Genomic DNA, 144,179 nt, shown 5'->3' on the forward strand with positions numbered 1-144,179 from the left:
CTAATTACCTGGTTTAGTAGGTGTGCTAGAGCAGCGAAAGCACCAAACTGAGCTGGACTGCAGCCATCCAGCAGGGCAAGCAGGATTTCTCATGAAGCTGAGTAATGCCAAAAGTGAGGACTGTCCAATAGGATTAGCTCTTCTTAGCTCTCCTCTCCTCAATTGTCTGGCTAACTGAGATTACTGCTATGTGAAATCGTGTAGGTTTGAAAAGTTTTTAAATTTGTCAAGGGGCAGTGGCAGCACCTCGCAGTTATTATTTGACTCTCAGATACAGTATTTAATTTTTATGGACCAATCAGAGCTAAGATAACATTTCCAAAATGGGAAAAAAGTTGGTTTGTTGTAACCGCTATTACAAGTGGCAATCATCAGGATCCAAGCACGATGCACCTTATGGAGCCAGTAGAACACAAATGACAAGCAAACGTTTTTGGAGTGAACTTGATTTATAACAGTGGCTGGGTTGGGTCTCAAAAGAGGATTTTGTAACTGACCATGGTATGGTAAGCATCAGTTGTTAACAAATTAATCAAAATTACATAAGAAAAAAAGCACAATATTTCACATGACTTGTCATTGCATAGTTATTGAACTCAACATTTCCTCAGGAGTTACCCTGTACAGTTAGGCCCAAAATTATTCATACACCTGCCAAGTTGCAAAGTGAATTTTTATTTGAGCAATAACTTTCTTCTGGCTGGAAATGACATAAACAAGTAAAAAAACTGTAAGTCATTGTGCTAGAGATATAAACGAAGAAAAGTATTTTCTGTGTTTGTTTTTCTACATTTCTACATTTTTACATGTATTTGCCACCACAGCAATCAATCGGTTCTTATAATTGCTAACAAGCTTTTTGCATGTCTCCACTGGGATTTTGCACCACTCCTCTTTTGCGACAATCTCCAGGTCTTTGAGGTTGGTAGGCTTTCTTGCCTTCACTCTAGTATATAGTTCCCAGTGCTGCCCAAGGCCAAGTTTTTCTGCAGACTGCCTGATGCTTTCCTCCAGAGTCTTAATGTAGTCCTCATTTCTCATGATGCTGTTTACGTTGACAAGTTTGCCTGGCCCATTGGCTGAAAAACACTCCCAAAGCAATACATTTCCACATCCATGCTTGACTGAGGGGATGGTATTCTTGGGATTGAATGCTTCTTCTTTCACCAAATGAAAGCCGTGTCCCCGTGTCCCTCCATTTTCATCTAATCCGACCACAGAATTGATGACCAAAAGCTTTTTTCTTTGTCTAGGTGATCTTTTGGCAAAGAATAGGTGAGCTTTTCTATGCCGGTCTTGAAGAAGTGGAGTCTTTCTTGGTCAGCATCCGTGGAAACCAGCCTTGAACAGTGTCCGCTGGAGTGTCTGCCTTGAGATATTGGTACCAGAATTGCTCAGATTCATTAGGATGGCATTGATGGTGATCCCTGGATTCTTCTTGACCTCTCACACTACTACTCTTGCCAGCACAGGAGTCACTTCTGGCTTCCTACTATGCCCTTTGAGATTTTCCACAGTGTGAAACTCTTTGTACTTTCTGATTATGTTTTGCACTGTGGTCACTGGCACTTGAAAACACTTGGATATGGCTTTATGGCCTTTCCCCATCTTATGAGCAGCCACAATGCGCAACTGGAGGTCCTTACTAAGCTCTTTGGTTTTGGCCATAACTTGCAATTGACTAGTAACCGATTAGAGAACTACTGCATCAGCTGTTCTCAATGTATAGCTGATTATAATGCTCTCGAACGTGGTAGTAATCAACAACACCATTTAGAATGTACAGAAGCTTGCATTTACTTAAAAATTTGTAACAATTTCAAGAGGTATGAATGACTTCATGGCATTTTAGTAAAAATGTTTTTACTAAGAACATAATTACAATTTATCATTAACATCTCTAGCACAATGTCTCACCGTCTTCTGTTACTTATTTGTCATTTCCAGCCGAAAGAAGCCTATTGGTCAAGTAAAAATTCACTATGAATCAAAATTTGGCATAGATATGAATAATTTTGAGCTTTGCTGTATTTTAGTCATAGGGTGCACCAAAATTTCCATGTTAAAATCACTAATTTTCTCCTAGGAACAATGCTGCCAGACCTTGCTAAAGGGTATTGGTATCTAAACTTCTTTTTCACTGTTCATTAGTTTTCAGGTCTGTCAAACAGAGGAAGTTTTGCATCACTGGGACAACATAAAGAGCCGAGGATGCTCCATGTCTTTTATCCAGTTCAAAGCACTGAATCACATAGCATAGCATAGCATCTTCATCTATGTCTATAATATCTGGCTTTTTTATAAACAGATATGCTGTTGTATGTGTTTTAGTTGAATAACTGATGCTGATTAAGGTGTGTATTCATCAGGCTTCTTAGAGCCTGTGCTGGTCTAGGATCAGATTTCAGATTTCTTCAGATCTTGAACAGATCTTCAACATCATCCTAAATAAAGGCAGTAAGAGATTTCAGATCAGCACTCCTACCCAGAGAAGCTTGATGAATATGCACCCTGAATATGCACCGTGGAAAAATCTAGATATTTCTGAATTGTTCAAAAACTTTATTCCTCAAAACTAGTACTAGTATTTTTCCTAAACATCACTAGAACTGGTTGTACTGTGCAGCTCACATAGCAGCATCTGCTGTTGCATCATCTGGGAGGCTTGATTTTTCGATCTTTATTAGATCAGCTACCCATATGTGTTGCTAATGTGTTCAGTAATAGTCGACTCTGCTGAAAGAGAGAAATGCGACTAGTGGATGTGCACGCAGAAGATGAAAAATTTAAAAGCAAATAAATAAATATTCCCAGCTCTGCAAACAAGGCCCTCTTATGACCCGTTTCACCCCACAGCAACCCAGCAGCTTCGTCTTTTTTAGCAGACACCAAAAGAGACTAAATAAATGATTTGGATCACTGTCATCATGTTGAATATAAACCTAAGAGGGTGCCTACGCCTCCAAATATAATCGAAAGGGACTCAACACAGTGTTTGATTGATGACTGGCTTTGTTAAGGTATTTTTATTCCCTTCTCTTATTCCCTTCCTTTTTTGATGTTTGGTTCAAAGGAAGACACTGAGGATGATATAAATATTCCACTCAAAAAAGATCTTGTCTATGTAACATTGGTTTTAGGGGAGAAGAGGGAATTGATTCCATTATCTTTGCTACATGCTGTGTATGTCATGGCATATTACATATGGCATTATTAAAGGAGACTCATCTGTTGTGCCTAAATAGAGCAGAGGTAAGACTAAATTGAAATTCAGATTAGCTATATCCTGCTGTTCAGAAAGCAGGGAATGAGGGCAATGTGAAATGATTTTCTCTCTCTGTCTCTTATGCAGCTGTCATGAAAAATGAACCTTATTGTCACTGTTGTTATTATTGGTTGTATTAGCGGTTGAGTAATCTGACAATTGGTTCTTTTTTAAAGGTTAAGCAATAAGAACGGACTCAGCTAAATAAGAACAAACCATGCAAAGCCGTTTAGTTTCCAAAGTACTTTACTGGAAAATGATGCTGAAGCCATTAAAAAGTACATTGTCATTGTTGAAACAAAACTTGGTATCCCCAGTTACATCTTTTTTCCACCGTGTCAAGATTTAATGATGAATGGACCAACAAAAATGCTCCAAAATAAGATAAAGTCTCCTTTTTTTGTTTTTTATTTTTCTACATCATTTGAACATAGTAGTTGTCCTTTACATTGTGTGAAAATTTCTTGATGAATGGTCCAATAGAAATGCTCCAGAAGATGATCCTTGGAATGAAATCTCTTTATATTAACTTACATTAACTTACATTAAAAGAATGCTTTTGCCCTCCTGTACAGTTACCATTTTGGATATACTTATTTTTCTTTGCAATCAGCTGTAATCTATGTATGTGTGTATGTGTGTGTGTGTGTGTGTGTGTGTGTGTGTGTGTGTGTAAACATACAGATAAATGTCACAACTAATTAGGGAAATTTAATTTTACTCTGGCCAAACTGAGCTTATAGATTGTGTGTGTCATGTTTTATGTTTGTCGTGATATGCTAAAGCAATAAGCCATCATGGGCAGTGCATTAGGTTGTCCCACAGCATGAAGTAAAATCAATGTAACACTCTAGTCACTGCTTTTATCATTGATGTGTGGTCATATGGGTGTATTATTTTTAGTTATTGAACATGTCACATTTTAAAAAAACCGTTCAGGGGTATTACATTCATCATTGCTGTCGCGTGAAAACCTTATATTTCTATTTTCACTATGTTCACTTTGCCTTGTGTTAAAATTTCATGGTGAACATACCACATGAAATGGTCAGAAATTATCAGGGAAAAACACTTGTTAAATTACCTTCCATGATAAGTTAAGAATTTTTTTTCTTTCTCCTGCAAAGTTACCGTTTTGGAGATACAAAGTTTTGTTTCACAACGGTTTATTATATAACCGTTGGACTGGGTTTCCCAAAAATATATATTAGCACAAAGATGATTCTAAAATGGTAGAGTGAGCATCACACTGAACTTTCTCTCTACCTCATTTGCTGATTCGCCAATAAACGGGTACAAAATTCTATAAAGTTCTATAAACTGCTGTAGCCCTTTACTCTGCAGACACAGTCTTATTCCTTTGTCATGTATGTTTGAGCTCATAGTGTTTCTCTCCTAGGCCAGGACTAGGAAACATGGATCTGGGTTAATGAGAAAGGCAGGGGTGTCATATTCCCATCAGTCTCTGAACATCTAACTTTCGTTGAATAAAGAGAGCTTCTCTATCAAAATATTTGTACTAGGTGAGCTCAAATGGCTCAAGGACAGATTCCACAATGAGTAAATGGCTGAGGGCCAATTGCTGGGCCTGATTCTGGCAGCGCTTAAAGGAACTGCATGCACTATTTCATTCAAATGGTATCAGCGAGTACATGATGCTTCCTTGCACTCTAACTGCAGTTAGGAGAAAAAGCCATGAATAGTGCGGAGTCATTTTCTGTTTGCTCTGAAACTCCTTTTTGGAGTCTAGTTTTAGCTTTGCTGAAGTGAATGTGGGCCCAAAGCACAATCTAAATTCTGCCTTGCACCCAGGATCCCAATTTAATTGCAGGGAACATTAAAATGGGACACAGATGCACACTTTCCATTCTATGCTACAGTTTAGCCACTGTGGAGCACTCCAGCTACCAGCAGCCTCTTTACTCACTGTTACTTATGGAGTGAAGTAATGAGTTGTGATGAGCTGTAAGAATCTTGGGACACATTAATTTTATTTCATTATAATTCCAAATTGATGGTTTGGGGATGAAACTCATTTCCATTTTCCATTTTTATGCAAATTGAAAAGCCAACTCCCCTTTGTTTGACACTTCAGCAATACCTTAAGTGCAAATAAAGTTGTTTTTGCTGATAGTAAAACATTTTGTTTCTTGATTCAGCGTCTACTACCAGGTACATCATATGCCATGGTATGCTCAGAATAGTCCTGGTGGCCCTTAAAGAGTCCCTTGCAGACATTTACTTTACTTCATTTTATGAAAAGGCTTGATCAAGCGAGTTTTACAGCTGGTAGTTGTAATTTGAAGAAAAGTAAGAGGGCGTGACCCCTTCAGGTCTAAGAGCTAATAACAGCCACTTGCATCATTTCCGCATTAAGATTTACATGCATCGCCCGCCATCTATATCTTTTACAGGCTTCACCGCCACTCTCTCAGGTTTGTCTTTGAAGAGGTTCCATGAGGATTATCCATACTGAAATACAGTTTGCATATGATAGTTTACCACTCTGAGGAAGGCCAACCTCAGAATAGCAAAACTGACTGTGAAGCACAAGCTCGCGTCACCTTGCTGCCTAAAAACCTGACTTTCACAAAACAACACAGTGATTAGCAGAGGTGTTACATTATGCATATTAGTCTGCATATTAAATCGGGCTATGCAGCAATGTGGGCTGTGAATCAAATATACTGGTAAAAATAAATAATAATGGTTTAGTTTTGGGCTAATTTTAGTTAGTCCAACAAATAATTAGTGTAATGGTTTCCACTTTTCTATTAAAATACAGTCCATTATGTTCCTAAAAGGGCCAACTAAAAAGGAAAAAACCTTTCTACATTCTACACAAAACCATGTAACACCTGGTTTGTATTTAAATGTATGTGTCTTCACAGAAAACATACTTGTTTGTGTTAAATATGCCAGATGCTGCAGTCTTGTTTTAGCAACTGGACTTGCAAAGTGTGTTTTTTTTATCTCTGTATCAAAAATGTACTGTATCATGGTGCAAAAATCATAACAATAAACAATAGCAAGTAACCAAGCAAACTACACTGTATTTTTTTTAATTGAAAGTAATGTTACCATAATTTCAAGGACTAATGTGTTGTCCATTATCTTTTTGGGGGGGTATTTTACACAGCATCCATGCTGGGTGAAGTTTTTCTTTCATGGTACAGCATGACAGGATTCCATAGAATTTGTTAAGACATCTTAACTTAAAATGTAAGCAGCCCATGCCTTTATAATTTGCCTGTGTTGAAACAGCTAACTCTCCCTGGTGCTCAAAGAACACTCCTCTGACTTTAATCTGTCTAGCACTCTTATATAAAGACATCAGTTGGGATACCGAGCTTCAGAAGTGTCAGCCAGCTCCTGCTTGGATGACTGTGCCCTCTAAAAAGAAAATCTGTAATATAGGCAAGCTGCTGCACTCCCTGCTTGTCAAGTTCGCAAATCAACAGCTGAAGTGCTGATGCAATGCTAGAATGATGAAGGAATGCAATAAATAAACTTCTTTCTTTTCTCAGCAGCAGTGACTTGTCATCTCTACAGAACAGTCGAGCTGGATCCATATCACCGTGTTGTGGTGTAGACATTTCTTTGCCACTTCTGTGAAAAACTCAGTATCACCCACCAGCAAATGGTGGGTCAGTTCAAATTGTATGTTTATGTCTGCAAATCTTTGCAATATACAGTGGTGATTTAACAGACTGTGAAGGAAGCTGTTCTCAGTTATTAAGTGCACAAAGCTTCCTGGAATTGTGGCAGCCCAGGGATCTCAACTTATCAGGACATGTATTTAGAAATGCAAAATGATTCACCATAAACCTGGAATGTCTGGTGAACAGTGTGTGATTTATGTGTTTATTTAAATGCTTAATCGTTTGTCTGAAAGAATGGAGGCAGACATGAACTGAGAAATGAGTGGAGAACCCTAGAATCATATTCAAACAAAATTCAGAGCCGTTTCTAAACGTGTCCCCTAAGTGACATCGTACTATATATATAACCTATATGTGACCCTGGTAAAGGTATAGTTACTTTAATATTAACTAAAGTATTAGTAAAAGTAGGCCAGCTATCAAAGAACAACCTGAGTAAAATGCATCAGGTCAAAAAAACCGGCATAAGACCTTATCACTTGTGACACTTTTGATCTAAAAAGAATGTCTGAAAAGTGAAAGAGGTGAGCAAAAGCAATTGTGAACATGTGAGGTGAAAGAGTGACATTTAAAACAGAAAGGTAGTAGGAACTAAAGGTGAACACTGAGTGGATTATTTTCCTCACGGTAAGAGTGTAAGTAGAAGTACTGTCGTTTGAAAACACTGAGCAGTACACATCCATCAAATCTGGAGTTTAATGCACCAGTAAAATATGAAGTGCCTCTGCTAGCTGGCAGGCAGCACACACACACGGAAGAGTCTGGTCAGCTGGTAGCAACAGTTGGAGAGGGTGTGTGTGTTTCTAGTTCACCCTCACGTTTCTCCGGGTCTGGAGTGCTGTGCGAGACTGCATTAGCCGTTTGCTCTTCGCTTTTGCCATCTTTCTGCTAACTTTCAGTGAAAGTGCTCCTCCTGCGAACAACCGAGAGAAACAGAGACCGCGGTCTCTGTTTGTGTGAACCAACCGCGGTTTGTGTGAACCAACAGAAGATGACAACGAAATGTGAGGTGGAAGAAGAAGCCGGAGTCGAGGTCCTGCTCTTGCTAGCCGGTGTGGACTGACTGACTGACTGACTGGCGGAGAGCAGCGAGTCGAAGCGTCGTCCGTTGGAAAGGAGCTCACGCACCTCAGAGAGAGAGAGAGAGATAGAGAGAGAGAACTGCCTGAGCCGCCCGTTGCTAAGTAGGCTAGTTCAACCGTCTTCTTCTCGGCAGCCTACCTGGAAGATCAGGTCTCCTCCTCTCGGTCCAGTCATGTCTTTTGAATGGCGAACCGTCATGTTCGGATTTGTGACCGTTCTGGCGGTGTTTCTGATTCTGGCTGATATATCTGAAGTGGAGGAGGAGATGGCGTAAGTATAGTTTGGAGTGCTCAGGACATTCAGGACAGGACTGACCTGTTTACTCTGTGTGGGTTACACGTGCGGTATTGTTAATGCTGAGCTGTTGCCAATTCAAGCCCTAAAAGCTCTACATTTTTTTGGCTTTAGTCGTTTTTATGTTGTGGTTTGAGACATGATAACCAGCCCTGCCCGTATATCAATCCTGCCTGCTCTTCTTTTTGGATAGTGTACTTATCCAGATCCATCGTCCCGCCGCACTTCAGGACAGCCGCTGCGCCAGTAAGTGGCTTCTTTGTGAGGCACAATGGCTGTTCGCTGTTCGGTTCTCTGTTCAGTTCTCCGTGGCGGTGCGGAAGCACGGAGGACCACTTAACCCAATACCGTGCCGTTCAGAATCGATTTAAAGGGAAACTCCACCAGTTTTTCAAAATTTCTGAATAATTCAGTCCTTGAGATGTAAATAGAGTTACTCACAGTGGTGAAATGGTTCATTGTAGAGACTCAGTTTTCTTTACAGTGGTGGTGATGGGAAGCAGTGGTTGCCGTGTCTACAGCACAAGTATAGCCATTTTATTTACTATCCAAAACCACCAGTGAACCTAGACGTGTCTTCTGAGTTTATATATGTAAAGTTGATGATGGTAAAATAGTGGAAAACTCTGAAAAAACCCTCAGTCCTGATTGGATTAAAATAAACGGATTCAAATACATTTAAATCCAAAACTTTATCACAAAACCATCATAAAACAATGTCTTAGACATCAGGCAGCACATTCATAACCATTTCATGCAATAACTTTTTGTGAGGGAGCTTTTAAAGGTGGACGTCTGGTTCCTATCACCACCACTGTGAACAATTCTGACTCTGCAAGTTTCTCTAGAACGGAACACCAAACCGCTCTGAATGACTTGGTTTACATTTCAAACACTTAATTATGTAGAATTTTTGGAAAAATTGGTGGAGTTCTCCTTTAAGCTTTCAGGAGTATGGCTGGATGATATGTTGTTTTTACTGGATATTGCTTTTCAGTTTTTGCGATGAGTATTATTTCCATGATCTAATTACCATAAAATAATGGGTGAGTGCAGTGTTAGTATTTTGATTTGGCTTAATTTACCTTAAATTCCACCATTTTTAAAAATTTCATTGATTATTTGAGTAATTCAGTGCTTGAGATGTAAAGAGTCTTTTAGAGTAGTTTGATGCGAAATGATTCATTGTAGAGAAACTTACAGACTCTTTAAAACTGACAGATTTCTTTACAGTGGTGTTGATAGGAATCAGAGGTCTCCATGTCTACAACACAAATACAACTGCTTTATTATTATCCAAAACAATCAGTGAACCTACATGTGTCTTCTGAGATTATATATGTAATGTTGATAATGTTAAAATAGGCATAAATCTGAAAAAAAAAAAAAAATTGCGCGGCACTATTTTTCCTTACAATGCCCTGCATGTGTCGCTCTGTCATAAATGGATTAAAATTAAATAATTAAAATACATTTTAAGCAAAAACTTTATCAAAAAATTATCACAAGACAATGTCTCAGACATCAGGCAGTGTGTTCATAACCATTCCATGTAATAACTTTTTGTGAGGGAGCTTTTAGAGTCATTAAACCTTTCAGACCTCTGGTTCCCATCACCACCACTGTGAACAACTCTGGCTGAGTGAGTTAATCTAGAACAGAGCATTTCATGTCAAACCACTTTGACTTTGTATACATCTCAACTTTTTTGAAAAATTGGTGGAGCAACTGCAGTGTATGTCATGTAACTGGACGCTTAAGATGGATGCTGTTTTGACAGGGCAGTTCAAAATGCATACATGAAATTTAAAAGCTAAATTTCCTTTCTGGAAATGCGCTGTTTGGTTTACAATACTGAGTAAGATTCCCGTTGGTGTAATTGTAAGAGAAGAAAATGGAACAAAAAGTCCAGTCGAAACAAACTGTGTCAGGTTAGTAAGACATGTTTTCATCATAGAGTAGGGGTACTCAGGAAGCATGTGTCCATGAACTTTACTGAAGGGACACTCCAGTCAAAGTGAAAAGAGTCATCACTGCTACATCTGCTGTAATCGGGCGTACTTATGTCCTGCAGCGGCATCTCAGTAGTCTCTACACTAAGATTTTCTGTTTGAACACCCCCTTTGATTATGTATTTCGAAGGTGAGAGGAACTCATGAGAACCTTTATCTACTTTGGGGTGGGCTTTAGGGGATGAGCTGCATACACAGATAGCTAGTGTTAGCGCTAGAAAGCCAAATCTTATTGCAGCCATGTAATTGTAATCGCTGTCTTTAAATCATTGTAGAGAATGGATTACTCAAATGACAGATATCATCAGATAATGGGGACAGCAAGGTAATAGCTAAAGTTAATAAGGTAGCTGGCTATCTACCTTGCCTCAATTTGGCTTCTTTTCTCTGTCTGAAAGGGTAAAAAATTGTCTCTGGCAATCATTTTGTGCTGAATAAACTGACAGTTTCAACAACCAAGGTTTGTTTTGCATTAATGCTAGCTTGGTTGTATTAGCCTATAGATTAGTGCCCGTGTGTCAAACACAAGGCCCACAGGTCAAGTCAGGCCTGTGACACAGTCGTATTCGGCCTGTGAAATTATTTTAATTTTCTATTCTTATTAGCCCGTTTCACCCTGAGATGCCCCCAGCATGCATTGCGGCATAGTGTGCATTCTGACCCCCTTCCCTCTACAACAATCTATGGGCCAGCAGTTACACAAAAAGAAAAGAAGCCTGGTGTCTAGTTCAAGCAAATAGGCAGTTTTAAAAAGAACTACCTAAAACATCCATCCATCCATCCATCATCTAAACTGCTTATCCTTCTGGGTCGCGGTGGGGTGCTGGAGCCTATCCCAGCTGTCATTTGGCGGAAGGCAGGATACACCCTGGACAGGTCGCCAGTCCATCGCAGGGCTACCTAAAACAATTTATTTTTATTTAGAATTATTGTTGGATGAGTATTAAATGCCTATTTTGCTTTAGCAGTTTTGGCATATTTCGAATAAACAATGGCCCGTTTGAGTCATGGCAAAATCTTAGGTAAAAATGACATAAAAACACAGATGGCCCACAGATTTGCTGAGATTTTTTTAATATGGTTAAGTTTGACACCCCTGGATTAGTGGCTATGGTAGTAGTTAGGATTGGTTGACACCACTGAGATTCCCACTGTTTAATGAAATAAGGAAAATGATGTAAAATTGTAAATTCTGTCAAATAGATGAAGCTGAACTAACGCTGCACTAATGACACAAACTTAAATATCAACCGATAACATGATATAATTGGAAAATATTGTGATACTGAATAATCAGTACCACTCTTCACTACTCAGAAATCAAAGGTTTTGGAGGATATGATTATTAAATGCTGTTGCATGAGTATTTATTAGCTAGTTAAAGTCCTCTCAAGGAAAAAATATAACTGGAAGCCTTTGTAGTCTGAGATGTCTTTTAAGGTTTTTGTAGTCATAGCATGCCTTAGCATTACACTGGAGAGTGTTGTCACTCCAAACCTGTGCTATCGTGGCTGAGATTTCAATGAGCTCCCACTCCCAGCACTGGATGATACTGTATACTCACCTGAAGTGTTTGTGGTTTCACACCACTGTGAAGCAAATAGTATTTTTTACTTTGCCCAGGAGGGATACAGGTTCTGATGTCTTTCCTCTGGCTGCTGCTGTCATTTTACTGTACTTAAGGAGGAACCCAGCTTTTGACCAGTTTTTTTGTGGTCTAATACACCTGACCTGACTCGTCAGTTGATTATTACACTCTTCACACTGGACTGCAGATGAACACCAGGTGCTTGGCATGGCACCCCATCTCCAATATATCCTACTTCAGCACCAGAGCAACCTTAAAGAAGTCTAAGAACTCACTGAGCTCACCATGTTTAACTAATTTGACCAAATGTGACCCTCAATGGACAGATTTCACCTCACTGACATGGCAACACATTTGAAAACAGATATGACATGATACTGTGATTTTCTCTAAATTCTACTTCCAAGCAAACATTATCGGAGCAACCATTCCTATATGCTTTGCTTCTTTCACTCTAAGAACTAATCCTTGGCATCATCCAGTGCACGCGCTCAACCCCAGGGCTCTTCGACAAATGCCAGACGCTTTGTGGTTTTGTTCCACTCTCAAGTGTGTCCTGCTTGCTCTCCAGTGCCCATTCATGTCAACTCAGAAGACTGTGGTGGGCGGTTTGAGAGAAACTAGAGGATTACTGTTGATTTGTTACTGAGAGCAAGAGCGTGAAGATGGGGTGGGGGAGAAAAGAAAAGAAAGAAAGCAATTTGCCTTTCCCCGGCCGTGAGCGAGATCCACAGCCGAAATCCGTCAGCTTAGACAAATAGAATCTTTGCAGGCTTGGAGCATACAGTGTAAGCGCTTGAGCTGAGATACTGCTTAGTATTTAGGGGAAAATAACTGCGAAATCGAGCAGCTTTTGACATCATTCTTGCTTTGGATTTGAATGGTGCTGTATAAACATTTTACATACCATCACGATTTTGGAAAAAGCTTATACTGTCTGAAGAGTGTTATGCTTGAATTCACTTACTTGTGTGGGATTACATGGCATAGTTTCTTCTCTATAACATGCCTAAGTGTCTAACTCACATGGGGGACTCATCCTTAGCTTTGTTTGCCAGAGCTGTAAAGCCCACATTTCCTAATTTGGATCTTCACGCCCTATGTGCTAGGTGTTAGACAGATTAGATGGCATTTCTGATCTTCTCTGCCGAGTTATTTATTGGCTTCTGATGCTGATTTGTCTTTCAAAATGAGGTACTGTGTCTAGGGTTAATAGAAGAGCAGTAGAAAATTGTGAAGTTATTAAAAATCAAATCAACTTTTATTCACAGAATTTCAGAGGTGTTCAAGATGTTTAGACTTTGAAGCTTGTTCTCAAGTCAGTGAGAGTGACAAGTGTTGCAATCAAGGTGCTGATGTGATGATAGTCACACGGTTCTGATTGTGAAAATGGCACTGTTTTATCAAGTAGGGATGGCAGTTTTTTAGAAATTCTGTCTGTTCATTATAATTTGTAGTGAAATAAAAATAGCCTTTTCTTTCTGACACAAAACAACTTTCAGCACAGCCGTTACATAAAAATTATTTCCATCCATTCATGTGCTTAAACACTAGAGTAATAAACGCATGATTCGCAATACCGAATTAAGGTCCCAAATTAATGTGTTTATTCACATTAATGTCTATCCTGCTTCTTGCTCAAGTCTGCCTCAGAGAAAATAAAACTGAAGTACAAGCGTTCTCAGTCTAGAGGAATAATAATTTGTTCTTTACTCAGCAAGGTCATTAGAGCTGCCTGACCTACATGTACAAACTGTTAATTCAGTGTGCTGTTTTATGTTATGCAAATTTGTAACAAGTTTATTGAATAATAACTGTTCTGCTTTCTTCTCAGCAGCACTTGGGGCTCTCAGAAGTTTCACTTGTACGGCATTCTAACTGGTTCAAACAGGTTTGTAAATTAGCTGGTTCAGTGGTCATACTGGTCTCGGTTTAGTTCAAATATTAGCTGACTTCCAGAGATGGATGCAAGAAAAGCATTCAATGGCATGTTTACCCAAACCAATACTCAAGGCCCAAACATCTGTACATTTTCTGGAAATCTCACTTATCTTTATTAGTCCATATTGAAAAGTAGTGAAAACTATGGGGTTCAGACAATATTATAGGCATAGTGCAATTTATTCATGGTGGTAGAATATATTTTAGCTTTTATTTGAACTCTTTAAGAAGTCAGATGAAAGACATCTAGATTCTATGTCACATCACAGTACCAAAGGCACTGGTGCACCTGTATGAATTCCTTTCTCTAATCTTCTGCTCAATATTTAGGGAGACAAGGTTAAAGGCTATTCCCTCTCCTATAGCCGGCTCCAAGGAAGACTCTGTCTCTCCATCACCTTCTTTTTCAAAGAACAAATTTAGCAGTTCCTCTACATCAGAATGGATGTTCAACAGGACTCTGTCCAGCATCATCAGGTAGACAATGTACTGGAATTTAATCTATCTAGTGACCAACACATTTAAATATTTACAGTGCAGTAATTTATTTACAGTAATTTATAATTTATAATGTACAGCACTATGCAAAAGTCAAAGACCAGCCTTTGTTTGTATAATTTAGAGTCAACACGACTTCAGTTATTCATTTTTCAGCAGAAAAGTTTCCCAAACCAGAATTCAAAAATTTATCAAAAACTATAGAGAAATGGACTCCTAACAAAGTGCAAAACCTAGCAGACCACCAAAACTGTTACCATGAGATGAACAGCACTTAAAGCTTTCATCTTTGAGAGAGAGGAAAAAAAAAACAACCTCCACTCGTACTTCAGATCTGGAAAAAAAAATCAATTTTTATTTCACATCTTTCCACTTTGAGAAGACAACTCAGAGCTTCGGGTCTCAAGGACTGTGTATCTGTAAAGAAGCTGCTACTGAGAAAAGCAAATAAAACAAAGAAGCTGCTGGTGTTTTCTGAACAATGGACTGGTCCCCCAGAGCCCAGACCTCAACATCACTGAATGCGTTTGGAATTAAATCCTCTTGAGAGGGAGAGCTTGCAACCAACTTCTAAGACTGAGCTTTGGAGGTGTTATCTCTGCAGATTTCTTTGAAAACTGAAAACTTTCTTTGAAAAACTGAAAGGATGCTGAAAAGAATGGAAGCTGTAATAATGTCAAAGGACTTCTGTGTAATTATTAAATATATTTTCTACTTTATTTCCTGGCACTGGACAATGAATACCTTGTACTTGATGACTATTTTTGACTGGAAATTAAATGAAGAATGGTCTCTGACTTCTTCACTTTACTGTACATGCATGACTAAATGTTAAACTTTCAAAGGTGATAAAGTATTATCTGTTTGCCTTAAAGGTGTTCTGTTTGTGTTTATGTCCTTGTGTATCATTCACCAAATGAAGCTTTATGATTTTTTCATCAGGAGGAATGTTTTAAGGTTCTTGGATGCTGAGAGAGACATCTCTATCCTGAAAAGCACCTTCAAGCCTGGAGATGTCATCCATTACATTTTTGACCGTCAGAGCACCACAAACATCTCAGAGAACCTGTACCGCCTTCTACCCACAGCATCCCCCATGAAAAACCAGCACTACGAACAGTGTGCAATTGTAGGGAATTCTGGGATACTGCTGAACAGCAGCTGCGGAGCAGAGATTGACTCTTATGACTTTGTGATCAGGTAAGACACCCTGTTCTAAAGGGTTCCTTATTCTCTGTCATACAGCTTGTCTCATTTGGAGTAGTATTGTGGTAAAGGACAAACCAAGAACCAAGAAAGTAAAATGTCTTTGAAAACTAGTGGGAATCAATTAGCACAATTCTTCTGTGCCAGCTGCTTCCCACTAGATATCAATTATTCATAGTGATGTTTTGGGTTTTTAACTAAGATTTTAAAAAGCTTGAGTTTTACATTAAGACATCCCTTCTCACTCACGCTAATATCTGACTAGCTCTTTAGAGCTTTTGTCAGAACTGAAGAACCTTCTTGTGCTCCTCACAGTTTTTGAAATGGCTGTTATTACCATTACTCTTGCTGACTTGTTACTCTCTCTGATGAATTGCTGGCTTTCAGAGCTGAGCTGCAATACAGCAATTAGGTACCTGCTGAGCAAATCTGACATTTTGAAAAGCCTCGGCTGTCCTCCAGAAATTTTAATGAGACACTTCTCGTTTTCCTCCAGCTTTCTGAAAGCAACTTAAGCTTTATTTGCTTAGACAGTTCTATGCGCTGCTTGAATGTACCCTCTCGCTCTGCCTGTGCAAGTCTTGTTTACTGCAGTTTTCTGTGTGTAATACTTACTCGGATTTGTTTCTCATACCACTCATGCTAGACTAAAGTGATTTGCAAAAGAGGGAGAATGTGTGTTCAAACTGCTCTTGGAGCGTGTCTTGGTGAATTTCATACAGTGAGGGGAAACAAGTATTCAAACACTTTTATTTTTGTTATTTAATATGCTTCCAGTGCATATATCCACTTCAAATTAAAACACGATGTCTTGAATTTCTACTAAAATATGAACAAAAAATATATACTTACAGCATATTAATGATGTGTTTTAGAGAAAATGTATTCAGATACCACAAATTAACAGCATTAGTACTTTGTTGCAAAGCTGGCAATTAAAGCTTCTAGCCGTCTATGGTACAAAGTATTCAGCTTTTTGTGTCATTGTGGTTGAATTTTGGCCCTTTCTTCTTCACAAACTGGCTTCAGTTCCCCAAGGTTAAGAGGGTCCCTCTGACTCACAGTTTCAAAATCCTCCATAAATGTTCAGCAGGATTCAAGCCAGGAGATTGGATAGGCCAGGGGTGATGGAGATCTTCCACCCTGGAGAGCTCCACCACACACCTGGCTATAATATTCAGAAGCTCCTGAAGGTCTTCATTACCTGGATCAGGTGTGTTAGATTAGTGTTGGAGTTAAACTCTGCAGGGTTACTAGATCTCCAGGACCAGGACTGGGCACCCCTGGCCTAGGCCATGCACACAGATTTGGCCGTGTTTGGGGTTGTTGTCTTGTTGAAATGCCCATCTTGTTGCGTGAAATCCCAACTATTGGCAGCATCTTTTACAATAACACCAGGTGCACTTTTTCACTTGAACTTTTTTTGCTGTAGCATGTCTATCTTTCCATTTCTAAACATATCTTTGTTTCTGCTTTTTTTACTTTTTTGTTAATAGTTGTAAGTACAAAGTCATAAGACACTATGTGTGTAAATGTGTGAAGTGGACATAAGCACTGGAAGTATATTAAATAATATTGTGTATGCTAGGTTAGATACAGTGAGGAGAAACAACTGTCTAACCTGGCGTACACAGTGCCCTGCGGGGCCTCCCAGACTGCAGTGATGGGAAGGATTAGTCAAACCCTGTTGAACCCTCTCTCCCATGTAACATGATGCCCGACTCCTGTTGTTATTACCGGGGCTTTCGTGGAGCCTGGGCCACAGACTCCAGTGGCCCTTATGTGTGTTCGGCATGACCTCTCAGTGAGGGCAACACCTGAGTGTGTGTGATGGAGAAAGAGAGCGAATGAAACAGCTTAGCTGGAGCAGTGAGTGGGCAACTAAGAGAGCAGAAAGCGTCTCCCAGGTATTGAGGCAAGGTGATAACACCCTTCCTCCGCTCTTAGCCTCTGGTTTTAATGCCATTTCGGGGGTGCTTTGATGGTTTTGGGGCTTTCATGGTGAGATGAGTACTAAGAAGCAAACGCAGAGCATTATGTGAGTGGATTTCTTGATCTTCTACCTGTAAGATGGGGCAAACGAGTGTATCTTCTGAAGCACTGCTCAAAGTTCGCAGGTTATTTCATCAGGCTTATGTCATTAATATTAAATAGCCCCTGCTATGGTTCACTTGCAATTAGCAACATTAAACGCCTGAAAGCATAACTGTAAAGCAGTCTGTTGCTATTTTATATTCAAATATTTTAATGTATGCAGTGAATATATACAGTTTTAACTGTATATGTTAACACAGTTGTCACAAGTTGTACAGCCTGAAGACATTTATCACTAATCTAATATAATATTAATTAATTAATTAATGATCATAATAATTAGACAATCCACATAGCACCGTAAAGTGGTGCTCAACAATTAGCCTATGTGTACGTGGGCATTTTGGTGCCTGCAACATATGCTCATCATGCCTACAGACACTGGTTAAAAATGAATTTATTCATGTGGTACCATGTCCCTTGAGATTTTATCTTAGCTAGAAAACCATGGCTGAATTAGTCAGTTATAGGAGCCTTAAACAATAGTTTATAGGGCTAACATACACATAAAAAATTACACATACTAAACTTTTTTAATAGTAAACACTAAAACGTGTTTATCCCCACTGTATCAGAAAGACATGTAATTTTGAACACTCCTACAGTTTTACACTGTCTCAAACTCAGCCCTCTCATTTATTCGTCATGAACAGAAAATGTAATTATCTAGGAAAAACTGTTCTCTGCCTAGCTAGCTCAGTCTTGTAATTTTAAAGGAACTGCATTAGCCGACCAATGAATCTTGTAAAACCAGTGTTGCTTGAATATATAATGCTGGTTATCTCACCATCATTAGCAGATAAATATACCTTTCCAGCTAGCTGACCACTAGGTCAGTGATCACAAGCCCTTCCCCTGGAGATCTACTTTTCTGCAGAGAGATCTTCATTCGCATGAAGCCCCATTTTCTAAAAGAATCAATTTACCTCAGTTGTTTTGGTAGCCTTAAAGGAAAAGTGACTTAAAACTACTAAAAAATAAAAACAGTAATTCCTCCTTAACATACTTTTTATTAGCCTTTTCTGTATCAATGGCACTATCATGTAAATTTGGACAGCATGACATTTTGTTGTGTACTTAACAATTGGGGTGTAACAATGCACTGTGATATCACAACACAGAAATGTGACAATGTGTATCATTGGTTTGACTATGTATCATTGCACTATGTAATATTTTTTTTTGTTAAAGAAGTGGCATTACTGATTCAGGTGGAAAAAACACACAAATACAGTGTCAGTACACTGCTGTGAATCACCCTGAAATAGTCATTTAAAAGTCAGAGGTATTGGGTTGGATTTCCCAGGAGTTTTTCAGACCACATCATACGTCACACACAGGTCCAGCTCAATGCAACATCAAGATTATACTGAACATATGATAATAGTAGATAATTCACTTACATCCTCAGACGACACATCATTCACCAAAGCCCAGTCCTACAAAATATTCCACTGCATGTTGAGTGCAATTCCACATTTCACCTGAGAGGTCTCCAAATCCCCAAAACTTACGTAGTGTAGCTTTAATTTTGGCATTGAATGCAGTTGCATTGTTAGAACAGCAAAGTTCGCTAACAGCCAAAACCAATCAACAGCCCTCAGCAGCATGTTCATTAGTAAGATGTGCATCAACTTGGAAACAATCATAATTTTTCTTCATTGATATTTGGTTCAAAATGTCATTACAAGATCATGAACCTAGTCAGGAGCTAAATGTATCATTACACTGCTACTTAATATGGTGTGGCAGTTGCATAAGTACAGTGTGATTGCTGCTCCTGACAATAAAAAGAACAGCCACATCACACCCCATTAATGATAAAAAGCCATTATGCAGTCCACTGTTCCAAAGTTATAACAAAAAGTTTGACTGAGTGCACGTAGGCTACTGTGAGTTGTGTTTTCGTGCATCTGTGTTTATCATGGAATGTGTGTGCTTTATGCATTTTAGGTGTAACCTGGCCCCTGTGGAGGAGTATGCAGAGGACGTAGGCCTTCGCACCAACTTGGTGACCATGAACCCATCAGTGGTACAGCGTGCCTTCCAGGACCTGAATAGTGAGGAGTGGAGGCAGCGTTTCGTGCAGCGGCTGCAGGCTCTCAGCGGCAGCGTACTCTGGATCCCTGCCTTCATGGCTAAAGGCGGAGAGGAGAGAGTAGAGTGGGCCGTCCGCCTCATCCTCTCACACACAGTCAATGTGCACACTGCCTTCCCTTCCCTGCGACTTCTCCATGCTGTTAGAGGGTATGCTTGTGTGTGTGTGTGTGTGTGTGTGTGTGTGTGTGTGTGTGTGTGTGTGTGGGTGTGAGAGAGATTTCGTGCTCACCTGTGTACCTAGAGGGGCATGCACTCAGCAGCTTGATCAGAGCTCTGGCTATTTTTACCTCTGGCTTTAACGCCACTAACACCTTGAATAGGATATGGGGATGTACTTAGCACCGAGTGGAAGGTAGCTCCACATGCAAAGCAAGCAGAAGTAGCCATCAGGGTTACTAAAGTTTCTTAATTGTCATTTGTTTATATATTTATTATTTTTTTCCCAGTATTTTAAGCTTAGAAAATAAGTAGAAATTGTACATAAGGATTTGCAGAAATATTAAGATATTTATTAGATATTTAAGTTTGTTCATAGGTAAACTTTAACTTTTATAAAATCAGCATTGAAAAAGTACATGTTTTTCAGTCCTAGTACTTGTTTTGGTAACAACAGTTTTCATTGGTAACAGTTCTCATTTCATTGGTAACAATTAGTGATGCACAAATGGAATCTGACAAAATTAGAATGGACTTTGGCTCCAAACACGCACTCAGCCAATTGATTATTTTGATTTTGGCCGATCTGTGTTACAGTATTATGATGGTAATAATGTGAGGCAGGTAAGCGCACTTGATAAGCAGTATTTAAATGTTGTTGCTACACCTGTGCCAAAATGTCAAAGCGTATAGTAAAGTTAGTTCCCAGTAGCCTCTTACTTTAAATGTAGCTATTTATATAATTCATGTTATTTAAGTCAGCAGCTAATTTTCCATTTAATAATTTAAAATGCCAGCATCATCGATGATTGACAAGTAACCTGTTGGAGATGTGTGAAAGGTGATAATCGCTGTTTTAGGAAAAGTATTTTAGTGTTAAACAGCTTGTAAATATGTCAAGACAAGTTAAAGTTTATTTATATAGTGCTTTTTACAACCGGTGTTGTCAAGCAGCTTTACAGAAAAAAAAAATCCAGGTCCGAGTCCCCATGAGCAAGCCAAAGGCGACAGAGGCAAGGAAAAACTCCCTAAGAGGAAGAAAGCTGTTATGTATAATATGTTGGGAAATTGGGAAATTGTGGAATACTTGGGTAATATACATGTACCAATAGTCTGTTTTTTCTGTTTGAGAGAGAGAGAGAGAGAGAGAGAGAGAGAGAGAGAGGTTTGTTAAGAAGCTGCCCATTAGTTCTCTCTGTTTTGCATGCACTGTAATTCTAGCTTTACCGCATGCCTTCCATTCTACTTTCCTTACTTTCTTGAACACTTTACAAACAAGTTTTGTTTGAGTGAGGGTAACCAAGCCAATTGTTTTATTTACTTCTTCTGTGAAAACATTAAGTTAAAATGGAGCCTTAAAAAAAGGCTATAGTAGAGTAAATTCCCCACTGTCTCTGCTCTTTGTGATTTGAGGAGTATAATTTGCAGTCTTTTCTGTACAGCTTAATTGTGCCGGTGGTTAGTTGAATTATGAAAACTCTGCTGTAACAACAGACAATGCCTGTTGCATGTGGGCATGGTTTTGAAAAGCGGCTGCAGTCTAAAGTTTCTCCAGCAGGGAGCGCTATTAGCATGCATGTCACAACAAACCTGCACCAGAAGAAGCTCATGAATGCACATTTCCTGTAATGTTTGTTGTAATGACAGATGAAGAAGTTTTCAAAAGACGTTGAATTAATATTATATTATTTAATATGTGGTTTTACTAAAGACCCTTTCCACGCATTGATGAAACCCCTAAAAACTATTAATCAAAATTACATATTTTGAAGTTATTTCCAAGACAGTGCCTTCAAAGTTGCTTAGATTTAACTGTACACCTTTGCCTTCATTCAGTATGCACAGATCTATGAATATGCAAAGGCTACAAATATGCAGGGCTTTCTGCCAGAAAGCAGCTTTCTCCATGTTCCATATGTACTTCAGTTAGCTAACCTTACCTTGCTAACGTTATACTAGTAGCTTATGAGGACAACCTTTACTGTGACACACTTTATCCATGAACAAGCTCAAAGTCATGATCTGTTTGTCAGAATTATCATAATGAATTTAGCCATCATTTGATTCAGCTTAGCTAGCTGGCAAACTTACTGAGTAATGTTTGCCCTAACTTTGTTTGTCAGCATCCCAAAGTCGTATAAATTGTCCTGTCAGTATTTGGCATGAATCATAATGGACCTTGTAAGGCTAATGGTGTCCAACATTATCTAGCACATTGCAGATTTGTTACGTGGCTGAGGTCAGTTTCTTATTCGTCAGCTTCTTGTTTGAATTTTCCTGTTCCACCATAAATGGTGCAGCAGTTACATTCTGGCACCTCAGGCCTTCTTGTTTGAATTTTACTGTAACTGCTGCACCTTTTAAGGTGGAACAGGAAATTTGAACAAGAAGCTTGTGAATAAGAAGCCGACTTCAGCTTCATAGATTTGTTGTACACAGTCAACTGTTAAACACAAGAAAAAATAAACTTACCGGTTGACTCGTACTCGCTGGGTCCTCAGGATGAATGGATGGAACAGCGACTAGCTTCAACATAAGTTTAGTGGCAAACCCCATCTGTTTCTGAGTAAAATATACAAAATAGTCATCTGGAAAATGATACTGCAAACCTCAGTTTTCTCTGCAAGTTTGGCTGAACAGTTCGATGTTTCCAAATAAACTGCACCCATTTCACTCTGATTTTCAGATCCTTTGGTAACATATGATGGCTCACATTTTCTCCATTAACTTTTTATCCTAAAACAGAACATGTCTCTGCCATCATTTTGAAAAAAAAGTGAAACTTAGCTTGTAAAATAGCTACACCTGACTCTTACGCGTTTCCGTTCACCTTATTATTATGCTAATGAAATGGGAAGCCCCACCCTGCCAGTGGACAGGATTGGTTCCTTAGGTCTGTGATGTATGAAAGCCTGGCTGTCTGAATCTGCCTTTCCGAGACTGTCACTGATGCACTGCAGTTTCAAAGCAGAAATACTCAGCCATGGCGTTGACTGCTTTTTTCACTCATGATGTCTTTAATCATTTAAAAGACACCACTTGGACATGCTGACAAGTTTAAAATCTTGAGGGGATCTTTAAAGATTTCCATTAAAACAGTTCATGTTAAAAAGTTGGTCAAAGCCGCAGCAGACCGTGTGACAAGAATATTATTATAATAATTCTTTTTAGATGTCGCCAAGGCCTTTCATGTGCTCATTTAGTTCACACAGTGTGAGCTTCAGGTAATGAAAATCTGCAAATTTGGATGTAAAGAAATTAGAATTGCCGTAAAAATTCATGATTGGTTCATCCCTAGTAATAACCCTGGTAGCAATGCATCTTTTCAGTTTTCCATTTTTATTGTGAACATGTTTAAGTAGTTTTCTCTGTTATGTTTTCCTAATATTTACATAGTTTCAGTTGCCAGTGACAAAGGGAGTGAGCACTGTATGTGCACAGTAGCTCCTGTTATCAGCTCCTCTATAAAAGGTCTTTGTCAGTGTGGTCAAGCAGATTCCCTCCCTCTGGGCTCGCACATCTCCGCTTCTTCCCCAGTGCCTTTTAAATAGCATGACCTTCGCCTCCTCCACTGACCTCTGCATAAATGGCTTCTATCAAGATCTAATTCCAAGCTATGTGTGTTGGACTGGCATTGCATTTGTTCTCCACACTACGTACAAAGCAGAGGAGGCCCCCTCTCCCACATCTTTCCTGATGGTGTTGAGAGCCTGATTTGGTTTGTGTTTCTTTGAGATCCGTTTTAATGCTCCATTCTACAGATTCCATTAAAACGTGCTGCATCAATATGTTGTATTATCAGTTAAGCAGTTAGGGTAATTCATTAGTTCATTTCTTTGGCTAATTATCACGCTGCACTTAACACACGATCATTTTCATTTAAAATGTGCTGCTGGCACTCTTTAGATCTGCGACGAGGTCACAGCTGGAAGCACACGCATTTAGATCTTCAGATTTATCTATGGACAGCCAAATGATAATGATCCTAGTGGTAACCCACATTACTTAAACAACAGGACCCAGCAGGAAATGAAACAAATGCAATTAAAATGGCGGGGAATAGCCCTTAATAGCATAGTCTGACTTAAGGCAACCGTTGTGCAAGGCAGTTTATGAGCTGCAAGTAAATGAAGGAACCAGATGGAGGGTCATAATGTGGGACCCCAGACACACACACACACACACACACACACGTTTAAACCCTGAGTGAATGGCACCACATGTAGACAGTGAGCGCCTCATTGTGGAATTTACTCAGGGATGAATGAATGTTTAAGACTAGAGATGGGTCAGTGCTTCTTAAAAGATGGTCAGCGCTCAGTCCCATTCCTTTACTCAGAACACTGCTGCCATCAACTCAGCCCTCTTTGCATACATCCCCACCCTTGTTTCCTTAGCTCCCTTTGTGTAGGTGGAATGTAGTTGTCCACATTCTGAAAGCACTCAAACATGTGGTTCCCAACCCTAATAAAACAAACCTGCGGCTGATGTTCAGATGCCCCTAAAGACCTTAATTAGCTGGATCGAGTGTGTGAGGGATTAGAATAGAACTCTGAGACTCCAGATGCAGTGGTGGGCAACCATACGTAACAAATATGATTCATTTTATACTGTGTTATTCTTGGGTGTTCAGAAGATATTCCAAAGCTGGATCATGCTTTGTATCCATCACTATGGATGCTGAATTATACAGCGCTTTCTACTGTCATTTTAACTAATCCAAAGTCCTGCCAAAACAAAGACAGCTTTCTCCGTCACTTAATATCACAAACAAACTCTAGATCAAAGTCAGTCTATTGTTTATCAAAGGCCTTGCCATGCCCAGCACGCTGAGAAAATCCAATCTTGTTGTGATGCTGTTGTTTAAAGGGGAAGGAAAAAACAACAGAAATACATGTTTTTTTGAAAGGAAGGTGTATCAGTCCTTGTACCTATAAATGTAGTATTTTGTTGCACACGTTGCTGAGATAATAGTACGAGGCATAGCACATTTAATTGGGTAAGATTACATTAACTTAAATATGCTTTCTCTGTATTTTTCCACTCTAGTATACCACTGAGTCTTCTCCTATTGTGTTTGATGACTTTACCGGTTATCAGTGGGGTTTCGATCAGGAGGCTAGTATAGCTGTTACAAACGTTTGTTTCTGTGGTCAGTGAGCTGTTTTTTTCTGTGGATCTTGAGGAATGCTTTGGATCACTGACCTGCTTAAACCCTGTTTTAGACTCCTGGCAATGGCAGCCAGATTTTGCTTTAGAATGGAATTCAGTCCATGATGCCTAGTGCTCTAACAAGGTTCCCAGGGACTTTGGAAACAAACCAGCCCACTACATAACATGTGAATAAGCAAGCTTGACATGTGCGTCACTTCATATTTATATCTCTGAGAAACACGAAGTCATAGATGGTCACTTGAGAGTCTATAAAAACCCAGATGGACTTTGCAAAATGAAAAGAAAAATGGAGTAATATAAATAGGGAAATATTTGATTTTGTTTATATAAAAAATCCAAGGGTGCTATTAATTGCCTTCATTAATTTCCCTTTACCATTTTGTGAGTGTAAGATCTAGCTGGTAAAAACCTAGGACATTTTGAGGGATCAGTAAATATTGAGTCTATTGTAAAAACTTATAAAGCTTATAAAAGGAAGGACTTTTACTGTGCAGTGTGTCAACTGGTGATAAATAGGGTTTCTCCTGAATATGTTGTGTATGTAGGTGTAAACTGAAGTATGCATATGTATGCAAATGTTTAAAAATACTGCCTATGTAAAAAGCTAAACCATAACAGTGTTACATAAGAAGAGCAGTTACCTTACCATTAGGCAATTAAAATGTAACCTGTGGTCTCCCCTTGTGTTGCCCACAGGCACAAACCTACTCCCTCAGAAGGCTGTATGTTTTTTAGCAGTGGGATGTCTTGCATTAAGAGTGTGTATTAATGCATGAATATGAAAAACATCCCTCTAACATCTGCTTTGAAGTCAGAATCCAGTCAGTGATGGAAGAATCCGGTCAGTGATCTACAACCTGCATAAAACATAAGACTATGTAAACTGTATGCTGAGACTACATTAAGTGCTGTCAGTCATTTGAGTTTTATGTAGAAAAGTTTCACTGCTCACTGGGGCCTCTAACGAAGCAGGATTTCTTGCTTAGCCAGTGAACTTTAAGCTTAGTTTGTTCTAACCCTGGATTTTCTGTCTCATAACAGTGAATCACTTTTTACGAGGCTACATCACCATGTCAGCTTCCACTCAAAAGAATTAATCCACAAGATTGTTTGACTTACAAACTGAAAGTGTGTACGCATTAAATAACTGAATTGTGTTCTCTTTAAATTACTGGTTTACATATAATGGATAAAAAGGAAGGTACATTTCAGTGATAAACTGTTTATGTTGATCCAGAGAAAATTCCATTTCAGTTCAACTCAAATAAATTGCACTGAAATGTTTGTGTGTTTTAATGATATGCTGCAAGCCTGACCTGCTCTGAGACAGGCTAAGTTTGGGATTTGTGAAAGTGGACCCATCTGGTCAATTTGTTCTTCATGATGTTTGCGTCAATTGTGAAGAATATATAAGCAAATCATGCAAAAATATAAGGAAATCATACTAGATAGATATTAAGAATATAAAGTAGTTAATAAACCAAAAGCACCCATTCGTGGTGTTGGTAGCGACATTGTTGCTTTTTTACTGTTATAAATGATTTAGTTTCTACATGTTTACGTCGGTTGAACAATTAGCCATTTCATGCGATTGGCTGTTTGTCATGAACGTTGCGATTAATCATAACTTGAGTATATGAACCTGGGTTAACAGGGAAAGTTGTTAACTGCTTTTGTAAAACGAGTTAACTACAGTTCACTACAGTATTCTCCTGAAACTTTGCTGGAACCCTGTATAATTTGAGCTTGCTTCATGAAACAGCCCACAGAGCACTAGTTATAAAGCCTGTTGGGCTCATATATGCCTAATTAACTACTGTGTGCAGTATTGTAGTCGAGTGAACACAGTGCTGAGTCTGCTTGCTCTGTCTTTCCTAAGGTACTGGCTGACCAACAACGTCCAGATCAAGCGGCCCACCACCGGCCTCCTTATGTACACCATGGCCACCCGCTTCTGTGACGAGATCCACCTCTACGGTTTCTGGCCTTTCCCTCGCGACTCCGAAGGCAAACCGGTCAAGTACCATTACTATGACACGTTGACTTACCAGTACACATCAAGCAGCAGCCCCCACACCATGCCCCTGGAGTTTAGGACCTTGAGCATGCTACACAGGAAGGGGGCCCTGCAGCTACACACAGGAACCTGCAAGCCCCCCACCTGATCATCGGAAGCTGTTGTGGACTGTGTTTGAGGTAAATAAACACTATGAATGACCATTTAAAATCACCTGGGATGTGGTTTGGAAAGAGGTGGCACTCTGGGTGTTGAAGAAAGAGCCTGTTGATAAGTTGCTCATACTGAATGTGTCAGGCTTCAGGGAAAGTGCTGCTTGGCTGTATCTGAGAATGCACAGTATGTAACATAAGGGAAATGGTTGTAAAGGTCAGCTGAACTGCTGAAAAGGTCTTTTAAAGGTCAATAGATGTTTCTTTTTCTTTCCTAAATTATCATCTTTTTCTGCATGCCTCAGTTGGATACCACTCAATAATGATTCAGTCACTTGTACATGATTACAAGCCATTTGCATCTACAAAGTGAAAATGTCATAGCTAATTTCTGTTCTTGAAAGGTTACGGCTATGTGCAATATTCAGATCACGTTTGGTTTTTTGCATTTACCTGTTAAAATGAATATGGTTGGATTACTACTCAAGGAAATGCTCAGGGTTGCATTTCTGACAAGCGTAACAGCTCACTTTACCATATAGCAATGCCTGTTCTGCTTCTAGGAAGCCTCCATATAAGGGGTTAAACGTCTCAATACATTTGACTGAACGTCTTGCCTCTGGTAAGTCTGGTAAGTCAACCAGTAGTCTGGTTGAGGCTATTCTTGGTGTTGCAGGGCATTCGTTCAGCCACAAGATGGAGGCATATTAATGAAACAAGGAACATTGAGTTGAGTGCCATCCGATTATGGCCTTTTGTTTTATTGTCTCTTTTGCTGTTAAAAAGTGCCCATTTTGTTTGATTTTGTGAGCAGCTATTTAATGCTTATGTTACTGTGTACTATGAGAATGTAAAATATTCTTTGTGTGTCCAAAACTGGCAGTTATGACTTTTATTTTGATAGTTAATGCAGTTGCATTAACAGTTACAGGCTCATTTCTATAACTTGTATATTATATGTTTAAGTATTTTCTGGACACATCCTTCGCAAGTTACATTCACTTGACATGAATTAGTAATAATACTTGAATTCAGGTTGTAGTAGAGCGACAGATGAGGTAAGAAGCTTAAACTGTGACCATGAGCAGTTGTGGTTTATAGAAGACCCTGATATGGCTACACAAACAAGACCACAGAGACTCAAAGAAAGAAGTGTTACTTAAGATACCAGTGGAATGTATGCTGAGCTGAGAGAACTAACAGAATTGTAAATCCCAGACGGTTTGGTCTGGCTTTTTTTTTCCTCCCTTTTTTCTCGTGAAGTATATGTACTGCAAGGCAGCAAACAGAGCCATTCCCTGCTGTTATGCAAACGTGAAGGAGATACCGCAGTCAAATCCAGAACACACCCAGCTGTTCACACAGACCCGTGCTTACACAAGGACGACTGACAGCAAAGAGCCCTTGGGGATTTTGACTGTGACTGTGCTTTCCATACTTGAGTGCACCAACTGCACTCAAGCTACTCTCAGCCAGTGGCACAATGTGCACTCGGAGGGTGCGAGTCCGGAGGTTGAAAAATGCCTTGAGTCCGTTTGGAGTGGTTTCTGTGTGGTGTTTTTGTATTTGATCTCAACTAAACTGCGTCCAAGAAGGCCTGTTTTTGCAGGGCGATTCTGGGTCTGTAAAAAAGTCCTAATTTGTCTGAAATTATGTTGTTTACAAATTAAAGGCCTTTATAAGTGTTACATTCTCTTAAATGTCTTCTTTTAGGATACAGACAGGTGCTGTGGGCCTTTTCTCCAGGACAAATTTGACACTGAATAATACAGGGTCTCTTTTGTACACACAAAGACCTTTCAGTATGGGTGTCTTTATACTTGGTATATCATCACTGCAAATTTGGTCTTAAATTACAGTTAGATGTTCCAACCTCAGTCAGTCACAGTTGCTCTAGCTAATTACCTTCTTTAGGAGTCCTTGGTTTGCTGGATCAGATGCGTTGGTGCTAGGTGAGGGAGGAGGGGTAGCATTAGATACAGGTTAGAACTAAACTGTGCAGGAAAGTACATCTCCAAAAGGACAGTTGGTGACCGCTACTTTAGAATTAGGCTGTTTTTGTTACTGTGCTTTGAAGGTGTCTATATGCAAATTATCTCTGTTCTGATTGGCTGCCCTGTATCGTGGCTTATGCAAAAAGCATTGTGGGCTGAAACATTCCTTATAATTTCAGGGTGAATAGGCTGAATAGGCGCTTGTATGTAAATGCATTGGTCTTCTTGACATCACTAAAATAAAATCTAAACGGGCTGTTTTTACAGCGAAGTTTCCATATATGGACTGTGGAGCGAACAGTATGTGTTAAAACTTTAACAGTGTTTACATCAGACCCTTTTATCTAAAAAATGTTATATGGGCTCTTTAAGCCTCACGTTTTATACACGACACATTCTGCTGTTAGAGCGTTTTTACTGTGTTTTTGACTTTGTTAAGAATTAAGTAAACAGGAAAAAAGACAGCTGTATTTGTCAGCCTGGTCTGTTAAAGAACCTTCACACGTTGACTTGTTTATCAGCAGCTCCTTCCCATGATTCCATGCTCTGGTAAATATTTCATTAGATTACATTTCCTTGATGGTCTGGCAAAGATGTAAGGGCTTTGCTAGCTTTTGCATGGCATAACTTGCCTGCGGGTGGAAAAGAGCTTTAGCTGATAGAAATTAGTGGAGATATTTGAAATATTCCACGTTTGCACCAGTCCACTGAGGAGACGCTCATGTGCTTTGAGCCATGTGATTTTGGGGGTGGAAAAAAAAGTGTTGTTTTGACAGGAAGCTTCCAAAGTGCTACATGCTGCTCTTATTATGCCTCCAGTTAAGTTAAAAATAGAAAATGGTTTTACGACAGACGTCAGCAGGCCATCCCGTGTAATGAAAGCATTTATCTGTAACAACATGCCTGTGTTTTGCAAAAATAGAAGCAGTCTGTGACCAATACTACTGAACTTAATTTGAGCCCCAACTGGCTGCAGGGTCATAGCTTGGGGGACATTCTAGAAAGATGTCCACGTTTCCTGCTGTCAAGACATGATAGTGATTATTAGAACAGTCTGCTTCGTGGTACTTTTCTTGTGGGGCGCATGATGTATTTCTGTCTGTGTCTGGTGATGCTCACTCGGTTTTATAGCCAAACTTGCTTTGATGATGCAAATTCCTGACGTTGTTTCTGCAGTGTGGCACTGTTGAACTAGATGCCTGTAACGCTTTTGTACATAGTTTGAGGTTGAATATTTGACTGGTAACATAGATTTTCTAGTTACTATAAGTTAAAGAATCCAAAAAAGTTAGTGTTGCTAATAAGTGGAATCTAGTCTGGGGGTTTCTCTTCTTTCTTTAAGCATAAATGCTAAAGCATTTATTCCATTGAAGAATTTACTTGGAAGGGAAGTGATGGTGAAGCAGAGAAGAGAGACAGATGCAATTTAGGTCAGTTGAAGTGGTGACTGGCATGTAATACCTCAATAGAGTAAACTCATTTATTTACTGTATGGTCAGTTCTTGGAAACGTTTCAGATGTTTTCTTGGAAAGTCAATTGAGGGAGGATCATTCCAGTAAAAGATATGTTGTCACAGCCATCAAGGTGTGGTGAGTTTCCTTCTTTCTGAATGGTAATACATCTCAGGTGCTGATTGTAAAAGTAAATAGACGTTTAAGGAGCCAGAGCATGATTACAATCTCGCAAAAGCTTCATTACTTTTGGTTCGTTTCACCGAGATTTTGACGCAAGAAGGAAAAAAAAACACTCCTGCTTTAAGTAGGTTTAACAGGAACTCGTATATGTCTGGTGCTTCACAAGTTGGTTTTCATTTACAGAATGGAGCAGCCACAGAGCTGCGAGGGTTCATTTAGCATTAAATTTCCACATAAATCCTCAAATGAATGTTAATCCGAGCACTGTGTTGTGTGGAACAAAATGCGTCGGCATTCTGACTGATGGAACGAAGACAGACGAAAGCGACATTCTCGTGGTCTCAGGAAAAAGGAAAAATGGGGTGCGGTTCAAACAAAGGAAGTTCAACCAAATGAGTGACTGAGGCTGACAGATTTTATAACATTTTAGTGGTAGAGGTCCAAAATAACAATACAGCACGAATATCACAAGGAAGCAGTAAATGGAGGGGGGAGGGGGGAGGGGGTTTAAATACCATAAAAATAAAATGCTTAAATAAAACATACTTAAAGGATTCAGTTTGTTGGATGTTATATAATAGTAATAATTAAACACACTTGTTAATTTGAAGTCATACAAATGATATGGGGCTAATGTCATGCTGTTATACGTACCGAAAAACAGTGCCTAAATGCGCATCGTCAGTTGTCTTGAGTGATAGTACAGTTGCACAATCTAAATTTTGGCTAAACTGTGACAAAGTCAGTTTTCACAGAATTTAAGTAGCCAGGGCACGATTTCAGTCTCTTTAAAGCATCATTAGATTTGGTCAAATAAAGCAGCACACATGAAATATTACTGAAGCATTTGAATTTATAAATTATAAATTTATATCTTTACTAACATCTTAACACTAGGGGTAGGCAATGTGGTAAAAATGTATCATACTTAAAGACAGTTTCGCTATAAATGATATGTATCATGCTATTTCTTTTTTCTGAGGTTTGATAAGTTGGAAGCAGCAGAACAAGTGTCACATTTAAAATTACTATCCAAGACTAAGTACATTGTTTTTTATAGACCCTTTCTATACAGTGCTGCATTAAATTCCATTAAACAAGACTAACTGGGCCCTCTTTGCAACATGCAGTTGTTTAGTGTTATTTGAGTACCAGTTAGGGATGGGTATTGAGAACCAGTACAAAATTGGTACCAGTTCCAGACTGGTCAGCATCAAAATATCGATAAGCTCCTGGATAAACGGTGCTGCTTTCCCTATTTATGTAAAGTTAATTCGTCCTACATAGCATGCATTTTCAAATGGTAGGTGGTAGATTGGTTCGCACAGCTCTGTGACAAAAGCGTTCGAATGCCTGTGCTGAGTGTCATTCTGTGCTCTCTAATCATGGCTGAAAGGATAAGATGCTGAAATGTGTGGGCTCACTTTACTAATTTAATGATAATGCAGCTAAATGCAGCACATGTAAAACAGTAGTTGCGTGTAAAGGAGGTGTTACTGACCAGTTTTCAACCAGCTAACAAAACACTTAGAAATACGACATTCTGAAGCAGGGCAGCATTTCTGCATCTATGTCCTCAGAATTGCATTGCCTATCGAAATGTACTACCGTAGCACGTATTTATAGGTAGTTAAAGGTAGTTCCCTACATATGACTGTAGGTAGAACCGTCTGATAGTTTAAATCACCTTATCAGAAATCCTATCAGCATTAAACTACAAAGCTGAAGTCAGCTTCTCATTCGCCAGATTCTTGTTCAAATTTTCCTGTTCCACCTTAGTCAAACCAGAAGCTGGCAGATAGGAGGCCAAATTCAGCCTCATTTTAAAACTAGAGGTAGGAAAGTTTAATGGTCTAAATGTCCTTATCAGAAAATGTTTCCAGCATTAAAATAATAACTAGGATATTTTGATAGCCTAAATCAGCTTATCCAGGGGAAGTAGTATCATTAAGCTGTATTGAATTAACATTCAGTAGCTAGCATAGCATAAATCACTAATTGCTAGGTAGCCTAAGTTTGAACTGAGTGTGAGCTTTCCTGACCACCAGGAGTAGCTAATTTTGTATTATTGAGTATAATTTTGTATTGTTAATATTTTCAACTGTAGGGAGATGAACACAGCCTTTTCACATCTTTTACTATTTTTTAATCTTTCTGTGTCACGTCTTTATTTTTTGCACCAAATTATGGAGCACAGTATCAATAAAAGTATCAATATGTAACCGTATCGATAAAATCCTAACGATACCCATCCCTAGTACCAGATATATCCACCATATGCTCAGAATAGCATTTTCGGCATCACCAGAACAATAAATACTGTAATGCTGGCCACCTCTACTCAACTCGTTAATTAAAGCTCTTAACAGTCTCTTCACCTTGAAACACTGGTTTATTATACTGGAACATTAAGCCAAATATAAATGTGTACAAATGACTGGCTGGTGATTCACTTGCTAAAAGCACCTGTTTTTGTCTTATGAGCCTTCACCGGTTGCTGGGTAACAGTTACGTCCTGTTCTTTGTTTTTGGCACACAACGAAGGTCACCAAAGCTCCTGTACAGCTCCATTTCTAGCTCTTTGTCAGTGATTAATGCTGGCAAGAGGAAGCAGCGGCATGAGTAAATCTTTCAGTCAGCTAACATATTTATTATGATTTTTGAGGATAAGGAAAAGTCCTTGGTTCACATGACAAAGACACAGTACACAGTACAAATGTCCTGCACAGTTGTACTTTCCTTCATGTTTACAATAAGCAAGGCCATGACAGACATAGAAACAAAATGCTGATGAGAAAACTTTCAAAATGCACCAGATAGAAGAGATGCTGTAAAGATAATTGATTACTGCAGTCACAATAGAAGAAAGGGCTGGTTTTCTGGACACACATTAAGTCACATCATGAGTAGGAATTCTGCCCTGAAAATCTGTCTGGAAAATCAGCCCACTATGTCCACAGGCAGAAACAACACTTCTCGCTAATAGTGTGAAGCGTACGTGCCTGCAGGTCAAACACTTGTTCCAGGAGAAAGTTTCCTGTGCCCACTTCCTTTACTCAGGATTACACAACACTATTGAATACTACTGAATAGCACAAATACCAGTGAGCAAATAGTGGGGAAAAAGAAAAAGACATTTCTCCCATAGTCTGTCTATTTTTATAAACAAAAAACACAAATCTATCGAAAAGAGTTTTCATTTAATAAACATTTTCAGGCCTGTGTTAGTTTAATAATAGCAGAACACTGATTTGCTTTTTTATTAGCGTCTCCTCAGGCACAGAAATGGATTCATTGGATTGTGACAGCATAAATCATTAACAATGTGCTGACGCTCTCATGCAAGTCATTCTTATTCACTGTGGGCACAGGAGCAGCATGTCATGACTATGCACCAGTTAGCTGAATAAAGTAAATATACTTTAATGTACTGCAGTAGCATTTATCTTCTTAAATCTGCAACAAACAGATACAGAGATACCTGAAAATCATTTAATCACTGACGTTTTTCAAGCCAAACTGAACTTACCGGCACCCTCAATGTTTGAGTGGGGCAGTTCTGATTTAAGATCAAATATGATTGATACAAATATCATGTTTTATAAAGCCAAAAGTAAGGGTACTGTAAATTCAGTGTCTGTACTATGTTAGTATGCCATATCTCGCAAATAATTTCTTTCCAAACACGCATAGCAGCAACAAAGGGAACCCCCCCAACATACTTTCACACAAATGTAATGCTAAAGGAGATTAGCAACCTCAGGTTACGAATGCAACAGTTTTCATACAGTAAAAACGCACAGTTAATGGTTAGATAAATCTACAATGCTGGAAGGTTAATATATTATAGTTATTAAATCAATAATGCTTTTATCAAGTGTTGCTAAAAATAAACCATTTCTGAGCAATGACTTTCATACACTATATACAGACAATGATATATCTTTCCAAAAAGTCACTCTTAGAAAATAAACATATCTGTTTTAACAAACTATAATCAAATATGCCTGTGAAAGCTTTGTCGGCCTCTATATATCTCAGTCTTATATAATCTATTCTCATAAGTAAAATATTTGGAAATAATTTGGTCATTCAAGTCATCACTTACTTATATTACTTATATTGGGATAAACCTTCTGATATACTTGCGATATTGAGGTTTAGCTGATGTTTAGCTGAATACATGCATTAAAGTATTTGAAGTTGTTTGCGATCCAGTCCCAAGGGACTTAACACAAAAGAGGTCAAAGTAGGAATTCGAAGCTGCGTCTTGCAGGAATATTGGACCACATTCAAAACTACAAGGGAACATTCCACATCAAAGGTTTGATTTTTCTGTGAGGCTTTCAGAGACTGTGGCCATAAAAACAGAGTGCAATAATTGGGACATTCAAGGGACGGATAATCAGTAAGGGGTGGCTTCAGTCTACACAAGCTCACCCACACAGACATCGTATACAACTCTTGATTTCATCACGTGGTATCCTGAAGGTGGAAAGGATCCAATTAATGTAACTTTCAGGAATGGTAAAGTCAGAAGGTTTGGGAGATCCTGGGAGAACAGAGAAATACATTGAGAAATTGTGATTTTTCACTTGCGTGGACTCCTTTGATGAGCGTCAGAGGACCAAAGATTCTGCCTCTGGCAAAAGTCTGAGACCAGTCAGGAACAAATCTTAGAATCTGCTGTCAACTTCAGTCAAACTAAAACCACTCAAACTGCCAAAATGGAAAATCACACATGGCTCACTCAAGCTAGTAAGACACAAAAAGTCCACAACATGTCAAAAATGGAACAAGAAGGAAGGCGGGAATCACTTGCAGATGAAATGTCCTCAATAGCGAGTGGAGTTGACAAAGAAACTACACCAACGATGCCAGTGTTCACTGCTGTGAATTCACCTGTGAGGAGGAAAAAAAAACACCTTTAATTATCAAGTTTCAAGTACAACAATAAATGCTGTTCAACTGTTATTCAACTGCACTTCATGTCTACTAATTAAAAACACTTAATCATTCGGCAAAAAAAAAACAAGTCTACACAATTTCCCACTTACCCCAGATGTGGTCAATCAGCTGAGATGTGTTGGTGTCCAAATTTTGTTTCTCTAGTGTAGGCTAATGTTGATAACAAATTTTAAAAGTAAATAGTCACCCAAATCTTTTCCATAAATACACCCCCCCCAAATTTCTCTTAAACTACATCCAGGTCTTCATTAAGGTCGTGCAGACTTGTCGATGTGGTTTAGTGGTATAACTTACTGTGAGCTATAAAACTGAACAAAACCATGTAGCTGAACACTGCAGGTGGCCACTTTAGTTCACAGTAAGCTGTACTCTGCCCTTAACCACACTGTCAAGTCTGCGCAACTTTAATGAAGCCCTGGAGGCAGTTTCAGTGGGATGAGAGACGTTTTGGAGATGTATTTACTGAAATGATTTTAGTGACTATTGACTTCTAGTATTTGTTAGCAACATTAGCCTCACTGCTCCAGTATTAATCTACAGAAACAAAATTCGAACACCGAACATATCTTGGCTGATTCTTATGTTCCCATGTTTTCCCATATTTTATATTAATCTGGTGCACTTAAAGGAAAATTCCACCGATTTTTTTAAAAAATGTCTGCATAATTCAGTGGTTACAATGTAAATAAAGTCATTCAGAGTGATTTGACGCAAAATGCTCCATTCTAGAGAAATCAACCAACTCTGATTTCTTTACAGAGGTGGTGACAGGAACCAGCGGTCACAATGTCAACAACACAAATATATCCATTTTATTTACTATCCAAAATCACCAGCGTACCTACACGTCTTCTGAGTTTCATATGTAATGCTGATCATGGTAAAATAGTGGTAAATGAAAAAAATACATTTCCTTTGGATGCTGTTTAGCCTTACAACACCCTGCTGGTACCTCTCCACCATGAATAGATAATCTATACTTTTTACACCAAAACATTCTTAAACCTTACATAAAACAATGTTAGGCATCAGGTAGCGTTTTTTGATTTCACTTTTAGAGGCATTAAACACTTCAGCACCACTGTCACCACCACTGTGAACAACTCTGATTTGGCAAGTTTCGCTAGAACAGAGCATTTAAAACCACTCTAAATTACTTTGTTTACATTACAATAATTGAGTTATGCAGACATTTTGAAAAATCAGTGTAATTCCCCTTTAAGCAGGGAAGCACAAAAATGTGCAGGGCAGTGTATCTCCAGATATTCAGACTGAGAATTCTCTGAGCTGCTCTGGGGCTGTGATTTTTTTTTTTTTCCTGATGAAACTGGGCACTCTGCAAAGTTGTAAATGTCAGGCAAACAGGACACCAGGTCTTGGTCAGAGGAAGCTGGCTCTACGTCAAAGAACAATTGAAAGGGCGGAAGGGAGAAGCCGACTGTCAACATTCCGAACAAAGCATGTATTTCACTGTACAACTTGGGAGTCTGCTAACTCCTAATTATATTATATTATCACGCTACTTATTGTTAGCTCTGTTTTAAAATATGTTAGTGGTATTACAGTAACGAGTGAAAACATGCTGTACTTGGATGTTACTTCCATGATATGTACGCAAGAACAGGCAAGGAAATCCATCAGTACACATTTAGAAGAAAATCCTATTTGAATTCCTGACTGTTATGCACTACAAATGCACTACAGTGTGTCTACAAACCTTGACCCTGGCAATTCTTCAGAGATAGAAAATAATCACATGGTTCTAACTTATATAGTCAGTAAGTGTTGTTTATCAAAGACTGATAACTAACCTTTGTAGGTCTATATAAAGTTAAGAATAAAGAGAGAGCAAACTGCATGAAAAGTTTTCCCACACAAACTGGCTATTACGAAGAGAACAGCTTAAAATCAATCTTCTATGAGTTAAAATAGGTAAGAACATGGCACTCAGAGTTTGACATCGGCTACTGCGTGCCCCTGGCCACCAAAAATGCAGAGCTAGTGGTCACTTGCCTTGGAGAGTGCCTTTTTTGTTTTTCCCTCTTCTAATGAAGCATCAGACTGCTTACATTTTGACAACTGTAACAACCGTGACAGGTAATGTAATGGCCATGTTCCTATTTGTGTGATATTTTCACTAAATATGTCGACACCTGACTGGGTTTTGATACTGAAGCATGTTTTTTAAATTGTAAATACAATGTACATATGATTAACATGTTTCTATAATTTGGCCAATAATGATTAATTTTGGCCACAAAATTAACTGGCTTGGTGGCCCAAGTGATCAAGACAAATCCAACCCTGTTGGCACCAAATACTGACTTTTTTAAAAAAAAAAATCAGTTAAATACTGAACAGTAAAGGCTTCATCAACTGTGAGCCTATAAATGAGTTATATCTGGATACCAGAGGAGAGCAGCACACAACCTAACACATTTTGGTTTTAGCTAAATAATTTTAAAACCTGCACATCTCTGCTACAAATGGAAATGTAAACTGTGTTTCCAACATTACCATTCGCAAAAAATTCAGCCTAAAGCGTTGAGTGCAAAGGTTGCAAACAGCTACAGTAGTTGTTGTAATCACTATAAAAGTCAGATAACATGATGCAAAACATAATTAAATGAAAATAATTCTATGATTTTTTTAACAGTGTGAGTTTTCCAACATAAATATATAAAAGTATATGCATGAACACAAATAACATCAGTGAAAGAGTCTGTGTCAAACATGGCTAACATGTAATGTAAGAACTAATATCAGAATGATAACTTCCCCACAGCAGGCTGATTGGCTCTTTCTCATAAAGGGTGGGACTTTCTCCACAATGCCCTGTTAGGTGTTACGAGCTTTCCATTCATTTTTCAACCAGTGGCTGTCTCCTCCTTCATAATGTCTCTGGTCTTACTAGTATACTGCTACTAGAATATCAGACCATCTTAAATTGCCTGACTAAAATTTAGACTAATTCTGCCTTTATTAACATGTCACCGTCAGAAACAGCTGTGTGGGTTTATTTTACTGGAGGACATTGCTTTTGCTCAGAAAATAAACTAAAAGGTTTTATGCCTTTGTTCAAGTTGACTTTTGACTTTTTCATTGGATCAAATTACGATTAAACATTTCATCACCTCCTCATCATGTGTGCTACCGCAGCTAATTTTTACCTCTCTCCCAGTTCTTTTTCTTCTTCTGTAGTTTAACAGGTGATGATGTTCCCACACTAAGCTGTTACTCTTTCTCACCTGTACTTGACATCGAAAAGAGTCGAGTCGTCGTCCTCGTCGTTCTCTTCGTTTAACGGCGCCATCTCCACACGCTCGGCAGGAGTGGTAATGATGTCATACTTTCTCGTTTTTCTGATCTTCTTTCCAGACCTAAGACAAATACAGAGCGTCAGCATTACTGCCATAATGTTCGGGTGATGTTCACTAGAAACTCAGCACTAAACTGAACAGTTGGCTCCCTCACACTCTAATCGCACAGGCGGATTGAGGGGATTAGGCCTGTGTTTAAACAGCAATGACCTCCATATGCACAAAAACCATGACGATCACCAATAATGACCAGTAATACATGATTCATAGGTCAGGTAGAAATTTGTGTATTATGAGCCTGTTTGATATCGCCTTTCAGCTGTGACACAATTTTCAATTACATGTGACAACAAAAAGAAACATCTGCTACCATTACACACCACGCATGTTCATGATTACTAGGTACAATGAGACATCAGGTAATACAGAACAGTAAGTTAGTTAATATGAGACTGATATACCCTCAATGATAAAACTATATTTTATTAATTTTCCCACTAATTACTTTTTTCATTTGGCCTATTTACATTATTTCCTTTTGTTCTGTTGGGATAAATCTGACCTCTATTTTCTAACCGTTTTCTGATGCTCTTAACATCAGTTGCACTAGCTCCTCTCATAGGTTTTTCCACTGTATGATCAGAGTGTCTCTGTTTACTTGTAAACTTGTTGTACTTGTATCATAAATCCACTGTTCAGTTCCTCCAAGTGTTCTTCGTTGTGCACTCTGGGAGTTTTTCCTGCCACTCTGACCCTCGCCTTTAGTAGGGGTCTCTACCAAGATTCCTGTATAGCTGCTTTGGAGAATATTACTGAATTGCCCCGATCTGCTTTAATGAGGAAACATTACACAAAATTTGTAATAAAGACAAGTTTCTCAAGTTCCTCCTTTTACCTGATGGCCCAAAATACCTGAATCCATTTGACACTTTTAAAAAAATTATGGTTCTTCAAGGGCTCTTTAGTAAAGGGAATATATAGAACCCTGTATAGAACCATTTCATGTTCAAATAGTTCTTTGCATGGTGAAATGGTTCTTCAGGCTGATGGAGAATGTGTTGTATATGGTTGTATATAGCACCACAATGGGTTATTCTATCATTACAAGCTTGACATCATGACAACAGCAGAACCCTTTTTGGTGCCATATAGAACCAAAAAGATGTCGTATAGAGAACCATATATAACATATTCTCCATCAATCTGAAGTTCTATACAGAACTCATGGTTCTAAATAGAACCATTCCCTTTACCAATGAACTGTTGAAGAACCCTGTTTTTAAGAGTGTAGCCTACACTCAGCATGTAGTACCTCAGCAGCTTAAAGGATAAAATTATAGTGAAGATTCACGTATTATGGGACATCAGATAACACGGTGTTATAATGCGGGATATTAAATCAGAGCTATTATTTTTGCTCAGTTTTCCGGTTAAAAATAATTTTAAAAACATATTCGACTGTGCATTTTAAAGTAAATCCTTTTGGAAATACACTAGCAATCATCATTTGCCTTTATTAAGCTACCTGATGGCCCAGAACACCTGAATCCTTTCTACTGCCCTTTACCAAGCACCCCTCAAAAGGCTTCAAGCCCACCTGTACACTTTAACGACGAGGCACGTGATGAGCAGCACCGTCAAAACACAGATGAAAATAACAACGTTTTTGATGGTTGGAAGGTCCCTCAAGATGGTAGAAATGCGCGAGCCCACCTCGGAGTCTGTGTCGTTGTGTGTCGTGTGTTCCTCCTGTACGGAAACTGTGGAGTTCAGCTGGGTGGTCGCTGAGGACGGGAGCGCGCGCCGCTCTCCGCCGCTCTCCCACGCCCCCACAACAAGCACGGCCAGCAGCAAGAGATAACGGGCTGACACGTTCATTTTTCCCCCTAACCCTCAAAATGACCGAGCAGTTGAAAGCGAAGGCGGCCTAAGCCCTGCGGTGAGGAGCGGGCAGCGCGAGCCTCCAGACTGACAGCATATGGAAAGCGCAGTGCATGTTCTCCGCTGCAGAATCCCGCTGTTTGGTCCGCTTCACTGTCGCCCATCAAAAACCTCTCCGTGTCTGTTTTACTGTCAGACTACAGTCCGTTTTACTGAAGTCAGGTGAGGTCTGAGTGCGCCCTGTCTCGTCTCTCACACTCCCCCGCTGGAGGTTGTAGGACTGTGTGTCCTAGAAGGAAACGAGGATGGATTATGTCCCCACCCGGATCAGTTCCGGGAGGGACCACAGCAAGGATGTCCGACTCGTGAACCGATTCACAAGTCCAACTGAATCTAAGTTTTTTTTATTAGCATTTACTGATTCCACGGAGTATTTACGTCCATGTAAAGGCTGGAGACTTATAGCTAAAATTAATAGTAATCGTTTATAATTTAACCTTGTAAAATCCCTGATAGCGAGTATGTATCGGTCCGCTGGCTCGACAAAGTCGGCACCCCGCTGACTCTGACACTGCTGGTCCACCCTCGGACCACCCAACTTACTGTCCTGCATACAAACTAGTTTTTAATCTCCTCAAACAGATTTAAAACGCATACAATGCCTTTCTTTTGGAAAATAAACTAAGACATATATAGCAAACAGTTGAGAGACAAAATGAATGACTAGGCCTAACATGGCAATGTTCATGCTGATCCTCTGCGGAAACATTAAAAGGCAGAAATGAAGTAAAAAGTAAGTAAATTGGGCTGAAAGTGGAAAATGAGCGCTGAAAAGTGACATTGTCTAGCTAATGTCTAACCACCTGAGGGCCACTTAAAAAATGCCGAGCAAAAGGTCAGTGGGCCACAAAGGTCCGGCCCGCTGTTATCTTACTGTCTGGGATCACAACATAAAACACAAACGCTGTAAACAAGACGAGTAACGGTCTTCAACTCACGTTTTCTCTGTAAGGCCTGACTTCTTTCTGTTGTTAGTGCTTTGTGGATTCGGAGTCTACGTTAATTAGTAGAAGAAATGAGCAGATTCACTCGCTGAATCGAATCTCATCGTACATGGAGGAGATGAAAGTGAAGGTGAAACACTTGAATCGTTGAAAAAGACGTTCGATTAATTCAAACAGACGATTCGAAAGAATCGGTTCTGTGAACTGAATCCAACTTCCCGTCACTTAGGGAGACCGGTGGGCTGGCTATGTCTGTTGTCACGACCACCGTTTGCATACATGTATTTTAGTCACGGCTTCAATGTGTTCAGGTTAGAGAAAATTTTCAGGTGAGCAAGTCAGTCTTGCACTAATTGTTGGTTTGCAATTCTCACAAAAAGGCTGTAAAATAGAACATAGACTGGAGATTTTAGACTGTTTGTCTCAACTATAGGCCAACTGTTTCTGCTACTGGACAGGTTTTGAAATGCACTGTTGGATTGCATCTCCAGCCAGTGGCATAATTAGGATCTCATGGGCCTTAGTGTGGGGAAAAATGTATGCCTTATACTAAAATTAAATTACTGAAAAAAATGACAGTGTGTTATGTATTTTTTGCTCGCTTATTCTCTATTATGTCTCAGACAAGTTGATGCTTTCAAGGCATGCCACTCCACTCACTAACATCTAATGTTAACCTAAATGTTTGTGATGGATCCAGCTGAAAAGATTACCGTGGATGAGATGTATTATCAGTAAGAGATAGTAACTAGGTGTCTACCTGTGCAGTGTTGATGGAAGCTAACTGGTGAAGTATGTTTTATGTAATTTTATTTTTTAATTATTTTGAGAGTCATGGCTGTACATTTGTGTCAATATCCATATGAGGGGTCCAATAAAGCCATGGGATAAGAGTAACTGCAAATACACCTGATTCCCTTCCACTTTCTATTCTTGTTAGGTCTTCTGGAAATAGGAAATAAGATGAGGCTGGATTAGGCATTACTATCCTCGTGACACACTGAGTTGCTTAACTCTGTTTCTCTGTTACACTGTTACTTTAAAGGGGCATTTCTATCTAAAACTAGCATTTAACATGTTATTTTTTATGTTACATAATATTCTGTAGTGCAAGATTCCACCCCTCAGCCTCGTCAGGTTGACACAACTCATGGTTTTGTATAATTTTCATGTTTGTGCCCATTAACATTCTTTCACTACAATACCCAGCATGTATCCCTGTAGAACCATAAAGAAGCTAAAAAAACTTCTGTCGTGCTAGCTAACATTAGCTTAAAAACCTCAGCTGGATGTTAAACATTTTAAAACTTTGTTAAAGAAATAATTCACTTGAAGGATCAGTCAGCAAGCAAAACAAACAAGTTTCAAACAGCCCACCCCCAAGTATCCACCCAAAAGCACTTAGTAGTCTTTCAAAACTTTTTCCACTTTCAAAATGCATCATCAAAAGGGGGTTTCCTTAGTTTTTTCCTAGAAATCCCATTTTATAGGCTACTGTGGCACCACTGTGAGAGGCGAGTTATGTTTAGCTATGCTTACAACAGATGTAGCGTTGATTATGTTCTTCACTTTGGCCGGAGTGTCCCTTTTAATAAAGAGTAGACATCAGTTGTCTTCTTGGTTCTCAACAGCTAGAGTTTATCTGTTTTGATAAAGTGTAGACAATTCATGGCTTTGTAGCAGGTCAGAGCTGAGGTCACTGAGTTCAGAAAAAAAGGGTAGAATTGTGTTGTAAGAAAGCTGCTGCTTTGTGTTAACCTGTTAAATCCTTAAGGGTCTGTTTGTGGGACGTTCCTCACTCTCATTACTACATAAGTACTTCTCTGTTTCATAGCAGTAACTGAATGGTTGATGCCATAATATAAATGAATAATAAAGTCTTAATAACTGAAGAATATGATTGCGGGTTACAATTTTTCTGTTCAAAAATGCACCGATAGAGGTGTCGCTAGAGTGTGGTATACTACACAGTTTCTCAGGACATCCAATAGTAATGTTTTGATTTATAAAAACTAATATTACCTGGCCAATTTATCAATAATATGACACAGTTTGTTTTGACTATACTGTTTTATTCTGTTTTCTTCTCTCAAAAGACTAGATTATTTTTCTCTTATTACACCAAAGAACATTAACCAGACAGAAATGCCCTTAAGTTTTTATGTATTTTTACCTTATTTTTCAACTCTAGAAAAAAAACTAATGTATAAAAACATTTTAAAAACATTGTCTTTTTTTAATGTCTAGAGAACTCTGAGGACAAAATTACACAGTGCTTTGTAAGTCAGTAGCAGCCCTTTAAAAGGAATTCTGAGAGCAGCCTGTAACCAGTGGAGAGAGGCCAAAAAGAGGAGAAGAACGTAACGAAATAAAGCACTTAGCTTATAAAACAAGCCTACTGTCTGGCCAACTTTTTAAAGATGACCTGAATTTAGGCGCTCATGATTCAGACCACGCTGTCTGGCTATGTACTTGCCAGAAAGGTTGAAATATCTCAGCCTTTAACCTTAAAAATACCAGTCTTATTATTCAATAACTACATAGACTATAATGCAAACTTGGCTAAGCTATTCCTAAGTTATAGAAATATATAATAAAAGTTTGACATTACATGGCCGAAGGTTTATGGACATCCCTAGACTGGCAGTAGAACAGGTTGTACTGTAGAGCTACTCTAAGGTCATATAACAATCATCTGTCCTGGTCACAACACTCACTACCAAGTTCTGAACTGCCTTTAGATGCAACATCAGCACAAATGCATGAAAAGTTTGCCGGGATCCTCATGGATTGGGTTTCCATGCCGACTGGGGAGGCTGAGCAGCTGCACACAAGCCTAAGAACACCATGTGCCAGGTGTTCAGCTGGAGTGGGGTAAAGCACACTACTACTGGACTGGAGCAGAGGAAATGCGTTCTTTGGAGAGTTGAATCATGTTTCACCATCTGACGGACGAATCTGGGCTTGGCAGAATCCAGGAGAATGCTGCCTTGTGCCAACTGTGAAAATTTGGTGGAAGATGGAGATGATAGTCAGAGGATCGTTACTCACAGTAAAGGGAAATCTTAATGCTGCATCAAAGTCATTTCCAATTTCAGCATGACAATGCCCTCATGCACAAATTATAAAGAAATGTGAGAATAAAAGAAATGGTTTGCTGAATTTGGTGGAGAAGAACCTGGCTGGCCTGCACAAAGCCTTGACCTCAGCCTCCATCCAACACTATTGGGATGAACTGAAATGACAAGTGTGAGCCCGATCTCATCGCCCAACATCAGTGCCCAAAGTCCCTAATGCTCTTGTGGCTAAATGGAAGTCAGTCTCTGTAGCCATGTTCCAAAATTCTTCTCCTCCGCACCTCTCTGTAGCCTGTCAAACGCGTGGCTTTGTTCTCTGATCTGCAGATTAAAATGCGGTTGTTTGCTCTTTCACCACATGATGGTGCTGTCTACTCGTTTAGCCTAAACCTCATGCTTCTGCAAGTCCAGAAGACTCAGCTGCTGCTGGGGGCGCTGTCAGCAACATACTCATTATCTACATCTACTACTAGAATTCTGTTAGAAATGCAGAGAACAGTTGCAGTAGAATAGTTAACACCACCTATCTGCCTGATCCCTGTTTTGCCCTGTGACAAGCCACATGTTAATATTACTAAAGAGGGCCTTTCAGTTCTTTAAAATCTACTCAGGTTGTCAGGCTATTGGCATTTCCATGTGGGCTGTCAACTCTGTCAATAATTGATATAATATTCAAATAATACTCCCATGGAATAAAGAAATTTATTGTAGTAGAGTAACCTCTGTGATCAGTCAGGTGTACTGGAGCAGGGAAAAAGCAAAAATATTAAGGCAGCAGCAAAGGCCCTGCTTATTTTACCCTCATAATGACTGTTTCATGTTGAAACTTTAGCCTTGAGATTAGGATAGAAGATTACAACTAGAAACGTACTGTTACATGACTGGATCAGGAATAACTACTGAGATGGTGGACATATCTCCCATCACTGTGGTCCGGCATGAATATATAAAGCCAGTTGTTGTTTATATTTTTATTTTTTCTGTCTGCAGTCTTGCTTATTGTGTCAACCAGAGAATATAGAACACTCCATTATAGTTGTCACATAGTAAGAAAAAAACAAAAACGGGAAAAAAAGAAGTGAGGCAACCCTGCTTAACATGTCTAACTCTGGCTCAAATTTGTAATAGACTCCCAACAGCAGACTGTGCAATCCAGAAATATGCCCAATACTTTGTAGCTTCTTAGTCTTATTGGTCTCTAGATAGGCAAGTCTTTCAAGGGCAAAGATATATCATTTTGCACTACTGATGCGCTCTTTCACAACAGCAGTGAGGCCTGCTGTCAGTATCAGCCTAGAATATCTTCCCAGTTATCATCAGGAATCACCTTGTTGAACTCCATTCCTCATGCGATTTCACTTGCGTTAATATTCAGTGGATTTACTGTGTTCAGTAAATTGTAACAAGTTAACTAAATGTTTGGTAATGAGGCCGGAGCTTTCAACTACAGTCCCATGTACCGGTATTGGTAAAAGTGATTTGGGATTCCACTTCACATTCGTGTTTAAGTCATCATAGGACTTGAGATGATCTTCATTCCAGAAAATCACCAGTGTTCCCTTTGTTTATACCTGGTTCAATGATCCTGTAAAAGAAATTCTGGACTTCTACAATTTGAAGCAAAAAAATTAAGATATCGTTTTATCTTAGTCCAAACTAATGGAGTGTTAAATATTTTCAGGGATAACAGGCAGGTTTCAGGGATTTTCAGGAATATATCCAGGGATAACAGGCAGGTAATGTCCAGCCTGAAACATTCTGCATCCTTGGTGTTAACCTTAGTTGTTACATAAAATGGTATATGCTCTTATTTCTCCTGAGCAAAAATGCAGCTGAGAGCCGCTTTCCATTAACGTTAATCATTAGCACCATACTACAGCACCATTCAGTGTAATTTGCAAACGTGCATACACACTCTATTGAATCTAAGGAAAGGCATAAAACACAAACTCAACAGTGGCTCTGTCCACTTCATTTAAAGTTTTAGCAGGTGGGAATACCAGAGTGTTTCAAACAAATGGAGTGTAACTGTTTTACAAAACATATTTAATTGAATTCCATTTTCTGGAATACCTTTTTTCTTCTCTGTACTCATGGTGATGTATTCAATTGAAGTCAACCTGAACCTTTTTTTGCCTTAGTTAGTGTCCCTGGTCATATTAAGTACACTTTGTCATATTACATTTAAAAAATGAATTTAAAGTATACATTTCCTGTTTCTTTATAATCTTCCATCAAGATGTGATTGCTTTCACCTCTAAAACATGTTTTCATCACTTTACTGTACACTGGGGGAGGTGAGAGGTGTGTTTTTTCTCCATCATTGAGAGAAAACGCTCAGCCAGCTCAGAAACCCTCCCTGAATCTGTGTTTCACTTGGAAACACATCATGTTATGGAAAGAAACCTGATTTCTGATTTAGGTTGACAGCATCTACATGAGGGATCCCACAGCTTCTGTAATTCAGAGTAGGCAAGACTGAAACGTTATAAGATGCTTCATTTTATTTCCGAAGACATGTTGGTGTACAGATACCAATATATTGAATATAGTGAATGTGAATGCTGGTCACTAATACAGGCTGTGAACTTCGAGTATAATGCTAAACATTTAGCATTTCGTACATGCAGGTGTTTATAATTATATTTCACAAATTACCGTTTATTGTATTTTCAGAGGAAATCCTACCCATTCATATTTTCTATATGACTGCCTGGCTTGAGAACGTGTTGTCAGAAGCTTGGCAAATTAGGCATGTAAAAATCTTACAGTGGACTCAGACCGCTGGGAAAATACAAATAAACATGAAGCATGACTAATGGGACACATTTTTCCATCAGTCTACAAACTTTCATACAAATTGTCATATTCAAATAGTGACTTTATGTTTTTAGCTTTTGCAAATGTATTCAAAATGTACTGTCATTTATTAAGCATGAAATAAAGGAGGCACTTTTTTCATGTGCATGTGGCAGCGTCTTCTCAGGCAGGCCTCTACTTGCTTTGCACACCTCGATTTGTGTATTTTTCCCTATTCTCCCTTACAGACCTTCTCAAGCTCTGTCTTTCACAATATTAACAGCAATCTTCAAGTGCCATCACAGACTTTTATTGTGAGTCCAGGATTTGGCTGGGCACTCAAAGACATTCAGAGATTTGTTCCAAAGCCACTCCAGCTTTGTCTTGGCTATCTGCCTCTCTCTAGTTGGCTTTGTTCATCGTTCCCTCAATCCTGACCAGTCTCACAATCCCTGCTGAGAAACATCCCCATGGTAAATTACTACTATCATGCTTCACTGTAGGGAGTTCAGAGAGTGTTTAGTGTCTTCAGAATTTGAGTGTCCTTTACCACTGGGGAGACTGTCATATGCGCTTTATGCAGAAGAATCTTCTGTGTAGCCACATTATCAGAAACATGAAAGTTATGATAGACTGAGTGCTTCAGACATGGTTGTTTTTTTGGCAGGTCCTCCCATTTCTACCTCATATGTCTGAAGGTCTCTTAGAATGGCTGTGGGCCTTAGTTACTTTCTTAAGCAACGCCTTTCTTGCCCAAATACTTTCACACTGATTTAGTCCATGGTGCTCCTGGGAACCTCAAAAGCTTGAGAAATTTTACACCATTCCCTAGATGTATACCTGGAGCTGCCCCATACGTCTAAAGGGCTTTTATAATGGCTCTGGGGCTCTTAGTTACTTTCTTGGGCATTTCTTGCCCAAATACTGAGTTTGGTCAGATGGTCAGCACCAGGAACACTGTTCTAAACTTCTTCTATTTCATGCTGATTGAGTCCACTGTGCTCCTGGGAATCTTCAATTTTACACCCTTCAACAGATGTAAACCTGGGGAGGCAACCAGAGAATTTTAATGCCACTTTGGCTGTACTTTTTTCTGTACAGTATCCTATAAACAGCAGGAATAAACAAGCCCAGTCCCATTGTGCTATAGCCCTGTGCAGTATGTTGTCGTTCCAGCTCAAACACACAGGACTCGTCTGCTTTTTATCAAGCTTTATAACAGTTGAGGTTCTATCTTTGTGTGTTATTGTGCTTGCCTTAAATATAACTTGGTACAGAGATTTGGAAAAGTATTTCATTTTTGCTGCCTTACCAACTGGGCCAACCAGGAATTGTGAATGCTAACGATATTACAGTATAATGCGCAAACTGACCATTTTGCTATTTGAAACTTGGTGGCTTCTCTGATCAATCCTCTTCCTTACATACAGTTTGAATGGAGAGATTTCACACAGGGCCTTGAAGATGCCATATACCTACCCCTTCATAATCATGATTGTCAGAGGCCTTTAAATAATTTCAGTGCTACAGATCATTCATTCACTTCATACTACTTCCAAATCCGTTGCTTTCTATAGTAAAGCACACAGGAAAGGAGGCCTAACGGAATGTATTCAGAACCAACAAAAAAACAACAGGTATACTTTGCAGCCAGTTTAACTGGCAAGTATAAATCTAGTGCTGCCCCAGACACAAAGCTTTGTTTTTATCATGAATATACATTCATCAGCAAAAGTCATCTTGCACACTTGTAGTGTGTAAGAATCTGAAAAATGTGCATCAGTTAAATTTAAGCATTTGTCTTCCAACCGAAGATCATTAAGTGTGTCGGTTGTACATTGCCTGCAGTGCCTCAGCCATGAGCGTAGGACATATTCCTGTCTGAATTGCCTACGTGGCAGGAATTTCAAAAAGAGGGGGAGGGCTCAAATGATTGATCCAGTTACCGTTGCTAAGATACCGCCTGTGGTATGCGCTCTGGCATTTTTTTTCTGTTCTCATACCTGTTTAAATACCCAGATTACTCATGCGCAGCACTTCTCCTGTAGCACAAAATCCAGATTTGGTGAGCGGTAGTATTTTTACAGTCAACATCAACCATATATCTTAACCAATCTGTCTGTCTGTCATAAGATTGACATCCACTCATGTTAGGTATTTTCAATTTAGAATGAGCTTAGACAAAAATTGAATTACAAGCCCTTTGAAATTTAGAGATTAGACTAAGCCAAAGTAGTGCGAAATACTAGTCCTCTTTCAGACAAATGTTTTAATTGACAAGGCTTAAATCTCAGGATTTTAAAACCCTTAAATGCCAATGCAAAATACAGTGAACTTGTTGGGCTTGTTGGGTTATATGAAAAAAATATAACATAATACTTTAAGATATGCACAGATACACAATATGCATTAGAGATTTTTGTATGGCCGATTAAATTTCTTTATCACTAATTTGGCCAATGGACCTTCATTTATTAATTAGTTTCTTTGACTTTAATTTATTTTTTATTTAAGCTTGAAGCTTGAAGCTGAAGCTTGCATTGTGTGGGCTGAATGAACGCATAAAACACACTGGCACATTTCCAGTACTTTCTGTTAGCCAAAGGCATTTAAAATGTATAAATGAATTTTAAATTTGAAGTAAAACGAATCGATTAAAGTGCTACATCGCACATAAGAGGTAACTGGCACAATGAGTCATATATAATTATACAACAATATTCTGGTACAGGTGTAGCAGTAGAATCAAATACAGCACCAGTGCACATACTACCTGCCTCACCTTATTTAGACCATAAAACTGCTAAACAGATCAGACAAAAAAAATAAGTTGGGTGACCGACGATTGCATATTTAGCGCAGAAATTTGCTGATTTCTGATTGTACGTCCCTAATCACAATTTTATTTTTCTGAGTGTCTGTTGAAACAGATGTTATGCCTAGCCTACTTATGCTCTCTCTGTAGTGAAACATGCAGTTGGTCAGTGTTCATAATGTGACATAATTTATGGTGATAACAATAAATATCATCATACTGCCTACCCATGCAGTGAACATGTAGGCTACCCCCTGTACTCACCAGAATTAAACACTGTTGCCTAGTGAAACACATGCAAAGCAAGGTACCACAAAACTTCTCTTACTACAGCAAAGACAGGTTTTTTTAAGTGTACATCAGCGAAGGAAAGTCATGAACATGAATGCTGGAAGCTGCAGCTCTGCAGTATGTTAATATCTCTTTAATCTCAGAAAGTCAACCAGCAAGTTTTTGGTGGCTGGGACTGAGCCCTAAACCGCTGAGCCACTGCTCCTCTAATGTTGTTTTTCCTGTTCTCCAATAGGCCTCATTCCACTGAATGGTCGTGAAACCACCCTTTGAGCTTAAGTAGCATTTTTCAGGGGTTTTTTTGTCAGTCATCCAGGTCACAAATTGTCTAGGTGTAGTTAAAGAGGAATTCCACCAAGTTTTCAAAAAATTCTTCATGATCAACTAGTTGAGATGTAAACAAAATCATTCAAAGTGGTTTGATGTGAAATGCTACATTGTAGGGAAGCCTACAAAAATTGTTCACAGTGGTGGTGATAGGAACCAGACAACAATTTAATGGCAGCTACCTCACTTAAAATAATTACAGTTGGTTACAAAATGGTTATAAGGTGTTTTCAGGGTGTCTAGGTTGATCTCTTACTGCTTGACACATGTAAGTTGCTTTGGAGGTTACTTGAAATTGCACACTATATGCATGTTTATTAACAATACTAACAATAACAACAATAATAATACGTATCATTATTATTATTATTATTATTATTATTATTATTATAAGTAGTAGTATTTGTAAGATCTTGTAGTTGCAGCTGCCTCAGTTTCCTCCTAAGCTTATTGGGTTTATTTGAGCTCTACATAGGCCTACATCTAATGGCGAGTGTGGCATGAAAAGCTGGCCTAAAAAAGCCAACCATTCTTGTTTTTCACCAACTGTTACTCTCGTCAACCTCACTACAGGTTTTAAAGGCAGAGACAGTGGATATAAACGAGTGCCAAAATGGACGCTCTGCTTCTTCTACCCAGAATGCTAGAGCTGGAGGAAGTTGTGCGTGATTACGCCAGAGCCGGTTTATAAGTTGTGTGATTACGCCAGAGCGCAGGGGCAGCCCACCTCTCCGCGCGCAGAGCTCAGCGGAGAGACGAGCACAGACAGCCGAGAGACGAGGCAGCGGCGGCGGTGACGGGCGGACACAGCAGCGCGGAGACCAGGCTTTCTGAAAAAATCCGAAGAATTCGTCGGAAAAGCACCATGTCCTCGCCTTCAGACGAAAAGGCCGAGCTCCCCTCTCGGATCTTGGTAAGATTTTCTTGCGGACAGAGCCGTAAGACCGCGAACAGGCGCGTTTAGTAGGAGCTTCCAATATGGAGGAAAATGGAGAAGGTTCGAAGGGGTGTTGTGAAAATGGCCATGATGGGGCCAGCGCCAAGAGCTGAAGACGAGTTTCACTCGATAAAACTGAACCATTTCGACACGATTATGGCGTGAGGTTTTACAGAAAGTGTGGTTTTAGAGTTTAGGAAAGGGTGAGCCTTGCAGAATAGTTGAACGGCGAAAGGAAAGCAGGGTTTTTACCGACTACGCATTTTAAATTGTGCTTTGTCCTTGAGAGGACAAACGTCCTTGCCAGAACTGAATACGGAAAAAATGAGAGAAAATCTAAAAATCGACGTTAAAAATACAAACTGATGTGCGCCATCTTCAGTGTAAACGTTTGGAGTGATATTATGTTGCTTTAAGTTTATTTTGAGAAGAAAGTATTTATTTTTTATTTATTTTTCATGTGTTTATTGGTGTGAAATTGCTTGTTTTTCCTTTAAATGTCGTTTGTTTTTTGACGAAATGTGTAGAACTCTGTCAGTCTGTAAATTCGTTGTATGATTTAGAACCAGATTGTAATTTTTGTTTTTATTTGTTCATATACTTCATTGTTATTTGCATAAAATTGAAGATATATAATGTATTTATACTTTTTGATGTTTTCTTTTTCAATTGAGAATGTACGAAGTGTGTGACTACTTACATTTGTTTTGCTTTTAACGTTTATGCAGTATTTTTCGATGTTAAATAATAGGGTGTTGGCTTTTAACCCTTTGTGGTGCAGAAAAGTACCATTATTCTTTTATTATTTCAGAAATATATTTTTGACTTTCTTTTTCTTTGTTTTGATACTGATTGTGTGTGAAATACATTTTCACTCGGTTTTGTAGAGTCAAGATTGTTAAGAGACATAAAAATAATTAAAATAAAAGGAAATGTTAATATACATGTATTTCACTGTCAAGTTCAAGTAAAGATTTTCTTCCAGTGTCCACATCAGGAAACAGCATGCAAAACATTTGAATAGTCTACATATACATAGAGAGATGTATTGATATGTTGCTTATTCGTGTATTTAAATTTCTAAATCCTGGGAATAGCATTCTCAAGAGATTTGTGCCTAAAGATAGTACATGGAAACTATAGCCTGTTCTTGATTGTGTAAACAATATCACTATATAAACACATGGAAATATAAATAGGAAAAAATAAAACAATTTTTTTTATGTATTTTATAACATGTTGACCCTCAGATAGTGTTGAAAGGTATCGTTTATTTTTCTTGCACAGATTAATTTTAGATTAACTAAAAACTTGAACACACTTTCTTAACATTCTCAACCCGTATGTTTAATTGTTCAGGTCATAACTTTGTTAAGAACATTGAGCTGTAAACAGTGCATGTCTTTTTCGCTATCCCGTTTATAAAATGCTATATTAGTTACGAACGTTGTAAACTAATTATTTGAAACTCTTCTGTGCAGGCATCGAAACAACTGGAGAAGACATGATGGAAGGATAATCAGCTCAAGACGTTAACATTGTAAGTGTTCCCTGCCGACTCGTGTAGTTTTTGTAACCACTAGGGTGTGCTATAAATCTGGAAATAGTAAATGTATATTTTGGGTCTTACTTAAAGTTTGCTTTTATCTTCAGGGGATCGTAGTCTGCGTAACTGCAAAGATGGATGAAGCGAAGGATTTGAAGGATACCTGTAAGTATTGTACTTGAGGAACTATAGAAACAAATAGACATTTACAATGGAAACCTCTGTTCTTGTCTGTTTCCACTAATGGCCACGAATATTCTTGATTATTGCTTTAATTTAGTTGGTTCTAATTAATGTTAACAATTGAATAAATATTGCAAGAAGGAAAGAAATGGGGTGAAATTCTGTAGCTTGGTGTTAGCAACCATTTACGATCCAGCAGAAGGTATATTAAAAATACTGTCGAAATTTTACACTTTTGTAAACACAGATGTTTTGCTGGACGTAGTTATATGTGTTGATTACTGGACATTGAGCAAATGTGAATTTGCCAATTGAGGTTTGGTACAGTGTAAGCTAGCTACTAGCTATTATCTTTGTTAGTATCCAAAGTGGGTGGGACCAACCTGAAAGCAACTAAATATTTGGCCTTTGATGCTAAATGCTTTTCCAAACAAACTGTAGTGTATGTTTGTGTATTGGTACCATGTTATTTATAAATTGTGTTGGTTTATACCAACACAAGTAGTAGAGTAGTACTTTTTTTGAAAAATGGGGTATAGAGAAAAATATTTAATTTACTGGAAATATGAAAAAAAAGTTTGTATGTAAGTGTGAAGCTAAAAGTGTTTTGTGTTAAATTTTATTTAAATGCATTTAATTATTCAGGGAAATTGGTTTGAATTTTCAACAGTCAGTAGTGCTAAATCACTATTATGGTTAAGGCTTTCAACTTCCATGGGAGCGTTCATCTAAACTTAGCAGTACCATTTGGACTAGATTGGTTTTACATAGGGAGGTGGAGAAATGTAATTGTACCACAGGATATCCTGGATTGATTCTCATGGGATAAGAGATCTTGCTATGACCTACAAAGATGGGAGTGGCTACTCGATTTGCGCATTGCCACTGCTCCAAAGTAGTTCCATACCAATTCATTTGATTGCTCACAAGCAGGGAACGTGTCTCACGTTTAATTTAATCGTAATTTTTTGTTTACTTGAACTTAATCTACCTAGCCGTCTCAAATGAATGCAGTGTTTTTAGCATTGACGTGGGCGTGGGACTTTACAGCCAACGTTCGAAATCGGTCCATCAAACTTTTTGCTTGTTTTTTTAAATGTCATTTTACATGTTTAAATGTTTGGAGTTGTACATTAAAGGTAGGACAAAATCCTTTGGGCAAGTAAATGTTTCAAATGCCTTCATCCTTAAGACGGAATTGTGAAAGCTCCTTTTGCCCATGGTATGATGAAATATTTATCGCTGATATTTATTAGATTAATATAACTAAAGATTCTGTGCATGGCTCATTTTATAGTAGGTCGTAGTAGGTGAAAGCTACTGAAATCTATACTGATGTGGGAGTGCACAGTCTGTAAAATTGAGATGGCTGATTTGGACGGGACTAAAATAATAGAGAAACACCAGTAAAAATTGTTACTTTGCTTTTTTATGTAACAGTAATAATGTCTGTGCAAAGAATAGTGAAAACTACCGTATAGGTGCAGATGTCTATGCAAATATTGTCATGGGATGGACACAAGGTCTTCAGTACAAAGTATGTTATTTATGAACTGTTAAATTTAGCATTCAAGATAAGTGGTAGTAAGGATGTAGAGGCTGTGTTGTCATCTACAACATAAAATTTATGTAAGCCTAGTAAGAAATTTGTGAACCATTGAAGAATATGTTTTGCCTACCTCTGTATATGCTTGCGAGGTTTTTTATTTTATTTTATTTTTTTTTTTGTGGAAATGCGCTTTCCGTTCAGCTCTGCAGTCATGAATGAAACCATGTCTAAAAAATAAACAAAATAGTTGAACTAGTATTTTAGCAGTGTTTATATTATGCACTAGTTTGTTAATCTTGAATTTACTAGCACTCACGTGATCAGCACAGTAGCCTCGGTTTGCAGTTACAGTATTTCCTGGATAAGTTAGCCAGAACTTCTGCTGAGAACGAGTGGAGCCATTGCAACCAATCAGATACCACTATACTGTATTTCATAGTAATCTTTGCCATTGACTAGATTTCCTTTTGAAAATGAAGGTGTTTGGAACCAAGACAGCATGATAATTGCATTGCATACTGACGTTTACACATTTTAAAACTCAGCACTCAACTACCAAAATTTGCCACTGCTAATTGATGCTACCAGATAGTTTAGCACATTTATCTGGCTAGCTTGAAGAACTTACTATGCATCAAGTTTGAATCAAGATATTAACAACTTTATTTGGATTAAAATACAGTAGTAGTATGAATTTGATACATTTTAGGGATTTTTTTCAATGTTTCAGTAATTGAATAGTAATTTGTACGTAATTGGATTAGTTGTAGTAATCAAAGATTTTGGCGTACCCAACAAAAGACTGCATATGGCGCACAAACGCCATGGAAATGTATACAAATTATTATGTTAGGCTGTTACAGTAATTAGTATATCAACAACCAGGTTGTTTTAACAGTTTGTTTAAATGCCATTTTACAGTACACTTTTGTTCTTCATTTTGTTGCCATTTTTCAAACCAAATCTTCTCTGCACTGAGTATTTGATACCAACACGATCATTTGAATTTCATACATAAAGTGAAAATTTTATGATGACGACTAATTTCCAAATTAGTTTTAGTAGTGGACCAAAATTTTTCCGTCCAACATATATGCATTTTTATTCGCTGTATGTGAAAATATACTTGGCTAATAAAGGCAAATATCCTTTAAAAAAATAAGCTTAATGTAAACAGTATTTCAACATCAGCTCCACAACTCTTATGCATGTTTTGACTAATTGAGTAGTCGCTTTTTAGTCCCTGATGCATGCAGTAAGGTACTAATGGGCAACCCTGTGCAGTTGTTGACATTTTTCCAGCTTTGCTAAATTAAAGAACTTAAAAGAAATCACAATTTCACATGAAAATATGTACATGTACACAGATTTTTAAAATATCGCATGCTGTAATTGACAGAACATTGGAAAGCATGCTGTTTAAAATGTTCATTTGAGTAATTCCAGTTTACAATTTTTAAAATTGTAGTTGGATGTTTCAGGATCACAGATCCATCAGTGGGTAGAGTGGCAGCTGGGTATAAATCTTAACATGGTCCTCTTAAGACATTGGGGCTATTAATGGGGCTTTAGTGTACACAAATTAGAGTAGTTATTATTGCACAGTTAAGTTACTAAAACGCAAATGGATGCACACCCAGGGTTGATAAATCAAGTCATGACAAGACTAACAACATGACATTGGTATGGTTTTTATAGCAGTGAAGGCTTTGAGAGTCAATTTACATTTATATTAATTTATATTAATGTTAATGGTTTACAGATTTCTTAAACTTAAGATTTTCATATTCTTTTAGTTAACACTAGTCTACGTCTAGTGCCCAGTAATACACTGTCAATAATGAGGAATTTGTCGTTGTTGGTAATGTTATTGGTGTCACATTGTGATACTGAGTTTTAATTATTGAAAGATAATGAGAATTATGTTTGTTTTATTCAGTAGAACAGTGGCGTCCCTGCTGGCCTTGATCCAGTAATTGATTATATCAAACATTGCAATAATTTGAATAAGCGCCAATGTTATGCAAATTGTTGTTTTTCTGTTCACTATCACATGCTATTTGATTTTTTTAAATTTGAGTTAAATTCTTTATGCTTATTTAACTATTCCATTTGTAGTCATTTTAAATCTGCGATTGCACTTCACTGAAGCTTATACAACCGGAATATCAACTATCTAACTACACACGTGCATACTCCGAGTGTCACAAGATTTGTGATGCAGCAAATGAAGCAAAGAAACTCTGCTACATGAGATGTGCTCTCTACTAAAGCGGAAAATGGACGAGCTCCTGCCAGTTTGGCAAAATTCTGCTTTCAAACCATATAAAAGTGAAGAATCAGTGGATGCTAATGGCATTACATACTGTCTGTGTAGAATAGTTGTTATTATTATACATGAAGTAATATTAGAAGTCAGCCTAGTTGGTAGTAATATTACCATTAGGGGGAAATGTGAACAAAACTCTCACACACTAAATTTGGATCATGATAGTTTATGGTTTATTGATAGTTTTCTCTAAATTTACATTATCCAAGCTTCATCTCTGTAGAAAAGCAGCGTCTTAATTGTTCAAAAAAAATTTGAGCATGTTACACATGGAATACAGAACCTGATATTCAACATTTTCAAATTATTATACATGATTATTACATGCTATATTCAAATGTAGTTATACCAGTTGGGTTGAAATAAATAGTAAGTTTGGAAATTTGGAAATCTGCACTCGTATTCATAAAGCTTCTCAAAGTAGAAGCGCTGATCTAGGATCATGTTTCTCTCTTTTTTTTTTCTTTTTTCTTGTTTTTTCCTGTGGCTTTACTTATGGGCGCAGATCCTATTTCAGAGCACTCTAGCTCTGAAAAGCATTGTGAAACATTGGGTAATTTTACCTTATTTCTTAAAATTAACCGTTGGTATAATTATAAGAGAAGAAAGCAGGGTAAAGCAGTCCAATCAAAACAATTCAGGTATCTAAGACATTCTTTCAGTATTGAGTACCAGTACTCAGCGAGCAAAGGTTCATTAACTCGATACCTTGATGCTGTGAATTTTTTGGAAACCATTGTGTGCTTTGAATTTTATCAGTACTGCCCTGCACGGCCTAAAGCCAAGTCACATACACACAGGAAAATAATTACTCAAAGAAACCATTATCATGTTTTTCAGCCACCTCAAGTCATTAAATTAACCCTTAGTAGTGTAGCTGATTGAAGCATACGTGGCATTCCAGCACACCAAACGCGCCCAAAAAATGTTGGTCACTTCATTTCACTTGCTTTCGTCAGAGTAAAATAAGGCTGGGTGGAGCGTCCTAATGCAACTTTATTCTCGCTCCACTCTCGCAGTTGTTGATTAGTGTGTAGAGGAGTAAAACAAGGCCTTAACTAGTGCTTAATCTCTTGTTAAGTGGTTAGCTCTGCTGACGATGTAAGTCACTGGTAATGACTAATTTATAGATTAGTTTTTTCTTATTTCAGAGTACTGAACCATACCATATCATCTCTGGAACTCACCAGCAATGTTGTTTTCATCTGTCAGTTTTTTGCAACGGAAGTTTGTCTAAATAGTTCAGATTCAGACTAAGTCTCCCCCTCTCCCATCAGAAGAGGTCTGCCTCTGAGGACATCAGGAGGACTGTACTAAGAAAAGAAGTAGTCTCGGTAAGTCCACACATTTTTTTTTTGTCCTTGTCATTGTGGTATGTTAGCTCATATGTCTGTCATTGTAGCATAGCGGTGCACTCACATGGAACTGTCCCTACTCTAGGAGTGGGATGTTTAACTTTGAGTCTAAAGGCTAACATGAACTTTATTGCAAGATATATTCTCTCATTAAAAACCTACTTAAACAACAACAAAAAAACATAGTGACAAACCAAAAAACCTAAACAAAACCTTTAGTTCTTGAAGGGTAGTCAGAAACCTTTTCTTTAGAAAGAAGAGATTATTTAGAAGGAATTGAAGGTTTGTTGCAACTTTCCTGCCTTGATCTTCAAAAGATCTTCATTTGATAAGAAAAGAAATCACACCTAACGTATGTAGTCTTATATTCACGTATGTCTTCATTTTTGAGGCTGTGCTCTTCATATCTACTTTGCTGCTGTCCTCTTGGGGCACTGCCCTACCTCTTGAAACGGATCTTATTCCCCATGGAAACCTTGCATGAGACTGATGACGTCTCTTAACATGGAGCCTGTTCTGCTTTCGTGTAATGGTTTTTCACATCTTCTTGACCCTGAACTGGCATCCCTTTCATTTATCTGGCAGTATTCGTTCTTCCGAGATGGATCAGTTGTTCTTTCCCATTTAACTAAACATGGGTCTAAAATTAAATTAGCGTGACATCACGGTATTATCTTTCGTCCTTGCATTCTGTTCAGCACCTTTTGTTGCTGATTGTCAAAGATTTATACCTGGATTATTCTACACGTTTGAAAAGCTATCATACTTTTGTCATTAGATATTAACTTGAACTCAGCACTTATACAGTTATTACACAGTAATATATTCATCCATGTATTCATGGATGGAAAACACTTTGGCATTCCATATAATGCATCAGTTCATTACTTCCCTCTAGTGGATGAGCTTTTTCTGGATTTTAATCAGTAGAGATTTGAATTACCCACTTAATTCATCCTGATATCGAAGTATCATATGTGGGTCCTAGTTCAAAAAACCCATGTACCTCAACTTAAACAACAAACAGCTAAAAAAAAACCCTCATGTTTCGTAACAGTTCACAGTTCTTTGATTGCTGCCATGTAGAATTATAAAAGTTTCTTTTGTCACAACAACTGAAACAGTGAGTGTATTATATGAAGCTTTAAACTTGGAAATACTTTTGATTATTACTCTTGAAATACTTTTAATTATTGTTATGTAAAAGCGGATACTGGATTGTTGAATCCTTTCAAATGCTTCATTCAGCTGTGGTGCAAAATGTTTTACTTTACAATTTATATCCACATTTTAGTTGACCTTTGACTGGAACACTAAAACCTCTGGAATTTTAAATTCATGTGTTTTCCATTTCCACCAGTTCAATCAAGACCACTCAACTTTATTCTGTGAACTTAGAAAGTTCATAATGAAAATGGAAAAAAAATGGAGAAAAAAAATCATAGTAAAGAACTAGATGTTGAGTTGCTAGTTACCTATGGACCTTAAAACATTATAGTATAGTAATAGTATAGTCATTATTATAGCATACAATGCTAGTATGTAATGGTTATTGGTAGGGGACGATGTGGCAAAAATATGATCTCGATAAAGGCATTTAACAATACAAAATACCTATCACAGTATTTTGACACACTGACACAATGCGGTGTACTGCCCCATTTGAAAACTGCCATCAAAAACTCCTGGCACAGTGATTTTTATTCAACATTTCACATACTGCGCTAAATTCAATGAAACCAGATTATGTTGTCTTTTTAATGAAATGTGCCGTTGGTCAGTGTTCTTTAAGTTCTGATGATATCCACAACATGCTCAGAAAAATATATTGTGTATAGCAATACGGTATCGTCATGTTGCCCACCTGTATCACTATTACTGAACAGAAAATACTTTGGCATCTTGCATAATATTGTTACTTCATGTTACTGTAACAGTAATATTTTCCTCTAGGATTCTGCATGTGGAATACTTTTAATTACCAGTCATAACTACAGAAATTCTCAGCTTTTAAAAAGGTGAAAAGTGTATAGACTGTCACGATGTTGAATCTAGTCAAACTTGAAGACTGACACATTGACGTTGCCTTATATACAATGACAGACATATGACGTGAAACCAGAAATGTCTTAAAATGTGAATGTTTTGTGGTGTGACGATTGTAATTCTTTAGTTGTTGTCAGACTAGGTTTACTGTGAAGCATTGAGTGCTTTAGTCATGAGTAGAGCAAGAAGTGTCATTAAGATTCAGAATTAGTTTTTTTGTGGGTTGCCGTTGTTTTATAATTGCTTAATTGTTCGTTTATTACGTTATTACATTGTTATATGCATTAGCGCACCCAGTGAGGTACAGTGTAGATTGATAGCATTTTGTTAGATGGGTTAAACGGCTGTGTATGCGTTTGCATCTTAAACTAAGCATCTTGATCGTTTCTTGGCGCTGTCCTACCATAGATGACTGTTAAAGCTACAGCTTTACCAGTTGATTTTCTTGCATCACCCCATCACTCTTGATGAAGCTAGCTAGCCCACAGTAGATTAATTTGGGATGTTTTTTGAAATGTTGGTTCGAATGACTTTAAGTAGCTTTATGCTATGAGTAGGTTGTAGGTTCTATGGAAAGCTGTTCTGTCTTGGTCCGTGCACTTAAGGTTTACATGTTTTCCCTTCTCCTTTTTGATTTCATTAAGACCCCCTACTGGACAATCGAATGGAGACTACAGCTTTATCAGGAAGATGGCGGATCTGATTTTGCTTTTGGATTTGTAAAGACAGAACCTTTATGTAATTTTGCCTGCTGTGGTGCACTTGTTCTTTATTCGGACAAATGTTTTTCAATGTTGTTTTTCCAATGTTTTAACGGTGTTTTGTTACAACTTGCAACTTTGTATTGTTTCAGCCAATATGTACATCCTGTATGTATGATCATTCAAACTTGAATATTCTATTTTTCATTTAACTAAATAAAACTTCTAGTTTTTAAATGATTCTGACTTGCTCTCATTGGATGGGGAAATGCTTCGATAACCTGAGTTAATATTTCTTCTTTGTAAAAGTCAGTGTCTAACCAATTTTTGGTTTTCAAAGATTGCAATAATGGTTTTCATCTGGTTAACATCTCTGTGTGGCTTCCTGAATTACATTGGTCTAAGAGATGACATCATTACGAACTGTGAATATTTACGTAAGCCGCTCAGTCTAGCTAATTTAAATCATAAAAGCGTCTATTATTATGCAGCAAAAGCTCGATGAATTCAGTCGGTCTAGAGCTTAACAATCATACAAGCCCATCGTACCCAAAATGTTAAAATTCCAAAAGCCCTCATTCTTGTCCAGCTTCCATGTCTCGATGAATTAGATTGGTCTAGAATATAAGACCCAACAGTGAATTACGAACTCGCTACGGTCAGACTAGCTTGCGATGTCCAGCACGTTTAAATTCTTGAAGCCCTCATTCTTACTCAGCCGTTCAAATAAAAATAAAATTATGTTGAAATACAACCTCGACACACATTTTTGGCTTTAATTCTTTTAATGCTGCCAGCTTTCAACAATATTCCCTGCAGTTGTTGTACAAATATGAAAAAATAATGGCACAGAAAGTGTCTTTCTGCCACGGTGGTCCAGTCTTAAACTCAACCTTGAGTCTAAACTCAAACTCAGGGTTATGTAAAGAGTTAGATGTGCTCTAAAATGGTGTCCCTTACAGTCCAACACTCTAAAATGGCTCCTGATATCGCATTTCCTGTCTGAGCAGGAAGTGATGGCTTACTGAAATAATTTCTTTTATACCCCCTAAAAACAATAGTCTTGTAATCTAAAGCCTCATTATGTGTTCTGGGTGGCATATCCGTCCTTTAGGTTAGCATGAGGTCTTTAGTGGAAGTGTATTAATGAAGTAGTTTTAGTTTAAAATAAAGGGGGTGGGTCTTCAGTGCATCACCTGAGTCCGGGCTAAATGGAGAGAACGTCAATCAGAGGCTGAAGCTCTCAGAGCTGGGAAGGAGCTGTAGATGGCGGATGAGCCTTGGGAAGGGGAACTCGCTGAGCCTCGCCGGGCTCTCTGGAGCACTTCTCTCTCAACTTTCTCTAACTTCAACTCTCGCGTTAGGGCTCGTATTTAAGCGGATTTGATTTGTATATTTCGTGGGGGAATGTAGAAACGTTCGTGCGTCGTTTTTGCGGCTTTGTTTCGTCGAGAGAAAAACATGTACTGCTTTAGCGTAGAGGAGACAGTCGTTGTTTTCTCTGCCTTGCGCTGGCAGCCATGGCGGTCCTCCATTTTTAGTGCGCCGCGCAAGGCGCTTTAGATCCTCCACTCTCCATTCAAAAGGCCACCGCCGGATTTCTTTATTTCTTTTTTCCTTTTTCTAATAATATTCCGTTTTCTATTTTCATTCGAGGTTGTCGGAATCTGTTTTTTTATTTTTCGTGCCGGAGTATTAAATCGACATTTTTTTTCGGCCGCTACATTTCCCTACGTGTCTGCGGAATAGGTATGTTTACACTGTATATCAATGTAATCGATTGTTTTCTGATTTTATCATCTTTTTAATCGTCCTTTGTCTGATGACGCAGTAAGAATTTATGCATGTGGCTGTGCTGGATCTGTTGCATTGAAAGTCTATCAACGTATGTTGTTTGACATCGATCAGTATCGAGCAGGTGTCCTGTAATTCCTCACTGTTTAGAGCTTAATATTTACTGTTAAAACGTATTTCTATTGAAATGTGTGAGTCGAGGTTGTTTTTCTGCTATGTCGCAACGGGAGGACTTTTTCTGTCCTTAAAGCTAAAGCGAGCCAATGGGACTTGTATGATGGTTCACCCCACTTTCAACTTTTGACAGTTAATACCTGGACTAACGACCATCATTAACAAAAAGCTCAAAGGCAAAACGATGATGACGAACAAGAACAAAAAACAAGGAGACGACGGCTCAACTCAGAGCAATGCTTCAAGGTACGACACTTTTATTTTTCCTTTTTTCCCTCTGCCACATCTGTCTTGATTGTTTACCTTGACAGGCATGGTTGATCACCTGTGCACAGATTTTAGCCTCAGTTTCTATGAAAGAGACTGGTTTTAGACCATTGACCTTGGGATAGTTGAATAGCCACACCCTAATTTTACTGGCAATTCTGAAACTGAATAGAAGCTATTAGGCCTGTCTGAAGGAGTTGGATCTGAATGTATACAGTCCTGAAAGCGGTGAATTTCCTTATGAATCAAGCAGTGCATGGTTTCTCTCATTTTAACGTTCCTTTGTGATAAAGTAAAATGACCTTGCCTGATTAGTTTGTACTGCATTGCACCATTTTTTACATGTAACATTCATGCTAATAAAACAGATTTGCTCTCATATCATGTAATAGTGACCATGTTTTAGATTGACTTCTGTGTAATAGATAGTAAAGTGGTGTTAGGTATCGCGTGTAAGGCCTGTTGGATCTCAGAATGACTCAGTTTGATTGATATGACAATTCACCAAAAGCCTACATATTAACAGGTTAACATTTAATTGAATTTAATGAAGCATATGTCTTTCTGTAATGTAATCTTATTATGATATGTTTTTTATTCAAATTTTTGTGCAATCTTTTTATGTGGTAAAACATTTTATGCCAAATGTTTGTTTTCTCTAGCTGAATAGTTTGTGGGGCCTGGCAGGAGGGGGCTTTACAAATTTTTTTTCTTTCTTTTTTTAGGTTTTTTTGTTTTTGTTTTTGTTTTTTATAAGGTTTTATATGCACAGTCATTGGAGCCTATACTTTTCCATTAACCTGTAAGATACTCATGACCTGTACACTTAACTTTTTTTCTCCCTCAGGATTGGTGGTTATTGATTTTCTGCATTTTACACAAGCCATTCATTTATTTTACTATTATGTTTTTAATTAAGAGGACTTTTTGTTTTTGGTAAAATATTTTAAAATTGAGATTTGGGGGATCCACCTGTGTGCATTGTCACCCAAGTTGCTGTTTTGTTTTTAATGTTCCATAACTGGCAGGGGAGTGACAGGAGTGAGCCCGCAGCCGGAGGGGTACTGGTGTCACTGTCCTGTCCTACTGCCATTGGGCCCTTGAACAAGGCCTGCTCTACAGCAACTGACCCTGCACTTAGACCCCAGCCTCCTTCTCTATCTCCTTAAATATATAGTTTCTGTCCTAACAAAACCTTGTATGTCCGAAATGGAAAAGGAAGAAAAAAGTTATTTCATGTATGTTAATGTAATGAAATTTTATTTCAAGTAATTTTTAACCATTTCTATTGATCTTTTGGCATGAAATGCTCATACAGTGTAAAGGGCCCCTGATGTTTTGAAATAGTGTTTAAAAAAAAAAAAAAGGGCAGGAAAAAAGCAGGAGGCTTTGATCAGAAAGTGACATATATATATTGTCTCAGGAATTGGTGCAGTGGATGTACATATGCAGAAAATATTTTCACTGTAGTTCTAAATCACTACAAGGTAGTCCTGATTAGTTAATATATTCATTTAGAACCAGTGGGCCTTTCACATGCCACAAAGAGTGCTTTAAGCGATGCCATGAAAGAACCATGTTTAAAAAAAAAAAGATTTGCGAGTGTGAAAAACCTTTCGAAGGTTTAAAGACCCTTTACATACAATAAAGACTATAGAAGTTTTTGTTCCTAGATACTTTACATCACGTGGAGGTTCTTTAAACTTTAAGAATGTTCTTCCCACTCATACTTCTCATTTACATTCATTGAAAGGTTCTTTAGGGAACCAGAGGTGGTCCTTCCATGGAATTATGCAAAGTAACCTTCTTGGCAGCCATTTTTTTTTTGTATTGTTTTGTTTTTTGTTTTTTTTCCTTAAAGCACAGTAAATGCTGTTCTCATGTCTCTCACCACACCTGTGGTGGAGGTTCAGTGTTTGAAGTTCACAAGTTTAATAAACAATTACAGGTTGATTAAAAAGTAAAAATGGGAAGAGTATTTTGTTGAGTATTGTGAAATTATTTTTTTATAGTTTTTAATGGGTTTTCAAATTTGTCGCATCATTATGTCTGAGTATTGTACAGCGGTCTTACATTCAATAGATTCATTCTGGTATGTTTTGGTTGTATTTCTTATAAAGGTTGAAAAGCTGAATGTCATAAACAGGTTTAATCAAACTACCTCAACCTGAGCTATGTTCTTACGTTTCTAAATCTTTTAAAGCTGACCTGAGGAAGACGAGTGAAAGATCCACGTTTCACAACTTGTAATATTTTGCTGTCCAAAATGGTAATTTTACAGAAGCCGAAAATGTTCTTAATTTTTAATGTAAGTTAACGTAAAGAGATTTTAGTCCAGGTAATTTTGGAGCTCTCCTGTACGTCCATTCCTTATAGAATTATCTTACGTAATGATAAAGGAACTGGAACATAATTTTATCATTAGAATGAAGCCGGTTTTTGTAACAAAAGGGCTTTATTTGAAAAGGCTACTGTATACACTATCATGAGTTTTCATGTCACTTGTTTGATGTCAGACTTCTATACAGTATTCAGAACTGGTTTAGAGGTTGTTGGTTTACATTAGCTTAATGTCCTGACCATGGAGCGAGAACTCACACCAAAGGTTGTCCTTCAGGAAGGTGACTGGACTGTTGGGCTTTTGGCAGCCATTTTCTTAACATCTTTCAGAGAAAGTTAAACAGAAAAATAAACTGGTTCTGACATTTTAAATGCTGTAATTCTTTGACTTGCACTGTATCCTGTGTGAATCATTCAAGAGGGAAAAAATAAGAGTACAATGGTGTCTTTAGTGTATGAGCTGTATCATTAAATGGCTGAAAGTCCAGTTGAAAGTCACAAAATGGCTCTTGCTTTGTGCTGCATAGCCTGTATGAGTTACACAGCATTACATAAAAGGTGCATGGAACTACAGGAAGGGAAAGCAGGAAGTGCTGTAGAGGTCAGAAGTTGCTTTGCTGAATTTTGATTGGCTCTTTCCCTGTCTAGCAACATGGCAGCCAATCGTGGCTCAGCTGAGGGGTTAGCCCCACCCACGTGTGACATCACCCGCCATATAAGGACAGGCTGGTTCCCCGGCTGCTCTGCTTTGTCAGCAGCTGCGGCGCTGACTCCGGCTAGTGGCTTCCGCTAGTAAAGTCCCTCACTGAGCCTGATTGTGCTCAGACATACAAAATCACGCCAGCATACTATATAACAGACATTTTAAACCAGATTATATTTGAACAAGCGTGTTATAATGTGACGTGGTTAAAGACGGGGAAAACGCAAGTTACATGTTTAACTCTGCATGTACGTATTTAACGCAAAGCAGTCTTAACTACGTTAGTTGTAGTCACATATTTTACACATTGGTGTATCGCTCTGAGTGTTCATTCAGCGCCGGTAGCAGTGTTGGTTATTGTTACAAGTACAAACACGGATTAAGGATGTGTTGTTTTACCAGTCGTGACCGAAGAAATCGTAGCCCCTGTCTTTAAAGGGACAGTGCCTTTAGTTTTGTGCTCATTATGAACAAAGCTCGCTGTACAGTCCTGTGCTGTCGGCCTTGTTATGGGAGCAACAGTACATTTGTTTAAACTTACAGCAGATATTCCCACATCTAAACTCCAATGTCATACAGTGCCATGTAATATGCATGTAATGTAACATCATATGGAAATTAAGATGTATTATCTGCATTACAGTTGATTTTTTTTTTTATAGCAGTACTATTATGTGAATGTTAAAAATAATAAAATGACATTTATGTTGGCTTATGTTTCTCACAAAATAGGGACCGAGAAACCGGTTACACAAGTAATCAACCTCTAAAAGGACATTAAAGATAAACATCTCTGATGTTTGCGTTGGCGTTTTTTTGTTTATTCATGGTAGTTTTCAAAGAAATTGATACTGCTTTGATGATGGGCAGTCTCGTTAATGTCCAAGTTAATATTTTAAGCTTCTGTCCTGTTTTGGACTGACCGACCTGAAAAGTATTCGTTTTATTTTCTTGACTGAAGGAGATTTGCTTGCTGGATCTGTAGAGCCGAAGAGAGGAATCATAATTATCTGATTCTGCAATACATTATAAACAGATGTCTTTGTAACCATTCATGATGCATTGAAAAAGGCAAATTCCTGATTCCTTTGCATTTGGATCTGACTGTGAAGTGCACTCAGTGTTTGAACAAAGGGGGAAAAAAGTAAGCTATAAGATTCATTTTAAGTTTTGAGTGGTTTACTGACACTCATAACAAGAGCTCAGTGTTAGCAGGGCTGATATTGGCCCTTGTAATTTTACTCATCACCCTTACAATTTGACACTGAAGTCTGTGCCTTCTCACAGTAGTGATTTCCCTCATTATGTATACTTCCTGACTAGTTGATGAAGGGGAGAGACAGACTTTGCCATTATGCAATGAATGATGCACATTGTATTTGCAAATAAGGGGTTTTTTGCATTTGCCTTTTTTTCCCCTCACATTTTGTGACGTCCACTGGGATTCACTTTCCTGAACGGTGTCAAACAGCCACCATAAAGTAGAGGTGGAAAAATACTGCGAATCACTACTGAGCTTTACAGTAAATATCTGTGTAGGTCAGTGTCAAAATAAACTCACTCTTAACTGACTTTCTCACTCTGTTTTACTTGCAGTCTGGTATGGATACGTATACAATCAACAACTTTGTTTTTCAGTTTTTTAATAAACAACAGAATGCCAACTTGAAAATATTTGTTCATTAAGGGCATGAATAATAAAATAATAAAAAACAATAAATAATTAAATGTATCTGATCTAGCTATGACACACTTTCAGTTTCAGTCTTTTATCTTGAATGTTAATCTGGAGGTTTGTATTGTCACATGTTTCACAAACCACACTCTTTTTTTTCCCTTCACCCACAGACTCCCAAGTGTTCACCACATGCAAAATATGTTGACTGTTTTGAAGCTACGAGGGTAATCGCACGTTTGACTGCGTTAATTATGTATAGCCGATCTGAGGCACAGTGTAAACCTTTAAACAAGCATAGTTTTAAAAACAACCCAGAAGAGAAATAACTCGAATATACGAAGTAGAAACTGAGGAAACAGGTTAACATGAAGTATTATCAGAAGTGATTAGTTATGAATTACTTTTACTGTTACAGGGTCTTCAGTAAAACTGGACTGATTTGTACTGTTCCGAGTATTTTCAAGTGATACAACCTTTTCTTACTTCTGTTTGTCATTCACTTTTAGTTCCTTTCTTGTGTTTAATTTCTTATCTGTATTTCACAGTGGGACTGCTTTCATTTTAATTGAGAAAGCATTGTAAAAAGAAGGAAAAGCACCAAAGTTTAGCTCCTATAACGATGGATGCTGGATATAATAAGCAGGTCCTTTGCGATTTCATAGGGAGCTCAGGACATGAAGACCCGATACATTTTGACTCCTACTCAAGATGTTTTTGGTAGCAACTTGATGTGTTACTTTATTGAAGTAACAATACTTGAATGATGTAAGTTACCCACCGCTAACGGTGATGAATAAAAGATTATCAAAGAGCTAGATGAAGAATATAGGGGTGTGATGATTCACAAGCCATGAGTTAATACATTAGCTCCCAATATGTGATATATTAGCTAATATGCTCTCATGAGGAGTGTGCTTTTCCTCTATGCTCTCGATGAAGAGGTGATAGTTTCAGACAAGGGAGTTTCACATTCTTATTGTGGGATTTTTATTGTTGTCATACAGAAAACCTTTGACTCCATTGTCCTTTTTTGCTTTATTGCATAAATTGAAAACAAGTTTTACATTGTGGTTAAATGTCATGATGAACAGACCAACAGAAATGGTCAAAAATTACTTGGGGGGGGGAAAAGTCCTGTATCATCAACTTGCATTACAAAAAAGTTGCGTGGTTTTTCCTCCTGCTGTGAAGTTACCATTTTGAAGGTTTTGTTCCAACAATGATGTTATACGTCATGAAATGTAATCAATACTAAACTGACTACTTCAGGTGCTCCAGTAGTGTTGAATGTATTGATTGATACCTGTGCATGTTGATTTGGGAGACTCATTTTGAATGATGTAGTATGATGCCTTGTGTTGTTAGTCCTAGTGATGATGTAGCCTGTTCCTGATACACTTCTGAACTGTTGGATAGAATTTCTTAAAGGAACATATAAACGTAACAAGAATTTCTTATTTTCAAAAAAGTAGTTGATACACTTAATATCACCTAATGACTCAAAAAAGTAGTTTTATATACTGAAGCCAATTAAAAGAACGTTTTGTTTCAGATTTCTTCTGGATGTCCCCAGCCATTGCATCTATTATTTTAAATTCCAGCACAAGCTCACTTGATTTAACATAATAAAGGATTGATTAGCCAAACCAGGTGTTGGATGATAACTCCAAATAATACTGGGTTTTTGTGTGAGGAGATGTTGGCAAATGGTTACGAAAACAAAAACTTAGCCAAATGTGAAACCACTACTTATTGTATTAATGTTATTTGTATTTATTCTAATGTTAGTGTTTTTTTATGCTTACTGAACTTACTGAGCTAGCTTTTTAATTAGTTATAATTTTATATATATTATATATATATAGTTTATAAATTTAAAATAAACAACAGAACAAAATTTTAGAATTATAAACATTTTAAAAAGATTTAAAACAAAGAGAGGTTATGACTCTCTAAAATGAAGAAATCTGCATTATTCTCAGTCACTATTAAAATTTAAGCAAATTTGTAAAATTGACCATGTTGAGCACTTCGTACAAAAAGAAAAGTCTGATCCCTTCCATTAAAAACATGTTCAGACAGCTTTGATATACTCATCAGAAGCTTTTGCACAAACTTGGGGGGGGGGTCCATAGCAGCTCGAGTGCACAGTGTCATTGAAGCAATTAAGGACATAACCTCTCAGAAATTCTGCAATTCATGCTAAAATTTTCAAGATTTACTTTTCTTATTTAAATTGTTATGCTGATTTGTAATAAAGTTTGTAACAAGTCTTTCTATCAAATTACAAAGGCATGCAAAATAGAAGCATTTTCACCAGTGGTCTCAGACTTTCCATACCTTATTTTATTATTATAGATACATTCATTAACGAATAATCATACATACATTAATTAACCCTAATAATTTGTCGGGCTATTTCCAGAGATTTGACATTCACCAAGATGTCAGACTGAAATATGAGCCTTTTCCCGTTTCTGTGCTTGTTTGTCAAGCATGTGTTTTTGTATAGACCTCTTTTGGGAAGTTTTCTGTGGTCCTGATAGCTGAACGTGCCCGTCTCTGCTTTTGTAGCAACTCAGCATCAGAGGAGTCAAACCACTCCGGCTCGGAGTCGGCCAGTCAGTCGGAGAGCGAACAGGGCAGTGAGCGAGCACGATCCCACCACTCCGAGTCCAACAGCTCATCTGAGTCCGAGAGCCGCTCCGAGTCTGGGAGCGAGTCTGCTGGCTCCAAGACCCACCAGGCAGAAACAGATGAGCTTGATGCCAAAGAGAAACGTATCAAGAAGAAGGATCTGACAGACGTAAAGAAGGTAATGGCAAGAAATCGTGCCCCTCAGTCTCAAAGCAGCCCCCGTTTCACGTATCATGTGAGGTAGGAGGTAGTGCATGCAAATATAGTTCTTCAGTGATTAGGCACGAAAAGATAATAATTTACCAATACGTTACTGATACACACTCATTGCTAACAGGTGTATGAAGTCAAGCACGTTGCCTTGCAGTCTCCATAGACAAATATTAGAGTAGAAGAAGTTGTACTGAAGAACTGAAGGGACTTTAAATGTGCCATTGTTCTGGGGTGTCACCTTTGCCACGAGTCAGGTTTTGTAAAATTTCTGCACTGCTAGATCTGCCCTGGTCAACTGTAAGTGCTATTATTGTGAAAAGGAGGTGTCTGTGAGCAACAACAGCTCAGTCACAAAGTAGTAGGCCACGCAAACTCACAGAGTGAAGCCGCCGAGTGCTGAATCACATAGCGTGTCGTCTGTTTTATCACTCACTACAGAGTTCCAAACTCAACTCTAGAGGAGTGGAAACATGTTCTCTGGAGTGATGAAACAGACTTGACTGTCTGGCAGTCTGATGGATGAACCTGGGTTTGGCAGATACCAGAAGAATGCTTCCTACTGGAATGCGTTGTGTCAACAGTAAAGTTTGGTGGAGGATAAATACTTTACTGGATCTGTTTTTCAGGGTTTGGGTTTGGGCTCGGCCCCTTAGTTCTTGTGAAGGATAATGTTGATTCTACTGCATACAATGACATTTTACACAGTTATATGCTTCCAACTTTGTGGCAAGACTTTGGGGAAGGCCTTTTTCTGGTCCAGCCTGACTGTGCACTTGTGCGCAAGGTGAGGTCCGTGAAGACATGCTTTGACGAGGTGGGGAAAAACTCCGGTGGCCTACTGACCTCAACATATTTGAGATGAATTGGAATGTCAGTTGCAAGCCAGGTCTTCTCATCCAACATCAGTGCCTGACTTCACCAATGCTCTTTGTCTGAATGGGCACAAATTCTAATGCTAGAAATGCTAAACGATTTGCCATTTACTTGTCTAATATTGGAATGGGACAAAGGCAGTGTCTACCATTCGAACTAGTGTAAGACCCAGTAGCCTCTTATCAGCATCTCACTGATGTTTGGATCTATATTTATGTCCATAACCTCCAAGCGCACATCTGCTGTAGCGTATGCTGTTCATCTGATCCGAAAAGCCAGTTTCAGTGCTTTTATTTCACAATTAGACCATTTTATTCACTACTTTTTTAGTTTCGGTGCTCATGTTCCACTTGAAATTCAGCTGCGCTGTGACATTGTCACTCCATTTGACCTTTTTAGTGTCCTTTTGTCTGGTGTTTTTGTGTTGAACTAGGTCATTGCCTTGCCTTTTATTTGCTAAGCTTCTGTGACTGCCAGCTTTCACAGGCTGCCTGTTGCCTTGGCATACTGACCTTTTGTGTAGAGTCTTAAAGCAGATCAGAGGATAAATGGAAGATGAGACCTTTAGTGACTTTTCTGTCCTTCCTCTTGAATGATTTGATAACTGTAGTGAATTGAAGAATAAATAAGTTGGATGTGAGCTAACATGTAGTCACCTTATCTGAGATTGGACAATAGTTGACATGCTCACTAAATGAGTTTCTTAAGTGAAATGGAAAGACAGTGGGCCTCATTTACCAATATCTCCATTACGTCTTAAATTTGTTCTGGAAAAAGATCTGAAGAAAGTCTGAAAAGTCTACAACAGATTAATGATGTTTTTAAACTGATAAATTGTTTGTATCTTTGTGCTCCTGAGTGTGTAGATTCTGTTCTTACCTAAGAACAAATCCTGAATAAGTAAATAACCCTTTGGTGAATGCCAGAATCTTTGTGAAACCTGCATTAGTGGGTTTTAAGAAGAAATGTTTTGTTAAGAACATTTGGTAAATAATTTTATGTTTACATTTACAGATGTGGGAGAAACATCCAGATGTTTATGGTGTTAGAAGGTCCAACCGGAGCAGAACAGAACCAGCTCGTCTGAACATTGGAGCAGAGGTTGGCCATCTAAGAATTTTTTTCTGTGAACAGACTCTTGGAAGTGCACAAGTTCTGTTGTGCTACTTGTGGCTGTTAAGAAAAAATGAATCAACACAAGCTTGGACAATCGGTGAAACCTACCTAAATTTAAATTTAAAGACTACTACCTCTTGTGATCAAGACGCTGCATGAATGTTGTAGTCTGGTGCCCCCTTGAGGTGGTCTTGTTGGCTGAAATATTGTACTTTGCTGCCATCTAGTGGTTGTGACACCACCCACAGTGATGTTTGGTCCGTGCTGAAATGCCTATTTCACATCATTTACAGGGCAGCAGTGAGTCTGAGAGTGAAAGCCCTAAAAGAAAAGCATCCCAGCAGAAAAAGAAACAGTGAGTATGGACAGAACAAATGACAAATCGTCTGCTTAAAAATGTCCTTTGTTGTTAGCTGTATGTTTCATTGTGTTGTAGTTTCACATGATTTCAATACTGCATTGTAGTAACAGTCCACATGAATTATGGACATTTTTATTATTTTTACATTGAACTTCATTTGCACTACCAGTTATTACACTAGCTATATTATGTAGTAGATTAAGAGTATTTAAATTACTAGGTTGTCATCTATGAGTTAAGATTGCTGTAGTGCATGCAAATATCATGTTTTCCACACTGATTTGGCATGTAAGAACAGGTGTAATTTCCTAATACACTGGTCTGTTGTCAGTATTGCATTATAGATTCATGCAGTCACACATTATGTACATCACAATGCATTTCACATTGTTGTTTTGACCATAACTACAGTTCACTCCCTCATCTTTTTTATATGTTTGTGCTGGGGGGCATTTTAGGACATTCAGTTGATATTCATCTACCATCTTGTGAAAAAGATAAACGTTCCACTAAGTGTCATTTTGACTTGAATATGCCACATTATATGGTGTTTAGAGTTAATAACTTGGCACAAAATAGTGTCAGATTCCGCTTTGTATATGCAATCTATGGATCATTCTACTGAATTGGTTTAAGGTCAGAGTTTCAGAATTTGAGTAGCCCGGTACCTGTACCTTAACTGTGTGTAAAACAAATGATTGAACATTTCATTTTGTCGCTACCAAAACAACTACTGTGACAACTAGCACCGCTGACACGCTACCAAATAAATTTAAATCCTTCAACTTCATGAAAGTTCACAAACAGATCTTTTTAAAAAAAACAACATGGTGTTCACAAATTTAGGGTTTGGGCACCAACTTGGGTTAAATGTTGGGGGGCGAAAAGAAAAGAACAAATTTTTGAATTTACGTCCTAATCACTTGACATATGTTTAATTTGGGGTAAGGACGTTGAAGTAAGAGCAGGAGTCATGGGTGAATACATGTACATACTTTAGTAAGTTACTTTGTTATTAGTATCGTACATTGTTGTGATAAAATAGATACAGTGATCGCTTTGCACTGCTGTCGTCTCCTAATATTATGAACAGATCGCATATGGGGAAAAGTGTGATTTGCTCAATATTCATTTGTATAAATATAAAGTGCAAATATCTGTAATTTAAAACACTACCTTATTAACTAGTTAACCAGTTGTTGAAGCTGGCGCGTGCAGAGCGGCAGAGCCTCACAGACTCACACTGAAGTGCACAGTATTTAGAGAAAACGAGGAGGCGCTCACATCAAGCAGCAGAATACAGTGAAATAAGTCATTAGAATAAATTAACATGAAATAGAAAATCTTGTTAATATGCATATTCTCTCATTAATGACTGTTATCAAAGGAAATACTAGTTAAACATTCTCTACTGTACACAGATTTCCCTGGTTGGTCCACCAGGCTTAAACTATCACCCAGTAACAAGTCAGAATGCAGGCGACGGTAAACAGATGTAGCTGCTCTTTTACTCCTTATATTTTTATTGAGTAAATTGGCTGCTTTGACCGTTTATCCGTTTGGATAAAAGAGATCTGTAGATCTTTGTTACTGCTCCACTTGTATCACTCGTGAATGCTGTTACTGGTCTTGTAAAGAAAACTGTCTTTTAGCAGTAGTGGTCAGTTATAGAGCCCTTTCTGTGATATTAGATGCATATTTGTCCTCTTTCAGATTTTAAATGGTCAGTGTCACCATCGAACAAGCTGCATTCTTTTTGCCTTTGGGTTACCAGCTATTCAACACCAGGATTGATATACACTCATAAGACGATGCGTTTCCGTTTCAAACCTTTTTCCGTGGCCGCAGTCCATTTAGAAAGCTGTCCAAACAGAAAACACACTCCATGAATGTGTTTCAACCCGCAGTGCACTTTCAGACTAGCCGGATTTGTTGGAAAAACCACAAATCTGGCAACCCTGACTGACTGGGAGAGAACCCATGAGTGAAACGTGCACGTGGAAAACAAGCCATTTTTTGGTTGCCGTAGCGACCCTGCATGCTTACTTATTCCTACATAGCAGGTTACTTTGTTTGAACTAAGACAGTAGAATGGTCCATATAGCCAACATCAGCCTAACTGTTTTCCATAGGGCAACAGCAACCTGGGGTTGCCACTGCCCAAACATCTCACGGAACTAGGGTTACAAATCATACACAGTTAATCTAATGCAAGATCAGTGCTGCTGCTTGGGGGGTACACCTGGCCAGTCCATAGATCAGGCCTTTAGATCTCTTAGATGCTCTGTGTTGCTGGTCAATGAAGCAACCGCATGATAATGTAGTAGCTAAAACTATTGCTAGCCCCCCATGGGTGAATTTGTGGTATTTCTGTGTTGAAAGAAATACCTGGAAAGATGATGACTCAAACGACGAGGATGATGATGATGATGAGGAAGAGGCCAGCAGTTCAGAGAGTGAGCAGGAAGAAAAAAAAGTTAGATCCAGACGACTTCCTGCTAGAAGGTAAGAGTGTAGCGAAGCCTGGCCTTCAGACAGCTCATCCTAGCTTAATCACGATGAGCAATCTGATGTCTTTGTTTGAATCATGATTGAGCGAAGACAATTAACACGTTTTGGCTTGACTAATATTTTCCTCCTACAGTTGTGGTTCATTTCTAGTGCTTGCAAATTGGGTGGTGGCATTTCTGGTCTGTTGTGGCTTGATTTTTAAAAATCTGATGCAAACTTGATGATTTGATTCTTGTTCTGACTGTAGGTGGTTTGATTGTTTGAAAGCTGTCTCAAGGCCACTGGCACATGAGTCAGGCTAATAGGAGTGCTAATGAATCGCTACACTGTTCTACAGGGGATAGGGAAGTGCAAAGAGGGACGCTTGACCCGCAGCGATGGTTGAAAATACGCTTTTATGTGTTTTTGTGTGTGTGCAACCTTTTCAGACCTCAGACCAAATCCACAGCCAAGCAGCATCAGTCTCAAAAGGGACGGAAACTAAGAAAGCAGGAGTCGTCGGAAGAGGAGGAAGATGATGATGACGATGATGATGACGAGGAGGATACTCCAAAGAGACAGACCCGTCGCAGGGCAGCTACTAAAGTTAGGTATGGATCTCTTATTTTCTTGCTTTTTCCTTGTCAGCTGGTGTCACACACAGCAAGCAGTGTTTCCCCTGTCATTAGTTCGGGTCGCACTAAATGAACTCCTCGCCAACGACGAGTGCACTTCTTAAAAATAATTGTAAATAGAAAATAAAAATGTGTATTGATATGCAGTCTATTCATTGTATTTATGAACAATTCTGCATGATGATGCTTTTCCAGCCCTGCACAGATTTGATGACGTGATGTTTCTATAGGACTGCTAGCTTTGAAAGATCTACCACTCAAAAAGCAATCTAGGGGAAGCACTTTTTCAGTAAGTGTGTCTAACAGTAGGCTCTGTGATTACAGTTATAAGGAGGACCAGAATGATTTTGAGACAGACTCTGATGACCTGATCGAGATGGCTGAGGGGACAGAAGATATGCAGGACGACGACAGTGAGACCATTGAAAAGGTCATTGACACCAGGCTTGGTAGGAAGGGAGGTAAGCAAATGCCGTATGTACTGTGTTTTATTTTACAGTTATTTGAAGTTTTGAGTCGCTAGAGCTGGGTAAAAAAGTACTAGTACTGTAATTGCAGTTATGTGCAAAAGTTTGGTTGCCCCTTGTCAAATTTTGTTGATTTGAGTGCACATCCTTTACACACTTCTGCACGTAGCATGTGTGACAAGTTAATTATATACATATGTATGTATGTGTATCTATATGTGTATGTGTGTATGTACGTTTGTTTAAATATATATATATATATATGCGCACATATATATAGCTTGATTCAACACCCTGCAAAACACTCATCTGGAACTGTGATTTGTCAAGATACTCATAACACACATTGTAATGAGCTTCGTTTGCAGCCTTCTAAGATATTTCAAAAGCCAATATTGTTATAATGATTAACAAGTGATATATTATGCTGTCGTATAAGCTACTATAATTCTTTGAAACATCCTTTTTTAGGACCTCTTTTAAATATTTTGCTTCAAAGTCTTCAAATGACATTTTCTAAATTTCCAGCTCATGTGTAATACCATATTTGATTTGGGATACTTGTCTGCTTGTTTACAGCTACTGGGGCTGCCACCACCCTCTATGCTGTAGAGGCCAACGGCGACCCTGGAGCCGATTTTGACCCAGAGAAGGAGGAAGGAGAGACTCAGTACTTCATCAAGTGGAAGGGCTGGTCCTACATTCACAACACATGGGAAAGCATAGACTCTCTCACCCAGCAGAAAGTCAAAGGGATAAAGAAGCTGGAGAATTTTAAGAAGAAGAACGATGAGCTTAATGCTTGGTGAGGAGGGTTAAACCATATCTTATTTGCACATAAGCTGCACCTGTGGCCTTTTTATTTATGTAAATTGTCATTACAGATGACATTGCAGGACAATATCCACAAAGTTAGAAGTTCTTGAATCATGTTGGGTTTCATTTATTGTATGTGTTCAGGTTGGGCTTTAGTCAACTTGAGGCAGTGTGTTAGTGTTAACCCATAAAAGCTTACATGCGTCAGTTTGCATGTGAAGATTGTTTTGCTTAACCATCATTGGGTCTCTTGCAGGTTGAAAAGAGCATCACCTGAGGATTTGGAATATTACAACTGTCAGCAAGAGCTAACCACTGATCTGAACAAGCAGTTTCAAATAGTGGAGAGAGTCATTGGTAAGTACAGCCTTTACATCATGATTAAAGGCTTATGCATAAACCCATGAAGATTTTGGAACAGTCAGTGAATTGATATGGAGCTTTGTAGTTTTATGCTAAAATTACACCTTAGTCTTCTTTTCTTTTGCCTTTACAGCAACAAAAACTGGGAAATCACAGGTGCCCTCTGATTTTCCCTGTAAGTTTTTTGTCCTTTACCTTAATTTTGTACTCTTGTCCATTACCTGTTTTCAGTTAGCTGAAAGTGCTAGTGTTAGCATGGACAACCATTAAAACTGGAGAGTAGTATAACAGTTAGTTGATGTTTTTTGAAATGCTAATTATACAATTATACAAATCTCTGACTTTCTGTTTTGGTTTTCCCCCTTTTCACAACAGCGCATAAGACCACTTCCAATGAGCCAGAGTACTTGTGTAAGTGGATGGGCCTGCCCTACGCCGAGTGCACATGGGAGGATGGTGCTTTGATAGGAAAAAAGTTCCAGTCTTGTATAGATAGTTTCAACAACAGGAATGTCTCTAAAACCATCCCCTCCAAAGACTGTAAGGTGAGAGGCCTCTTCGCTCACTCTTCTGTATATTGCTTCTTTAAAGAGGACATCACCTCTGTTAGTCAAGTCATTCAGTGTGGTTTGGTGTGAAAAGGCTGATTGTAGAGAAACTTTCTCACTTGGACAGTGGTGATAGAACCAGTGGTTGTAATATTTACAACGCAAATATAGCCATTTTTGATTAGTCTGACTGAAACCTATCATAAAATAATGTCTGTCATGCAGTGTATTCATAACCATTTTGTTTAATGGCTTTATTCAATTCTTAGAGGTATTAAACTCTGGATGTCTTCCTGTCACCACCACTGTGAACAATCCTGTCTTTCAGAAGTTTGTCTAGAGTAGAGCATTTTATATCAAACTAATGTAAACTACGTTGTTGACATTTTAAACATTTCAAGTGAATTTTAAATTATGCAGAAATAAAAAAAAATCACTGGAAATCTCCTTTAATGTCTGATCAGGTTTAATTTTCTTTCTAATTGTTACTAATTTTACAGTTGAGTTACACAACAGAAATTGGCTACTTTAATTTGACTGTTTCATACAACTGAAACATGCTTTATACTGTTTCTTTGTCAGTTTTATTCAATAAAATAAAAAATATAATAATATAATATGTAATATTATTTGCCTTTACAAAAAATGGTGATCTATTTTAGTCTAACCTTTTTCTGTCCTTGAAACTTGAAGGTGTTAAAACAGAGGCCTAGATTTGTGGCTCTAAAGAAGCAGCCATCTTACATCGGGGATGAGAACTTGGAGCTGAGAGATTACCAGTTAGATGGGGTGAACTGGCTAGCCCACTCCTGGTGCAGGTATCTTTTAAAAGAGTTTTATAAATAAGCTTTTTAGGCTGCTTCAGCATGTACCTGAGTACAGTAAATGTACTGTTCTCTAAATCTAATAGGAAAGAAATAAATCTGTAATTATTTGTGAATATATAAAGATTTTTAAATGTTCAAAATCTTTCACTTAGATGAAAAATCTTGAAAGTTTGTTCTATCACACTTCTCATGCTGATATATTCTTGTCTTTATCTTTATTTGTTATGGTCTGAGCTCCTTTCCTGATGGGTGTCTCTTCTGTGTTGTCTAGGTGTAACAGTGTTATATTAGCAGATGAGATGGGCCTGGGGAAGACCATCCAGACCATTTCCTTTCTCTCCTACCTGTTCCATCAGCACCAGCTGTACGGCCCCTTCCTCTTGGTGGTGCCCCTCTCCACGCTCACTTCCTGGCAGCGGGAGTTTGTTACCTGGGCACCTGACATGAATGTCGTGGTCTATTTGGGGGACGTCTTGAGCAGGAAGACGGTAAGATGCTCCCTGATGTCAAAATGGCATTCCTGTGATCAACTATACTCTTGCATTTCAATGTGTGCAGTTCCTTAATAAACATTTAGCTTCATTTGACTGATTTTTCAAACATTTTTATTTTCTTTTCTTGAAAAGATTCGTGACTATGAGTGGATCCACCAGCAGAGCAAAAGAATCAAGTTCAATGTGCTTTTAACTACATATGAAATTTTACTGAAAGATAAGGTAAGAAGGATGAAAGAAATTCCTCCGTTATCTATATCTATCTACAAAAATGATGAGGTCTGAATTGGGAACAGACTGTTGATACTAGTTCTGTTCTTAATCCAGGGTGTTTTGGGGAACATAAACTGGGCCTTTCTCGGGGTGGATGAAGCTCACCGGCTGAAGAATGACGACTCGCTGCTATACAAAACACTGATCGATTTCAGGTCAAACCACAGGCTGCTCATCACTGGGACCCCGCTGCAGAACTCACTCAAAGAGCTGTGGTCCCTTCTGCACTTTCTGATGCCTGACAAGTACGTCTCACATGGCCTATATTTTTTCACTTGCTCAATTTGTGTAATTCGTTTAAATGAAATATCAGTAGATTACAACAGATAAAATCCGTTGGTAGTGCTACCTGAAACTTCCAGCTCTCTAGCATTTTGCCTATCAGTTGCCTAATTTTGGTAAATATACTTATAAAAACACAGCTTTTCTCCACCTAATGCATCAGTTTCTCCTTCTCTGATTCTGGCAAGTTTAAGCATGTTTTGACAAAAGACAGCTCGCTTAACCGCAGTATTTTTGTTTTGCTGAAATATCAGCACAATGACATGCAATACATCAAAAATAGAAACTGAGCATCCGTCACATCACACACTGTAGACAGCTTTGTTGAATATAATGGGAATGTTTTGGTTTTGTGTTTATTGGTCGCTAGGACAAAGCATTATCGCTCATGCTGACATTGGTATTGATAAAAACACAAGTGATGACAAACTTCAGAACAGCAGCCTGAAGGTTAGCTTAGTAGACCAGAAATCAGAACATATTCTGCATGTTGGTTCCAGAAATACTAAATCGACTGAGTTTTGTTTTGAACTTTAAAAGAAAATCAGGCTCTAAATCATGTTTGGCGATTTATGGTCATATTTGGTCTTTGCCTTAATTCAGATTTGAGTTCTGGGAAGATTTTGAGGAAGAGCACGGTAAAGGCAGGGACAACGGCTACCAGAGTCTTCATAAAGTGCTGGAGCCCTTCCTGCTGCGCCGTGTCAAGAAGGACGTGGAGAAATCCCTGCCTGCCAAAGTGGAGCAGATCCTCCGAGTGGACATGTCCGCCCAGCAGAAACAGTTCTACAAGTAGGTCCTGCTCTGTGTCTGATGTCTAGCTTGCATTAAATTTTCTGTTTGGTTCCTCAAATGTGATTGGTCACACTTACCCTATGTGTGTTTGTCATTTAAGGTGGATTCTCACAAGGAATTATAAAGCCCTCTCAAAAGGCACCAGAGGAAGTTCTTCAGGCTTCCTTAACATTGTCATGGAGTTGAAGAAGTGCTGTAACCATGCCTTCCTTATCAAGCAGCCAGAGGAGGGAGAAAACGAAAGTTCTCAGGAGCGCTTACAGGTGGGACGGCCTTACAATAAAAGCATGAATTTTCTAAGTTAACTCTCAACAGGTTCTAACTGAGCATGTTTTGTGGAACAGACCACGGTGCGAGGCAGTGGGAAGCTGGTCCTCCTGGATAAACTCCTGACCCGGCTGAGGGAACGGGGCAACCGCGTGCTCATCTTTTCTCAGATGGTCCGTATGCTGGACATCCTGGCTGACTACTTGGCCATGAAACACTATCAATTCCAGGTAGGGTCAAAAGTGACACAGACAGTGAAGAATGCTTGCATTGGGTTGGAATGAGACTTCCCTGAGATCTTTTGTTTTTGAGTGCAGCATTGCTTGTTTGTTCCTGTTTGTTTAACCATTTATATTTAAGCTTTATGCACGCTAGTTTTGTTTGTTATGACTGTGGTAGAAGTTTAGCATGTTGGTGGGACTGTTTGGAGCTGGGCTCCGGTTGACTCGGGTGTCAGAGCTGCAGTGGTATCTTGGCACTGACTGCTAGTGTCCTGCCGCTATTTTTATCTTCCAGTTATTTTTTGATGCGTACTGGCTTCAACAACACGCCTCTCAGTGCTGCATTAGCAAGAATTACCAGCTCCTGTCTAAACTGTATCTATGCATATGAGGATTCAAACAGCATGTATGATGCCTGTACTCAAGACAAGATCTTTCAGTCACTGTTTTTTCTTGTCTTACCTTAGCGCTTGGACGGTTCTATCAAAGGAGAGCTCCGGAAACAAGCACTCGACCACTTTAACGCTGAGGGTTCTGAGGTATGTAACAAAAATGTGATAGCCTTGTGGTCTGTTTGCAGATATGGATATCCTAAAATGCACTGCTTATGGCAGCATCCGTCTGCATCAAATAGTAAACCATGGGTAGCGTTTCTCCAGAATATCCTGTCTTTTTTTCAGTCTTTATGCTTCTTAATAGTATGTTCATGAATCATCTGACTGTATCCATCCTGTTTCTCTTTTTCCTTTAACTTTTTCCAATGAATTGGTTCTTCTCATAAAAAAGCCGGACAGGAAAAATATGCCTTTAAACTTTGGTGTTGAGAGTCTTATTTTGGATACCTTTATATTCCCCTACGTAAACTGATATGCTTATCTCTACATTTGACCATGTGTAGCTTGGCTTTTGTATGTGCCCTAGCCCTGAGATGATCTGTTCATCCTCAGTCCTTCTCTTCTTCCACATCCAGGACTTCTGTTTCCTCTTGTCCACTCGTGCTGGAGGCCTGGGCATCAATCTAGCCTCAGCTGATACTGTTGTCATCTTTGACTCAGACTGGAACCCACAGAACGACCTGCAGGCACAGGCCAGAGCCCACAGAATAGGCCAGAAGAAACAAGTAAGTGATGGCATGAGCTTTGTTGCTCATTGATACGTCGTTTGAGGAGAAAAATATTGCATATATTTGCTTTCGATAAGCAGAGTGAGTGATATATTTATTATTTTACTGTTAGGTCAATATTTATCGTCTGGTCACCAAAGGGACTGTAGAGGAGGATATTATTGAAAGGGCAAAGAAGAAGATGGTTCTAGACCATCTTGTCATTCAGAGAATGGACACCACTGGACGAACGGTTCTGGATAATAGTTCAGGAAATTCAAAGTGAGTATTCCTTAAGAGCTCTCTAAAGAGAAAGGATTAAAATGATGAATATTGTCATTCAGATCATTAATATTATCCTAATGGAAATGACATTCATTGTCTTGTCGTGAACTGTATTTGAACTATTGTTTCCAGTTCAAACCCTTTTAACAAGGAGGAGCTGACGGCTATCTTGAAGTTTGGAGCAGAAGATCTGTTTAAAGAGCCTGAAGGGGAAGAGTCAGAGCCACAGGTATCACTTTTCCACTTGAAGGAACACAGCTCACAGTTTCTTTATTAGCAATTTTGAGTGAATGAAGTTTTCCTGTCTGTGGTTGGTCTCTTAATAATATATTGTGCATTTTTCTGTTTTCATTTGTAGGAGATGGACATTGATGAGATTTTGCGGCTGGCTGAGACCAGAGAGAGTGATCAAGGTTCCAGTGCAACAGATGAGCTCCTGTCCCAGTTTAAGGTAGTTTACCAGCATTTACCAATTTTAAAATCTTAGAATCTTTGTGTATTTTTTCCCCCTTTAATAACCTAATAATAACCTTCTAATAACGTTGCCTAGCTCAGATGATGTCAGGGTGGACCAGATTTGGAAGGGAGACCACCATGTTTACCCCCACAGCAATGTTGCTATTAAAGTTTTTAATAAATGTTTTCTTTTTCAAAAGCAATACCTGACTATTATTTTTGGTACTGAGGCACATTTGTTTATTGTAAAAACTATGTAGATGCGGTAAACATGTTTGTATTATTATTATTATTATTATTATTATTATTGTTATTATTATTCATTTCTTAATTTTGGCCACATGATTCATTGGCTTTGTGCCCCTAGTGGCCGGTGCAGTTTGTCTCTACCCCTGCCCTAAAATGCAGATGAGGATTTGTTTCGGTCACAAATTTAGTTTGTTCCTTCAACTGAGGCATTGTTTCTTTGCGTTCTTACAGGTGGCCAACTTCACCATGGATGAGAGCACTCCAGAGCTCGAGGAGAAACCCATGAGGGACTGGGATGAGATCATTCCTGAAGACCAGCGGCGACGGGTGGAGGAAGAGGAGAAGAAAAAGGAGATGGAGGACATCTACATGCTGCCCAGGAGCAGGAGCTCCAATAAAAGAGTAAGGAATACCTTGTAGAAACCTCCAACCTACAGGGATAATATATATGAACACTGTCAATTGAGTGCTGATCTACGAAACAGTCCCTGTCATTTAGGACTAACTAAAAAAGATTTAGAGAAGGACTCCTGTTTTGTTAGGCTTTCTGAAGACCGCAGTATTTGTGTATTTCAATACCTTTGTTATACAAGCCCCTTATCAGTAGACTAGAGGCTCCACTCTGTGTAACAAACTGCATGAATTAATGCTGCCAAGTACAGTGGCATAGCACCTTAATTTGCATAACATGATTATTTTTATCCTCATTATCATATATTGTCTAAGCACATACAAACACATTTTAACACATATATTATTGTCTACCTATGCATTTGAGTTGGTTGGAGGCTCCCATATAAACACAGTGGCTTTAATACAAATATTATGGATGTGTTTATTTAGCAAAAGGTAACATGAAGTGCACCCTTAGGCTTTTTTCTTGCTTACATTTGTGTCTGCTTGTGTTAGTGCTGATATCTTAGGCAGACGGTAATGACTCATTAGAGTTTATAGCTCTGTGCTGGATCAGCTTGTGTGTGTATGTGTGTGTGTGTGGGGTCTGTGGCGTTGTAGGCCTTAGTAATGACTTGTTAAGTTTTATGGCACAGTGGGTTCCCTAGCGAAATCGGCTGCATGTATGCGCTAAACCGCACTCTCATTACTCTTCCTTTGAGCTGGAGATGATTTAATATTGGAGCATTAAAGAGGAACCACTGGGAGTGTTCCTCGAGACGTTCTCCGGTGCTGTGCCTTTTAAAAGAGGTTTCTTTTTGGGGAGAAATTAAAAGCACACAGAACAGTTTTTTTTAGTTTTGAGATTCTCCAAATATTAGAAAACTCTAACGCACTAATACCATGCTTCTGGACACTAAACCCAGACTGTTTTAGCCATAAGTCTTTGGACAGCAAAAACCATTGTTCTGGCTCTGTGTGCCGGTACTTTGACTACTAGATTGCATCTCGATTGCATCTAGTGCCCTAAAGGGGGTTTGTGCAAAACTAGCAAAACAGTTACTAAATTAGTCATCTTCTATGAGCTAAGAAGTATTTTTAATAGGCTTTCACCTCAGACTGTGTGTAAGAGCTTGTGTTGTGCTTTTGCAGGCGCAGGCTAATGACAGTGACAGCGACGTTGGCTCAAAGCTCAAACTCAAGAACCGTTCCTCGGGCTCGGAGAGTGAAACAGACGACAGTGATGATGACAAGAAGCCAAAGCGGAGAGGCCGACCGCGTGCACGCAAGAACAACGTGGAGGGCTTCACTGACGCAGAGATCCGCAGGTATCACACTAAGCCATATGTGAATGCAGCGGTCACCTTTTAGTGGGGCTGAAATTTGATTGATAAATGTGCTAAATGCTCTTTTTAACAGGTTCATAAAGGCTTATAAGAAGTTTGGAGCCCCACTTGAGAGGTATGGATTTAAACACATACAAGATCACGATTAAAGACTTTCTATGTAATACGAGTTTAGAAAGATACTTACTAAAAAACTGAGCAAAATAAGAAATACCGAAGCTTCTTAAATTAGCCAAAGAGCTAAAGACATTATTAGTGCTTACATTTGATGCTCACTTGTAAATTCCAATAGCCATGCTGATTGGTTGTACATTATCTCCAGGCTGGAGGCCATTGCACGAGACTCTGAGTTGGTGGACAAGTCCATAGCAGACCTAAAGAGACTGGGAGAGCTGGTTCACACCACATGTGTGACTGCAATACAGGAGCATGAAGAACAAATGAAGGAGAACCCCACAGAAGGTGAGAGAGAGATTTTATTTTTTACTTATTTCAACTTCATTTAACCAGGCAAGCCATTGTTAAGAACAAATTCTTAATTACAGTGTCAAAACAGTCTGTCAAGTGCCAAAAGACAAGCAAGAGATATTTGGTAAAAATAATGACACCATTGTTCTCTTATGGCGCTGTGTGCCCACTCTGTAGCCAAAGGTCCAGGGAAAAGACGCGGCATCAACATCAAGATCTCAGGGGTTCAGGTCAATGCCAAGTCCATCATTCAGCACGAGGAAGAGTTTGAGCCTCTTCACAAAGCTGTGCCCTCCAACCCCGCCGAGAGGAACAAGTATGTTCTTAACCCAAACTTCTAATCGATTACCATTTTAAACTTCCACTAGGCTTCTTAAATCAGCCTTGATGATTATTATTGCGGTGAAAGACCCAACATCTAAGCTTAACTCTTCAAGGCTAACACAAATCTTTGACAATGTGATATCTCAATGTCATCTGCATTTTTTTGAGATTTAAAAGTAACTAATCTAACACAATCGTAGGTTTTTTATTATTTTTTTTTTTTTGAAAAACCAAACACATGAATAGGAATGAAAGTCATGCACAGTCATTCTTAATTGTTATTGTAGTTAAACAAATCAGTATTAAGTGCTAATCAATCTGGACTGTGCTCTGAATGAGCTAACAAGGAAAAAAATCACAGCGAATCCAAAAATAAAAGCACCGTTGTACATCTTATGTACAGTGACAAGTGCGACAAGACAAGTAGGGGTGGGGAAAAATTAGATTCTTACATGCATCGCAATCTTGAATTGACATGAAGATGCAAAGTAAAAAAAAAAAAAGATTACATATTATAAAAAAGATGCATCCAGAATAATTTGATAATTGCATCTTGGCACCCAAGAAAGCTCTGCAGCACAAAGAAAGCTCTGATTCTCCATGCCTATACATGTTACTGGCATTAAAACGAGTTAAAGGGGTCACAACCAAGTCTCTGAATGGATCGTTCCAGAGGTGTTCAGTTTGATAGGGTTCATTTGTCACATGTAGTACGCTGTGGCTCTTAGAGCAAGCAAAGTAACTTAATCTAGTCTCTATACTCAGTACAAATGTGTTACCAAATACTGCAGATGGACACCAACTAACTGCCCAACTCTCTCTCTAGGTTTCAGCTGACCTGTCGTGTGAAAATTCCTCATTTTGATGTGGACTGGGACATCCACGACGATACACAGCTGTTGCTAGGCATCTATGAGCATGGCTATGGCAACTGGGACCTGATCAAGACTGATCCTGACCTGAAGCTTTCAGAAAAGGTGTGTTTTCGTTGGGATCTTCTAAATTTGGTTCAGTTGTATGTCTGAGCTAACACTGCCCGTTAATGTATGCAGATCCTTCCAGATGACCCTGACAAGAAACCACAAGCAAAACAGTTACAGATGAGAGCAGACTACTTGTTGAAGATGCTGAAGAAGGACCTGGAGAACAAAGATGCATCCAAAGCAGGAGAGGAGGTAAGTAGAGAGTCATTGGCCGTTAAGACCAGTGTGAGCGTGACAAGTTGTTGTCTTATAGTCAGTTGATGATAAAGCATGGCACTTAATCATATAGCCTGAAAATTGTCCCAGCACTGTTACAGCCTTCTTCTTGGAAGGGCAATGAGAATAAATAGAATAAAAAGTATTGTTACCATAATCTTAATAGTATGAAGCTCACTAGACTATCCAGTCATTAGTACAATTAGTGTTTTAGGTTTACTGTAGTAGTTTTGTCTTTCCTTTCAGTTTGAAATGTTCACCGTTTTAATGGTTCATAGTGTGAACAGTCCTTAGTTTAGTTTGTGGCATTGGCTCAGCGGTGGCATGCTTTCTTCCAGACCAAGGTAAAGAAGAGGAAACCACGAGTAAAGAAGGAGAACAAGGCCCCAAAAGATGAGCTAGCCAATGAAATCTCTTCTCCCCGTCTGTCTGACATCCCATCTGAGGAAGGCGAAGTGAAGGTATGTTCCCTTACGCAGACAGCGTATCAAATCCCTATCAAAACAGAAACATAAACTAAAACAATGTGGTTGTTTTCAGAGCAATTTACGCTAAACTTGATGTAAAACTTGCATCAACACTGTTGACCAGTCAGTTCACATTTTTGTGGGAACGTTTCCCTTTGTTTGTATGTTTCTTCTAGGATGACGGAGCTGAGAAATCCCCCACAAAGAAAAAACAGAAGAAGAAGGACAACAAAGAGAACAAAGAGAAGCAGGGAGCTCAGAAGAAAGAGAAGGAGGGCGACAAGGACAAAAAGCGCTCCAAGCTCAAGAAAGATAAGGTAGTTTAGTCCTGTAGGTATAAGGTGCCTATATTAGAACATTCCCTGAAGTTTCATTGGCTTACTGTTTGTTGCGATTAGTTGCGAATCCGTAGACTGAACAAAACAAATGAACAGTGGAATGTGGACCTTGCAGGAATGTGTGTGTGCGTAGTGCTCTCTTTGACATTTATTTGGGAATTTTTCAGGCCAAACCAGCAGGCAAAGGCAAGAAGGCTCAGGGCCCGGTGCACATTACAGCAGGCAGTGAGCCTGTCCCTATTGGAGAGGAAGATGATGAACTGGACCAGGAAACCTTCAGCATTGTGAGTTTCTTGTGGTCTTCATTCCCTGTCTCATATTTTACTGGCAAGCTTTTTGATGTTTCTAATTCTAGTCAAATCACACTCCATTTTCTGTGACAAAAGAAAGTGAAAACGTAAACTCCTGCGGTCTTCTTTAAAGATGTATGAGATTTGTGTGAGAAATGTGGAGAAAGGCATTTATGGGTAATTGTAGTTCATAGAGGTGCCAGTCTGCGTACCTCACATCTTAAGTACAGACGTGAATCTGCAGTGTTATAAATCAAGCACATGCTGATTGGATGAACAGGGAAGAATATTGTGGGGTTAGAATGAGACCCAAAACGGAATTAGATAAAATGTCTCACAATTAAGTCTTCTTTATTTATTAAAAGTATGTATTAAAAGTATTTTTTGTTTACCTTCTTTATTTATTATTATTATTATTATTAATATTATTATTATTATTATTATTACTAAGTGTTGTCATGTTGGTTCCACCCCCTGGTGACAGTATGAATAGTGTTTCTCCAGAATGTCCTGTCTTCTGTTTTACTCCTCTTTCTGCTACAGTGTAGCGTGAAACTTTTCCTATGGTTAAAAATTGTTTGCCACTTCTACATTTCATCCTCATTTTCTGTGCATTTTGGTCTGGTAAGGGCAGCACTGCCCCCCTAGTAGGGATGCACTGATATGAAAATTCTGGGCAGATGCCAATATCCAGTACTTGTTATGTGCATGATGATGGATATGCCGATACATAGAGATAAATTAAATGTAGAAATTGGGACATGAATTACGATTATAGAACAATATAACAATTCTTTCTGTAACAAATGCAGTGAGATGGAAAAATGCAGACATTTTGGTGCTGTCGCCCAACTTCTCCTAAACTTTCTGCTCTTCCTGAATACAACAAATACATCATCAAATATTGGTGTGCAATATTGGTAGAATCTAAACGTCTGTCTGAAACCAGTATATCAACACTGTCAAGCAAAACCTTTTTTTATTGCTCTACTTTATTGCATAATTTAAAACTAGTTATTTGCGTTAGTGTTAACATTTCATGATAAATGGATCAATAGAAATGGTTCAAAATTACTTGGAAAAAAATCTTGCTACATGAACTTCCATTATAAGTTCTTTTTTTTTTCTTCTCCTGTAAAGTTACAGTTTTAGAGATACAATGTTTTGTTAACAAGGATAGATTTTTTAAAAGCAAATATCTGCTGACACCAATATAATTCTGCTATCATTGTGAGTCCCTAATGCGTAGTACATGCTAACATTATTTGCAAGTATTGCAGACAGTATGTTAATATCTGTACACAATGCCTGCATGTTTGTAGTCTTAATTTACCCCTTTTTTGTGATTTGAAAAAGGTTTACAAATGGTGGTCTGAAGTTTGGGTGCACCATATAACATATTTTGACTCTGCTGCTACATACTGAAACACATTAGTGAAACCGAAATGTGACTTAAGATCAGCATGCACTGTTTTTAGTAAGAAAGGAACCTTTGTTTTATCACACAAATGGCTTGATTGATCAAAACACCGTTCAAACATCAGAAATATCAGATATTCAGAACTTAGAGATATTCAGGGCACAAAATTAAAATCATTGTTCTCTGTTTGAGGGCTAATTTTCATACTGCGGCCAGTAGTATCTTTATTGCAAAGGCCAGTATGGCGATAATGATTGACAAACAAAACATTGTACAGCCCTAGTTTGAAGCCTCATACATAACTTCAATGTCTGCATGCCTGTTTTTGTGTGCATTCAGTGTAAAGAGAGGATGAGGCCGGTGAAGAAGGCTCTGAAGCAGCTGGATAAGCCAGATGAAGGCCTGTCAGTGCAGGAGCAGCTGCAGCACACTAGAGCCTGCCTGCTGAAGATTGGAGACCGCATCACTGAGTGCCTTAAAGCCTACAGCGACCCGGAGCATGTCAAGACTTGGCGCAGGTCTCGCATACAAACATGCACTGAGTTTCCAGGGCTCTGAAAGTTTTGTGGTGTTATGATTATTCAGAACTGTAGAGAGAGGGTGTCGAAGTCAAACTAACCATCTTTGTGCTATAAATATATCCATATCTTATTTCTGATAGGATTTTATTCCACTATGCTCTTGTAGCTCAGTTTCTTCTGTTAAAATACTCTATCCTTTAATTTTTTTCTTTTTCCATATAGAAATCTCTGGATCTTTGTGTCCAAGTTCACTGAGTTTGGAGCCAGGAAACTGCACAAGCTGTATAAAATGGCTCAGAAGAAACGATCCCAGGAGGAAGAGGTAAACTTATCTTTAGCCCAGGTGAAGACAAGACGTTTTTCTTTCGAATCTCGTCCTGTCCTGCTCATGCGCTCCATGCACATTGCTTTCAGAAAGAGCAAAAGAAGAAAGATGACCCCACCAGGAAGAAGCCTTTCCGGCCTGAACCGTCTGGATCGAGTCGTGACTCCACCGGGACTCAGCCTCCAACTAAGCCCCATCCACCTCAGAACCACCCCACCGGACCGCCCTCTCACTCCCACCACCGTGAGCCCTACAACCAGTCCAATAAGAGACACTTCCCTAACGATGGTGAGAGAAAGAACTTATATTAATACAAGTATACTGAAGTAGTGTAAGCATGGCTACAGTTTGGTCTGCAGAAAGAATGCTTTTAAATCAGTGGTCTTGCTGGTGTACCCCTGTCCTGCATATTTTGGTGTAGCGGTGGGAACCACTATTAAATCATACTAACATAGAAAAGTAAGGGGAAAACAAATAGAAACACCTGACTCTGGCAATCTACATAGGCAGCTGTCTAAGTAGGCAGCGTTCCAACCGTCATCTGTCCTTATAAGATAAATAAATGAGACGCTCTAGTTAGACAGCAGTGATGTCGCTGCTTGTTCCCGCCCACTGCACGAGACCGGCGTTTACTTACCTCAGCCGTCAGAATCACATTTAGCCAACATGGATCTGCTCTGGCAGTTTATATAGTGATTTTACTTGTATTTGCTCTGAATGAAACAGCAAAATAGACAATAGTTGTGGTCAAACGCGGAAAGTATAGGCTATTTGAGCACTTTTATCACTAGAAAACAGATAAATAAACAGAAAATCAGAATAACTTACATTTGAAGATGACGGCGCTGCTCGGCGAAGCGCTTCTGCCCGCCATCTTCAAACAAAAGTTGCGCTGCGCTGCATCGCGGGATTGCCTCAGCAGCTGAGTAAACATCCGATGCTCTCTTGATATTCGGCCAAAATGAGATACCTCAGTAGGCAGCATATCAGAGATATCTAAGAATTGGGACACCCTTATTGTCAGGAGCGCGCATATTGTGACGTATAATGTAGAGAGCTCACCAGGTTTTGAGACACACCCACTGTGTCTGCTTTTATGAAGCATCAAAAACTATGAGACTGAAATGGTTTTCTTGGTCCTCAAGACGTTTGAGTAAGGCAGCATTTCTGTTAGTGGCGGTGTTAGTGGTGGCATTGTTACGGTACATAACAGTTTTGTGTCTTGATCTACAGATCGGGGAGAATGGCAGAGGGATCGTAAATACAACTACCCTGGTAACAGCAACCAGTCCTGGCAAGGTGACCGCCATCACCCTTACGACCCTCACAGGTACAAGGACCATCACTATGGTGACCGACGGCCACATGGGGACTCGTACCGCAACCCTGGAGGCTACCGGAATAGTGGCTCTCCCCGCAAACGCCCCTACGACCAGTATGGCAATGACCGTGACCATCGGGGTCATCGTGACTATTATGATAGGTAATGAAATAAAAATGAATGCTAAATCATGCGATATTTGACTTGGTTTACAGTGTCATTACATATGAAGGTTTAACAATTCAGTCTTTTGCTTTAGTATTAATAATTAAACATCTAATGAAAAGGCGTATCTAAGAAAGTCCTTATGTGTCAGTGAATTTAATATTTAACAGTAACCTGTAGGAGTTGAGGTGGTTCTCTTTACTGAAAGAGGGGATATTGCCACAACAGTACATTTAGATGTTTTGAGCAGATGTGCTTGTGAAGCAAATCATACAGAAAGGTCTTCTGTTATTGACAAAACATTTTTTTGCATATACTTTATTAAATATAGGTAAACAGGAACTGAGGCTGGTGTTTCCCCTTTAATGAACTAAATATTTTGTATAGGTTATTGTAACTTCTTTTAATTTTCTCTTCAGACATCCGGACCCCAAGAGGAGGCGATCGGACGAGTACCGCTCACCGAACTACCACCAGGGCGGTGGAGGAGGAGGTGGAGGAGGGGGAGGATATTCTCAGGACTTCAGGAGGATGCCTGATCACAGGGGCGTCCCTGGGAACCACCCAATGGGGCCTGACCACTACCGGCCATTTCACCCAGACAAGCCCCCTCCTGTTATAGACCCTCGCTCCCCTCAAGCACAGAAATCCCCACTCGAGTCCCTCTCGCCCCTCGAGAGGACCACGGAGCAGAAACCCGGGACAGATCTCAACTGGAACAACAGGAAGACGTGATTCAGGTGAGCGCTCCAAGCAGGGACGGTCCACGCTGCTCAGTGGACACTGCAGGGAGGACACCTTTCTTCTGGCCCTTATGGGCAAAACTGGGCTGTATTTACCAGCCACCAACAAATCCCCTCCTACTGCTAGAAAATGAAGATCCAATGTAGAGCTCTGCCAGTGTGTCCTGAGCTCAATCCTGGATGTAAAGGACAGGTGCGGTCAGGAAGCTTGAACCGAGGAAAATGAACGGCAAAAGCTCAGTTAGTCCTATGGACTATTATGTGAATTAACTTACTAAAGCCTTTGAAGTATGACCGAGTTTGAAGCGTGAAAGTGCCTCACGTATTTGGCCTTTTGGAAAGTCATTAGTAGAAAAGGAGTATTCCCAAAGCAAACGTTACTTTGATGTTTATTTCATTTTCTTTTTTTGTTGGTTTGTTTTGTGCAGAATAAAGGATTATTCCATGAACGTAGCCTTTATGGGGGGGGGGACTAAATCACCGCACCTTTAGATTTTAATTCATCTTTCATTTTTTTGAGATGTTTTGATCATGTCTTGGGTTAATCTTGGATTAATTTGCACCTGCCCTTGTATCAAGCTGATAGGAAAAATGGTTGTTAGAAGTTGTAACTACATGTACATGTATGCCTGTTTTGGAACTTACGAAATCTTTCATTAGTACGAAAGTACGACATTCGCAGCAATGGACAGCACAGTTGACTGAATTAGCCTACTGCTAGGCTATGTAATCCAGTCTGTGAAATTAAGGCTGGACACAAATTCCAGGTCAGTACAGACCTTGTGGTCAGAACACTAGCTAACTAAAGCCCAAAAGCTATATTTTTCTATAGTTTTAAGCTGAAATTTCCATCATAATGTCTCCGTCATTTCAGTGAGTGTAGGCTAATGATGGCTAATGGCGGATTTTTGTATTGCACTACAAGTATTGGACTCTACGCATCTCCAGCCGCTCACAGAATAAAACAATGGACAATATTCCTTATTAATATTTTTTCCTTAGTATGAGTGTGCTGAAATGTTGGATATGTTTGACCTTTAAATGGAAATGCTGGCGCTGAGAGTGCTGGAACAGAAGGGAGCGGGAACGTCAAGCTATTTTTGGTTCACCAGTTCCAATGCCAAAAAGACAGAGACTGGAGTGCTGGTGCATAATATTGTTCGGGTTCTCTTTTCTTTTCTTTTCTTTTTTGTTTGTTTCCCTCCATCTGTGCCTTATTCTTGTGTCTAAGGAATCTCCGGTGGCATTTTTCGTGGTCTTTAAAGACGGAGACTGTGCAGTATTAGGCTGTGGTGTTGTGATGGACGTTGAGGTGAAGAGTTGCCGATGAGCGGGGAACAATATGGCGGGCCGTGCTGGGAGGGAGGACCGTTGTTCCTCTTCTTCAGAGGAACTGAGTTGTGTTAGGAGGAGTCACAGCCTCTCCCTCATTCTGCGGCTCTAGCCTGCACTTCACGGACCTGTGTTCATTCTTCGAGACAAGCCAATTAAAGTAATTTATATTTGTGAAAAAAGAAGCCACTGTTCAGATGAACTATGCTGTACATACTGTTTATAGACCTATATGTATTAAACTTTCCTACATCATGCAGTTCCTGTCAGTGCTGTTTTATGTCAATGTGGAGTCTAACACAGCCACGCAGTAGTGAAAACATTTGAAACCGAATTTTCAATGTTTCTAATGTATTGAATTGTAAACATTCAAAATGGTTTGATGTAAAAATGTTGTTTTGTGGAGAAACTTACGAACTCGGATTTATTTACAATGCTAGTGAACCAGTGGTTGCGATGTCTACAACGTAAATATAGCCAATTTATTTACCATTCAGAACGACTAGTGAAGCTAAACGTGTCTTCTGATTTGTATTTGTAATATTGATGGTGGTAAAATAGTGGAAATTTTGAGTTTTTCTTTGGGTACTACTTTGCCTCATAACAATCTGCATTGGTACCTCTCTGCCGTGAAGGAGTTTTGAAAATATTTTTAGGCCAAAACTTTCTCAAAGCAACATCTTGGGCATCAGGCCACAAAGCTGTTAATGTAATAACTCTAACTTCGGGCATTTCTATCACAGCCACTGTGGACAATTCTGAAAATGCAGGACTTTCACATCAAACCACCCTGAATATTATTACTTTACTATTATTTATGGAGGAGAAAAAAGAACAGGGCAATTCCCATTTAAAGTTAGAGTAATTAGCGTCAAGCTAGAAATAATGTAGTGTGGCGGTAAAACCAGCAGGAGGCAGCCTTAGACAAACTCAGATGAGAGAGAACACTACTTACATATGGCAAACGACCATTAAACCACATTAAAACAGTTCAGGAAGCACATATCCAAAACAATTCAACAAGACGTTTTTATTTTTTTGTTCAATAAATAATTTACATTATATACAGGTGGTGTGTGGCACCATTTTGAATCCTACATACAAAACCAGTTTGATCTGTCTGGCTTCTCCTGTTAAACATCAATATGTTTCAATGTTTCATTCACTCATTTTGTCCTCTAACATTACAAGTGTGATAATCTTCTATTCACAATCAAGTTCAACCAAGTAAGAGCTAGAAGAGCATAAAAAACATAAAGTGCTTTTGTAATGAACACAAACACCACACAACTGCTTATTTCATGTCATACTGAATTACCATATGCATTTAGGTTTAGCACAATCAGGTTTTAGAGAACTGCTACTAATGTTTGTGGTGTTTGAGGTATTCATGTACACAATATCCCTTTATTAAAAGGTAACATTCGTTGATTCCACTCACAACCAAAAAGAGAAGTAAGATCTTGAAAATTCAACACAAACACTTTGCCAAATGAACACCTCACAAACTTATGTACAACTCACATTACACAGTTAGAGCTATAGAGAACTGACAACACTAAGCACACAAACACAAGATTTGAAAAGAGTCTTTTTTTTTTTCCTCTTGCTGTTTTGTTTGAGAATTTCTTTTAAAGTTGTGAACAAACTGCACCAGCACAGGCTTCCAAAGCAGTAGTTAAGGCCTGTAGAGCTTTACAGTGTAGAAATAAATTACTAGGAAGAAACTATGTCTCAAACAATTCCATCTGTTTAAATACACTTAATTTTTTTCCACTTTGAACTCAAAAACCTTATGGAACACTGTTAAGGAACACATTCAACAGTTGTTAGCTGTGTCATGGGATATATTATAAAGATGGTGGACATGTCTGGACTTCAGAGGTCAGAAAGAAAAAAGCTTTTGCAAACAGAGCCTTTGAATTCCTGGTATCTTAAGAATTACTCACTACGATAATTCTACCAAGCGCAAGACTTGTGGTTCAGAATGTTATAAATAACCATAATACAGCAGGCCTCCCGGTGCTATTACTTACTCTACTGTCCACATCTCTGCCAGATAAAAAAAAAAAACCTTTGTCTATTGAGAAATGGCACAAAAAACTGGGACCCACCAAAACAACAACAACAAAAAAAAACAAACAGTGTCTGTGTGCATTTGTGCATGCTTCTTTTGTTCGTCTATAAAAAGCCTAGCGGCAGGTGAAAGGATACTCCTCTCTTAAACCCTTAACCATCTCAAGAAATGCATGGCATACGTCTCGGTGCCTCTCTGCACAGGAAAAGTCCGTCCACCCCATTCTACTTTAGCAGCACCTTCCAGTATTATACACAACCAGGCCGTCTGGTTTGAATCCAAATATTTGAGCGAACCACAAACGTCCCAAGAGGGAGGCAGGGGAGAATTCAGCTGTTCGGGGAAATCACTGGCACTGGGGCTCGTTCTTTGGCAAAAGGCCGCCACCATAAATTCACAGATCTACTGAGAGTTTGCGAGTCAAATGGGCCCTACAGCACAGCCACGTCGACACCCCTTTTGAAATGGAGAGCGAGGCTTTATTCTTTAAGAAGCAGTCAAGATGACTGATGGATCAGCCTGTGGGGGGGTTGCGGGTCCCATCTCTTTCGCCAAAAGTCAGCCTCTTGGCTCAGCATCTCCACCTCTGCTACGTGTTCATGGCTGCTGAGTTGCCAACTGACTGGATTTTATTTTTCCCTCCAAAGTACATGTGCTCAACACAAGTCCGTCTAGTCCTGCGCCAGTCGTATGGCTTGGACTACGAGCTTTCCCATCTAAACAATGGCATTTACTCAGTAAACACATTCGTTGAGATACTTGTTCGCTATGTGCCCTCAAATTAATTCTGGGCTGCATTCATAGGCGAAATCAAACAGAGTCCAAATGAACTTAGACAGCCAATGTAACACCAGAAAATGTTAGAAATATTCTCAGGATTGTAATGCCTAAGCAATGTGGGTGTGTTTAAAATCTGTTGGACTATGACTGACACAGAAACAGTGAAATGGGAATTTTTTTCCAACCTGCCTGCCAATTCATGCAGGAGACAGCTCTTGGCAGGCAGAAAGATCGGCTTTCTGACCCATGGACCACCAAATTAGGACCCTGGGTGCAATATAAAGACATTCGGAAATATTTCTGTCCTACAGCTCGCAAAAACACACACAAACACACAGAACATTTCACCACCACACTCGCATGATACACACACACTTTACAAGAAAGACCTGCCGTTATGGCTCATTAATCCCGACATAGTCAACGCGACTCACTGATATGACACGGCTTTGGCTGGGGGTGTCTTCCAGAAAAAGCTTGCACTTTTTCCAAAGCTGGAACCTCATCAAAGACAAGAAGCTCCTGCAGATCTTCCTTCTTCAACAGAGGTTAATAAAAGCTCCTGTCATGTCTCATAGTCCTGTTCCAGAAGACACATACTAGGCCTCCCTTCTTGGCACTGGACAGCTGGAGAACAACTTCAACGCCCAATCTTCTTTCTGCAAGGGGATCATCCCCCCTCCACCCCCAGCAGCATCTTGCTTCGGTGGGAACAAGAGGTGGGTAGGGAGGGGGAGCTGGCGGATTTTAATCCCACTCTGAGCCTCCAGAAGCCCAGGAGTCTCTCACCACTGCCTCCCTAAGTCATGGAGCAGTCCTGAAACCTGCAGGATGAACTCTGTGACGGATCCAGAACTGCTCCTGCTCTGGCTCAACGGATGTCCATTCAATGACAACACACAGATGAGTCCATGGCTAGGGTGGGTGTGATGACACACAAGACTGAAAGCCCTCAGGTTCAGCCTCTGGACGCGACAATGGAGAAAGCCGTGTTTCCACAAACACAAAGCTTTCCAACAACCATCACGAGACAACAAAAAGACACCCACACGGAAAACTACAGACACAAGTAGCACAACTCAGTCCACAAAGATATGGCGACAAGGTTAAAGAGAATCAACAAGCCAAAGTTAGATCCCCTGGGGGCTGCGTTAAACATGCCAGTATCCCTTTCGAAGAGGTGGTGCTTCTCCTTGTTGGAGTGCAGCATTTTAACATCCTCGAAAGCATAGTAGGCAGCCAGGGTGAAGTTGATGTCCCCGGAAGACAGCAGGTCAAAGACGCAGGACTGGAAGTACAGGTCCTCCACAGGGAGGCGCTCTTTGCACTTGGCCATGGCTGACTGATAAGTGAAGCCATGGGAAGGACTCTCAGGTTTTGCTCTTGCTGAGCTGTGGCTCTCGGCAGCCCGTGCCCGGAAGGTCCTGAAGTCGATGCGCTGGTTGGCAGGGCAACCGTGCAAGCACAAGTAAAGGTCCTGATTCTCCTGGTCCTCCACAGAGTTTACCACCTCCTCGGGCATCCGCACCGCAAACGTTAGATAACGGCCCACTTGCCGGACCACGATGGTGGTGCCAATGTAGCGCGCCTGGATCTCAACGTGCTGGCCAGGAACCTTCTCCACCACACGAAGAGTGTTGGCCCCATGCCGGTCACCACCATTCTTTGAGCCGTCAGCAAATGCTGCAGGAAGCTCATCTGTCTCCGCATGATACATCTTCTGATCCACGCACTCCTGGAAGTTCTTGAAGATAATTGTAAGCTGCAATGCAAAGACAAACAGAGAAGGTTTGAGCAGATCATTTAAAGTAGTAGTGAAGAACAAATTAGATTTAGTTACTTGTAAAAACATGCATGTTTCAGAACATTAATTCAATAAAGGAAATAACCAAGTAAACATATAACCAAAGACAAACATAAAACAGTTGCAGTTGTTCTTATAACAATACAAAAAAGCAGTGGAACAACATGGTGCTCAAGAAGAAGGGGAACAAGGTAAATGCAAATCTAATAAGATGACTCGCACTGTGTGACCATACAGCATATGCATGCAAATATATTCCAAAACAGTTACACATACATAGTGCGGGTGTTGCACAGAACAGAGCACCAGTAAAAGCCTTTAAATTAGACGTCTTGTTTCTCTGCAACCTTTTCAACGCTTAAAATGAATTAAACGCATTAAATCCAAACTATCTATAGCCTGAGCCAAAGCGACACTTTGGAAACGTTTCTTTTAATGCCCTATTGCATAAGGTGAGAGATGGGAGCCTGGTTGTAACAGAGGCTTGTCTTTGTGCTTTGGCTCATATTAAACCACCAGCTTGTCGCAGTCCCCCAGCCCTCTCTGTAATGTAACATTTCAGCTGCTGCTGGACATGCGGAGGGGGAGGCCCAATGTAAACGCACTCGGGAGAAACACAGCTCCCAGTCTGTGTTACAGCAGGCCTCAGTGTGCAGACACAAAGGCGATCCATTCATGGCGCTGGGGGCCGGCCTGTGAACCCTAGACTCGGCTCCAGGGAGTGGACTCGCGCCAGGCCAGAGAGTGCCCAGCCTGCACTGGGGCTAATTAGGGAGGGCTGCTCCTGACTCTGGCTCTGCTTAGCGTTGCTTTCATTAGGAGGGCCAGCAGGCTGTTGTCACCATGTGACCTCAGGACTGCCGATCCTGTTTGTGTTGCTGTGCGTGTATTTCTGTGAGAGGAGCACAGTGTGGGGGGGGGGCGGGGTGAGAGTAACAAACAAATCATCCTGCAATCACCCTAGTCAGGGCAAACGACAAGCCTGCAGCCCAGGCCTGTTGTCCACAGTGCAGCAGGAAGTTGTTTGAAGCAAAAGGGGCCTATCAACAAACAGCACGATCTTTGTTTGCACAGGTGGCATCTGCCCACAATCTTGTTTTCCCTTTTGTCAAGGGCTGAGCAGCCTCCTAACCTGCCATTTGTTTCCAGAGCACAACTTAACAAAAATATCATTATCCCCCTCCCCCCCGCCTAAAAAAAGAGCTGTGGTCAATCTACTTAATGGTGCATCATTAGCGGATCTTGATGATGGAAAATTGGTCTGTTTCTAAATGTGGCCCCAGCCAAAAAGTTCTCTTATGCTTCCCCTTCCTGCCCTCCTGCTAATACAACAAGTCATACAAGGGACAACTCAAGAGCAACATGGTCAGCAGTCGCACAGTTCCAGCTGCAGTGGCTAGAGGTGGGAGGCATGCAACATAAATGAATTAGCCATCAGCAACAACGCACGTAGACTCCTGGTTCTGCGCTTTCACCTCAAGGCCCTACAGCTGGCCAACTCCAAGGCGGCTCCACGCCCCCATCCAATGTACCGTAAAGCAAAACAATGATAATTTATGAGGTATGGGGGCTAGCTAATGCGGAGAAAATATCTGCAGTTTCCTGCATGGACTGAGCACTTAGTTGAAACAACAAGGCCCTTAATGCACATGCAAACAATGGTGAGGACTGTCACAGATATAGTAACACTGGTCTTGGCAGACTGAAAAAAGCTAGAAGAAAGAAACAAGAGGACTGGAGCCTGGTAACATTCTGAATTATTACTGCTCTTTTGCTGTTGGCATTCCCTTCTATTAAAAAAAGGCCTTATCGAGAGCTCATCAACTGTTGTGTTTATCACGGCTTCATCTGCTGGGGAACAGATCCAAATACTATCCAGACTCTGCACGCATAAACCCTGTCTGCTCTTCGGACTAAGCCACATTCATACTATTAACTGGCTCACTGCTGAAGTACAGCAGCAACTATGTGTAACATTGTACTGCTTGAGGGCACAGAGATTAGAAAAGGTCCCCAAAAGGTGCCTAATGAGATTTAGGTACAATCACAATCTGTTTCCTAGTTTTGCTGTCATAGTTTTATTTTTTTTTATATTTAAAAATACACTGGAGAATCTACTGCAAAAAAGCAACAAGAAATAAAGACACATTTTAAAGCAGTAGTTTGGGGGAAAAAATTGACTATTTTCTGTGTCCTCTTTTTGAAAACTAAAAAATGCTCAACATGTGTAACATACTTGTATCTATTTTTATAGATAACAGTATGTCACACAGTAAACCACAGTAGACTGTATATGTCATTTGCAGATGACTTCTTGAAGTAAACAAAGAAATCCCTGCACTTTCTGCATTTTTAAGTTAAATTGGAAAACAAATGTAGGACATCCATTCTGCAACATATGTATTACACTCACCTTGCTAGTGGCGGTGGCTGCAGAGCCGGGCAGTACTGGTGTGTTGGTGACCTGCACAGACAGGTACTTGTTGTGGATGAGCGGCCATGCGCCCTCCACTTTGCATGTCTGGAAGTCATCGTTGAAGGTGCGCAGGTGTGGGTCTCCGAAGAACCCACAGTGTGTGTAGTTGGGTGGTGCGGAGTGGCGTGGAAGGCTACGCTCATAGTGGCACACCTCGGGGCCATCTGAGGGCACATGGGCGTCAGTTTGTGGTGGTAGGGGTGGGGCCAGGGGCGGAGGCGTACGGGCACGGGGTGAGGCCGTGGGGCCTTCCTTAGAGCAGTTGTGCTGGGTCATGAGGTCCTCAATGCCATGCTGGGCAGAGTGGTAGGCCAGGTCGCCCCGGCAGGTGCGGGCTGTGCGGCGGACACAGCTGCTGTAGGCGCGCAGTGCTGTGCAGAACTCCTCCTTGGGGCCGGAGCTTGGGGTGGATGCCCAGAACTCTGAGTTACACTTCAGAATCTTGCACTGCAGCGTGACTGTGGGAGAGACGGAATGAACATGAACATCCAGACAGCACTAAGTGTGTAAATGTCTGACCTCAGAACTATTTGATTATGATCTTTTAGGTAACTATTCAGTGCATCTTAAAATTCCACCATGACTGGATTCGGTTTGATCTGGACCAAGCTATTAACCGGCTCACTGCAAAAATCTAGCAAAAGCTGTGTGTAACACTGTGCTGCATGAAAGCATGCTGATTGTTTTTTGGTATGATTCAGAATTATTTTTAAAAAATGTTATGGAAGGAACTACTTAGTAATGGGGACTGGAGTAAAAACAACACACCTAGCTTTTTTTACATTTAAAAACAGCTCAATTCTTTTATTTTGATCAAAAATGAATTGGTCAAAAAAAAAAAATGAATGAAAAAACAATTCTAACATTCCAAAATTAATGCAACTGAATTACTACCTTTAAATTCAGGCATCAAGATGCACAGATACATTTTTACATAAGTAAAACAGTCAGGTCTGTAGCAACAGTGACTTCAGGCGGTTTCAAATACAGCACAGTATGAAATCATTACGAAGCCCTGGTCCACATATTAAAACAGCCAACAAAAAGAAACATGGTATGTAGCTTCAAAGCTCCAAATAATGATTCTGATCAAGATGTTATAGAAATCAATATCTATTATTAAGCAAATCTTTTTTTTTTTTTTTTAAATAAAACAGTTCCTATAAATTCTACTCTTCAAAAGATTGATCTACTTCAATGGAGACACTGAAGTTGATTACTTCTCTTTCAATGCTGAGACAATAACTCAATCAAATATTGCACTTTTTACTCCCTATTCAGATTCTTTATGCTGTTAGTATTTATGCCCTGACCTTGTCAAAAAAGCTCTTACTGTTTTGTGCAGATTTCAAACAAATTGTAGGCTTCACCACGCAACTGCAGAGTTAAGTGTAATGAAAAAGCAAACATTCCAGTGAAAGTGTGCCTCCAAGACTCTCAGTGCTGCCAACATCCACCAAGTGTAAGTGCACTTTATTACACACAAAATCAGTCCATTGTGGTCTGTGTTTTAAGAAAACATATGAGCCGGCTGAATATTTGCTTTGAATTCATCAATCAGTTGGCAGTGTTTTGCAAAATATCTTATATCTGCAAACTTTATCTGATAGCACTAAAGTATGGAAAAACATCCCTATATCAACTCTGATATGCAGTAGCTAATGCAACAAGTATCTAAACTGACATCACTGCAGAGAACTGCAACCTCAATCATCTTCTGCAACTTCATTACCTCACCATGAATTCAAATACAGACAAAGTGTTGCATGAGCTAACACCATGATTTTGACTGATATGAATGATCTAAATGCTACAATGGATTTCCATTCACAATCTAATATGCAGATCTTATTTGCAGGACGGACATGCCGCTATAAGTTGGCCAGTTACGGGACCTAATCATCTTACTGCAAATTCACACACATTCACACCCCAGATCTCCCTTCTTTTGCATTGCTAAGCAGATTTATGGGGGGGCTTTGTGAGTAAAAACACAGTGGGTGTCAGTCACCTCCCCCTTAGAAGCGGAGGACAAATGCACCTCTCAAAGAATTCACTGCTGGCGTTAACGGAAGGGGGCAGAGGTTTGGATGTGTGTGTGTGTGAGAGAGAGTGAGTGTCTGTGGGGGTGTGTGGAAGGGGTGGTCTTAGGGCTTTGAATGAAGACAATGTAATTTGCCATTGAGAGGAGACCAGCAGAGTCATAAATTAGCCCTGTGTAAAGGGATTAGGTAGAGTTTCATCAGGCGTGCAGGCCGGGGGGGGGGGTAACGACGGCTCCCTTAAAGAAACAGGATCTCTGGAGAGAAACTGGCTCCAGGACCAGAGGGCGGAACAGAGAGGAGCTCTCACCATTCCACAGGTCAAACTGGATATAAGATAGCCACCTGTCCACTGCAGAAAAGGGCTGTAATCAAAGGCAAATGCAATTTCAAACACAGATTGGATTACAGGGGCTGCCACAAGGGTAGACTACCTGTTGTATGAGACGTGGTAGAGTTTTTGGGAAAAGAAAGGGAATAATAAGGGGAAAAGTTTCCCTTTGCTATGGTATTTAATTAAAACTATAGCCTGGATGAAGACCACAAGTGCTAAATATAAGCATTTTCTGGGCTCTCTACATGACCCTATAGGTTTTACTATAATGTGTGCTGTATGAAAACAACAGTGAAAGATTTTCAAAAGCATTTAAGTTTTTTTTATTAGCGCAGAGGGACTTTTTTTAAAAAAATATCTAACACCCCCGCACTCACACACCTCCCACCTTCTAGGAAACAAAGGGTATTTATCACCTATCTGATATACAGCAATAAACTCATCTCAAACGTCACGACTATCGCTGGTGTGAAAGCCTTTTGTTTGGCGTTAACTAACATGACAGACAACGTGATAAGGTGTGAAACCAGATTAAACATGCAGGACTGGCCCTCTGCTCTGCTTTCAGACCTAAACCCACTCAGCGCGTGTTTGCCTCCGAACTAAATCTACAAATCAGCCCGTTTTAACCAAACCCAGTTAAACGGACTGATAATCTAACGGGTTAGTAAAAAGTTAAGTATGCAGCAGAAGAGTGTGATGGAGAGTGGTCTGCTTCCCCCTCCCCCAAACAAAACAGCACTTCGCCTCTGGAGGAATGCTGGAGCGGCGAACTAACACAACAGTCGGCAGAAACACTTCAAAACTAGGCCCGGAGAGACACCGAGACCACGGTAAAGCTTTTAAAGTGTTATTTACACGATTTCATTTCTGCTAGCCCCCCGTTTGGCACTTTTAAGGTTGTTTAAATATCCCATGTTTTGTGTCCTCGTCTACTAAGGCCACGGCTAAATTAACATTCAGGTAAACGTTGCGTTTTGAATTTCCCTCTCGTACAGCGACGCTAAGATGTCGTTCGGCTGGTTGGTGTTATTTAAGCCCGCTAAGAAAACTGAAATCTGCGCCGGAAGACTTTCGGGAGAAGCTGTTTCACACACAGGGCCGACTGTGAGGTACGGACCGAAGTTAGTTCGACATGTGCAGAACACAGCGCAGTTATGAAGTGCTGACCTGTTGTTAGTTAAGGCCGCGCTGTTGCTAACCGGACCGCATTAAACCGTCTTTAAAACACAAAACCCACCGCACACACAACACGAAGCCCCGCTCATAGCCGCCCGCTGTAGCCAGCTTTAGTTAGTTAACAGTTGTGTGAAAGTTCTCAGAAAAGACAGCCCAGCCCGCTATGAGTGTGTAAAGGCGGAGAAGTCACTCACTCACCGTCTGGACAGAAGGAGAGAAACACGAAGAGGATCTTGGCGACTTCCAGCGCCGAGGCTCGCGCTCCTTTCCCCATAACCATCCATCCAGCACGGGACAGCGCTGCTCTCCTCTCCCTGCTCAGAAACAGCGAGGGGAACAAAGGCTGGTTAGGCGGCTGACTCCAGAGTTTTGGCTCGCTGCTGCTGCTGAAGAAAGCCTGTGCTCCGAAATCATGACTCCGTTTAAGGGTTTTAGCCGAGTTCAGGCTCGAGCGCCGCTGCTCACGTCTCCTCGCGCTGCTGCTGAATTCCTGAGCGCGTTGTGAAGAGCGGACGCTCTCCAGCGCGGCGGAGTCAGCGGCGCAGCCTACAGCGCGAGCAGAGCCAATGAGCGGCCACCGCTCCCCCTCCTGCTCTCAGCAGTCTCAAATGACGACCCTGCTTTTTCAAATGTAGCTGCTTCACTGCTTCACCCTGAGCTGGTGGTGGGAAAGGCTGCTGATCATGCAGACAGCAGTGGTCTAGACATGATTAATTAACATGTTCTATTTGTTATGGGAATAAATAGGGAATAATTATGTCACTTAGACTTAAAAACCTGTTTAGTTTTGCCTACAATTCTTTCTTACAGTGTACAGTACTCTGCAAAAGTTTAGAAGGAGGTAATTATATTTAAAAAGCTATTTATTTGGGCAGTAAGCATTTATTTCCAGAGAAAACACCATTTTTTTATGTATAGGCCCAGTATTATTTGATTATTTGTAGTGTCAGCCGAAACCTGATGAATCCTTCCTTATCATAACCAGAATCAAAATCACTTTATTTTGCCAAGTATGATACACATACAAGGACTCTTGGTGACAAAGTATGGCATGGAACATACTGAACAGACCAGATGAGCACACTGACTGTTGACAATATTTAACTAAGGAACAAAAAATAAATAAATAAAATGAACAGAATAAAGAATAAGAAAGTATGATGTCAATGTGAAGCTAACAAGATATAGACATGAATATCTTTGCATCTGAAGGTCTGAGCAGGCACACACACACACACACACACACACACATATATATATGTGTGTGTGTGTGTGTGTATGTAAAGTACGACTAGTACTCTGAGATATACAGAAATGAAACAAAGCACTATACATCCCACAGGGCTGCCATTCTGCCTGCTCTCTGCTGCATCTGACCATAATTATACACAGGGCAGGCTAACACGCACAAATGAAACAATATATCAGTGCAGCCCTTTGCCTCCAGTGCTTTGTAAAATGTTGTCACACAGGTTTTGAGTAGTAGGACCATTAGTCAAGAAGAACCCAATAAACCATTATGTTTACAAATGGGCAAACAACAAGGTGTGGGTTGACGGCTTCCTCTGGCTTTCACCAAACTACCTGTTCAAAGGTAGAGTTAAAATGACTCGTCAAACCACACCGCTTTCTTCTTTGGACTGGTATGGTTACAACCAGTGTCTCAAAGGCTTAACACAGACATCAGCCTTGCAAAGCTCATGTGTGCCTTCTTTTTTTTACTGATACATGTGCTTCCTTTGTTGACACATTTCTCCTCTGGCTTAACAGACCTGTAAGTAAGCAAGGGGTGGGCAGTATGACAATATTTATTGTGATCATGATTACTTGTGTCACAACATATCACAATATGTTCTTCTAGTCATATCATGAATATTGTCGGTACTTCACTGTAGAAGTGTGTTTCATCACAAAGAAATCATAATCAGTCCTGTTTACTTGGATTAAGTGCCATACAGTGTATAGATCGTTAGACCAATTTCAGTGTATTCATAGTTTTTGATAGTATCTTTTGTCTTTTTTATCCTGACTTATCAAACCTTGGAAAATGAAATACTGTGATGCACATAATCCATCATCAAAATGTCTTGAAGCATCGTGATGTTATGTTCTGTTTTTGCCGTTTTGCCCATCCCTGTCTGTAATCTTATCAGGGAATTAGGAACCACTCAGTTATCCAGACAGTTTAGGCATATTAGGCCACATAATAATTAACTGTGCTCCACTTGAGAAGAAACTTTAAACAGGTAACCAAAAGGCTTGAAAAGAAGAGTCAGTGTTATCTCACCATTGACCAACCTGTCAATCAATCCATCACCCCATCATCATAGTTAAAAGGAATAATATTAACAGCACCCAGTGTGTCATTAAATGTACTCTTAACTCCCTGATTACATCCAAGTACACAGAGAATAACCACATAAATGAATCACAAATACACCGCTATAAAATGTAACACAGGACCCCATTTCATGAAATGGAGACAGAGGTTATCAGGTTCAGCGCTCATGAGTGAGTCCTTATTTGATTTGCTGCAGTTTGTTTTGTCTTGTGTATTTGACTGTCATAGGTTTCAAATGTTTACATGTACACACTGCAGACAACAGCCAAAGTATCAGTTATAATACCTCTGTCATATATGTGTTATAACATTATGGGTGTCTGGTTAAAAACTTAGCACTGTTTGGAATATAAGGGCTTTTTTTATTCTAAAGTTTATCCACTCAGCTCTCCTGGCTAAACAGGGTCCTGATAAATCCCATTTATGTGAACAGTGTGAGAACACGTTCAGAATCAAATCCAAACATTGGCCTGTCACATTTGTCAAAAATAATCAGACATGATGAGAAACAACTGCATACAAAGTCAAAATGCTGGATAATCAGTGACTAATTATAGTTTGTAATAAGCCTTTAACAGAAGCATTGATCTGCTCAGTGAACCCTGAAGAGGTTTTCCACAAAAAACCCAACATGAACCATATTTTTACATCACATTTTTAACCGTCCAATAGATGGCGCTTGTACTGTGGGAGAGAGTGATGGAGGAGGCAAGTTGTCTTATGCACATGGCCCCGTGAGGATTAACACAACTTTTTATTAATTTATGCTGCCCACTGCTGACCCCGTTTTACCATTCCAGAGGCGTAAAACACTTTAAACAGAGACAGATCAGCACATGGCCTGCAGCCTCACAGAGACCAAACTGTAGATGGTAATATTACTGTGGCCGGGCTAAATCAGCCGAGCTCGGTTAATAGACATTATCATCCCCGCCATCGTAAATATCTGATGTGGTCGCCCCGCAGACAGTAAATTAAAAACTGAAAACGCATAGCCAGTTTACAGTATAGAAAGACGACAAAAACATATCACAGTCACATCATCTATTTTAGTAATTAGAGTCAATAACTGGTGAGTCTGGGCTGTTTGGGTTCTTTCTGTCAGATTGATTTTATCTGATAGACTGAAATCTAAAGTGCAATTAAACTAGTTTCCCTCACAGGAAAAAGGACGTATTAGTGACATAGAGAGACGTTTAAAGCAGATACTAACTCATTATGAAAGGTATCCTAATCTTAAACGTGCTCTAGGAAACAAAGCTAAACGGATCTTTGCAGGAAAATGCAGAGGGTTAAAATGTTCGGAGGTTCAGCAGCAACAAGACGGCGAGCCAACAGCTTCACTCCGTATGAAATAACAACGTTATTAAACATTTCTACTGACAGACTGGAGCTGTGGGCTGTATAAAAGCTGTAATATTAAAACATTAAACCATACTGACCCTTTGAAATGCATGGGGCTCCTCAGGAAGGTGCTGTATGAGACCGGGACTGAATTAAAGCTCACAGGCGAAATCGAGCAGAGCCGCACCGATAATCCCAAATTAGCACAGTTAGCTCGGCGGAAAATCCTGCCGTCTTCCCCGCATCGCGTCCTCTTCTATGGTTTATCCCAAGATACGAGGCGTGAAGAAAGTGAAGATGTCCCCTCCGCAGATAAAAGTCTGTGATAGTTCAGACAGCCGTGCAGGGCAGACTCCTCACTCCTCACTCCTCTCTCCGGCTCTGCTCTCCGGTGGGCTCGTGGCGAAAACCAAGCGAAGCGTGTTCTTCATGTGGTCGTCGACGGTGAGAAAAACCTGACATACTGTTTTAAACCGAGTCTTTCCTTCATTTTCGCGTGTTTTTCGGTGCTTTGTGGCGCTCAGACTTTGGGGGAAGGAGACCCGTGAGAGGCTACTGAGAGCGCCGGCTCGTTTCCCTCCCTCACTGCTGGGAAATGGCTAGTTGTTAGAAAGTGTGAGACATTATGATGGGCGCTGTGTGACGCCGCCTCAGACCCCCAAAACACAACACATGGCCTCAGAGAAGACTGGCCACGGACAGGTTACCATATCTGAACAGTCAAATGACGTAAAACACAATACCAGAGCTCACACAGTTTAGGTTCTTCACAGATAACCTGTTATATTAGTACATTACATTCAGCATAGACTTATATTAGGGACACAGCTTGACCTCGTGCATTTAAAGGAGAATTCCACCCATTTTTCAGACATTTCCGTATAATTCAGTCGACATGTTCACGAAGTCATTGAGAGGGTTTTGATATAATATGGTTTGTTTTAGAGAAACTCGGACTAATTTACAATGGACCCCATAAGAACAAGGGTCGTTATGTCTACAACGCAAAAATAGCTATTTTATTTGCTATTCAAAACAACCTCAGCATACACATCTTCTGAGTTTAAATATGTCAAAGTGACTGTTGGAGAAATGGTTTACTATGGGTACAGTTAAGCTTTAAAACGCCCTGCATGTACCTCAGAACCACCTCAAAACCATCACAAATGTCTCAGGCATCAGGCAGCATATTCATACCCATTTCACATAATAACTTTCTGTGAGGTACCTTATAGTGGCATTAAACACGTCACATGTCTGGTTCCTTTCACCACCACTGTGAACACACTCGGTTAGTTTCTATAGATTGGAACATTTAACATCAAAGCACTCTGAATGACTGTTTACATCTTAAAGAATGAATTGTGCAGAAATGAGTAAAGTTGTTAGAATGTATTTCGCAGTAAGAGGTCATTTAACATTTAGTCTATATAGTGCATGAAAAAAATTCATATAAAACGCAAATCTACATCTCTTTAGGGTAGGGGTACTCAAGTCTCAGAAAGCTGCAGTCCAGCGCAGCTTACTGATTTCCCTGCTCTAACACACATACTACACATGCTGTTTTACAGATGAGTTGATTCAGGTCAGTTCGAACGGAGAAATCACCACACTGTGTTAGACTTAGGCTCTTCATGGTGCTGCTTCAGACAAAACCTCTTTGCCATGCTCCTTTTATTGAGGTTCTGTAATAGCTATAGCTCATGGTTCCACCCAACACTAAATTGTTCTGTAAACATGAACCTGAGAACATGAGCTATAATTTCATGTAATGTTTTCAGCACCACTTGGGGATTAGCGTGTTATTCATATCAGCAGTAGGACCTCTGGCATGGCCATGATGGATGAATGAGATGCATTGCATTTACATTGATCTGGCAGCTTCCATGGGAGTGGCTTCTACCCTGGTGTGAAGAGAATGGCTTCAGAGGGAACAGGGGGCTGGACCTCTACCTCAAACACAGCTGGTGGGGGGAGAAAAGGAGGGGGTCATAAGGGCAAACAGACCAGGCCTACTAAAGCACCATACTCAGTTGACACACACATATTTGGATGACTTTTGAGTGATACACTATGCTCCCAGTCGAATCAGAGAGGGCAGCTTGGCAGGAAGCTGGACGTTAGCTTCCTTATTGTGCAACAGATTATATGATCTGGTTAAACAGAGTGTTGATCCTGACCATAAGTTGTACTCGTGTTTTGGTGGGAGAAAAGCTATAGTAGCTATAATGTACTGAGACAAAGTCATTCATGGTAAAAGTAATGACGAGTGAAATGGAAAATCCAAGGCAGCCATTAATGGAAAATTCTTACAGCAGCTGAATATAATATGATGAGCCTGAAAATAGGATGGAATAATAATGTAAGTAAAAGAGAAAGATGTTGAGGTTTGTGCTATTTGACTATTTTCCCCATTTATATTGATTACTGACATCATACAGTTCTGTGCAAAAGTCTGAGACTATCCTTTATTTCTTTAATTTCCAGTCAAAACTTCACTTAGGTACAAGTTACTCATTTTTCAGGAGATGTTTCTGGAGATTTGACATAAGATAATCCATTTGCATTAGGAAGAGCTAAGACAAAGAAAAAATAAAAAGTTAAACAAGTTTTTAAAACTGGAGTTCAAAAAATTATTAAAAGATATCCAGAAAATGGGATTTCTAACAACTGTTCAAGACCTGGTAGATCACCAAAACTGTCACCCTCAAATAAACAGCACTTTCATCTTTAAGAGAGATGAGAGCTCCACTCCTGATCAGTCTGAAAAAATCCACAGGTGTTTTAGTCTATCCTTCCACTGTGAGAAGACAGCCCAGCACTGTGAGTCTGAAAGGATGTGTAGCTGTCAAGAAGCCGTGAGAAAAGGAAATAGGCAGAAAATAAGAAAATAAATCAAATAAAGAAGCTGCTGGTGTTCTCAGAACAATGGACTGACCACCCTAGAGTCCAGACCTCAACATCACTGAATGTGTTTGGGACGACTTGGATTGTGAGAAGCAGAAAATGTAACCAACTTCAAAGACTGAAACTTGAAGGTGTAGAAAAATAGCCCTACAGGTTTCTTTGAAAAATTTAAAGCAAGACTCCCAAAAGGAATAGAAGCTGCAATAAAGGCAAACAGTGGACACACTAAATAAGGAAAAGATTAATGTTATATTTGGTTATTGTGTCATTTTCTGTGAATTAAATGTTGACTGAAAATGAATTAAATGTAATACAACCATAAATACAAAGCTTATATAGTGAAATGGATCTATGCATTTCAGTCATTGTTATTTACAATTCAAAAACAGACACAATCAGTCATGTCACTGTTATTACCAGAAACTACAGTACAGAAATCAATAACCCTGTAGCATCTTGGCACCCTGTGATTTCCTTTCATTTTCCTTCACCACTGAATAGTGACAGGCCAATCTCATTATGTTTCATTTAATTCATTATATACGGCCTGGCGGGTCTAGGCTTGTATTGAAAGCCAGGCCACTATAATAGGAGCTAAAAGTGAGATTGGGATTGGTTTGAGGCTGACAGTGTCAGGGAGAGAGTAGGTGCATTTCAGCAAATAATTACATATTAGACATATCACAAGCTCCTGATCTGGGCACAACCATTTATTTTCCAATTTGTATTATGAAAAGGCAGAGGATTGGGAATGGCCTTGCGAAAGGCCTCTTGACTCCAGCAGATGTTTATTTTATGAACCTCCATGACTGGGGCAGCTGCTTATGATCCGAAGTTCATTCACACATTTGAAGGAAGCACACAACAATGCTGGGGACGCGATCAAAGGAGGCTTTATCTAAGTTCCATTGTGCGGAGTGTAATTAGGTAGATAAGCTTAGAGAATGGCTAGGTTGGCGCTTTTCCCCTTTGTGAAGGCACGGACTTATCAGCATCAGTGTGTGTGTCTGGGAATATCCACACTAAGCTCTCTAAATAGCGGCTCGGAGAATTAAACAGTGCTGTCGCCATGTTATCTTCATTGCAGCTCCAGCCAGTTATAATGAAGTGCGTATAGCTTGAGAATAGTCATTGGCTTGTAAGTGTCACCTTGTCAGGGCTGCACAGTCAACAGTAAAGAGCAAATGGGAGGCAGCTGAAATGAAAACAAAAGAAAAAGATTAAGCGTGTCAAGCCTATTCACATGCAGAGTGCATTCCATTAAGATACACATTATTAGTGTGCCTATATCAATGCTGTTTCTTCATAATTATCCCTACTGCACAAGAATCTATTCTTTTAGGCTCTAGTGTTATGTCTGACATTCACCAGTATTCAATAACTCTTAAAGGACTAACTAAAAGAGCATTTCTGGTATTGTTTTAATAGTTTATTCATACCTACATGATACATTACACTAGTTCATTTGTAGGCTAGAACTACACTCAACGATCTGTTTCTCATCATCTGTCGCTGTAACTCTATGTTGAGCTGCTAGAGAGCAATGCAGGTTAAATTGGGAACAGTGAGACAAAGACTACTGAGCCGTGAGAAAGGCAGGCAGCACAACTGCAGCTGTACTGCCACACTACAAAAACCTAAAATTTAAACTCATTAAATCTTGATTTTTTATAAATGCTGACTTGTTTGCTCACCTATGAAGATGATAACCCAGTTTGCATGGTCCTTTATCATGATCATTTCCATCCAAATATATTCTATCAGCATTCCTAAAGAAGAAAAAGTGCATAGTTTAGCTTTCTATAACAGGCAGAGTAGCATTTTACAGCTACTGTACAATGACCATTACTTCACATGACAAGGAGCATGATAAAAAAAAAGCACTGGTAGAAATCAAATAAGAAAACACCATAATGAGCTATGATCTAATTCACTTCTTGTTGTGCAGTTTTCATTTCACAGTGTGTATATGTTTATAGTATTTATCTCTAAGACTGGTCTAAATCTCTTTTTTTAGAAAGCATGAAGTGCTTTACAAATACTGATGATACCTGCAATGTGGACAAAAAGCATATTGTGACATAGTTTGTCACGATAATAATAACATATCATCATATCAGCCATCCCTTACCGAGAGCTCCAACAGGAAATCTCTCAAACCTCTAGTCTGGCATCTCTTCGTAGATGCAGTGATTCAGCAACAGCAACCAAGAAACAACACCAAAATTTTTCCCTCCAGACAAAGTTAAGTACGTCAGGCCTTGCTGTGAAGAACACCCCCACCTGTGGTTGCAGTGCCAACTGAAATAAGCACCCTCATTTATCTGTCTCTCCCACAGCACAGACAAGGATAATCCCCTCTCTCCTTTTAGAGCTCATGCATTATGCATCAAGTCACTGCGCAACGCTGGATGTCAGGTGACTGTAATCACTCAGGTATGACTTTGTATATAAATTCAGGGATATGATTACCTCATTATCCTGAGTGATCATTGTAAACTCTTTTCCTCAAATCTGTATGTGTACACATACAGCACAGCCTCATTAATTATTTATTTACCGAGACAATTTGTGCGTCTGCTACCCGTGAAGCTCCGCACAGGGACGTGCCTGGAGGATTTCAGCGTAATCAATACAGCGAGAGGAAATCGTTCAAACCCCCCCTCCCCCTCCTTGCTGTCAAAGGGGCTCAGCTTGACCGGCCTAAGGCAATGGTTGTAGGTGAGTCCTTTGAAGAGCTCAGACCTGAACTAACATCTCCATTGAGGGGAAGAGTAGGGGTTGTGGGTGGAGACAGGGCTGTAGAACAGAAAGATTAGAACAGCCTTAAATCAATAGACAACCTTGCATCACTACCTGTATTAAGGCATGTCTTCAGTGGCTTTGTGTCTGTACAGAGTGCCATGGGAACGGGAATGCCCATATTGCATATTGCCATTTAGTTAGTGTCCAAAATGACCAGTGAACCTACATGTGTCTTTTAAGTTTTTATATGTGATGTTGATGAGGGAAAATAGTGTTAAATCGTAACTAAATGATATAAATAAACCTCTCAATCATTAATGCATAAAAATTACGTTTTAGGCAAAAAAACTTTGTCTTAAAGCTATTGCAGAACAATGTCTTGGGTGTAAGGCAGCCTGTTTATAGCCATTTCATATAATGGCTTTGATGCATTAAACTCTTCAGACGTCTGGTTCCTATCAGCACTGCTGTGAATATTCTGACTCAGTAAGTTTTTCCTAATACAGCATTTCACATCAAAACACTGTGAATGACTTTGTTTACATTGCAGTGATTTAATTATACACAAAATAAAAGAAGTGGAAATATCCTTTAACAATGAAATGAGAGTGGTATTACAATACATAGAGTTTACCAAAATAATAGATACAATACAACATGGATGATTATATTAAAGAAAAATTTTACATACATGTATTTTTTAATGCAGAGAAAACATTAGATCTAGAAGGCCCTGGTTCCCCACTGCGACTTACACCGATCAGCATATCATTATGATCACCTCCTTGTCCATTTTATCAGCTCCACTTACTATATATGTGCACTTTTGTAGTTCTACAGTTACAGACTGTAGTCCATCTGTTTCTCTGCATACTTTGTTAGCCCCCTTTTACCCTGTTCTTCAGTGGTCAGGACCCCCATGGACCTTCACAGAGCAGGTACTATTTGGGTGGTGGATCATTCTCAGCACAGCAGTAACACTGACGTGGTGGTGGTGTGTTAGTGTGTGTTGCGCTGGTCTGAGTGGATCAGGCACAGCAGTGCTGCTGGAGTTTTTAAACACTGTGTCCACTCACTGTCCACTCTATTAGACACTCCTACCTTGTCAGTCCACCTTGTAGATGTAAAGTCAGAGACGATAGCGCATCTGCTGCACAGTTTGTGTTGGTCATCCTCTAGTCCTTCATCAGTGGTCACAGGACGCTGCCCACAGGACGCTGTTGGCTGGATATTTTTGGTTGGTGGACTATTCTCAGTCCAGCAGTGACACTGAGGTGTTTAAAAACTTCAGGGTAATTACTGAATAATAAGATGTAATAAATCTGAGATTATAAGGCATTAAAACAGTTAAACTGCTTGTTAGCACATTAAGTATATATTTGGGCTGAATGACAAAATTCAGCTTGCAGCTTTCAGATTGCAAAATGAGCATCTTCAGGATTAGACCATGAGCCTTGTCACCCTGACTCACAACTACTAAACGATACAATGACTGAAAAACTGCAGGATCCTTCCATTGTCGTACACACACATGCACACAAACATGCACTCACACTCATAGATTCTGTGTGCCTAGACCCCTGTGGGTATCTGATTAGCCATACATTCTGCATCAGGACTGTCTGCTGGATTAAAGAGGAAAGAAGTCATCATCGTGCGGCGCTGGTGTCACCCCAGCTTACACACACTGGCCTGTAATTTCCTGCCTAATCAAACTCCAAATGAAATACCTGACCCTGAGAGCAAACAGAAAAAATGAAACGGAGAATAAATGAAAAGACAGCTCAGCAACGCTTTAAACCTTCAAAGTCACAGGTTTCATTTTCAATAGCAAAAGCATGTTCTAATTTTCTGTCTCTCTGGATCTTTGAACCCAGTGGATGAGTTCTGCTGAAGGTGAGTTCCTGTACTTTCAGCTGATACAATCATAGGCAAAAGGTTGTGGTCAAATTTCATGTTTTGTTGACTTTCAAAATGAAAATGAAACACATCCTCTACAGTAGGGGTGTCAAACTCAACCACTAAAGAGCAATATTTAAAAATCGCAACAAATCTGTGGGAGAAAAAAATGTTTTCATTTCATTTTTAATTAATGTTGTGCTATAACCCCAACTGGCCGTTGTTACGCAAAAACTTAAGCAGTAAAGTATAGGCACTTGTAGTAGACCTTGAAATATTACATGAATACTTAAAATATTCTAAATTTACATGTCCCCAGGTGCTCAGTCTTTTAAACCTACCTATTTGCTTGAACTAGACACCTCTTTGCCGCATGTTCGTCAATACAAGGGCTCCAATTCTGAGCTGCTGAGCTGACATTAGGTGCTTATATTGGTTGAACTGGAGCTGAAATGCAGCTAGTGTATTTGGTGATAGGACTGGTGTGGGATTGCGTAGAATTGTGTAGAACTGAGGTGTAACCACTGTTGCATAGATTGTTGTTGGGGTAGGATAGTCAGAGCGCGCATTACGTTGCAGTGCATGCTGGGGACTGTAGTGCAGTGCATTGTGAAACAGGCTAATATTAATAGAAAATTAAAACACTTTTAAAACACATGGGCTCTACAGGGCACAAACGTAAATAAGGCATTTTTTAAGTTTTCTATTTCTATTTATTTATGTATCTACATTTTGGAAAAACATGAAATATTTGATACATTTTGCACAGGCCACATTTCATGTCTTTCCTTTGTGTTAAATTCAGCAAATAAACAGTTCTTGTACATTAAAATGTGCAGAAGTGTCTTCTCTGTAGAGGATGTGTTAACTGATTTTCACTCATTTGACCAGGGGTGCCAAAACTTTTCCATACAACTACACCACATTTCTGTTCATGAGTGGAAGAGGAGATTTTATCTTTTGCTGAAACAAAAATTGCCGTGTTTTTGTCATTGCTTGTCACTGAATCAGGATATGAAGTGCAGATTTGAAGCAGTCGATACAGTTAATTAATTAACTATGCAATTAGAAATATTCAAATAGAAACTGAATATAAATATAATTAGTTGCATAACTATGTAATTAATGTGTAATAACATTTAAATAGTATAGCAAAATTATAATGACAATAATAACGCCAGACTTCTAGAAGCTTCTCAAACACACAGTACTAGACTGACTGACAAGGCTGATGTGGCTGATTGAGGCAATTAAGGGTGTGTTCAAGCTTGTCACTCACTTCAGGATTGTTGCTGTTGCTGCCTGGAGCTTTACAGCGCACATCCCTGTGCAGGCCTGAGGGCTGTGATTATTGTCAGACCATCTGAATCAGCCTGAAGTAGTTGGAAACATGCAGAATCCTTTAAAGCAGGCAGATTGGAGTGGAAGCTTTAGAGCCTCATTACGTAAACAGTCTCGCTGGAAAGCAGGGGAAGGGCTCGATGTTTCTTATGCAGACGTATCAATTTGTCGAGGGTTAAATGCCCAGAATAATTCTCCTCATGCATTTCAGAGAGAAGCGAGGGAGCACGCTTGGCAATTACAATCTATCCCAGAGGCAAAATGGAGGATGATCAAATTGAAAATCGCTGTGCTGCGGACCAGCCGGTTGTAAGTTGCATAGCAAATGGGTGGACTGAATGACCACGAGGAAAATGGTAAAGAATTGGAAAGTTTCTGAAGGTCAGAGAGGCCAAACCGCTGCTGTTCTAGTTCTTCAGAGCATTGAAACAGATGTAAACAAACAAATACAGTCATATGTAAAAGCCACATTTTATTTTATTTTTTTCCCAGTATGTTAAATTTAGTAACTAAACAGTAATTATGTACTAAAATGTGCTGAAGTGTGTTCTCTGTAGAGGACATGTAACTTATTTTGATTTAGAAAATGACAAAACATTATTTGACCGGGATGTTCAAACTTTTGCACATGACTGTAAGTCAGGGTGACTGGACTGTAATACTGAAGACGTTCATTTCAATCTAAAAAACATATTTATTTGTAATTCAGCTTAAACATGTACTTCATGTGCTAACGATCAGTTTAACTGGTATATTGCCTTAAAATCCCAGGTGTATTAGCTTATCAAAGCTTATTATTCAGTTGTTACATGGAAAGTAATGCAAACTTGACCAGGGCTCCCACATATTTGCATATGACTGTACATCCCTCAGTGTTACACTTCAGCATATTCAGGTAGCACCTTTATGCACTTTGGCCAGTTAGGTCCTGTTAAACGCTAGATCATTTAAAAGGCCTAGGGTAAAGCGGAATTTCACTGAATAAAGTATGTTTTAGGCTATTCAAAACTATCAAAAAACAATGTATTGGGCATTCAGCAGTTTATTTGTAACAATTTCATATACTAACTTTCTGTAAGGGAACTTAAGGCATTAAACACATAGAATGTTTGGTTCCTATCACCACCACAGTGAACATTTAAAATGATGTAATAATATAGTGATGCAGAAATTTAGCACAATTGCTGGAATTGCCCGTTCAGATTCTGTGTGGAAGTGAAGTTATAGCTCTCGTTTTTTATTTGAATTAGGGATTGTATCCTGGTTTTCTTACAGGTCTGTACAGGCCTTTTTTCTGCAATAGAGTGACAACACAGAGATGTCATTGACACTCAGAGATTCAGCTCATGGCGTGAAGATGTCCTCTCAGATGACTCTGTGACCACTGTCGGCTGGTTGTCATGGTAACAGGCGGCTGTGTCTACAGCCTAATTTTTTTTCTTTATGGAGGATCTGGCGGAGCCTCAAATTCAAGATCCCTCATGAAGCCAAGTGCAACAGTGCACTACGTGCTGAACATGCACTTCATAATTGCTATAATTAGTATAATACAAATACAAATAAGGCACTTACTTTATAATACTCAACTCCAAGCCATTTCTTTATTATTTGGAGCACATATCATGTAAAATCTAAATGTTCTTGCTTTTTCGAAGTAAAAGAGTTTGATGTGGTATGCAAACATTGTTTTAAAGCATACTGCTCACTTCCCAGTCCATACTGTCCATATAGGGAAACTAAGCTGTTTTGAATACCAGCACATTTACTTAAATCTATATATCCTACAGCATTTTAGATCCACCCATTAATGGCAATTATAAGGAGTGTTTCAGCCTAGACTGCTTCTTAAATGAGGCACAATACAAGGCAGCCAATCAGAACAGAGGTCATTTGCATATGTCCGTCTTAAAGACACAGTGTTTGTGTATGTTTCAAAACATACTGCCCAATCCCCAGTCCATACAGTCCATATATGGAAACTAAGCCGCAAAAACGGCCTGTTTTGGATTCATTATTTTTGTGATGTCGTAAAAAGCAACACATTTACATATATCTGCCTGTTCAGCCTACAGCATCTGTATATTAACCCTATAGCTGTTTAGCTCTGCCCACTAATGCTGAAGTTTTAAGGAATGTTTCAGCCAAGACTGCTTTTTGAGAGAGGCACAATACAGGGCAGCCAATTAGAACAGAGGTTATTTACATATGTCTGCCTTGAAGGCACAGTAAGAAAAATACCTTCTTTATTTCTAAAGGTTAAAGAGAGGGAGAAAATGCACACATAAAAAGACTACTTTTGATACATAAAACTACACAAACGTTATAAATGGACCTTAGGGAAAACAATAAAACGTAAGCGAAATGTAGGATATGGGCCCTTTAAGTGTATCATATTTACACACATCAAATATACAATCTTATTGTATAGACTGCTTTATTAATGGAGAATACACATAAATTGCACACTCCAGAATCATTTTGATGAAACAGATCAACTTCTGTTCACCTTCTTAAGCTAAAATTTTATTCCGAACCACATAACTGATGGTTTGACATCTGGCGAACAGAGATTAGAAAGAGGAAGAAAAAAAACAAGCAACAAGGCACTGATTCATGCGAGGGGCTTTTTTGGTCTCTCTTTGTTTCTAGCGTCTAATGGCTGTGTTGTTGGACTTGAGGAAGGTCCTGCAGAGCGGGCTTGTGTGCACAGCTGTGGCGGCGAGGTCCTCTCTTGCCTTTGTAGCGTCCAGCCACAAAAGGGGCGAGAGCCACCCAGCTAAAGTTACTGCAGCTGTGAGCCAATTATCGGCCCTTCACCATCTCCTCACGGCTCCTCTGCGGGGCAGATAGAGGATGGCAGCCACTTTGAAAGGTACACCGGACTAATTACGAGGGTGGATTCGTGCCCTTGGATGGAGACTGGCGCTTTTTTAAGGAGGCTCAGTGTACACACTAATGCATAAACACACACGCAGGAGACTCCACACATGCATATACATGCACACACAAAAACTCCACAAATCACTGTGTCCTGATTATACGATGTCACGTTTTAGAATTGTAACACTAAGAGCAACTCTGAATTTAGATCACATTGAACACTTACATAGATGGCATTTATATTCATTAGTGCTGACAGCTGCAGGCTCGTAACATTCATATCCATGCAAGACATAATGTAATTAAAACATGTAGTGACCCTCTGAATAAAACATACACCGATGCATCAAAGCATGTGGCATAAATATTGTCTGTGTCAAACAGATTTTATTACTCTTTGTGTGGGAAACAGCCACATTTTAGCTAATATTGAGCAGAACTCAAAAACGTTAGCCAGAACATGCCTAGAAAACACAGCTTTGAACAGCTGTACACACATAAAATAGTAATATTTTATTAACACACAAAAAAGTTTATTCATTGCAAACATATGTGACAATTCTTAATATTAAACATTGATTTTCACTTTGGGACACATTTACTTAAGAACAATGGGATGTAACTGCTAATCATGTGGCCATGAGGGACAGGGATGCAGTCTCACTTCCTGCTCTAAAGTGCAGGGGTGTGGCTAAAATAAGGCTCCACCTATGGACTAAAACTCTTTGTGTTTTAGTAGTGACATGTGTGAAGTGTGCAGTGAGAGCAGCTAAGAGTATGAGCCGTGAGCTAACAGAGAGCGTGCTACTTTCCTCTGTTTGCTGATTTAAGTACTAAAGAAAGTCGTGTCACGGGCACAAACCTCCAGTTGCTTGAGTTTCCTCAGAGAACCCCTCCCCCCACATCGCAATGTTTCATGGATGTTTTCATATTGTTTACAGTGAGTCCCAGTCAGTCACACGTAGCAGTGTTTAATGTAACCTTTCTTTATTCGATTAAATGCTAGTTTCTGTTAGCACTGCTCTAGAATTGTCCAGTATTACATTAGCGCCAAGCTAACCATGGTTCACCAAAGCAATTCATGGCAGCTGTAGCTGAAACACAGTCAACTGATGACTGAATAGACACTCAGTTAGCATTTCAGTAGCATTTCATCTGACCTTTTCAGTAAAGATTTAAACTGAAAGCCTGTAACTGAATGTTTCTTAAGGGGCCTAATTAGCAGTTAGCAGGTTGGCCTAATGTTATTTAATATATAATTTTTTTCATGAAATGAACAAATAAAGTGCAATATTTGTCATTATAGGACATTATAAACTATTTTGTAGGTGGTTAGTGGTGTTTAACATTAACATCTAAGCATATAAGTAAAGTTAAATTAGACACAACTGCAAATGCTTAGCTAACAAAGTAGCTAACAGGTTACTATGAACATTTCAGTTCAATTTTCAGAGACTTAATTCTTTAATAACTTTCCTTAATAGCTTTCGACAATGGGATAGACTACATTTGGGGCAAGTTAAAAACTGCATTTTTTAATTTTTTTACTGAACTATGCCTTTAGTAAACACAGTACGCAGTTATATGCAAAAGTTTTGGTACCCCTTTTCAAATGACATGTTTTGTTTTTCCTAAAAGAAAATAAGTACACATTTAAAGGCACAATTGCTGTTTATTTTCTGAAATGAACATATTGGGGGAAAAAAACACTAAAACATAAAATGTGGCCTGTGCAAACATAATGACACATTTTCATATTTTCACATTTTCATATGCTAAACATAACAAATAAACTTTGTGCTCTAAAATCTGCAGAAAAATGTCATATTTCAGTTTGTTCGTTCTCTGTAGAGGATGTGTGCACTTATTTTCACTTAAAAAATCAACAAAGCATAGAATTATGAAGTGTGTGTGGTGGTTTTCAAAATTTTGCACATGATTGTGATAAGCTGGAGAGCTAGTTCTCTGCCCAAAGTGAGTTCTGGAATGTCCTTGTCCAACATCAAATACTACTCTAAGTAGCATGTCAAAATAGTATTCCGGAAACAATAGCATTCATCAAGTAACAGAAATACCCGGATGATATACAGCATTCACTCAAAATCCAATAATGAAAGCCCAAAATCTGGTAATTACAGCAATGTTCTAATAAGTGTGTAGTACGCAGTAGGCCTACCAAACCCTGATCACCCTCTGGCTTTTTACCCTAAAAACAGCTCCATTTCAAAAGACTCAAAAAGACTCCATCTGAATTTCTGAAATGTTCTGCATGGCTAATTTATGTGAAGCAGAAGAAGTATGTATTAATAAGTGTGTAGACGCTGTGCGAGTTTTTGAATTGGGACACAGCGCTGATCATGTGTTGTTCTGTGATCTCTTCGTTTACCATTGGCTCGTTAATGAGCCGGAGAAATGTCAGCGCTGAGGTCTGGATTAATTAAAGAGGCCGCAGACAACTGATTACGGGCAAAATGACTTACAGATATTCTTCCAGCACATTCCCCCTCCCCCTAAAACCCCCCGACGCAGGGACTGTACCGACGAGCTAAATTACACTCTTATTGATCAACCTCACTGAAATTAGACTGTAATTGCTCCAGCTTAGCTGGCACGATTATACTGTTTTAATTACAGTATAAAAGGTTAGCAACAGATGACAAAATGTAAGACTCATTTATCAGACAATTCTCCCACTTAAGGCTATAAAGATGGATTTCAGAGATTCAGTTATCGGAAGCTTGATATAGTTGGAGCCAGAAGACACATTTTATCTGAATAAAGCGCCTTTGGTCATTCAACTCTGGATTGAAGAGGATAGACGATCAAGTCATTCAATAGTTTAATACAAAAATACATGTGTGTGAAGAAGTAAGTACACCCCATGAAAAGTTTAGACTTTTTCAACATATTTGGAGATGCAGATATATACAGTCTTCATTTCAATAGTGTTGATAGATATAGGTGACATAATAGAAAAAGTAAAAGATCTGCATGTAGCAGGGGGGATTTGAAACAGGCTGTACATGCAAGAAACCCCTCAAACATTGCACAGCTGAAAAAATTCTGCATGGATGAATGGGCAAATTATTTTCCCAGTAGTTGTGGGTAACTGGTCAACAGTTATAAAGTTGTTTGGGGGCAGTGCCATTGACTGGAGCCATGGGGTGTACTTTTTTTTTTTCAACCAACAAAAATTACATCTCAGTTAATCTTTTTAAAAAATGAATCATTGAAAAGTCAAATAATCATTGTTTTTGTTTGATTATGTAATTTTTATTTACAAATACTGTCCATGTATCTCAAAAAGAGATACAATTTATGGCGTGTACTTACTTCTTCACATGACTGTATGCCCATGATGTATTGGGAAAAAAAGTAGAATTAAGCCAAGGAAGGTTAATTAATTAAGAATGCTGTTTTTTAGAGACAGTAGTGTGTGGTTGGGTGATGTACTGAACATTTGCGATATATTTTCACTTTTGTTCAGAAACACAAAATTAGGCAACATTGTGAATATTGCAGTCACTTAAGTGCATCTCATTATTTTATGTGCAAAGTTAAGGTTTCCTGAAGGGAGACTGTGGCTGTGATATCACCCCTCTTTGTCTTGCGAGCATAAAAGTGTTAAACCTAATTAGCAAAGCGGTAATGTAATACATCTAAAGGATAGTACAGTGGATAACACGAGGAGAGGGATACAGACAGGACTCGTATCACTGCAGCTGTCTGTCATCTTGTGCTGCTCTACAGTGTCTGCCAAAACATATAACTAGAGAGGCATGGGGAGGATAAAGGTATACAATACTGTGAACAAGTTTTACACACCTGTGAAAATTGCAGTTAAAAAGCTGTTTATCAAGTCAGTAAGTGTTTATTTGCTCAGAAAAAAAACATTAATATTAGAACAAATACAATATCATTAATACAGTAGTGATTTTATGTATGACCGTTTCCAAACCTTGCTGTGAGTAGCCCTGTTTTATTTGTAGTTATCATCCAAAAACTGGTTTGGCAAATTAGTTCTTCATTATGTGAAACTAAAAGTGGAAATCAAGGAGGAATGTGGAAGCAAACTTTGTTCTTTAAACTAGCTCACAAGATCTCTACTACCTTTTTTTTTTTTTCTTGTTACTTTCTACTGTGTAAACACACTTATGGCCAGAATACTGGGGTTTAAGCAATTTGCTTAGGTGCCTAAAACTTTTTCACAGTACTGTACATGCTTACATGCTAATGTTAATCAGACATAAGTGTTCCCATATAGAAAAGAATATAATGCACTTTAGTGGTTTAGTACATTTTGGAATCAAATCAGTATTTTAAATGTATCTCACATATAAGAAAATGCATGTCCATGTATTCATTTTCTTTAGAAATTATGGCTTCAAAAAGGCCTATAAAATAGATTTAGAATTGTAAAGCCATCTTGAACTCAATCTTTTGCAGAAATAATTTTTAAGTGCCTAAAAGATTAAATGTAGTGAAACATTGCACAGCCTGACATAAAAAAGCATATCATCCAATGAATAAACCTGTGATTATAAATCATTACTATGAGGTTATTTGAAGTGAAATATGATTCTTCATGTTGCATTTGTGCCCAGTTTCAGCTCAGGTCAGTCATTCCGTGAGCCAGGGGTGTCTAGTCTAATCTTAACAGGAGCACAGCTGATCCCACTCACTTAATCAGTTGGTCCCAGTCTTCAAACAATTGATCAGGTGAGCTCCTGCTTTGATGGAAAACTTCAGAAAACAGCCACATCGGCCATTTATGGATGTATGGACTGGACATCTCTGCTGTAAGCAGTTAAAATCAATATTTAACATGTAATTTAGAGCATAATTGGGCAAACTTTAAACTTTCATAACTAAACTATTTATAGCTTTAAAATTGTTCATGGTTGTATGAATTAGATTGTAGTTTTTGCTTGAATTTGACTTTTTTTTTGATGGAAATCAATCATGAGAGCTAGCACTCAGCACTAGCTCAGGATATTTCTTTGCAATCTGGTGTGGCTTAGAGGTGGATGGGCTCTCCTTTTGAGTCTTGGTTCCTCTCAGTGTTTTCCTCTCCACTGTTGCCCTTGGCTACTCACTAGGAGCTGTTGTAAAAAGCGTCTGTTGTAAAAACGCTATGCAAATAAATTTTTGATTTGTATTTGTTTAGCTGGATCAGCTGTATTCAGCTTTGTTTATCACAGAACATGTCAAAGCTAACACTCAGGATGCTAGTCCTCCGGATTTAATTTTCAGTGTTCTTAGAGAACCTTTGATAAACATTAGTCATTGTTTTTATTGGTTGGTCTTAATGCTTCTGTTTAATGCTGAGGCTCACCTCAGTTCTTTACTCTCATTGTAATTGTTTTTCTATCTGGTGCTGCCCAGAAGAGGATACGTTCTCTTTTTGAGTCTTGGTTCCTCTCATTGTTTCTTTTTCTTGCTCTTATAAAGCTTTCCCTCACCACTGTTGCCGTTGGCTACTCACTAGGAGCTGCTGTAAAAAGCATTTGTTGTAAAAAGTGCTATGCAAATAAATTTTAATTTGATTCTCAGATCTGCTGGAAATGTGAAGTGTCACATGTTTAGATGAGCCTTTCTCCGTCATTTATACTTATCTTTATGTGCTTTTATTGTTTTTTTGTAAATTGCCACACACTGTCCTACTATGGAGGATGTTTTGTTTAAATTGCTCTTTACTTTTTAACTTTCTTATTAACTATTATAGGCGTTCTACAGCCTACAAGCTGGTGACAAGAGGTGACACACCAAACTTTTCATGTTACTTCTTGAGCGTGGTGCTAATTTGGCATTTCTCTCTTTCGTTCAGGATTTTACTGCTCAGGTCATTGGAACAAGTGGGTAGAAGCAATACCCAAGGCCTCAGAGTGACCTCCCAAGGCAAACTACAGAACATCTATCTTCTATAACACTTAGAGGGCAATGATGAGTAATGTATGTTTCTGTCAGTGGGAGCTACGACACCTAGGAAGCAAGATAGCTAGTCAGTCAATTTGGCCACTTAAGGTTCATACTTTTAAAGGTAAATTGATAGTCTCAGCTAAAATGTCAATTTTAATGCACAGAGTGGATAGAATTTAATATGAATGACAAAACGTCCTCTTTCTGGGTATCAGCCCTGGTTTCGGCAGTGTCTGAGCTCAAGGGTAGTTTGGACTCTAACCTATTTATACTAGCTGGGATGTACTCTCTGAGTGCACAACAAAGCACTTTTGTAAGTCGTTCTGGATAAGAGCGTCTGCTAAATGCCATAAATGTAAATGTCTTCATATTTTCATGCCCACCTCTGCCACCTCCAGTCAGTGCTAGGCTTCCCTGGACTTTGAATCCCTGACCTCTCCCCATGTACACACCTGCATCCACTCCAAGTAGTCAGTTTTTTCATCTGAAGGGCCTCATATTTACCCTATATACCCTATATTTTTCTTGTATTTCTTATATTTTTCACTCATAACAGACTGAGTAAGTGGATGTATGTAAGTGTGTTGATGTTGAAAACAGAGAATCCAATGCAGGCTGTTATACAGCTTAGTTTTCATATTTGGACTGTATGGACTATAGAGTGAATGGTACAGTTGTATGAAAAAAAGGGCACCCCTGGTCACATTGCATGTTTTGTTAATTTTCTATCTAAGAATAGGTTACACACCCTCTACAGAGAACACACTTCTGCACATTTTAACACACAACTACTATTTATTTGCTGAATTTAACTTATTGAGGAAAATATATAAAATATGACCTGTGCAAAAGTTATTGCACTGTGTGTATTTTGTTTTACCAATATGTTACACTCAGCAAATAAATAGAAATTGTGCAGTATTATTTGCAGAAAATGACATATTTAAGTTTGTTCTCTGTAGAGGATGCTATTTTCACTTCCAGTCTCAGTCTCCTTGCATTACCCACGTGAAGATGTTCTCATGTTTACAGTTGCTTTTGAGCCTTTGTCAGTCACGCTCCTTCTGAACCCCCTATTTTGAATCCAAGAGCAAAGTACTGAGAACTTCTGGCCTCTGTATCTCTGTGCTTGAGTTGCTACAATGTTAAACACTGCAGACACCAGCAAACTAGTAAAACTAGAAAAGTTCTCAAAAGGTCTGATTTAAAAGGATTTTTAGGAGCAGGGCTTGATAATCTATATATGTAAGACTTCAGTATGCTGTTTCAAATTTTATGTAATGCAGTTTTAATCGCACCTTAAGGCTATGACTCTAAAATGAAAATTTAACCAGAGCCTTTTTACATTTCTGCATTTTCCATTGTGCTTGTAATTTGTTTTTAATACTTCCTCATGACTCCCCATATTGAAAGCCCCAGGGAACCTAAATCAGTGTTTTCTTTCTTTCTAACTTTCAAATGACTGCTGCATTTCACCAACAGTCTACTCTCTGTGTAAATTGGGCAGTTCTAATCATGGGTAGTGCTTGTGTAAGCAGTCCTTCCACCAATCACAAGAGAGATGTGATTTGTTCCACCCACAGAGCAAAACAAAACAGGAATCCCACATAGACCCTCTATGTTTAGCTGGAGAAACTTACGGTGAGACAGCTAATGATGAGTGCAAGTTAAGTTACTAAATAATAAGCCTTAGTATGTAATACTGTAATAAGCCTGGAATTTTAAAGGGTTAAGGGTCCACCTGTTTCACTTATTTCCCTTTGCTTATGCTGTTTGGTTCTGCGGTGGCGTTGCAGGTGTTTATTGGAATTAGGACCACACCCAGACAGTTCTCAGATAGGCCTGATCAGCCGCTTTTAAGCCGTGTTTTGCTATATCTCTGTATTTTTCATTTAAGCTTTGCTGGATGTTTCATGTACACATACAAAAGTATGTGGACACCTGACCATCTCACTTATATAAGCTTGCCTCACAAAAACCTCCACAACCATGTGCGTTAATATGTAGTTGTTAAGCTGCATAACCCTTGTTTTTAGGTTTGTGTGCAGCATGTTGACATTGGACCATCTTGAATTGTTTGACTAAAGGCATAGTGTTCCTTTAATCTGAAGCTACACAGTGTTTATGACCTTGTTGCTCCGTTAATGTCATGTGATACACACATTATGTTGGCAGATTTTGCCATAGTTTTATGACCTATAACCAAAGAAATCAGAATCTGTATCAGCATATCAGTTGCCACAAGAACCACTCTTGCAGTGGTTACCTATTTTTTTTAAACACCATCTCTATATTTAAAGCACAGAAGGCGCCGAGACCCAGAAATAGGCCCGAGTGAAAAGTTGCTGAAGCAGACAGGGGCCCGAGCCCAACACGACTGCCACTGCCAAAATCATACCAATGACTCATAGTTGCCTTCAGGCATTCTCTTTCCTTGTCTCCACACGCAGCCAGCTCTGTTCGCCATGAACTTTAATTAAACACGTTAAATATAGTCACCAGAATTCCTGCCCCTTAAGCTTTCACACAAAGAAGGGGACAGTATTGATAAAATTGATTGATTGATTCCCCTTTTTTACCCCATGAGCAGCAGAAAACACATGACTTTGTGCTTTCAGGTCCAGGAATCTTTCTTTTTTTCCACTCCGTTTGTAGGTGCAATGGTAAAAACATGCATCATGTACAAGTGCAAAAGCAGACCGGCTCTGGTAAAACAGGCTTGGAATGGTTTCAACAGATGTCTGCATGCTTTTGTTTTCCTCCCTTAGTGGGATGGGAGCTGTTTTATAAGTGCGGTGCGCAAAAAAGTGAATGGCAAACTCAGATCCAGGAATCCTCCACGAAATGAAAGCGCGGTGGGCTTCAGGCTGTCTTGCAGAAACAATACTTGGCATATTCCTTGAATATGGCTCTGTGGTCCAAGCCCTAAGTAAGAGTGTGGGAGACTGGACCTCTGGGCCAATAAAAACTCTGCGGCGCTACGACCGGGCCTCCCTTTTTTCGGGCCGCGCTCCACGCGTTTCTTAAAACAAGTGTTTGGATATTGTGGTGCCAAGGTGGCCATCAGCTGCCTTTTTCCGAGGCCAGAGCGGAATGCCAGTTCAAACAGAGTGGTGGAGCAGTAATACTCTCAGCACATGTAGCCTTTAGCCCTTGTAAAGCTGAGCAGGAGGAAGGCCGTTATGTAACCGGCGGCCTTTCCAGGCTGTTTGTGTCAACCAAGAAGGACAGCAGTGGCTTTTTGGAGGGTGCGAGCTGCCCCAGCATGCTAAATATGAGGCCAAATTGTTTTCGAACAGCAAAATGAGGCTTTTGTGAGCGCGTGAGAAGGATGCACTGTTTTACCCAGATGGCCACCACATGTTTAGTTGATTTCCGACTGCTATCACTGCCTCTTTCTCTTTTTCTTTCATTCTCGCTCTTCTGTTTTTCCCCTTTTGTCCCTGACTGTAAGGTAATCTGCACCATTGCTCCCAGCTGTATGTGTGCATTTGGTGGGTGAAATTGTTTCAGCAGCACATTAGCTAAATCTAAGTTCTACAGTAGACATGTGCTGGTATTCGGATAATTCAGTATACCACAATATTTAACATGTACAGTTACATTATCCTGGAACGTTTAAAGGGCTTCTATCCAATAGTTATTTTGCATTTTATTTTTGAGGTCCAGTTATAACATTTGTGTGCTTTTAAAAATCAAAACAGACTTTTATTTCACTTTTACATGATAATTATCCAGCATCTATTTATTGTTTGGAATTAAACATTATTTTTGTTATTGTGCCTTTAAGACATATATGTGAAAGAGTTTTGTTCTGACTGGCTGCCCTGTATAGTGGCTCGTTCACAAAGCAGTCCAGTCTGAAACATTCCTTATAACTTCAGCGTGAATGGGCGGAGTTAAACTGCTGCTGACTGAATAGGTAGATATTTGTAAAAATGTTGGTTTTTGTGACATCCCAAAAACAATGAACTCAAAACAGACTGTTTCCTGGCCTTAGTGTCTAAGGATGGAATGAAACGAGGAGTGGATGAAACATTTTAAAACTTGAAAAAAAGCAATGTTTACATACCACATCTAACTTTTCTTTTAGAATGATGAAGAAAATTTGGTTTATCCATGATGTAGACACTTTAAAATACTGTCACTGCAATTTACTCATTGATTTTTTTTAGACACATGCAATAGCTCTGCATTCACAAGCTCCCATTACAGTTCTGATCACGTGATTCATTCCCTCCTCTGAGCAGAGTTTGTAAACAACCGCAACAAACATAGCCACAGCACAGCAGAAGGAGGAGCAGAGAGAGAACTTTCTCTCCCTCAAAAAGGTGGGAAAACTTGGAAAACAGCTCAATATCAGTAATATCAGTAACGTTAGCTCTGGAGGACGCCTATTCCGCACTATGCTGGACAGTGCTCATGGAAGACCTATAGATAAATGATCAAGTAAAGAACAAAAAGCAACTGCAAAGTGGAAAACTACAGTTCCTCTCAAAACAAGATATAACATAGCAGTGTTAGAGCGAGAGGCCTACAATCATGAAGAAGTTGAAACGTGCAGCCACTTTTTTCATTGGGGATGAAAACCGGAATCTACATTCACCTAATATCTTGAATTGAATTGAACTTTATTTTACTTTATTGTCACGTAGCATTCATGTGATTTTTATGTTCAGGGTCATGTTAATTCTGTTAATTCACACAATGAAAATGCACACATATCTGTGTTTATACAAATGTGTTTCTATATCTAATGTGTGTGTATATATATATATATATATATTATATATATATATATATATATATATATATATATACTCCATTTGGGTCTATTTGACTTTTACATTACTATGATGTTGATCTCATTGATAATTGCTGAAATTACAGCACCTCTCCAGGTTAAAAGAATCCAGCTCGAATAGGGATTAAGGCCCAATTTTATTCCATTTGGCAGAGCTTTATTCTCACACAAGCAACACCACCTATAAAAGCAAGAACACTGACAAATGCCTGGAGGCTTAAAACTCAGAAGAGAAATCAAAAAATCAGGAAGGAAAAAGTGAAACTCTGCGACTTTGTGTATTGTGTGCAATTTACAAACTCCTGTGTGAATAATGTGAGGCGATGTGAACAATCTGAGAGCGTCACCACTAACTGCACTATTGATTTTGCATGTGTGTGTATGCGAGGGAGTGTTGTGGCATGGGTGTGTATCAGTGTGTGTGCAGCTGCGCTTGTGACACATTGGCATTCCTGCCAATATCAGTCAGTACGACTGCTCTGAAAATAAATCCCAGGCTTTTGGCTGCCCTGGCCCACACAGGGAAAATTTGAAATCGCCCAGCAGTTTTAGATAAGAAACTCGCACAGCTCAATTCCTGTCAGATCCGCCAGCCAAAACCTTTCAGGCTGCAGACGCTGCCCATACTTGCCTCTTTTGCTGCATCTATATCAATATTGAGCGAAGGTGTTGGCTGTTTTCCTTAGTATTAAAGTAGGGGAGATGCTTAGTCGATGAGGAATGACTCTCCTTTTCTCTCCATGCTATTGTGTGCTGTGTGGAAAGAAGGCACTCGTTCATGCAGGAGCTTGTCACATTTTTAGGTTTTCAACAGATGATGAATGTCAAAACCCCAACCCCCCCTTCAATGTTGACTTAATGAGAAATTATGAACTGCTGAAAGTTATGCAGATAGCCTTTTATTCTCCCATCAAACACTAAATATTTCCACAATATACGTGCCAGGACTTGCATGTGTGTTTTAGGATGGGCTGGTCTGCTTGTTTAGAAGCATAGTTATGCACACACATGCACTTACGTATGTGTGCGCACACACGCACACACACATACACACGTTCCCCTCCCCCACCCCCCCTTTTTTTCCATTCCTTTACAAAGGACTCTCTTTGCACCTGCAAATCCTTTGCCACAATGCAACAGTCTGACAAAGAGTTGAAGCCTTCAGTCTCATTCAGGCAGCTGTCGAGCACTGCAGCTCACTCACAATGCAGAAGAAAATGAGATTCTTTAAAGGCATCTAACGGAACCATAGAAGCAACCGTCTCAAGAGGGAGATCAGGGAGTGAAAAGAAAAGGAGAGAGAGAGAGAGAGAGGCAAGCTTTGACTGCTAAAGATGCTTCTAAATTCACCTGTTTCTGAAAGTTCATTTGGCTCCTAAGCAGTGGCGTGACTACCTGGGGAGGGGCAAGTGGGGCCACTCGTACTGATGCAAGGGGGCCCATGACCACCGGCCTAAAATCTTTATTGGCCCCCTGATATAGATACTGACACAATTACACACCCATGACTTCAGTTTCATGACTTTCATGAGTTTTTCAGAGAAATCTGCAGAGACAATTTTTTCCACAATTCCAAAGTTCAGTCTTCTTCTTCAGTCTGCTTCTCATGATCCAAGTAATCCAAACATATTCTGTGATGTTGAGGTCTGGACACTGGGGCGGTCAGTCCATTGTTCTCAGAACATCAGCAGCTTCGTTATTTAACATATAGGTTAATGTGGGATGTTAGTGGGTGGAGTTGCATGCCTTGAGAGCATCAATGGGTTTGAAACACAGCAATAATAAGTAAAAAAGCAAATTACATAGTCATTTTTGTATTTACTGAGAGTAATTTTTTGTACAAGGTAAAAATGTTTTTTTTTTTTTCCGCACTGGGGCTCATCAGATCCTAGCTATGCCCCTGCTTCTGAGCCACCCCACGTTTGTTTAATTTACAGTCATTCGCCGTGTTAAGATAACACAGCTCTTCGTTACTACGTTTCGGCAGTGGTTTCATGCCACAGTTAAACCCAATAGATTGAATCAGCCGTCACCAGATTGCTTTGTCAGACCTACGTGAAGTGGTTGAAATTAGCAAGGGGTGAATAGCAGGTCAGGTATGAAATATGCAAAAGGCGTTTTCTCTCTCGCTTTCTCTCTCTGTTCTAGCTTGTTCCTTACTGTTGGACTCAATTAAAAGCCTAGTCAGTGGTCTAAAATAAATAGCTGCTTATCAGAGAAAAACATGATGTGCTTAAAAAGCCTGGTCTGAAAATTAACGGAACCAAAAAGCAGGCCCTCATAACTAAATCACTAAGAGATCTAACTAAGGCTTTGATAACAACACGGCCTCTGAGTTATGCTCAAAACATCCAAACGCTTCACGCTACGGTTGCTGTTTCCTCTGATAAGTATCTAGCCTAGCTACCCAAATCTCTAATTATACATGACAGCCATCTCCTCTTAATGCCGTAGTACTGCAGGCACCTCCTGCAATCCCTTCCTCTTTTGAAACATAAAGCAATGGCAGGGGCTTCTGTGTCAGAGACCTGGGAAATGACTCATATGGACAGCCCCCCTCTGCCGAAGTGAGCCAGCGGCTGAACCAACCTGCAAGAAGTTCCATACAGAAAATGCATTAACCCTTTCCATTCAGCTGGGAACTTAAACAGCTCTTTGAGTGTTGGGCGGGGGCTAAGCATGAGTCAGTGCTAGGGATACACCTAGTCTGCATTGTGTATGGGGTTAAAGGCCTGATTTGGAGTGACAGTCCACGTGGAGTGCTGGAGAAGGGAGTGACACCTGGAATCCCTCCATTGTGGCACTAAACTTACTTAGGAACACGTGGTTCCTCATCACACTTTGAGGAGATTGAGGGATCTTTTCTGGGCTTTCCCCTTAAAATGGGAAGGAGTTGGAAGTTGAGGAAGAACCCGGAGTGAGATTTAATTGCTCAAATGTTGCTCTTTGATGGTTCAGAAGACTTAATGGTAATTCTTCCAAAATTCTGTAGGAGAAACAGAATTAGACAAAAAGGAGACATGAGAAACGTCGTGTCTGGATTACTGGGCTCTTTCCTCAGGAGAAATATCTGAGTTGCAGGAGGGACCAGCTAAAATTATCTTTGTATTTTCATCTGAACTAATTGTTGTCTAGGAGAAACTACAGCAATACTAAAGAGATTTGTGATTGTTCTTTCCTTAGTTAGCACATACAAGACATTTAAAAATGGCTACAAATATTTGATACATTAGAAAAACTGATGATTTCAATAAGAAAATTGAAATCATTTGAATAATCAATTATTTTACCACTTTTATGGCACCAGAAATGAATAACATAGGTCTCTGTGTTGTTAATTGTCTGTTTAGAGCTCTAATTTCATGTCAGATTGACCTTATTAGTTCATAATAATGTTCATATTAAGCATGATTCATCATACCATATTACACAAAAGACAACGGATCTTGTTTTCCCATAATCTTTGAAATGCACTTAATTTCACCCGTCTCAAACATGTGAGTTTTGTTTACATCACCGTGCACCAACGGACAAGGAAAATGAATATTAACCAATAATTTTCACTGTTTCTCCTCCCCCTCCCACCACCTATCATAGAGCAAAACACTCAGCTAGCTCAGAGACCATGACGTCTCAGAAAGATGTCATGGTGTGAAAGAAAATTGCGTTATGGTTTTTAATTCATTCGACTGTCATTCGACTGTCTTTCTAAAGACAAAAACACAAGTAAGTTTTACTGCTCTGGACTGCTTTTGTTCTTAGTTACATTTATTTGTCAAATTTTCAGCACTGAGAATATTTGGAAGTTGCCAAATACTTGCTGACTTTGGCCTGATAATTACTGATTCCGGTCTGTGGTATCCATTAATATCACCATGAAGTGATTATGTATTAAATCCTATAATCCATTTGCAGGAAGCATACTTTCTGGACTTCTGGGTCGTAACTTGACATTCTGCGAATGCAGTTCTTGGTTCTATCTCAGGTCTAGTTCCCAGAGATGACACAACTGTCCATGGCCAGGAGTCTGAAAATAGAGCCGAATGGTTCCCAGGGCCGTACGTTGCTGTTCTGCGCTCATGAGACCCGTTGCGATTTCTTATCCCATCTGTTGTGCTGATAAATCAGAAAAAAGGGAATTCTGAAAGAAACAACACAAAAAAGTGGCTAACTGCTAAATCAGCCTGTACTGTGGTGAGTTGCACCATGTGCTCACTTTAGCTTAGCCCAGCAGACTGCAGCTTTGAACACCACAGAACAGGTTCGATTTCGGCTGTCACCCCAAAACCAAACAGTCGACTTTGCTCATATAAGTTTTTATCATCTCTACTTACATACTGATAACAGAGCACCAGTTAGTCAAATTGAGCTTGTACTGAGGTGTTTGGATCTCACTCATTAGCAAAGCTAGCTAGGAGAAAGGGTCCAGCTAGCATTGCCATAGCTAACTACAGGGCTACAGATCCAAACATCACAGATCAGTTCCAGCAGGTCAACTTCGCCTACTCAGATTTGAGTCATTTCCATCTAAACTTGTGTCAGTAAAGCTTTTGTTAGTCAGAAGCGAACCTGTTCTGTGGTGAGCAAAGCTGGCAGCATGCTAACTAAGCTTACTAAGCAGCATTTAACATTTAGAAGCATTGTAAGATTGAAGCTTTGACATGGAATGTCAAATGGATTTAAAATTTGAATGGTGAATTTAAAATCGTGTTTTCACTTATTTGATGACTGTACAAGCAAACTGAGCTTATTTGACTGTTTTCAAGTTTGAAATAATGCAGGACATGGTGGCACAATATGGAACATAAAACCAATCAGCAAATTACTCCATTATGTCAGCCAGCAAATATTTCTATGGCCCTGAACACAGTTAGCTAACCATGTTCAGAAAGCCACGCTGAGTCCGGTTTTTAAGCACTGTGTGTCAAACCGTGTCCGTGTGGAAATGCTACTAGAATAATTACCCTCTGTGCTTCGAAATGTTTAGCTCTGCAGTGGAAAAGAGGCCAAGAGAGCTCTCTGGTTGTGCTCTGAAATTAAGTGTTTGTGGTGGTGCTAATGCACATTTTTTCATCTGATCTACAGATCTTTTGGAAGCTATAATTGCATTTATTTTCTTCATAGTGATTTCCCAGACTGCTTGTTTTTAGCAGCTAGGACTCATTTCCTCTGTCAGTACCTTCAGTTTTCTACAGAGAATTCCTTTGTTCTCTGTATGAGTGGATCTGTGTGGGCAATTAGCACATCCACACTTCAAATTAGCCCATTAGCAGCTGACATTTAAATGGCAGATTATAATCCGGGGTGGAAATGGGCCAGATTGCACCCAAAACCCTGTTTAATAAATAAAAGTTGAGAAGGAATGGTGCAGATCTCGAAAACCTAGGGAACTGTTTTCATATGGAAAGTACGTATAGTTCTTTTACTCTGTTTTAAAGTGTGTGCATGAGGTGCGTTCAACATACACTTCGCATTAAGTCACGGTGCTGCAGTCCACCCACCCTGTCTCCATGGTAATGACTGTCAGAACGCTTTGTGTTTGGAACATGAATGCAGCCAAGAAACTCCACAATCGGTAAAAAAGTGGTGTTTCGCTTTCTAATTTTCTTTAAACCTTGGTGGGATTTGTTTTGGATATGTTGTCTGCTTAGTGTAATTTGAATTATTTGATGATTTGTGTGTTTATTGCAGACAATTTCAGTCAATAAGCTCAGTTTAAATGTCCACTGTAATTTAGAATTCTGATATTAGGTAATGACGGAAACCCAGCTAGCTTGCCTGCTAATGTCAGCCATTCACTGCGAGTTAGTTATCCAAATATATATAACATATCTATCCAAAATCACTCAATGTATGTGGTGACAGTAAAGCCAGAAACATACTTCATGTAATGTTTCAAGCTCTGCAAACATAGTTTTATGCATTGTTGCGCTCTAAAATGTGTCATGACGCAATTCATAATGCAACACAAGTGCATTCTGAGTGTTGCAGCAAGAGGCGTCAGTCAAGCCATGCTAAGCAGTCTTGTACCTCCAGTCTGTTTTGTCCAGCCAACTGTCGTGGCAGACCAGCAGTCTGAGGAGTCTCTCGCAGAACTGGTTCACTTGCATAAACATATTGTTGCTGTTGGAACAAAACTTTGTATCTCCTAAAAGGGAAACTTTACAAGAGAAGGAAAAAATGTTAACGTCTAATGGAAGTTAATAGACAGATTATTTATTGCATGTAATTCTGGACCATTTATATTGGTCCATTCATCATGAAATAGACACAATGTTAAGGCCACATGGCGTTTTCAAACTACAACAAAAATGGATATGCAAGATTTTGTCCTGACAGCGACTATATATGATATCATTGCCTCTTCATTACAAGAGAACAAATAAAGTAGCACACAATACTGTTGACCAGTTTACATTTACAGCATTTAGCAGACGCTCTTATCCAGAGTGACTTACAAAAAGTGCTTTGTCTATCCAGAGAAAGTATCTTTGCTAGTTACCAATAGGTTAGAAAGAAAGCCAGTCCTGAGCTCAGATACTGCTAGAATCAGAAGGTCATTGACACCTAGTGAAAAAGGAACAGAGTTAAACACAGAGCAGTACAATACAATACAATACATAAGTGCAGTACAATACATTATAATCAATACTTAATTCAAATATAAATATAAAATGCTCATTTAAGTGCTGTATAAAGAGATGTGTTTTCAGTCTGCGTTTGAAGACAGCAAGAGACTCTGCAGTACGGACAGCCAGTGGGAGTTCATTCCACCACCTGGGTGCCAGCACAGAGAACAGTCTTGATGCTTGCCTTCCACGCGCCTTGAAGGATGGTGGGTCAAACCAAGCTGTACTTGAAGCTTGAAGGGCTCGTGGAACAGCTTGCGATTTCACCATTGCCATCAAGTAGGGAGGGGCTGGTCCATTTTTGGCTTTGTAGGCAAGCATAAGGGTTTTAAATCTGATGCATGCAGCTACAGGAAGCCAGTGAAGGGAGCACAGCAGTGGGGTGACGTGGCTGAACTTGGGGAGATTGAAGACGAGCCGTACTGCTGCATTCTGGATGAGTTGCAGAGGCTTGATGGCCTGCATTGGAAGACCAGCCAAGAGCGAGTTGCAGTAGTCAATCCTTGAGATGACAAGAGACTGCACTAGCACCTGGGTGGCCTCTCGAGTGAGAAAGGGTGAGATCCTCCAGATGTTGTACAGGAGAAATCTGCATGACCGAGTTAGGTTTGCGATGTGAGTCGAGAACGATAACTGGCCATCCAGAACCACACCAAGACTTCTTGCCTCTACAGACGGGACAATCAGAGAATTCTCGAATGAGATGGCAAGATCATGATGAGGACCTGTAGTTGCAGGGATGAATAGCAGCTCAGTCTTGCTAGGATTGAGCTTCAGGTGGTGAGCTGCCATCCATGATGAGATGTCAGACAGACATGCCGAGATCCGACTGGAAACCTGTGTGTCAGAGGATGAGAAAGAAAGCATTAGTTGAGTTTTGTCGGCATAGCAGTGATAAGAGAAGCCATGAAAGGATATTACATTGCCAAGAGAGCTAGTGTAAAGAGAAAAGAGAAGAGGACCTAGCACCGAGCCTTGTGGGACACCACCGATATGAGCGATCCTCCAGATAGGACTTGAACCACTTCCACGCAGAGCCAGTGATTCCAAGGTTGGTGAGGACGTCCAGAAGGATTGTGTGGTTGACCGTGTCAAAAGCTGCCGAGAGGTCTAGAAGAATCAGGACAGATGACAGGCTGATCTTGCTGACTGGAGCTTCTCGGTCACTGCTATAAGAGCAGTTTCTGTTGAGTGTGCTAGTTTGAAGCCAGACTGGTTGGGGTCCTGGAGCTGGTTCTGTGTGAGAAAGAGAGACAGTTGATTATAGACTGCACGTTCAAGAATTTTTGAAAGGAAAGAAAGGAGTGATACCGGTCTGTAGTTGTTGACATCAGAGCTGTCAAGCGTGGGCTTCTTCAGGATGGGAAGTACTCTTGCAGCCTTCAACGTTGATGGAACTTCACCTGATGACAAAGACTTGTTAATGAGAAAAGTGATGTAGGGCAGTAGATCCTTCGAGATTGACTGGAACAATGTGGATGGAATGGGATCCAGTGGGCAGGTGGTTGGGTTACTGGATTTGATCAGTTGAAGGACAGCATCTGTGGAAAGAGAAGAAAAACAGTTTAACCTTCTCTCAGCCTTCCTTAGTTCTTGCCGGTTGCTGCGCAGGACACCTGTCAGCCAGGGGGCAGGTGGGGAAGATCTTGCTGGCCTGGAGGAGAGAGGACACAGAAAGTTAATTGCAGATGAGAGTGAAGAGAGGAAAGCATCTGTAGCTGTGTCCAGTGAGAGAGAAGAAAATGAATCAGGATGGGGAAGAGTGGTCAGGATAGTTGAAGCGATAGAGGAGGAAGGAGTGGTGTGCAGGTTGCGTCGAGAGGAGGAGCGTGAAGGGGTGGAATGGACAGGAGCAGCAGGTAGGAAGAGTGAGAAAGATAGGAAGTGGTGATCAGAGAGGTGAAGAGGAGTTACTGTGACATCCAGCGCGGAGGTAGGTCTGGTGAATATCAGGTCCAAAGCGTTGCCTGCTCTGTGCATCGGAGGAGTCTGGTTGAGGGTGAGGTCGAAGGATGATAGCAGTGGTAACAGGCAGGATGACTGCAGCTTGTCCGATGGCAGGTTGAAGTCACTCAGAAGTATGAGCGGTGTTCCATCAATGGGGAAGAGACTCAGAAGAGTGTCTAACTCTTCACTGAAGTAGCCTAGAGGAGAAGGAGGACGATAAAGGACAATGATGTGAAGTTTAGTGGGGAAAGATACAGTGACAGCATGGTACTCAAAGGAGGAAATTGAAAGATGAGAAAAAGCAAGTGGAGTGAAAAGCCACTTTCTGGACAAAAGCAAACCTGTGCCACCACCCCTGCCAGACTGTCTCGGAGAATGAGAGAAGTGAAAGGCAGAGGACAGGGTCCTGGAGTCACTGAATTCATGGGAGTGATCCAGGTCTCCGTCAGCGCCAGAAAGTGTAGTGAATGGAAGGATGCGAGGGCTGAAATGAAGTCTGCCTTCTGTACCTTCTGTAGTTTAGTTGTTATGGCTGTGGAAACAACAGTAGATCCTTCTGATTTTTCCTTTATCATTCACTTTGAGTACTGTGTTTAACTGCCACAGTAATATAAGAACTTACATTGAGTTTGTACAGAAGTACAATATATTTGCAATGTGTTGACTGGTTTAACTTGTTTCCATAATACCCAACATACAAGGATGATTGTAGATCTATGATATATGTATTTCATATGTTGTTTTAAATGCAAGATGTTGCAGATGCTTTCTTTTTCTGTAAGCTCCTTGTTTTAAGTCAAATCTGACCCAGTTCAGTAAGCAATGGGGATGGCAGCTTCCTTTTTCCACTGAAGCTTCACAAGGGCATCCCAAAGTTTACTCATATATTGAATCCCTCTCCCTTAATTAGGAGAATGCTCCACAGCTACGGGTGTAACTTCATTTGGAGCGACACTCCATAATGAAGTGAGAGTGGGGAGGGACCAATTAGCAAAAGGCCAGTAGAGTCATAATTATTGACTCTGAATTGCATACATGCAAACTCACAGGGTGTCTTGGTAACTTGGTAATGGAATTGCAAATAAAAACAGTGTGAATTAGCCGTGAGAGCCAAAGATACACAGTGTGTTATAGATTATGAGAACTGCCCAACTGTGTATCCTTCTAGCAGATGTCCATATTTGCTGCAGTGCAGTAGTGACCGACAGTGGAGGATACAAATGAACAGAATTTAGTAGTTCTTTTGGAGGAACTAATGCCATATTGCTGGATAATGATTCACACAGATGCTGAGATTAGATTTAATTAGGTATTACATTTTTTAGACACAAAGTCAATATCCTGAAGCTGTGGTGGATTAATGATGGCTGCCTCAGTTTTCCCCAAGGCCTAAGAAAAATACATCAAAAGTACCGCAACTCAAATCTCAAATCAAAAGATGCCCTAGCCTGATTAAAAATTGGGCCCTCACAACCTACCTGATCCCTACGGTTTGTATGGTGTCTTTGTTTTGATTGTATGTCTGTTGTGATGTTGCAATCATGGTGTGGGCATTTAAGAGGCTTAATTTCAATGGCACCAATTCAGCTTAAACGTGAACACGAGTTACGCGAACATTAAGACGTGTTTATGTATGGATTGTGCATTATGCTCAAACCTTCATCCTTCCACGCCCTTCCAAATTCTGAGTAATAAGTAGGTGTTATCCCAGTGAAATCATGTTATCCCAGTGACTTAGTGGCCCCTAGCTCCATCTTCCCTGATTGTCCTTGCTGAGAAACATCTCCAGTTCGCCGGAATTTAATAACACAACAAACACCTATGCATTGCCTGGAAACAGGAGTTTAGAGTTTGAGTTCGCCTGGGAAAAACGGAAACCCTAATCTCGCTTTGGCTGCTCTTTGTGGCTTTAGCATATCTGCTCACCTAATCCTGAACACAAAGCCTAGATGAGCACGGCCTTTTGTATGTGTCAGAATAGCAGGCTTGGAGAGCAAGCCACGGCATGCCGGCCTCCCTTTGTGTGCAGCAGCGGTAACACTGTGGCAGGTATGGATTCTTGGGTTACAGCAGAGATATCTCTACCAACAGCATGGTGGTGATGCTGGTAGTGATAAGGGTACTTGGGGGGGCGACGCTGGTGTGGAAGCAGTGAGCATTGGAGAAGCACGGTTGAGATTTCAAGTTGTTTAAAACTGTAACATTCATTTTTAGGTTTTACCTTCTTATTATGAAGTGTTAAAGAGCTCAACCAACAAATGTACTGGGAGCTAACCATGAATTAGCACTATTCATTTTTAGGAAAATTAGCATTTTGACTCCAATGCTCTTTTAAAGGATTATCATCTGCAGTAAAAGTCCCTGTAGTTGTTGTAAAAATCTTGGCTAAGATGCTAATCTAGATTAACTGCTTCACTGATTAGAGCAAGGGTCAGCCCAGCCAACTCAACATCCATGTTCAAAAATTTTAGCTTGTATTATGTGGATTTTGGGAGAAAAACACTGGTGACATTCCCACAGGTAGTACCAACCAGTGAAAATATATCAGAATAAGAGTATATATTTATATGCTTTAAGTTATAGCTCATGCTCTGGAACGAGTTGTGCTGATATTCAATAGAAAGGTATATTGCAAAATTCAACACACACAATATTTTTATAAAATGAAAGGCTTGTTATTTGAAGCCATAACTGGCACCGCAGCAAGCTGTGAGAGAACGGCACTGCAGTAATCACTGCACATGACCGTGGCAAAACTGACAGGCAAAGTCTCACATGTGAGATTGGAAACAAACCGCTTTATTTATTTGAGTCCAAGTTGAGCTGCAAGCCATTTAAGGGCGAATCTAAATCAAGTCACAAGTCATTTAAGGTTGAGTCTAAGTCGAGCTGCAAGTCATTTAAGGTTGAGTCTAAGTCGAGCTGCAAGTCATTTAAGGGTGAGTCCAAGTCGAATCATGCGTCATTTAATTCGAGGTTGAATCAAACCACTAGTCATTTAAGGGTGAGTCTGAGTCAAATCATGAGTAATTTCAGGACGAATCTCAGTCAAGCCTCAAGTCATTTAAGTGTAAGTCCGAGTCAAGTTATGAGTCATTTAAGGGCAAGTCCGAGTTGAGTCATGAGTCATTTAAAGGTCAGTCTGAGTCGAGTCACAAATCATTTAAGGGTGAGTCTGAGTCGAGTCACGAATCATCTAAGGGTGAGTCTGAGTTGAGTCACGAGTCATTTAAGGGTGAGTCTGATTCGAGTCACGAGTCATTTCAGGCCGAGTCTGAGTTGTGCCTTATGACACGACTCCGAGTCCAAGTTTCAAATCAAACTTTGTACCTCTAAAACAGAAGCATTACAGG

The 144,179-nt window shown here is 39.5% G+C and overlaps 4 protein-coding genes and 1 pseudogene across 6 annotated transcripts; 2 read left to right on the plus strand and 3 right to left on the minus strand.

Annotated features, from left to right (window-relative positions):
- The first annotated feature begins 7,732 nt into the window (after window positions 1–7,732).
- On the plus strand, window positions 7,733–27,485 carry st8sia2 (ST8 alpha-N-acetyl-neuraminide alpha-2,8-sialyltransferase 2). Its single transcript, XM_036561772.1, has 6 exons — window positions 7,733–8,280; window positions 13,742–13,795; window positions 14,176–14,322; window positions 15,286–15,543; window positions 19,597–19,890; window positions 26,954–27,485. The coding sequence occupies exons 1-6, from the start codon at window positions 8,183–8,185 to the stop codon at window positions 27,237–27,239; spliced, it is 1,137 nt and encodes a 378-aa protein (XP_036417665.1). The 5' UTR covers window positions 7,733–8,182; the 3' UTR covers window positions 27,240–27,485.
- A 6,010-nt stretch (window positions 27,486–33,495) lies between these two features.
- Window positions 33,496–41,355, minus strand: fam174b (family with sequence similarity 174 member B). Its single transcript, XM_036561637.1, has 3 exons — window positions 40,758–41,355; window positions 39,089–39,220; window positions 33,496–35,774 (listed from the first exon to the last, which is right to left on the minus strand). Exons 1-3 carry the CDS (start codon window positions 41,036–41,038, stop codon window positions 35,771–35,773), a joined length of 417 nt encoding a protein of 138 aa, XP_036417530.1. The 5' UTR covers window positions 41,039–41,355; the 3' UTR covers window positions 33,496–35,770.
- Window positions 41,356–52,081: 10,726 nt separating this feature from the next.
- Window positions 52,082–94,380, plus strand: chd2 (chromodomain helicase DNA binding protein 2). 3 transcript variants are annotated; one of them, XM_036561662.1, is made up of 43 exons: window positions 52,082–52,267; window positions 53,773–53,831; window positions 53,945–54,002; window positions 59,176–59,232; window positions 61,944–63,749; window positions 64,102–64,214; window positions 71,531–71,771; window positions 73,694–73,780; window positions 74,089–74,150; window positions 76,539–76,661; window positions 77,096–77,257; window positions 77,606–77,742; window positions 78,328–78,553; window positions 78,821–78,921; window positions 79,061–79,102; window positions 79,303–79,472; window positions 80,169–80,293; window positions 80,574–80,790; window positions 80,929–81,018; window positions 81,124–81,314; window positions 81,955–82,143; window positions 82,247–82,409; window positions 82,491–82,643; window positions 83,102–83,173; window positions 83,605–83,754; window positions 83,870–84,018; window positions 84,154–84,250; window positions 84,380–84,472; window positions 84,958–85,128; window positions 86,272–86,447; window positions 86,539–86,580; window positions 86,788–86,927; window positions 87,111–87,249; window positions 88,084–88,234; window positions 88,310–88,432; window positions 88,795–88,917; window positions 89,100–89,240; window positions 89,429–89,545; window positions 91,311–91,489; window positions 91,715–91,814; window positions 91,907–92,105; window positions 93,051–93,300; window positions 93,723–94,380. In XM_036561662.1, the coding sequence occupies exons 6-43, from the start codon at window positions 64,153–64,155 to the stop codon at window positions 94,036–94,038; spliced, it is 5,469 nt and encodes a 1,822-aa protein (XP_036417555.1). In that variant the 5' UTR covers window positions 52,082–52,267; window positions 53,773–53,831; window positions 53,945–54,002; window positions 59,176–59,232; window positions 61,944–63,749; window positions 64,102–64,152; the 3' UTR covers window positions 94,039–94,380. The 3 variants fall into 3 exon arrangements, with proteins under 3 accessions (XP_036417555.1, XP_036417557.1, XP_036417558.1); XM_036561664.1 differs by having other exon boundaries at window positions 59,179–59,232; XM_036561665.1 differs by lacking the exon at window positions 76,539–76,661.
- A 2,003-nt stretch (window positions 94,381–96,383) lies between these two features.
- rgma (repulsive guidance molecule BMP co-receptor a) lies at window positions 96,384–110,370 on the minus strand. Its single transcript, XM_036561701.1, has 4 exons — window positions 109,854–110,370; window positions 106,269–106,384; window positions 102,453–102,973; window positions 96,384–99,997 (listed from the first exon to the last, which is right to left on the minus strand). The coding sequence occupies exons 1-4, from the start codon at window positions 109,865–109,867 to the stop codon at window positions 99,293–99,295; spliced, it is 1,356 nt and encodes a 451-aa protein (XP_036417594.1). The 5' UTR covers window positions 109,868–110,370; the 3' UTR covers window positions 96,384–99,292.
- Window positions 110,371–138,936: 28,566 nt separating this feature from the next.
- LOC118801349 lies at window positions 138,937–141,413 on the minus strand (annotated as a pseudogene).
- Between the last annotated feature and the right edge of the window lie 2,766 nt (window positions 141,414–144,179).

Source organism: Colossoma macropomum, unplaced genomic scaffold, assembly GCF_904425465.1.
Source record: "Colossoma macropomum unplaced genomic scaffold, Colossoma_macropomum, whole genome shotgun sequence".
NCBI lineage: Eukaryota > Metazoa > Chordata > Actinopteri > Characiformes > Serrasalmidae > Colossoma > Colossoma macropomum.

What these genes read in the sequence shown, in the direction of transcription:
- fam174b (XM_036561637.1), bottom strand. Translation starts at nt 41,038, where the DNA reads ATGAACGTGTCAGCCCGTTATCTCTTGCTGCTGGCCGTGCTTGTTGTG. An exon ending in CTCGTCGTTAAAGTGTACAG is followed by an intron (nt 39,221 to 40,757) that starts GTGGGCTTGAAG and finishes TATTTGTCTTAG; the next exon opens with GTCTGGAAAGAAGATCAGAA.
- chd2 (XM_036561662.1), top strand. Translation starts at nt 64,153, where the DNA reads ATGATGACGAACAAGAACAAAAAACAAGGAGACGACGGCTCAACTCAG. An exon ending in GTCTGAACATTGGAGCAGAG is followed by an intron (nt 73,781 to 74,088) that starts GTTGGCCATCTA and finishes CATCATTTACAG; the next exon opens with GGCAGCAGTGAGTCTGAGAG. An exon ending in AGGGCAGCTACTAAAGTTAG is followed by an intron (nt 77,258 to 77,605) that starts GTATGGATCTCT and finishes CTGTGATTACAG; the next exon opens with TTATAAGGAGGACCAGAATG.
- st8sia2 (XM_036561772.1), top strand. Translation starts at nt 8,183, where the DNA reads ATGTCTTTTGAATGGCGAACCGTCATGTTCGGATTTGTGACCGTTCTG. An exon ending in GAAGTGGAGGAGGAGATGGC is followed by an intron (nt 8,281 to 13,741) that starts GTAAGTATAGTT and finishes TCTTCTCAGCAG; the next exon opens with CACTTGGGGCTCTCAGAAGT. An exon ending in ACTCTGTCCAGCATCATCAG is followed by an intron (nt 14,323 to 15,285) that starts GTAGACAATGTA and finishes TTTTTTCATCAG; the next exon opens with GAGGAATGTTTTAAGGTTCT.
- rgma (XM_036561701.1), bottom strand. An exon ending in TCTCTCCTTCTGTCCAGACG is followed by an intron (nt 102,974 to 106,268) that starts GTGAGTGAGTGA and finishes TCTCTCCCACAG; the next exon opens with TCACGCTGCAGTGCAAGATT. An exon ending in CAGCCACCGCCACTAGCAAG is followed by an intron (nt 99,998 to 102,452) that starts GTGAGTGTAATA and finishes TTTGCATTGCAG; the next exon opens with CTTACAATTATCTTCAAGAA.